This window comes from Boleophthalmus pectinirostris, unplaced genomic scaffold (assembly GCF_026225935.1).
Source record: "Boleophthalmus pectinirostris isolate CB_2022bp ecotype Guang Dong unplaced genomic scaffold, ASM2622593v1 HiC_scaffold_10, whole genome shotgun sequence".
NCBI classification, from domain to species: domain Eukaryota; kingdom Metazoa; phylum Chordata; class Actinopteri; order Gobiiformes; family Gobiidae; genus Boleophthalmus; species Boleophthalmus pectinirostris.
In genome coordinates, this window is record NW_026570971.1 from 8,272,602 (window position 1) to 8,416,780 (window position 144,179).

General features: G+C 40.6%; 5 protein-coding genes and 2 pseudogenes across 5 annotated transcripts in view; 4 read left to right on the forward strand and 3 right to left on the reverse strand.

The window, feature by feature from the left end:
• The first annotated feature begins 32,333 nt into the window (after positions 1 to 32,333).
• LOC129409731 (zinc finger protein 62 homolog) lies at positions 32,334 to 36,878 on the forward strand. Its single transcript, XM_055156278.1, has 2 exons — positions 32,334 to 32,489; positions 33,987 to 36,878. The coding sequence occupies exon 2, from the start codon at positions 34,009 to 34,011 to the stop codon at positions 35,938 to 35,940; it is 1,932 nt and encodes a 643-aa protein (XP_055012253.1). The 5' UTR covers positions 32,334 to 32,489; positions 33,987 to 34,008; the 3' UTR covers positions 35,941 to 36,878.
• A 1,567-nt stretch (positions 36,879 to 38,445) lies between these two features.
• On the forward strand, positions 38,446 to 48,991 carry LOC129409742 (zinc finger protein 721-like; annotated as a pseudogene).
• Positions 48,992 to 50,499: 1,508 nt separating this feature from the next.
• On the forward strand, positions 50,500 to 55,839 carry LOC129409732 (zinc finger protein 883-like; annotated as a pseudogene).
• A 4,058-nt stretch (positions 55,840 to 59,897) lies between these two features.
• On the reverse strand, positions 59,898 to 64,079 carry LOC110156393 (zinc finger protein 271-like). Its single transcript, XM_055156289.1, has 2 exons — positions 63,958 to 64,079; positions 59,898 to 62,768 (listed from the first exon to the last, which is right to left on the reverse strand). Exon 2 carries the CDS (start codon positions 62,744 to 62,746, stop codon positions 61,319 to 61,321), a length of 1,428 nt encoding a protein of 475 aa, XP_055012264.1. The 5' UTR covers positions 62,747 to 62,768; positions 63,958 to 64,079; the 3' UTR covers positions 59,898 to 61,318.
• Positions 64,080 to 67,217: 3,138 nt separating this feature from the next.
• si:ch211-235i11.4 (zinc finger protein 721) lies at positions 67,218 to 89,638 on the forward strand. Its single transcript, XM_055160729.1, is given in 11 exon segments — positions 67,218 to 67,391; positions 69,272 to 69,877; positions 69,879 to 70,131; positions 70,133 to 70,171; positions 73,837 to 74,108; positions 75,539 to 76,566; positions 79,596 to 79,749; positions 81,216 to 82,587; positions 82,590 to 84,178; positions 84,264 to 84,369; positions 84,948 to 89,638. Coding segments are annotated over 9 exon segments (4,026 nt in total). The 5' UTR covers positions 67,218 to 67,317; the 3' UTR covers positions 82,818 to 84,178; positions 84,264 to 84,369; positions 84,948 to 89,638.
• A 7,192-nt stretch (positions 89,639 to 96,830) lies between these two features.
• LOC110156402 (glycoprotein hormones alpha chain-like) lies at positions 96,831 to 98,996 on the reverse strand. The gene is made up of 3 exons (XM_020920605.2): positions 98,918 to 98,996; positions 97,798 to 97,976; positions 96,831 to 96,926 (listed from the first exon to the last, which is right to left on the reverse strand). Exons 1-3 carry the CDS (start codon positions 98,994 to 98,996, stop codon positions 96,831 to 96,833), a joined length of 354 nt encoding a protein of 117 aa, XP_020776264.1.
• A 7,517-nt stretch (positions 98,997 to 106,513) lies between these two features.
• The window catches only part of stxbp6 (syntaxin binding protein 6 (amisyn)), a 185,118-nt gene continuing 147,452 nt past the window's right edge, over positions 106,514 to 144,179 (reverse strand). The window contains exons 5-6 of the mRNA XM_020920603.2: positions 113,397 to 113,554; positions 106,514 to 107,092 (exon numbers count right to left, since the gene is read on the reverse strand). Of these exons, the coding sequence (XP_020776262.1) occupies positions 107,069 to 107,092; positions 113,397 to 113,554 (182 nt within the window). The 3' untranslated portion in view covers positions 106,514 to 107,068. The remainder of the gene's footprint in view (positions 107,093 to 113,396; positions 113,555 to 144,179) is intronic.

A 144,179-nucleotide genomic window follows, 5' to 3' on the forward strand; every position in this document is an offset into this window, starting at 1 on the left:
GCCCTGAGCGACCTGCTAGTCCCACCTCGGCGAACATCACGTCGTCAACACGCTCAATCTCTGCTCAGCGAACTGACACCCAGGTCCTTCAGCCATGTTCACAGCACAAGGACACCCCCTCCCCCCTCCCATCAGCCTGTGTGTAAGAGCGTGCACGTGTGTACGAGTGTGCATGTGTGTACGAGCGTGCACGTGTGTAGGAGCGTGCACGTGTGTAGGAGCGTGCACGTGTGTAGGAGCGTGCACGTGTGTAGGAGCGTGCACGTGTGTACGAGTGTGCATGTGTGTACAATCGTGCACGTGTGGAGGAGTGTCAGTATTTACTCACACACATGTTGGGTTTTCTTGTTTCTTGGGAACATTACATTGACCTGCATTCATTTTCTGGAGACAGATCCAAACCTTATAGCAGATCTGAGCATTGTCCAGCTCCCAGGCCACGTACAGGCCTTTGGTTGACTCTGACCGGACCATTTAAAATAATTTTGAATTACAAAATAAACATAGTTTACAATTCTACCTCATGCATGGACTAAAGCTGCATTACTTTTATTTTAGAAGTGTTTTTTTCTTTTTTTTTGTAAGGCAACCTCATTTTTACATTGCTTAGTCATAACATAAACTCTTACCAGCTCATCAAAACAATTCTATTTTCTGCTTTTTTTTAAATAAATAAATACAATTAATATTAAACAGAACTGAGTTAAGTTCTGGATGCACCAGTTCGTCGAAGGCGAGCTAGACGGCATACATACCCAATCAAATTCCACACACTTTTGTGTCACCGTATGCACAGAGATTTTCTCCCGAAAACGCTCACCTAAATGCGGAATAAAAAGTGAAGACGCGACGCCACTTTTGCGTCTTCTGTTCAGACCGTCATCACATAAATGTAGCCTGAGAATTATGCAAAGTGCTTATGAACTCATCATGGTGAATAATTAGAATGCTCTGAATGCATAAACCCGGGTGTACACTGAGATTTTTGGCCTTTTTTGAGCTGATTTTTTACTCCTATGACTGTTTTTGGGTTTTGAGTTTTCATTTAATCATGAGTCATGCTTCGTGTAGTAAACATGGGGTAACAAGAACCGATTAATACCTCACGACCAGCTCCCGAATCGGCAATCTTAGGTCGCAAGAATATCAAACCTGTTTGAAATCGAGTCGCCTCTCGTGAGGGTTACACACTGTTGAAGTCGTTTGTATAGTGTGAGAACATGAACTGTAAGCTGTGAACTTTTACACCCTGTGATTTGGTCGTACAGTTTGAGCTGAGACTGAGTGAAATGATCGAAAATATCACAGTTTATGTCCAGCATAAGGTAAGTGAGGAATAACGTCGGACCGTTTTAATGAGCTAATTATTTTTTTCACATTTTTAAGACAATCTAAAGATTTCAAAATACACAAATGTACTGTTGTGTGTACAGTGCGTTTACAGATTTGGGTCCCCACAGTGTGATAATGTCCCGTCTGTACACAAACATGCTTTCTCAAGGTTAGAAATCAGGCCAGGTGGTGGAGGAGCGCAGATTAAGGGAGTCTTCCTAAAAAAGAGACGCCTGTGATTTATGGGATCCTGCCGGCGGACATTTTGTGTGCTCAAGGAGGGCAGCAGCGTCAGGGGGCGGGGCCAGGGGATAGAGACGTGTACAGGCTCACAGTGAAGCAACAGTGAAATGTCTGAGTAGTACAGTTTTAGTATCATACAATGTTTAACAGCACTGGTAAGTAAGTCATTTTAACTTAGCTGGATATTGTTTTTTGCAGTATAGCACCAAAGTTGGTCAGTAAACAATGTTTTCAAAAAAGGATCTATAAAATTACACCAGTCTATATCTAGGTATGATTTTGATGAAGAAACAACTTACAAACATGGCCAAAAGCTCCAGGAACTATCTAAAATACAAGCAAAATACAAGCAAAATACTATATACCATACTAGTGTAGTGTAGTCATGACTGCACTAATCGAGACCAAGACCAGTCCAAGACCACAGGGTCCCAAGACCAGGACAAGACCGAGACCTCGCCGATTCAAGACCGAGACAAGACCAAGACCATGGCCCATCAAGACCATCTTTGTAATTTTCAATATTTATTTATATTTTATGTTATTTTGGCTCATATATATCAATGTTTTTTATAAATCTATCTCTGTTTTATCTGATTAATGTTCATTTAGGCCTAAAATAAGCCAAGCAAACTGTACTGCATTGAAACACTCTGTGCCCCTTTTTTTGACCTTCACCCTTCTTTAAGAGAACTTCCTCTGGCACTTTACAGAAAACTGTGAAGAATGTGGGTAGGATTTTTCAACCTGTTTTTGCAAGTTTCTAACTGGAGTTACATTCTCTTACAGGTTTTCCAGTGGTATTTTGCCTTTTGACATTTACCAAACGCACATTGTGACAAATACAGTTGCATTTATGCACTTTTATTGGCAAACTTCGGCCACATGTAAGAAGTTTATTGCCGACAGCAGCAGCCGTAATGAAATATGATCGCACACGTCGAGTATCAGAGTCTGAGACAAGGCCGAGTCCAAGCCCCTTCAAGACAGAGACAAGACTGAGTCCAAACACAGTCAAGTCTAAGACGAGACCAAACCAAACCAAACACCAGTCTTGAGTAGTACAACACTACTATATACTATAACTCCACATATATTTGTATATTGATGCTTTATTTTCTTGCATTAAAAAGGCCCATATTACACTTTTCTGATCTATTATAACATTGTTTCCTCATCACAAACAGACCTGGAGTTGTGTTTTATTTCATTCTCGCATGTTTAACACACAAAAGCTGCAGATTTAAAATGAGCTCTTCTCTCAAACTGAAAACGCTCTGTTCCACCTCGTGATGTCATGCGGTAATGCGGGAAAACGGGAAATGATTCTAGTGAAGGTGAACTCCACACACCTTAAACTGCTCGAACCACCAGCTGTAAAGGTCAACAGTTCAAATCCCACCCACGTGCACGGTGTTGTTGTGTCCTTGGGCATTGCACAGTTTTCTCACAGTGGTATTAAAACAGGCGCTCTTAAATTTGCATATTTTTTAATGCAGTAGTTATGCAAATTTCTCCATCCATATTAAAATCGCATTACAGCTGCAGTGGTCACAGATCTTGCCGATATCTACAGCGGAACATTGCGACGCCATCTCAGCCGCTTTGCACGTGCACGGCGGTGACTTACAAGGGAGACTATAAAGGGAGAGACAAAAGAGGTGGGAGAGGAGAGAGAAAGAGAGAGACAGAGTGAGACATTAACTGCCCTCCTCCTCTTTTTCTCCTCCTCCTTCTTCTCCCCTCCCTCCCCCCTGACAGATGCTGCCGGGGCGCCGTGCCAAGGAGCCGCTGGTCTTCAGGTGACAGGCCGTATAGTGCGCTGAATTGATAAGGCCATATGGCTGCAGAGAGAGGAGAGAGATGGAGGAGAGGAGAGCGAGGAGAGAGGGGGAAAAGGGAGAGAAGGGAGTGAGGGGAGAGAGAGGGGAAAGGGAGAGAGAGTGCATTGAAATGATAAGGCCACGTGGCTGCAGAAACACGAGAGAGGAGTGAGTGGAGGGCAGGGAGGATTCCAGTCACGGAGGCATGAATGAGAAATAATCCCTCTGTCAGTGTAGTGGAACACGGCTTTATCGGCCTGTAAGTCTTTAAACTGGGAGGAGGAGGAGAGGAGGGGGAGGAAGGAGAGGAGAGAAGGGAGGAAGGAAGGGAGGGAGGAGGGAGGAACATCTATCATCCCTTTAGTGAACATGGGTCTTTGGCAGGTTCTGTTGTTAAAGCTTCTCTAATGGCTCTTTCACACCAAAGGGGACAATCTCCATTCTGAACCGGCCAGGCAGGTTTTAGTGATCTCTCTCTGTGCAGTTTACTGTAACACCATCAGAGCTCAGAGGAGCACAGAGGAGCACAGAGGAAGGCAGAAGAGCACAGAAGAGCTCACAGGAGGACAGAGGAGCTTACAAGAGGACAGAGGAACATAGAGGAGGACAGAGGAGCTCACGGGAGAACAGAGGAGCACCGAAGACGACAGAGGAGCTTACAGGAGGACAGAGGACGATAGAGGAGGACAGAGAAGCTCACAGGAGCACAGAGGAGCACAGATGAGCTCACAGGAGGAGAGAGGAGCTTACAAGACGACAGGGGAACATAGAGGAGGACAGAGGAGCTCACAGGAGGACAGAGAAGCTCACAGGAGGACAGAGGAGCTTACAAGAGGACAGGGGAGCTCACAGGAGGACAGAGGACGATAGAGGAGGACAGAGAAGCTCACAGGAGAACAGAGGAGCACCGAAGACGACAGGGGAGCTCACAGGAGGACAGAGGAGCTCACAGGAGGACAGAGGAGCACCGAAGACGACAGGGGAGCTCACAGGAGGACAGAGGAGCTCACAGGAGGACAGGGGACGATAGAGGAGGACAGAGAAGCTCACAGGAGCACAGAGGAGCACAGATGAGCTCACAGGAGGACAGAGGAGCTTACAAGACGACAGGGGAACATAGAGGAGGACAGAGGAGCTCACAGGAGGACAGAGAAGCTCACAGGAGGACAGGGGAGCTCACAGGAGAGCAGGAGAGCTTACAGGAGAACAGGGGAGGACAGAGGAGCTCACAGGAGGACAGAGGACGATAGAGGAGGACAGGGGAGCTCACAGGAGGACAGAGGAGCACCGAAGACGACAGGGGAGCTCACAGGACAGGGGAGCTCACAGGAGGACAGAGGACGATAGAGGAGGACAGAGAAGCTCACAGGAGAACAGAGGAGCACCGAAGATGACAGGGGAGCTCACAGGAGGACAGAGGAGCTCACAGGAGGACAGGGGACGATAGAGGAGGACAGAGAAGCTCACAGGAGCACAGAGGAGCACAGATGAGCTCACAGGAGGACAGAGGAGCTTACAAGACGACAGGGGAACATAGAGGAGGACAGGGGAGCTCACAGGAGAGCAGGAGAGCTTACAGGAGAACAGGGGAGGACAGAGGAGCTCACAGGAGGACAGAGGACGATAGAGGAGCCCAGAGGAGCTCACAGGAGGATAGAGGAGGTCAGAGGAGCACAGATGAGCTCACAGGAGGACAGAGGAGCTCACAGAACCATAGAGCAGCACAGAGGACAGTTTTTTATTTTTTTTTTTGGAGTTCTGATTGGTCCCATGCTTCATGCACAAAACTCTTTTCACTCACATTTGACTCAACTTTAACTCAAACAACTGTCAGCATGTATCTTCTAGAGAGAGAGAGAGAGATTACTGTAAATTCCAGACTATAAACCGCTACTTTGTTCTCACACTTTGAACCTTGTGGCTTATAAAACAATGCGGCGAATATATGGACAAATTCTTTGTTTGGCACATTGACCATTCATATGACGAGAAGAAACGTCTCAAAATTCAGTAGCCGGATGTCCACTCAGACCTGATCGAGACAACTAACCCCACCACCGAGAGCGTCTGAAATCTGCTGAAATCCTCCAAGACACTGACATGATACAGACAGGACAGAGGCTCTTTCTGCAGGAGACATGCGCAGTAGAGCGAGGGGAGAGATGAGAAAGATGCGACGAGGAAGATTCTAGTTTGATTGTGTTTTTAACAGTTATATTGTACTTCATACGCACACCTTCCTCATGGAAAACACACGAAGAAATGCAGATTGTGACAAAGAGGGCCTTTGTCCCCATTTTTCACCTTAGTTCAGTTACATCTATCTATATCAACTAAACAGCTAAATAATAACTGTCCCGGGTTTGTTTTATTTAATCTTTGTTTAATTGATCACATTCACACAGTTACTTTAAATTCATTTTATTTGGTTATATCCCTTCATTTTTGTTTAAACTTACCACCTTTACCTGTGACTCCACATGGTCTGGGAACAAAAGAGGGGGCGTGTCCTTTGGCAGCCATATTTATAGGCTCAGGGGGAGGTGTTGGCCCAGACCATGTGGAGGGAAGCCTCGGAAATGGTTCTTTGTTTTATCAAATGGGTTATTAGAATTTTGGTTTCAGTGTATCTAGTTAAGTTGGAGCACTGTTCAGTTTAAAAGGGGGATTAGGCTTCAGAAAATAATTTAAGGCAGCACACCAGTAAGGAAAGGAAATTTGCTACAGTTTTCCCCGTAAGTTGGTGTGAACCCAGGGGGAGGGACTTCCTCTCTGGGGGGTATATAAGTAGAGGCAGTTTAATCAGTAGGGAGGTCACCATCAGTGCAGCCAGGTGCCTGTGGGTATTTTCTTTTGTTGCGGTATTTTCTGTTGCTTTTGTTTAGTTAAGCACAGTTCTTTTTTGTAAATATGTATATAATTTTGCCCACGACTTGGAAGGATCCAATAAAGAATTTGGTTTGGTGAAGGACAACTTTGCACTGGACTCTCATTTTGACCACTTGGGCCAGCTTCCCCACACAGATGTTGCAGCTTTTAAGTTAACAGCAATTGATGTGGCTGTGAAAGAAGGAAACAGAGCTGCTGCACGTGAGCTCGACATCAGTGAGTCGATGGTGAAACGTTGACTCGACGCAAAAAGATGACAAAAGCTTTCAGAGGCGAAAAATGCAGATGGCCTGAACTTGAAAATGTTCTTGAAGACGAGGACACCTGAGACTTATTGGTGTGACCTGTATTATATAAATACCGTATTTTCCGCACTATTTGGCGCTCTGGATTATAAGGCGCACTAGTTTTCTATTTTCAAACTTTTTTCACAAATAAACCGCACCGGACTTTAAATGAAACACAACAGTTGGATGGGTCAGTGGTTTTGTTTGTTTGTGTGTTCACAGTGACTCTGGGCTTTGTTCAGTTGTGGCGTGTAGGGAGGGTGCTGTCTGGGACCAACGGATTGTCGGCGTGTTCGCTGTGACTCAGTTGTTCAGTCGTGTCTAGAAGCGGCACATTGCGCTCGCTTTTTCGGTTCGTTCCTCCGTTCCGTTCCTCGTCGGCGTGGAGGGGTGAGTGTGTCTGTGGGTGTTTTTCGTTGCGCGGTCGCTGTCTGATCCATGTGTGTTTGCGTGCGCTGTGGGTGGTGTGGTTTACTGAAGTTGTGTTGGGACACCCGAGTGGATTCGTGTATAGGGCGCTGTGGATTGTGGGGTGCGCAGTCGTTTTTTGATGGGGTTGGAGACTTAAGAGCGCAACCTATAGCCCGGAAAATATGGTATGTACAATTTTAAACTTTTGTAAAAATTTAGTTGATGCGGCTTATATTCAGGTGTGCTCAATAGTCCAGATTTTACGGTTTTAAAAACTTGGAATGACATTTTTACTTAGAGAATCTGATCAGTGATGAGTAGTAGTGCGCTCTACCTGTTCAGCCTGAAACCACCAAAACACCATTTCAGTTTCAACACTGAACATTTTGGTTTCAAATATTACCAGGTGGTTTTATACAAGTTCTTACAGAGATCAAGATCCTTCGAAAACCATTCACAAAAGGTCCAAATTTGCCCCAGTAATGCAGTTTTTGTCGTTATCCATACCGACTCGGTCCATATTTGAGCTTGAATGTACTCACTCTACAACATAACCGCACCAGGCGTAGTAAATATTGAGTATAAGACCAAACCGGGGTAATCCTGTGAGACATGCTAAGGTACTAATGCTATTCCGCGCTATAAGAAGCAATTCATTTAGCTGGCGCCGCCCTGGGAGCCGGGGGGTGGAGCGCGGGCGGCTTCAGAGACCGGGGCTTAATTGCGTGATTGATCGGACGGCGCTTCAGCCATATTTGTGCGGCAATCAATGAACGCGGCGAAAACCTGGCGGCTGGAGACCGGGCGCGCAATTAATATGGCGGGTTTAGCGATCATGTTACCGGGGGGGGGGGGGGGTTGAGGGATGGGGATGGTTTTTATTAGCTAACAGACACTACACGCGCTATCGGGGGGGGGAATCGAGTTAGGCGAAGCCCGATCTGACGCTTAAGCAAATTATCCAGGGACGGTGGCGGCGATGCATCAGCGGTTTCGAGGAGCTCTGAAGGGGGGGAGGGTGAGTTGTGGAGGAGTGAGGGGAGGGGGAGGAGACTAATTGAGATACAGGAGGGACCGGCGTTTGTCACGAAGCAATCAAGAGTACGACGGCAGCATCGCATTTCCGCGGTCACTCGGCGTGGGAGATGTTTTGAAAGAGTGAATGGTGTAGAATAAGAAAAGTACATTTATATACAGCAGTGGTGGAAGGTACTATTGTACTTTTACTTATGTACTTTGTGAACCCTTCCAGACCTAAGGGCAATTTTAGTACATATGTCGTCATCTGGATTTTTTTCATCTGGATTCTTTAATTTTGCTATTAAAACTCCCCCTTTTACCCCCTAATGAAGTGTTATACTTTTTTTTTTTTCAATACAACCTGTTATTGCACAATCTGCTGCTGTAGTTGTGTCATGCACGTGGAATAAAAAGTGAACACACAGCACCACTTTTTGCGTCTTCTCTTCAGGCCGTCATCATATAAACGTAGCCTAAAACTACTTCCACAGTCCCAGTTGCAGTACTAGGATGTGGCCTCCTGTGGCTCACTGACTGGGCTCCAGAGCTGGCGGTGCGTGGGGGCCGTTTGTCCTCTGTCCAATGAAGCTGTCAGAGGAAGAGAGCAGCCTTGACCTTTGACCCTGACCTGCCCGGACCCACCGTTTTACACACACCATCAGAGCGGCCATTTAACACACACTGTCAGCTCTGACACATCGATGCTGCTGCTGAGGCTCCACCAGCTCGCCCATGTTTACTTTAGTGTATCTCACAGTGTACCACGTAAACTATGAGAGATTCAGTCCTGTTTTATGCTGCGTACTGTGAGAAACCCAGAAAAAAACATCTATTAATGCAAGGAACATCTGTTTCTGTGTTTCTGTGTGTGTTTGTGTGTGTGTTTATAATATACCTTTTACACATGAACTTAAATAGCTACAATTTTAACCAATGTATCATTTTATCAATACATTTTTAAATCCTAAATATAACTTATTTTTTATAAAATTTTAAATGAATAAATGTAATATTTTATTATTTTAAACAAATTTGAACAAATTAATAAATAGTTTTTTACTTTATATTTAAATAATCAAATGCCAGTTATCAAATGATTTATTGTTATTCAGTGTAGCTTTATTTAACATTTTCAAACTTAAATTGAATTTATTTACTAATCTACTTTGATAAAATAAATCAGTAATTTGTATTTAAATTTAACCTAGGCTTCTCATTATACTTAAATTAAATAGAATAATCATTTTACATGTAAATTAAAGAGATTACTTACATATGGGTTTTACCATCATTTTACTATTTTAACTGAACTTAAAAAACTAATTTTACAGGTAAATTTACTCACCGGTAGTGACTCTGTTTTCCCCTCACATTCCTTGGTTGGGTTTGGTTTGTGTTTGTTCACCTGGGCCTAATTAAATGATTTCAGAGACACACCTGTTTACCTGTTTTTTTTTTTTTCTGCTGCCATCTACTGGCCAGACTAAAAATAACCTCAACTAATAAAAAAGGGGTGGGGAGGAGAGGTGAAGAGGAAGAGGAGAGAGGGCTCAGGAGTGGAGGTGAAGAATTGGAGCAGAGGGGCTGGGCTTTTTGACTTGACAAATATTTTTTAAAAGTGTCTCCACACGTCTCCAACACTCTGGCTCACTAGGAAACGAGGTCCTCTGTCCAAAATTCCGGACTGTCCCTTTAAGTACTGGCGAGATACATTTCTGAAAAGTCACAAAAAAGCAGCATTACAGCAAAAATATGAAATAAAGTAAAATAAAAAATGCTGAATAAAACTGGGAACTTGAGTGCACAATTTACTTATGGTAAATAATGTCAAAATGTCATCTTCTCTCATACTTGTAGATCCAGTTTTGTCTCGTCTCGTCTCGTGAAAATGGTATCTTGCCCCACCCTGACCAATTATCCTTTAAATAATCAAATTACTGGTGATTTGTTCGTTTAGATTGTGTTTTGGTGTTTTTAGACGACAGGTTTGAAAACGATTTGAAAATTTAAATAGAACACTAATACAATCCAATGTTTATGTGTTTACCCTGCGCTCCATTCAAATCCAGCCTCTTACATAACACAAACAAACAAAGACCCGCCCACTTCTCATCACAAGAGCATCCGCGCTTTCATCAAGGCGGACTTCCTGTGACCTCTGACCCCCCGGATGCCACTTTAAAGTCCACGCTGTCCTCCTCCTGTCTCCTCGTCTCCTTTCCTCTGTCCTCGCCTCCTCTCCTAACCCGGGGCCGTGCTGAGCGAACAAGAACCGACTCTGCCGACTCAGCGGGGTCGGAGTTCAAGGTGCAGAGGTCTGGCTCGCTATCCTTGGCCCTGAAGTGATTTGATGACGGCGATCTATAACGTAGATGTACAATTAAAGGCTCTGTGTTTTTGTTTTGTTTTGTTTTTTTCACGTATTTGAGCTAAATTTGTCTTGTTCCACTGCACATAATAGACTATTTTGAAAGCAGCTCTTGAGATCAGAATAAGGCTACGTTTACACATAGCCGGGTATTTTGAAAAACAAATATTTCCCTCCCTCCGTTTTCCAAAATAATATCGTGCACACAGCATCGTTTTCAAAAAAAAATTTCGTTTACATCATAAATACACCATCAAGCGCTGTTCGAACTACGCAGAGACTGGATTAGATTCAAACCTGTAGCATTTATTTCATTACAGTTGTAAGTTTTACTCAAAAATACTTTGAGCATTAGTGAGCGGGCTCACCTCTCCACAAATATGTTAAAGAAGTGGCAAAATCACTGACCTCCGAGTCCTTGTTCATATACATAAAGAACCAAATGGGATTCACGCTTCTGTCCGGATGCTTTGCACCAACTCGGAACCAGCCGCGGTCCAACGCGGAGGACCAGAGCAGCCCGTCCGGACCGGTAGTCCACAGCGCATTCTCACTTTCCCCAAGCAGAACCAGCGCGCAGACGACACGGAACCGCTCGGACCCAGTCCTTTGCACGCTGGTATTGCTCGTCCCCATCTGGAACCAGGGCATGGAAGATGGAGCCTCCAGACCGATCTGACCAACACTGGACCCCCAGCCCAGTCTTGACGGGCTGCACGCTACAGTGACTGCTCCTGTGTGTTGTTGATGAGGACGGTCTGTGGTATTAATGGGGAACATAAATTCCTTTTGCAATTGAAGGAACATCGGTCTGACCCTGTCTAGGTCCGTATGGGATGGTGTCCGGACTGTATCTATATATATATATATATATATTTATTTTATTATTTTTTTTTTTAAACAAAAGTTTGCACCCCCTGTATTTCACACACTGTCATTATCATAGCAAAAAGTAAACATTGGGCGCACTTTCGGCGCGTCAGCTCCTAAAACTCCGTTTATCTCAGTTTAAATGCAAACATGAAACCAGAGTTTTCCAAATCTCCACTCTAGCCAGAGTTTTTAGAAAGATTTGTTTTCAGAGGTAAATTCGCCGTTTGCGTGTTAACGATGTGTACAAACGAAGGGAAATGTCTCCGTTTTTAAAAATACCCATGTACGTGTAAACAGGGCCTAAGTTAGCTGCACACTGACTATAATTGTTCAAGAATCAGAAAGTGCGTGTTAACATGCTAGTTGTCATTAGCATTACTCTGAGGCTACTTCACTCTGATCTCTGATAGCCTTTTTAGGCCGACAGAGAACCACAGTGATGCTGGTTCCCACACCTAATCTCAAACTGGCTGACATGTTTACATAAAAAATGTGAACATTTGGGAGCAATTTAAAACTTTTCTATTTTTTCTAAGCAAACCATGACAACACGGTAGACGTCAGCAGGTTCATCCAGGTCACACACAGTAAAATAAACAAACAAACAAAATGTATGTGTGGAATCTGGTGGAGAAATCAAGTGACAAGACGATTGTGCAGTGAAGAGACCAAATATTTGCTGTTGTAATAGAGCTTGGCGCAGATAAATAATAATTTGTATGAGTACAAACGCTCGCTGGTGTCGATGATGAGATCCGTGATTGTTATTTTCCTCGCTCTGACATCCACTTTCGTATGGCCTTGTTTTTATTTGGTGGCACATCCACACCGTCTGTCGATGACACATCATGGGTTCACTTTAATGGTATTAACGGTTCCCACTGTAACTGTTGCAGGTTCTGGCCGCCCTGAAAACAGCTTGAGAGGAAGTGAGGCACAGCGGAGGGAATGCTGACCCTGATATCCCTCTGTATAAAACATACAGAGATCTTTCTGGATTTGCCAGGCAGCAGTGTTAGTGTTAGTGTTAGTGTTAGTGTTAGTTTAAGCCGAATAACACTGGAGATTGTTTGTTTGTGGAGGAAATATTGTACTTCAAAGATTACAGTCTTTGACATTACTTACTGTTTGCTTATTTAAACATTTTCATTCATTGCCATTAATCTTGCAGCTCTAACCAGAATTAAATCATTCTAAACCTGGACTAAACCTGGACTAAACCGGAACTAAAGCCGGCTATACCAGAACCAAACCAGGAATTTATTCATTTCATTTATTTCTTTGTTTGAGCCAGGTACAACAAAATTCAAAAACAATAACAAAAAAATGATATATACATGACATATGTCCTACCCCAATTGTTTTACATAATCACGTGGTCCACTTAATTTATTTATTTTTATTTATTTATTTATTTTAAATCACCTTTGGAGTGCTTACCTGTCATTTGCAAAAAAAAATATACCCACATATATACAAAAACATATCCACATATACTTACATACATATGCAAGTACACACACTTGTACACACATATGTACATACAAACATACATATACACAAAATGTTTACAAACATATGCATAACAACATACACATACATGCAGAAACATATTTTCGTTTATAGTCAATCTAGTAATCTATGATCTAGTTTGTGTACAGTAATCTCGCACAGGAAGATGTATTTTCACTATATTGTCATGATATTTTCACAAACTCACTAGAATCCATCTTGACTTGCGCCCGCTGTCAGGTTAATTGGGCGGGCGGACCAATCACTTCGCGGCATTGAGATTTGTACAGAAGCCAAAAGAAAAACGCCCAAATTAACCAAAACAAACATGGTGACACCGACAGATGTACTTTAGTCTATTTCAGCGTAAAAGTATTAGAGAAAGAGAGAAAGTAAGAGCTTTGTGGGCAGGGAAGATGTTCTGCTGTTTTGACGTTTCGACCAATCAGATATTCATTATGACGCTCCATGTTTTCAGATTTCTTTCAGCGAGAGCCGTTCCAGATTGATAATGTGAAAAACTCACTGCAGAGACACACAGATCAATCTGGTGTTCGCCAGGTTAAGAGTTCAGCCTTTTACCATAAAACCCACTGGTAAATCACATTCCCGCTCTTATGCGTCCTAATGATTCACCAGACTGTCACACACACGCAGTAGAGCGAGCTTTGATTTGTCACCTGTCTGAATGCAGAGCACTCCGAGTCTGATCAGTCACATGGTCAGAGCCCGTTTCCAGGAAGAGGAGGATGGTTAATGACAGATCGAGATCAGTGTGACGTCTATGTGCTGTAGGAACCGTGACCTAAGACTTTACCACAAATACTGACACACACACTTCATTTTTATTTTTTATTTTTTTAACGAGCACCAGCCGAGGGTCTATCAAGTGCAAACCTGATTGTTCCCATGTTACTACTTTGTCTTAGCCTGATTCATCAGCCAGTTTCTCTTTGTGGAAACCGTCTGACCATTAGGATTCGTTCACTTTACGGTACTTATGTTATTTAACCAATCGCTGTTTGGTTGTGACGTATGTAATGCACCAAATCCCGTAGGAAGAAGGGCAATAACGTCTTTCCCCTTGATAAAATTCACCAAACATTCTCTTTGTTCCAGGTTTAAATCCTCAATCTCGGGAATCGTTGCCAACACAGAATGTCTGTCTTCGTCTACATCCATCTCGACCGCTTTGTTTATTGTGCTGTTCCACAAAAGGGACCCAGACAGGCGCTTGAGTTTGACATCGTGGCTTTGCAGCTCTTGGCTTGGTTGGTGGCCTCAACTTCCGGGGTTCTTGCAAACCGTCTCGTGTATTCTGATTCCTGACCTAGTCGCTGGAGAGAAATGAAACTGAGCGGAGGCAGTAGGTGGCGGCAGCTTTGTTTGGAATGTTCAACAATGTGGCGAGAGATGTTTCTCCGTTGACACAAACAGGTGAACCAGCAGGACAGTTACAGGGCAGATCTGTGGAGAGGCGCAAACACTTTGGTTCAGTGTAAAACAGAAAGTAATCAGATCTCCATAGAGACAGCAGGTGCAGTTAGTATTTATAGCACTCGTATTTGTCATTGTCAACACATATCCACCAGACTGAGAAAAGACATTCCCTATTCTGCAAAATGAACTTTTCAGAGCTTTTAACTGTTAGAGTTGTTTCCTCTTCTCATTGACCCTCTGAAGTTGTATTTAGAGTGATTTGTGCATGTTTGAATCATCTTTAATCACTTTCTTTCAAGACTCCATATTGCTAATCATCTCCTGTTTTCACCAACGCCAGTACACGCATGCTGTGACGTACTTTCTTCCTTCTCCAGTTTTATTTTTTTAATCACTGGCAGGCAAAGGATGTGGCATTTTGGTACAAATAAAAATGAATCCTCGGTGTGATGTGCAGCTGTCCACGGGAGGAGCCGACCGCTACACGACTCTTTGTTGTGATGATGTTTACAGCGATGTCAGCCCCATTGGACACCACAGTTTTTTTTTAACACAGATTGTTTTAGATGAATATTGTGATTTAAAATGTGCAAATAATGACAGAATGATCCACTGGTGTCAAGCATAATATGTCTTCTTCAGAGATCCTCCATACATTCGCTCCATAATGACTCTGGAAATGTAACTGCAGTCGTCCCTCACTATAACACGGTTCACCTTTCGCGGTCTCGTTGTTTCGCAATTTTTATTTTTTTTGTGTGCAATTTTGCATGCCTTTTTTTTTTTTTTTTTTTACAGCGTATGAACATGCATTACGATCCTCCTCCTGCGTCCTGATGGGCTAAGGGACTGTAGACTGTGGGCTTCTACCCTGTGTTTTTAAAGTTTCATTCATATGTTAATACGCCCTGTAATTAATCTCTGTGTTTCTTGACATGTTGTGTATGTTTTTGGACTTTGGAGTGTCAATGGGGTTGGGATATGATGTCATATGGACTGTGAATGTGTATGGGACAGATAAGGGGTGTATCTCCAACCTTTAGCATCTGCCAGTCTGTTATGGGACACGTGTTGGGACAAAACTGCTGTGTATGTTTCCATGAAGATGTTAACTCAACAGTTATGCTGGTATAAAAGGCACCCAGTTTTTCTGTGCATCAGTGGGGGAACGCCGACTGCGTTGTCGAGGGACGACCGACACACACAGAGACGCTGCATAGGCAAAATCATGCTGAATCAACTTGAATCTTGAGACCTGAATCTGCCTGAACTAATAAAGAGACATGTCTGAGAACTTTTCTAACTCTCCAAGTCTCTTTCTTAAGATCCTCTGTTTAGGCTGCCTCCAGGAGAAGCTGACAAGACCATTGTCAATCAATTGCTTCTGTATCCTGTCTCCTGTACAGTACAGAACGTGTTCAGCTTGCCAAATTCTTGTCAAATTCTTTCGTGCCCTCTGCTATTAATTTGCTAAATTCTGAGGGTACAGTTTTCTGAATGTTGTGCACTGTATTTTGTAGATTATTACTGAGTTCCACTTGTGGACTGTAATGGACTGACGCACTGTTTGTGTTTGTGTTGTGTGTGTGAGAACTGCTCTGAGATGCTGCTAATGAATTGCCCTATGGGAACAATAAAGTTTTCTGAATCTAAATCTGAAATTTACATAAACGTTGGATCTCTAGCAGTGTGATTCTGAAGCGCTGTATGTTTGCAAGTTTTCTCCCCGACAAAACCCACAATGTCAACGAAACTTTCTGCACCGACAAAGACTCCTGCGGTCGCACCCAAAAGGCAGAGGAAGACGCAAAACCATCACACAAAAGTCGGACTTCTGGACACGCTGAAGGAAGCTAGAAGTTACGCGGCTGTAGGGGCCATTACGGAATAAATGAATCTTCGGTTTGTGACATAAAGAAGGAGGAAATTAACATAAGGACGACAGCAGCAATAAGGATGCAAAAAGGGTTGTAACTGTCCTGTCTGAGAAAAGCTTTAAAACATATAATAATAAAGCTGATTACTTCGCAGATTTCCCCTATTGCGGGTTATTTTCAGAACGTAACCCCCGCGATAAACGAAAGACCACTGTATTGTCCTATTCTCACACTGCAGTCTTCTCCTCCAGTCCTCCTCAGATCTTTCCATCATAAGCTCTCATCTGGACGGCCCCTGACAGAAGACATGTCCTCTGGCCCTAATTGTGCTCAGACCTGCTGTTGTCCACGAGCTTCGGAGTGACAGAGACGGAGAGAAGGAGAGAGGGACAGAGGGAGTGAGAGAAGAGGAAAGAGGAGTGACAGTAGCACAGTGCAGACAGGAGCCCTCACAGTGTATTACTATAACGATGAGCGAGGGAGGGGCTCGTGCTCCGGGAGATGGAGCAGAGCCGTGATAAGAGATACACGCTGACACGTTTACACATACACGATGTTTCACTGGAGCATTGTACCATTGTCTAGATTTATGCTGTGATCCAGACACTGACAGCTCGGATACGTCGCAGTCGAACATTACGAGTTCTGATCTCAGAAACCAGAGCGTAAAGAAATCTAAGCGTTCAACAAATGTATAATTATTAAAGGGCCCATGTTATGCATTTTCACACGGCAAAAAGTAATATCTAGGTTAGTTCAAATGACTTAAATTAAGAATGTTTGACTTTATTTGAGCAGATTCTACAAATGGAATAAGTGTGTTTTTCTTAATTCAAGCAACATTAGATTTTGTTTCTTATTTTAAGGGCAAAGAGTTGTTGTTCTTGTTCCGCTGGCAGATAATTTTACTTGTCAAGTGAAATTTAGTCAATTTATGCTAAAACTTTCTTAATTCAAGTCATCTTTACGTGGCTAGATTTAATTTTTTGTTTTATGTTCTAATGATTCCTCATCATAAACAGACCTGGAGTTGTGTTTTGTTTCATGTTTTAGTTTAGATTTATTTATTGTCATTGTATTAAATACAACGAAACTTCAACAGAGAAAATCTGTAGCAGTAAAAATTAACAAATATAGACACATCCTCACATCCATACCAATAAAAAAATATATATATATAAATAAAGTAAATTGATTATTGATTATCAGTAAGAGTAGAGTATGGAAGAGGCAGTTCCCGGGGTGTGTGGGGTCCAGCAGAATATTGGAGACCCGTGTGTGGAGATGTGAATAGTAGATGGTGGCCAGGTTTGGGAGTGTGGAGCCCACTACCTTTTCAGCTGTTCTCACCACTCGCTGCAGGTCCTTCTTTTCAGTAGTTGTGCAGCATGTAGTTGTGTACCATGATGTGCAGCAGTATAATAGAACGCTTTCGATGGTGCACCAGTAGAAGTTGGTTAGCAGCTTCTGGGAGAGCCCGTTCTGGTGGAGTGTTCGTAGAAAAAACTGATGCTGATGGTGTTTAGGCTCCAGGTCAGATCCTCACTGATCTCCACACTGTGGGAAATTATGTGGTGGTCATGCTAATTCACCTAATATTATGGACTTTGGAATGACAACAGGGTGGAAAACACGTATGACTATCTATAGGTCTATATAACATGTTTTTTCTGTACTTGGAGTGCCATAAAGAACATGTTTTTCTGGACTTTGAGTGCCACGAAGCAGAAAAACTGACATATGTGGACCCCGTGGCATGTTCCCACCCATGATAAGGTGTACTGGGTCAGCAGTATTGTTCATTTTCTTGCTGTATATGCTAAATCAACAAGTTAATGTTTTGTCAAGATGTAGTATAAAGCTACCCCTGATTTTGAGTGGTCAGAGACGTCGTCCGGGGTGGCAGTTGTACTTGGACACGCATTGAACCTTCCGAAAAAACCCACAACACCCAGGAACTTAAAGCTGGAGACGCACACAATTCACACGTTTAACAAAACACAACGTCTCGTGGTAGTACCGGAAGTGCTCCACTGTGCCTTTCAACTCCATACACCTTTATTAGAATCATTTGGATGATTTCAGACCTGGAATTTCCGATCTCTGCTGAACTAAAGGTAAAATGTAGCAGTTAACTTCATGAAATCACAAGGTGGAACAGAGCATTTTGAGGTTTGGAGATGCAGACAGATTTTTTGGCCCCTATGTGACCTGTATCTGAGCGACACAGATCCGATTTTGTCAAATGTGACCCAAACCACTTGGATATGTTCTCCTAAAACCGATACATATCCGATCTATTGACATGCGACTTCAGTCTGAACGGTCAGGTCGCATTCATCCCACCTACACGTCACAAATGTACACAAACTTTCTTCTCATCACGCGAAAATTGTTAATGAACTCTGTGTGAGTGAAGCCCCCCAACACGTTCCTTTCTACGGACATCGCTGCCACTGCCCCACAAAACGCCATGAACTCCAAAAACCTCGTCCTTCACCTTCTCATTCTCCTCCTTAAAACAAATAAGATGTACATGTTCTGGCTTCGGTACGACACCAACTTTAAAATCTCCAGGTGTTCAATGCTGTGTCCATGTTTAGGGGACTTCCCTGGGGACGCTCGCTGTGGTTGACGTGGGACACTTTCGGGGTGTTTAAGGTTCACACTGGAGATCACATACAAGCCGCACTTAATCGGAAATGTGAACGACCTTGCAAAAATATTGGAATTTCACACAAAAAATCCAAATTGAGTGTTAAGCCCTGCAGTCTGAACGTAGCCTAATACGTCACAGCTGAATCCTCTGATCACCTCAGCTCATAATTTGTGTTACTGTCCGTGAATTGCATTTCCAAAATTTTGGTTTGGTCTTTTTATTTTGGTCCTGCTCCCCCACACCCCGTCAGAAAAGTAACACAGTGCACCTTTAAAACGAAACAAGACACCAGCGACTTACTTGACTTACTTGTAATGGACCACCTCTGCTTTAAGGAGTGAATCCTTTTAGACATAGACTTAAACTTTATTAATGCACACGGCAAATTACTTGGACACAGTAGCTCACACATCAAAATATATTATAATAACAAAGAGTAAAAATATATAAATGGTGATTATAAATTCTAAATAAGTAGCAAAAAAAAGACTGCACTGCAAAAAAGCTTGGCCAAAATCAGAAAATGACTTAAAAGTAGTGAAATTATCTGTCCAGGCAGCAAAAAATAATTTTACTTGACACGTTATCTTGAAATAAACGACCTCCAGACTAGAATTAAACATCTCAGAACTAGTAAGCGGATAATAAATGCGAAAACAAGATGATATAAGTTTTAAAAGGAGGAGGATTGTAGGCAGCGATTGAACGGCGAGCTCTGAGTGACTGCAGCGTCTTCGAGAGAGACCGTTTGCGTCTTTGCCGTGCTGCGATTGGGCGGCGGGGGGGCGGTGGGGTGGTGGTGGGGGCTGGGACGGAGAGCTCTGATTGGCTGGCCCGGTGCCCAGAGGAGGTGTGACGGTGGTGAGAGAGGAAAGCACCTGTAGTCCGCACGCCCACTCGCCACACACGGAGTGAAGGTGAATCCTAACGACTCGTCTGTTTCATAATATGCAAATGAAGCCCACAACGTGAATGTGAAGTACTAATCCATCACAAGAGTGCAGTTTTAGTACTTTTACACAAGTATAACACAAATAATACTGAGATAGAGGGATTTAGGCGTAAGAAAATCTCAAATATCTTACATGTAAAATGATTTGGGGAGCTGTGACTCAGGGTGAAGGTCTGATTCCATCCCAAGTGCGTGTCGTTGTGTCCTTGAGCAAGACACTTCACCCATATAAAGAAGAAATAGTTTTAAGAAAGTTGGAAAGTGGGCGAAAAGGTGCAGATATATATTGTACTGTATGTATTTGACAGCAATTGCATACAAGTTTTGCCGTCACAATTCAGCTTACAACTAGCATGCTAACGTGCACTTACGCATTATTGGACACTCAGATGCTTTGTAATTACTCGTGATGTCATTTGGTAATACAGGAAGTGCTCCAGTGTGTTTTTTAAACTCCACACACCTTCACTAGAATCATTTGGATGATTTCAGACCTGGAATTGCAACTCTCGACTGAACTAAAGCGTAAAAGGAGATGTTCACTTGAAAACTACTACTACATGACATCACAAAGTGGAACAGAGCATGCTGAGCTTTGGAGATGTAGACAGACGTGAGATATAAAAAAAAATATCAAAAATAAAATAGCTACAACTTAAAAGTCGAACCGGAGCTTTTGGTAATGGTGAAAACAACCTGCACAGGCTCATGATGTCTGCAGGACTGTCCTATAGAGACCTGAGTCATGAGGGACCAGGACTGAACCAGAACTGAACCAGAACTGAACCAGAACTGAGCGGTGGGACGGGCTCAGAGGTGCGCCCACGTGGCCGCAGGTGAAAGGACCGGTGCAGAGGTCCATGCCCCACGGGGCTAAGCGCAGCCGCCGCCCAATCACGCTTTGCGGACACCCTGCTCCATGGGCTCGGGGTTCTCTCTCTTGCTTAGACCTTGTTCAGTCCTGGTTCAGTCCTGGTTAAGACCTGATTTAGTCCTGGTGTAGTCCTGGTTCAGTTCTGGTTTAGTCCTTGTTTAGACCTGGTTTAGTCCTTGTTTAGACCTGGTTTAGTCCTTGTTTAGTCCTGGTTCAGTCCTGGTTTAGTCCTGGCTTAGTCCTCCTGGTTCAGTCCTCGTTCAGTCCTGGTTTAGTCCTGGTTTAGTCCTGGTTTTGTCTGGTTCAGTTCTGGTTTAGTCCTTGTTTAGACCTGGTTTAGTCCTTGTTTAGTCCTGGTTCAGTCCTGGTTTAGTCCTGGCTTAGTCCTCCTGGTTCAGTCCTCGTTCAGTCCTGGTTCAGTCCTGGTTTAGTCCTGGCTTAGTCCTCCTGGTTCAGTCCTCGTTCAGTCCTGGTTTAGTCCTGGTTTAGTCCTGATCTAGTCCTGGTTTAGTCCTGGTTCAGTTCTGGTTTAGTCCTTGTTTAGACCTGGTTTAGTCCTTGTTTAGACCTGGTTTAGTCCTTGTTTAGTCCTGGTTCAGTCCTGGTTTAGTCCTGGCTTAGTCCTCCTGGTTCAGTCCTCGTTCAGTCCTGGTTTAGTCCTGGTTTAGTCCTGATCTAGTCCTGGTTTAGTCCTGGTTCAGTTCTGGTTTAGTCCTTGTTTAGACCTGTTTTAGTCCTGGTTCAGTCCTGGTTTAGCCCTTGTTTAGACCTGATGTAGTCCTTGTTTAGACCCGGTTTAGTCCCGGTTTAGTCCTGGTTTAGTCTTGGTTTAGTCCTGGTTCAGTTCTGGCTCAGTTCTGGTTCAGTCCTGGTTCAGTCCTGATTAAGACCTGGTTTAGTCCTGGTTCAGTCCAGGTTCAGTCACAAATTACTTGCAAAAATTCCACTACAATAAAACAACTCCAGATTTGTTTTTGAGGATGTAACAGTTTTCTAACACGGCCCAAAACTCACAAGAGACACTTTTGCGTAATATAGTAGTAGTAGTAGTAATAGTAGTAGTAGTGGTAGTAGTAGTAGTAGTAATAGTAGTAATAGTAGTAGTAGTAGTAGTAATAGACCTTGGTAAAGACTGGACATGATGTATGATGTTTTGTTTTGTAGTTTCAAATCATTATTTCGTGAACTTTCTGCTGGCAAAGAGACATATATGTGTTGATTGTTCTTTTTTATTTCATCTTTCGTGTCTTTGTAGCGGCGTAGCCAGGCAGGAGACAGGAGCAGCCCCTCTCATCTGCCCATCTTTGAGGATCACATCTGCCCCTCTCTCTCTCCTCCCTCCTCTTTCCTCTCCTCTCTTCCTCCCTCTCTTTCTCTCTTCCTCCCTCTCAGACCCGTGCTGTTGTTTCCGCTGCATTGCAGTCCTCTCACACTCCTGGGGGACTCACAAGATGGATCGAGAAGTAAAGCCGATCGAGGACAGAGGCCGAGACGAGACAGAGACAGGAGAGGACACGCAAAGTCACAGAGTCGCACAGGAAATGGGTTACGGCACAATGTTAGATACATACATAGAGATATTTACAACTAAAACCTTTGGACTAGACTGTAAAAAAAGCAAGAACTAATTAAGAGCAGTATGTAGCCGGCTCTTACTGTTTTAAAAAAGACATCATAATCACAACTGAACCTCAGCTGCTTGTGTCTTATGGAAAGAGGATTAGGATAGTTAAAAATCACATACTAAAACTAATAGGAAAACTAAAAACTTCTTTACTAAGGGCCTGTTTATACGAGAACGCTTGCAGGTAAAAACTAGGGATGAGACATGATTTTCGAATAGTCGAATATTCGTCATACGTTCGAGTTTCCTAACCAATATACCAAAACTCTCTGTAGGCGCGGTAGACTAGGCCGAGTGTAGAGGCTGCTCCGGAACAACAGAAGAAGAAAACTTATCGCAAAAAGTTCCGTATAGTCGTCATTTACTTTGTTAAATGACAAAGAGGTTCAGTGTAAAGCTAGCATACCATAGATCACAGGTGTCAAACATAAGGCCCGGGGGCCAGATCTGGCCCTCCAAGACCTTTAATGTGGCCCTTGGGTGATTTTATACTAAAATATTTTAATTATATTTTCTATTAAAATATTGGTAATTTTGTGCGTCGCTGAGCATAGCAGCATCTCCAGCGTCTCTGTACGTGGCCCCTCCCACCAGAGCAGCACAAATGAAGACTTGTCTCTTTCCAAACGCTCTTAAAGGACGATCGTTTTGACTGTTGACCGTGACACCCTCATCAACAAAATGTCCAACATGAGAAAAGTGGAGCCGAGTGCAGGATTTTCCAAGAAAAATGAACATATTCCTATTTACATACAAGTTCATGTTAAAACATTGTGTTGAAATTGTATTTTTCTTAAAGTTTCAGGTTGTTCATAATATTATAATATTTTGTAAAAGAAAGAGTTCATCAATTAAAAAAGATTTCTGTAATAGATTTGTGTTTCTCTGCAAATATTTTGAACTTATTGTTATTTTTGGGGTTTATATGCCATGAGTTTTCTGATCCGGCCCCTTTGGGATCAAAGTAGGTTGGATACGGCCCCCGGACCAAAATGAGTTTGACACCCCTGCCATAGATCAACCACTACCATGCAGAGCCATCTGTGAGCGAAACACGCCGAAACACGGGAACATGCGCAAATGAACTGACTCAGTACTGCCGGGATATATGCCCCCCGCTCCACACTGACCCGATGACATGGTGGAAAAGAAACAAACAGAAATACCCCCAATTGGCAAAGTTAGTGAGCGCTTACTTAGGTGTGTCTGCGACGTCCGTGCCATCGGAGCGAGTCTCTGCAGCGGGCAGCTCAATGAAAGTAGCGCAGTGGGCTACAGTATGTGCTTGGTCGTGCGTTTTTAAAATTGAGATAGCCTTGAATATAATTTCATATTGTTTCATATGTGGGTTGCTCAATTAAGATGTTAATTTCTGATTTGGAAGGTTGTTGTTTGATTAAACCTTTTGCGCTTAAATACCCCATCTGTCATCTCGTATATGCGTGTGTGCGTGCGGGAGGGGGAAGGGGGGGGTCGATTTTCGAATAATATTCAAATAGTTGTCATTGATTTTCAAATAGTGTTTTTGCCAAATATTCACATCCCCAGTAAAAACAACAAAATATTTTATCAGAAGTGCCTTTCGTTTAGACGGTGACGGAGTTTTGGGGGTTTAACAATGCAAAAATCTGAAACCACCCTCCAGAGTGGAAAAGTTGAAGACGCTCCGCCGTAGTGTTTCCGTCTACACTGCCCAAGACGCAAAACTCTGGTCAGATCTGCTCACGTCACGTACGCGTTTACGTCACGTACATCACCGCCGAGCCGCCTGGCGTGCAAACACAATCGAATTCCACACACTTTTGCCTCACCGTATGCACGCAGATTTCCTCCTGAAAACACTCGTCTAAACGTAGAATAAAAAGTGAAGATGCGACTCCACTTTTGCGTCTTCTGTTCAGACCGTCATCATGTAAACATAGCCTAAAAAAGTTGACTTACTCATTTACTCATTCACTCGTTTACCTACACTTGTACTTGTTCTTTTTTTTTTTTCTGAGTGGCCAGACGAGGGACCAAAAGGAGTCGACCCTTGGCAGAGATCATCTACACCACAACAAAGGGGGGGAGCAGTATTTAGTTCAGAGTCCTGCGCAGGGCATAGACATGGAAATGACACTTGTTTCCAGGGCAACGGACGTCCTGGAGTCAAGTGTTTTTCTCCAGTTCGTCGTTCATTTGATTCACGTGACCCACCTGTGTGTGATCGAGACCCGCCGCATACCTGCCCGTTTCAGCAACTATTTGTGCAGGACTCTGTGCCGGCAACTCAAACTCTGCTTTCTGATTGGACGCTTGGAAATTCCCACCGTGTTATCATAAAGTTCTCAGGTTTCATCGTCTTTCATTGCTGTTTGTTTTCAGTGACATAATCGGAGTTTTGTTTACATGATTTTTTTTTTTCTTCTCTGACACGCGGCCCCACAGACAGCGCCCCCCTGTGTTCACCAGACCCTGACCTCCGGCGCTCTGACAGCTACCTCTCTCTCCTCTTCCTCTTCCTCCTCCTCCGACCCGCTGGGAGGGAGTTACTTCTGATGGAGCTGAGCCGGTGGGACGGTTGACCTATAAACCCGGCAGTGGTCCGTTGGGGGGGCGAGGGTGAGGTGGGCGGACGGTAAGGGAAGCTGAACGGAGGAGGGACCTGGAGAGGAGATACCAAATGGGAGGACAGTTTGGACACACTGGACGCCTAAAGCTCCAGTGAGGGATATTAAGATGTTTTCCCTGATAATAAAAACATTCTTAGGTCCCTTAAGATTTGGAATAAAACTGTTCAAAAGTAGAAAATGTGAAAATGTATCTTTTACTATTTCAAAATCAGTATGAGCTCTTGCCGTTACACCTCTGCTCTGAGAAACTCCACACTTTTTAATGAACTTTATGGACTAATTTGGGTGCTTTGTATGTTTTTTTGTATCCAGTTTTTCTTTTAAGCTATGGGCCGCATAATATTTGTGTCTGAAAAGAAGAAGAAGACGAAGAAAAATGAAGGAGAACCCACTCTGAATAGCCAGAATTCCTCTTTTTTTTAGCCTACCAAGGGATGCCATTTTAGGAACCGGTGAAAATGGTAAATAAATGGTCAAATATTTACACTTATATAGCCCTTTTCCACCTTCAAGGCACTATCTAAAGCTCTTTTTTTTTTTTTTTTTATCAAGGAACCACTCACTCATTCAGACACACACTCATACACCAGTGTAGGAAGCAGCTGGTACTTCAACTTGTGTATTCTTATTTTGAAGTAACGTGGCAAAGGAGAAGTTCAATTTGTCAACTGGACAAAGTTTATTTGGTCGAATACGTTTCGCAGCGCATGCAAAATCCCGTTTGTTAAGTGAGAGGTGAAGAAGACAAACAGGCCGAGCTCGCACTTTCTTGTTCGACTTTACAGCAACATCACATATTGGTCTCTTTGCAGTGGAAGGTGTTTCTTGGTGAACAGCCTTTTTTTATGATTTGGGTGTTTCCTGCGACTTATACTCTGGTGCGACTTACATATTAAAATTTTCACACTGACAGCAGAGAGAGGCTCTAGTCTTGTGTGTCAGTATTTGCTGCTCCTGTCCCTCCTGCACCACTGTCACTTCACTCTACTGCGCATGTCTCCTGCAGAAAGAGCCGCTGTTTAGCTGCAAGTCATGAAATATGCAGCTGAAAACGGTAATCGAGCAACAGAAAGAAAGTTTGCAGCGAGTGAGAAACTTGTGAGGGACTGTCGGAAAGCAGGGATGGAGAACACAACTTCACGGCAACCAGGAGGATGCATCATGTAACTTTCCTGAAAGTCACTGGATGGATCGACAAAGCCTTAACTTCAGTGACACCGAAACCATCCTGTCGGGATTCAGGCCGGAATAATTCTAACTGGAATTGATGTTGAGTCTGACGAAAGCGACACAGAAGAGGAAGCGGCGCTCTGTTTACCTCCAGAGGTCATGAAGTTACTCAAAAGTGACACTGAGGATGAAGAATTGAATGGATTTAGTGATTTGGAGTGAGATGGAGAGTTTGGTAAACTTGTTCTGTTCTGTTGTTTATGTTATAGTTTATCTGAAGAACTGTTCATATGTGACGTTAACAGTCTGTTGTTCTCTGTTCTGTTGTTATTACTAGAACTTGACTTTCAAGATGAAATGTCGCTTCCTCGTCTCTGATTTTATCAAATAAATTTCCCCCAAAAAGAGCGCCTTATATATGTTTTTTTTATCTTCTTCATTACGCTTTTTTTGGCCGTACTCCGGGGCGACTTACAGTTTGAAAAATACGATCATTCAAATTGAGTCAAGTATGTGTTTTAATGTGGGTGGAGGGTCTTAATGTATGTTTTTTTTTGTTTGTTTGTTTGTTTTTTTTATGTTTTGTATGTTTCAATATGTAAAATCTTAATAAAAACATTTGTGAAAAAGAAAAATATATCGCAGCAAAGCACGTTTTTTCCTTCAACGTTAATGGGCAGTTTCCCTCGTCCTTCCTCTTACAACTCAGCGTGCGAGATGCAAATGAGGGGTTAGCGAGAGGTTAGAGACAGAACATAAGAATATAAGATCAGAATTATCCTGTGAACTACTCCGAATTCTAAATGCGATCCTACACCGACCTCACCCGACGAGCGAGGTCTGTGGGAAAAAAATCTGCTTTTATCACACAAAAGAATCACAAGGAAGCAAAAATATGATGAAATAGTGTTTAAAAAAGACTAAAATATGCAAATTAGAGCTGCAGAGCTTATCAGAGTCAGATTAAACATGAGCGCGTGGGTCGTGTGAAGTTCAATCTACATAGTTTTATCTCCGCACATTTTAAGTGTAAAAAGTCCGTTATCTTTAATGTTATAATCCGTTTGATTAGCTTGTGCAGCTTGTACATGTGAAGTCTCTTTGGGCTTTGTCTAAAAACCATATAACGCTGAAATTTAAAGTCGCATTGCGTGACTTTTCTGGTGGAGGGTCCGTGGTCTGTTTGTCTCCATGGAGATGTGGTTGCTTTGTTGCTTTGGAATGTCCCGGAGTGGCATTAAACGCACCCGTCTTGCATTTACCCAATAAAATAATAAAGTTTTAATTGACCTAAAACTTCTAAAAGCATTGTTATTGTGTGTGGGCTCGCCGCTACACGGATCTGACGTGTAGCTTGGCCCTGCGGCGTTCCCTGCTGTTTCCGTAGAGATAAATAAGTGTAATAACATACTGTGGAACATTCCTGGCAACAGATACAGTGTATGGAACTCAGAAGGAAGTCAGTTGTGCTCTTTTGCTAGATTCGGTTTCTTGCTTTAGTACTGATCATTTGCAGTGACGTTATGCTGGGGGTGTTCCGCATGTACCTCTATGGCGGGATGTTCAATTATGATTGCGCGTGTGTTACCGTGGAGACGCAATGCACACATTAGCAAACACTGTTGAAAACTGTTTTAAACCTGTAGGCGTCAGAGTTTTTTTCCTAAAACGTTCGATTTTGACATCTTAGTCCTGGTTGAGTCCTAGTTTAGTCTTGGTTTAGGCCTGGGTTACTTCAGGTTCAGTCCTGATTTAGACGTGGTCTAGACCTGGTTTAGTCCTGGTTTAGTCCTGTTTCCATCCTGGTTTAGTCCTGGTTTAGTCCTGGTTTAGACCTGGTTTAGACCTGGTTTAGTACTATTTTCATCCTGGTTTAGTCCTGGTTTAGGCCTGGGTTAGTCCTGGTTTAGTCCTATTTTCATCCTGGTTTAGTCATGGTCTAGGCCTGGGTTCAGTCCTGGTTCAGTCCCGGGTTAGACCTGGTCTAGACCTGGTTTAGATCTGGTTTAGTCCCGGTTTAGTCCTGGTTTAGCCCTGGTTTAGTCCTGGTTTAAGCCCTGGTTTAGTCCTGGGTTAGTCCTATTTTTATCCTGGTTTAGCCTTTGTTTAGTCCTAGTTTAGTCCTATTTTAGTCCTGGTTTAGACTTGGTTTAGCCCTGTTTTCAGTTCTGGTTTTCATTTTGTAATCGTAGCTCACCAGACACAAAAGGTTGTAGATTTCTGCCGTAAACGTCAACTGTTGCATGCAGTTAGTTTAGTGAGTAGCAGATTTTTTTTTTTTTCTTTAAATTTCTGTCAAAATGGCTACACAATACTGCCAAATTCTAAGAAAATAAAACTGGATTGGTACGAGTGGTTGTGTACGGGTGAAGCAATGACGTTTTGAATACAGAAGAATAAAAATTACTCAAACATGCACGAATCATTCTAAATACAATACAACCATTCATTCACCAACATGAGACAGTGAAACATTTGCAGATTAAAGTTATAAAAGTGTCTAAAAGCACGTGTAACGATCCTGTAAAATATTATGAATTGAGTTTTTAAGTTGACAGAGGTAAAAGCGAAGTAAGTTTTAAAGTAAATCCTACAGAGAACTGAAATATATGTGTCCACTTTGAGAGCGAAAATGGGTAAAACCAACAATAAAATGGTAAAAAACTCTGCACTGTGTACCTTTTTTTTGGTTGGGGGTCTGTCACCTTCTTGTTTCTATGGAGATGTCATCGCTCTTGCCTGGAATATTCCACAGTGTGACATTAAACAGCTCTACTTTGCATTTATTCAATTACTAGTGGGTTTATAGCTCAAAAAATACCTAGAAAAACAGGGACTCTGACTGTGAGCGGGGTCGCCTCTCCACAGATCTGACCTGTAACTTGGCCTAGTTCGGTCTCCATGGAGATAGAAAGGTTTAACGCCACACTGTGAAACGTTCCAGAAACCAGAAAAGTTACACGATGCACTTTTAAGGCGACAGGAAAAGCAAGATGGGGCTAATAAAAAAATAAAATAAAAAAAAACATTGTATGAAGTTGCTTTTTATTTGTTTCATTCAAGGTTTTCCAAAATAATTAATTAAAACTTGTCTGAAATCTTATGGAAAAATACAGCGTGGTAGAACATGGGGAGGGGGAGCCACCGGAAAATGCGGAGATAAAGAAGTTCGGATGGGCCCAGCTAAAAGTCGTACTGCGGTATACAGGAAGAGAATAGAGGCAGGAGACAGCTCAGCACATTCAGTTTGCTGGGTTAGTTCAGCGGCCGGGGAGAGGGGGAGGAAGAGGAGGAGAGGAGGAGGCGAAGAGGAGGAAGAGGAGGAGGAGAGGAAGGTCCAAGGCTGGAGACGTGCGCTGACGTTGAGCCACAGTGCCCCTCGGTGGTGGGTAAAGGCTACTACAGGGACAGTGATGGGGAAATGATGAGAAAGCAAAGACACAAGGGAAGTAAATATGGAGTTGTTGTAATATTAACATTTCAAAATTATTTTCGATACTAAAGAATAGACTCGATACTCAATACTGATTCTGATACCACAATGACAATAAAAAGAACATACCATATTTTTCGCACTATAAGTCACTCCTGAGTATAAGTCGCACCAGGAAAAAAAGGGGTAATATAGACTGAAAAATACGGTATGTTTTTTTTATTGTCATGGTATCGGAATCGGTACTGATGAAGAAGAAAATATATAATATAATATAATATAATAGCTCAATCACACGGGGGGAGCTCGGAGTAGAGCCGCTGCTCCTCCATGTCGAGAGGAGCCAGTTGAGGTGGCTCGGGCATCTGTTCCGGATGCCTCCTGGGCGTCTCCCTCGGGAGGTGTTCTGGGCATGTTCCACCGGGAGGAGGCCACGCGGAAGACCCAGGACACGCTGGAGGGACACGCAGCATAAACCAGCAGTGATGTCTATCCATTCATGCTGCCCTGTCGAAATGAGCGACCTTACGTTTTTCTGTTTACTGTTTTATAGACCCTGACCTCCCCAGTTTGACAACATATTTCTTTAGATTAGAAACGGCAGGTTTGATGCTGTTTGCACACAGTGATCAGACTTTATACCTCAGTTATGTCAAATCTAAACTCATTTATCTAAATCTGCGTAGTTCATTTGGACAGTCATATTCTGCTCAAATAGGGCTCCAACTAAAGGGAGCACATATTGACAGGACAATGTATCCATCGAATAGTGCTCCCACTGTAGAATCACCATTATGTAATAATTTAGATGAATTTGGGCAGAGGAGCAAATCTTGACTAAGTTGTGTGTCAAATAATGCACCACTAGAGGGTGCACATCTCACCTTTGTGATACTGGGGACTACGGGTGTGAAGAAATATCGTTTAATGTGATGATACAGTATGAATATCATGGGCTGCTGTATCGTATCGCCAAGACAATTTTTTGGTATATTTTACAAAATTTTGTTACAGCGCTACAGTTTTGTTGCTTGTTTAGAGGAAGGAATCTTGTTTATGCAAAACATTTGACATATTCACCGTTTTGAAGATTTGTGTTTCGTATTAACTTTGCACAAGAAGTGGTTTAATAAAGACTTTTAGTATCACTGCCATGATTTTGCCTTTATTTTTTTATTGAACCATATATATAATCTATTTGAAATATATCATATCGAATCAGAAGTGCACTTTATTGAGAGATGTATCCTATTGGCAACTTCTTAATGACACTCAGCCCTACTGGGGACATTGAAGACTGGACAATTCCTGCAATTTAATTTTATTTTCTGTATTTTTCACACCATTGATACATTTGTGGACGACGTCACAGACAAGTGCAGTCCAGGAACAAAAGAGACGCGGACGGCAGCATTCCCCATGTTACAATGAGAAGCGTTTTGCCTCTGAACCAGTTTTGGACATGTATTGGTCCGACATTGCATATGGTGTTGCAATATACCACATAGTCTTTATAATATCCCAAATATAATTAAATCCTTTTGTATAATTCTTTCTTGCCCCTTATGCCTGCAGGCGTACGGGGCAGCCTGTCACTCAAGCATCTTGTGGTAGAAAGGCAAGGCGGGAGGGTGCAGCGGGGATATTTGCTTTCTCCCCAACTAGTCAATTATATAATTAATAACTTCACAGTCATTATTTATTGAGCAGAAGAAACACTGATCGAGATGCTGGACTTTTGCGCCACATACGGACTAAACCAGGACTGAAACTATGGCAAGCCAAACTGTTCACATTTATGCCTATTTTTAACGCACTAACACGCGTCAAATAATAATAAGATGCATCAAATACGCAGAAATATTTTTTAAAAGCACCCTGGGGGTATTATACGGGTTGGTCATGTTTAATTGATCATTTTTTTGGATATAAAGCTCAATGTCTTGTGAATTAAAGTGCGCTGAGTACTCTGATGGCTTGAAAGCTTCGGCGGTGGCGCTGTCCATTTTTACTGTCAAAATGGCGGCCCGCCCACTGTGAGTCACGTGGGGTCCAGAGCTCTATATTTATAATCTGCTAATGACTGTGTAGATTTTCTCATTCTGGTGTTTGTGACTCCCCGCCCCTCTAAACAAACGAGAATTCCACCCACACTGTCAGTTTACAGTTTATCCTCAGCACGTTTGAAGTTATCCACACATCTCTACCGTGTATGGTGATGGTCAAACTAATGGGCTGTTGGACCAATGATCCTCTTTGTTTCTGACAAATGGAATATCGGACTAATGGGATCTGTACTTGACGGTTCATTTTGGGCTGTCAGACCAATGGCATGGAATGAGAGACAAACTGAGAGACATGAGATTTTTTTCAATCTATATGTTATGTAATCTTTCTAAGATTGGCTAACTACACGCAGGAACCAGAGGAGGTCACTCACAACAGGAGACGGCTCCTCCACTAAACTGCAGTGGAGTGAACTGTTTAAGTAGGCAGTAACATTATACTCAGGTATAGTAGTCCTCCGTTGCCAGTCGAGCTACAAGCAACCAGTTTATGTAACAATAGACTTTTGCGTGTGGATAAAAAATGTTTTCTGGCATTCATAGCTTTCACTGTTAACTGTGTGTCCAAGGTGCAGCTAAAGTCCGACCGTATAGTCACGATCCTGGATGCAGCACGGAGGATTCTGGATGTGGGAAATATCACAGGGGACGATTTGGAAGCTACGCTGAAGGAGAAGTTAGGGTAGAAAGTTGATGGTTGGGACTTGACACTGGGTGTGGGTATTTTATAACATTTTAGTTGAAAAGTAAGGAGACACTAAATGGACATGGCTTTACTTCACACTTATCACTGTGTATAATGTGCACTGAGAACTATAAAACCAGTAGGTGGAGACAGGATGCCACCTGCCATAAAACTCCACTAGAAGAAGAAGAAGAAGGAGGAGGAAGAGGAAGAAGAGGAGGAGGAGGTCACTTCTCTGTCTCCTCCTCCTCTTCTCACTGTGGTTCATGTTCCACTCGGCGTGAGGGACAAACGTGAATTGGTGGATTTTCCGGATTCCAAACTGTCTCTTCCTCAGCGGTGAGTTGTTGAGCAGCAATCGGTGAACTGTTTTTTGTGATTAGCGCTCGTATTTCTGTTGCTAAATAGCACTTAGCGTCTTGTTTGTTAGCGCCGCTCCGCTCCCATTCAAAACCCCCGTGTATATTAGCGCTGTTTACTCGCGCTTGGAGTTTTGGAAACACCGATTATACTTATTAAATATTGAACGCTTTTAAGTTTACATTCACGCCGAATTGTAGATAACAGTTTAGTTTACTAGAAGCATTCATTCATTTATTCATTCATTATTTTCCCTTTTAAAATTTTGTCCGTTTTGGCAACTTTTTGAGCGAACGCTAAATAAGCTATAGGCTACCATTTTGTTTTTCTTAGAATATCAAGGAAGCTACGAGTATTTTTGATTTGATGCGCAACTTGAATTATTCATCTGATCATCTGCTTGATTATTTTGATCTCTACTTAAATCATTTGATCTATTGAGTATTTTTGATATATGAGAAAGTGCACTTCCCTTTTTGATTAATGAATTAATTATTGATTATTATTATCGATTATTATTATTATTATTGATTATTATTACCGATGACTGTGTTTAATAGTCACTTGAGTGCAGGATGAAAATGAAATAAGATTGATAACTTTAATTTACAAACTTATGTATTGATAAATTGTATTTGTTCTGCATGTGTAAATATGTTATCTGCCAATGTGGCACTATAAAAGGTGAACTTGTTTGTAATGGGTTTAATGCAGCTTTGCACAACTTTCACAGAAACAAAACTTAAAACTGCATGGCTAATTTAGTTAAACTAAGTGAAGAAAAAAGCAGCTCTTGTGTGCTGATGCGGCTCAGCTTCCGTCAGACTAAAGGACACAATTCAGTGGAATATAGGTTAGGGTGACTATATTTGCATTTGTCAAAACCAGGACACTGTACGGGGGGTGAGAGGTGGGGCCTCGTCATCGACATTGAGCTACTCTCACCTGGCAAAGCTTTTATTGTTTTTCGGTGTCCTGGTGAGCTTTGAGATCCCTGGCACCTCCACTGGACACCGAAACATATGTGCTGCTTTGTACACTGTGCACATGGCCTCACACTTGTCTCAACCGGGACTGAAAGCGGGGAATTTCATGAAAAAGTTGCTCTGTTCCACAAAAGCCCTGTCTTCACGTGTGTTACATATATCATATCTGCTGAACATGTGGATTAGAATTCAGAGCAACAAGGTTGTTCAGTATGTCTGTATTTTATTTGTTCCCTTAATTTATTTATTTTTTGCTACAGAAAAAGTGTCCCTTTAAAATCAAATACAAACTTGGTTGATTCATTCAGCTAAATGGAACTTGCTTATAAAACACACATTGAAACATTCTTACATGTGATTTACTATGTGTGTGTGATTTACTATGTGTGATTTTTATGTGTGATTTTTATGTATATTTAGCTAGAGTCACTTTATTTGAACAGTTAACAGTGATTTTACTTGACATTTCTTTTCCTTTGTTCTAATGCAGAGCTACAAGATCCACCAACAGAATGGCCTTCACATGTGACCAGTGTGGAAAGGAGTGGCCAAAAGCTTCCAAATTAAAGGAACACTACAGAACTCACACAGGAGAAAGACCATATAGTTGTGACCAGTGTGGGAAGGGATTTAAAGAGTCTGGTGCGCTCACAGGTCATATGAGAATCCACACAGGGGAGAAACCATTTAAATGTGAACATTGTGGAAAGGAGTTTAGAAAGTCTGGTGATCTCCATCAACATAGGAGAATCCACACAGGGGAAAAACCATACAGATGTGATGTCTGTGAGAAGACATTTTCACTGTCAAGCAACCTAGCAAAGCATATGAGAATCCACACTGGAGAAAAGCCATTTAAATGTCAACAGTGTGGGAAAGAATTTAGAAAATCTTGTGATCTCCATCGACATATGAGAATCCACACAGGGGTAAAACCATACAAATGTGATGTTTGTGAGAAGACATTTTCATGGTCAAGCAACCTAGAAAAGCATATGAGAATCCACAGAGGAGAGAAGCCACATGAGTGTGATGAGTGTGGGAAAGCTTTTACTCAACACACCCATCTCAGTAGACACAAGAGAACTCACTTCTGGCAGATACTATATGAGTGTGACCAGTGTGAAAAGGCTTTTAGAACATCCCAGGAACTCTCCAGTCACTACCGAACGCACACAGGGGAAAAAGCAGACAGCTGTGAACAGTGTGGGAAGAAATTGATAGACTGTGGTGACCTCAAACAACATATGAGAATTCATGCAATGGAAAGACGTTACAGCTGTGATGTTTGTGGGAAAACATTTTCACGGTCAAGCAACTTAGAAATACATATGAGAGTCCACACAGGGGAAAGACCTTACAGCTGTGACCAATGTGGGAAGGGATTTAAACACTCTGGTGCGCTCACAGGTCATATGAGAATCCACACAGGAGAGAAACCATTCAGCTGTGATGTTTGTGAGAAGACATTTACACAATCAAGCAACCTAGAAAAACATATGAAAATTCACACGGGAGAAAAACCATACAGCTGTGACCAGTGTGGGAAGAAATGTATAGAGTCTGCTGACCTCAAACGGCATATGAGAATTCATACAGGAGAGAAACCGTACAGCTGTTTTGTTTGTGAGAAGACATTTTCATGGTCAAGCAACCTAGAAGCACATATGAGAATTCATACAGGAGAGAAACCATACAGCTGTGACCAGTGTGGGAAGAAATTTATAGAGTCTGGTGGCCTCAAACAACATATGAGAATCCATACAGGAGAGAAACCATACAGCTGTGACCATTGTGGGAAGACATTTGCACGGTCAAGCATTCTAGTAACGCATATGAGAATCCACACTGGAGAGAAGCCATTTAAATGTGAACAGTGTGGGAAGGAATTTAGAGAGTCTTGTGCTCTCCATCGACATATGAGAATCCACACAGGGGAAAAACCATACAGATGTGATGTTTGCGAGAAGACATTTTCATGGTCAAGCAACCTAGAAGCACATATGAAAATCCATACAGGAGAAAAAACATACAGATGTGACCAGTGTGGAAAGAAATTTACAGAGTCTGCTGACCTCAAACAACATATGACAATCCATACAGGAGAGAAAACATACAGCTGTGATGTCTGTGAAAAGACATTTTCATGGCCAAGCAGTCTAGAAGAACATATGAGAGTCCACACTGGAGAGAAGCCGTACCAGTGTGACGAGTGTGGGAAAGCTTTCTCTCAACAATCCAGTTACAATAGACACAAGAGAACTCACTTCTGGCAGATACTATATGAGTGTGACCAGTGTGAAAAGGCTTTTAGAACATCCCAGGAACTCTCCAGTCACTACCAAACACACAAAGGAAACAAACCAGACGACTGTGAAGAAAGAGGGGAAGACTTTCCGGTCTGTGAGGAACCGTCTGAAACATGTCCAAATCTTACAGACTGAAGAGAAAAGCTGCAGTCTTGTGCCAAATTTTGCACCAGTAGAGGGCGCACACCTCACTTTTGTGATACTGGGGACTAGGGGTGTGCAGAAATATCTATATCGATATTATTTAATGTGATGATACAGTATGAATATCGTGGGCTGCTGTATTTATGTATCGCCAAGACTATTTTTTGGTTGTTGTTTTTTTTTATTATTTTGTTACAGCTCTACAATTTTGTTGCTTGTTTAGAGGAAGGAATCTTGTTTATGCAAAACATTTGACATATTCACTGTTGTGAGGATTTGTGTTTCGTATTAACTTTGCACAAGAAGTGGGTTAATAAAGACTTAGCAACATGTTAATGACACCCAGCCCTACTGGGGACATTAAAGACTGGACAATTCCTACAATTTAATTTCATTTACTGTATTTTCCGGACTATGGATGGATTTGTGGGTGATGTCACAGACAAGCTGCATGCGCAGTCGAGGAGCGTTCCCCATGTTACAATGAGAAGCGTTTTGCCTCTGAACCAGATTTCTTATATACTTTATTTGTAAACATTACATCAGCTCTACATCGATATTATTTACATTATCAGGAACCACAACAGGAGACAGCTCCTCCACTAAATAAAATTATACCTGGGTATTGTAGTCCTTCGTAGTCGGGCTACAAGCTACCAGTTTGCTTGTCTCTTTGGGGTGGGGCTCACCATCCAGTATTGGAAGATTAATTTTTCTCCTCTCCATGTCTGCTGTTCTCAACTCTGATCCGAACAAGAAACCTGACCTAAAGATAAGGCCAGAAAAAAGTTGCTTAAAATAATGCACTGTTACTATACTAGTCTTGCTACGTTCTTCTCAAAACAATATGTTGTACAACAATAATGTTCAAAATATTCACAATTACAAAATTACAACATGAATGAACCAAATAAAATTGCTTAACTGTACTTGTTCTATTTTTTTTTTTTTTTTTTTTGGAGTGCACAGTGAATACACCTTTAAAATAACACCAAATAGCTTTAAGATGCATTACAAATACACTATGGCTTTTAGTTCTAATAATCTGCACCAAAAATCCACAGTAAAAAGGGCATTTTCAGGGTAAATAGGCTAGTGGAGGTTTGCATACGAGCTAGTGCCGATTAGCATGCTAAGATAGCGCAGTACATTGTGTATAAGACCCCAGTGCAGCACGTGCTCACAAAGGCTCCGGGGTTTCCAGGCTTCTGTGGCTCAGCACACAGCACTTCAGTATCTTAAGAATAAATTCTAATTCAAATGTTTGGTCACTAACATGAATTGTAATGACACTTTAGGTGGTTCTTAGCATTGGTTTGTGCTGAATCACGAAAATCAAAAGCAGAATGCCGACTCATCATGTTAGCTTCACAACAACACGAGTGAGGGGCAGTTTTCTGCTCAGTGTCTGATGAGAGACAAACTGAGAGACATGAGATTTTTTTCAATATAGATTTCATGTAATCTTTCTAAGATTAGCTAACTAAGTGCAGGAACCAGAGGAGGTCACTCACAACAGGAGACGGCTCCTCCACTAAACTGCAGTGGAGTGAACTGTTTAAGTAGGCAGTAAAATTATATTCAGGTATAGTAGTCCTTCGAAGCCAGTCGGGCTACAAGGAGTTCATGTAACAATAGACTTTTGTGTGTGGATAAAAAAAAATTTTCTGGCATTCACAGCTTTCATTGTTAACTGTGCATTGGAGGTGAAGTAAAAGTCCAACCGTATGGTCATGATCCTGGATGCAGCACGGAGGATTCTGAATGTGGGAAATATCACAGGGGACGATTTGGAAGCTACGCTGAAGGAGAAGTTAGGGTAGAAAGTTGATGGTTGGGACTTTGCACTGGGTGTGGGTATTTTATAACTTATCACTGTGTATAATGCACACTGAGAACTATAAAACCAGTAGGCGGAGACAGGATGCTACCTGCCATAAAACTCCACTAGAAGAAGGAAGAGGAGGAGGAGGTCACTTCCCAAATAAGTGGAAGCAATGAACAATTCAATGGGAAACAGGAAAATGGAAATACAAATTTTGAGTCGATTCGGACACTCAGGATTAAACTACTCTTTACATAAAATAGGAAAACATAATACCGGGCATTGTGACTACTGTGGACAACCAGAAACAATAGAAACTGTATCCATGGAATGCAGGAAATATACAAAGGAAAGAAATAAAATGAATAAAGGGATGGAAGACTTAAAAATGAAATATTATTTGAAACTATTTCTCCCTGGGTGCATTGTAGAAATTCTACCAGAGTTTTGTTTAAATTTCTCAGATATTTAATTTGATTAACAGGGTTTGATTTATTATTTTGCTTTAGTTATCATTTGATCACTGTTGTTATTATCTATATATATATATATATTTTTTTTATTTTGTTTTTGATCACCAAGTCGCATTTCAGTTCACAGTCTTTATCAGTTGGTGGCGGTAATGCACCTGTAGTTGTTTTCCAAACGCCAATAAAACCTCACAAGAAGAAGGCGGAGGAAGAGGAGGAGGAGGAGGTCACTTCTCTGTCTCCTCCTCCTCCTCTTCTCACTGTGGTTCATGTTCCACTCGGCGTGACGGACAAACGTGAACTGGTGGATTTTCCGGATTCCAAACTGTCTCTTCCTCAGCGGTGAGTTGTTGAGCAGCAATCGGTGAACTATTTTTTGTGATTAGCGCTCGTATTTCTGTTACTAAATAGCACTTAGCGTCTTGTTTGTTAGCGCCGCTCCGCTCCCATTCAAAATCCCCGTGTATATTAGCGCTGTTTACTCGCGCTTGGAGTTTTGGAAACACCGATTATACTTATTAAATATTGAACGCTTTTAAGTTTACATTCACGCCGAATTGTAGATAACAGTTTAGTTTACTAGAAATATTCATTCATTTATTCATTCATCATTTTCGCTTTTCAATTTTGTCCGTTTTGGCAAATTTTTGAGCGAACGCTAAATAAGCTATAGGTTTCTATTTTGTTTTTCTTCCTTGAATATGAAGGAACTGACGAAGCTACGACTATTTTAAATTTGTTGCGCAACTTTAATTATTCATCTGATCATCTGCTTGATTATTTTGATCTCTACTTAAGTCATTTGATTTATTGAGTGTTATTGATATATGAGAAAGTGCACTTCCCTTTTTGATTAATGAATGAATTATTGTTCGATGACTGTGTTTAATAGTCACTTGAGTGCAGGATTAAATGAAATAAGATTGATAACTTTAATGTACAAAATTATATATTGATAAAGTGTATTTGTTCTGCATGTGTAAATATGTTATCTGCCAGTGTGACAGGATAAAAAGGTGAACTTGTTTATTTAACTTGAGAAAAAAATGTGGTTATTTCTAATATACAAAGTTAGTATCTCCAGTCCAGATATTCAAAATGTTTATAAAAGGGAATTTTATACTAAAGAAGTGATCCTAATGGTATAATAGGCAGCCATTGTACTTGAGGGACACTTTTTTGGATAAGAGTGCAAAAAATCTGTTTATATATATATATATATATATATATATATATATATATATATATATATATATATATAGTTTGTTTCTATTTTCTTTCATGAAGCATGAAGCAGGGGAGGGTTAGTCTGATTTATCAGCCGGTTTTTATTTGGTCGTGATGCATGTAATGCGTCGCTAACTGGTATATTAAGCTTTTCCCAAATCTCGTAGGAAGAAGGGCAATAATGTCTTTCCCCTTGATAAATGTCACCAAACATTCTCTTTGTTCCAGCTTTAAATCCTCGATCTCGGGAATCATTGCCATCACAGAATGTACGGCTCTTCACTGATTGGCTGCTGCCTGAACTCACACTTCCGTGGTTCTTGCAAACCATCTAGTGTATTAGAATTCTTGATCTAGTTGCTGGAGAGAAATGAAATTGAGTGGAGGTGCTAGGTGGTGCCGGCCTGAGTAGGGGAGGTTGTGGCACCATGGAAATATTCTTATAAAAATGCACCCCCTAATAACATTTTAAATGTTGTAATGTTTTGACTATATATTGATTTATTTCTGTGTTGCACTTACATAGAATGGTTCAGGTACAGCTGCAATACCAAATGCCTCCAGTAGGAGTGGGTAATGGCACAGTTAAGGCAGACTCTCGGCGCAGCCATAGACTGTATAAAAGAAGTGGACTAAGTGAGTGTGACGCCACCCACAGCGTTGAGCGCCGCTCAAATGAAGCTCGAAATGCTCACACTTACAGGAGCGAATCTGGAGCCAGGCTCTGTTATGAATAGGAGTTTTGTGACGGACAAAATAGCGAAAAAAAAAAAATATGATCATGTAGAGCGGGTTAATATGAACATTTTAAGAAAAAATATGAGGCTCACAGCAGCATTTACAGAGAGAGGAGCGAAGATACTGATGTAAGTCAATAGGAGCCAGAGTCAGAAGGAGCCAGAAGAGCCTCCTGCAGCACTTTCTATTTGGCATGCGGCGGTTAGTGCGTTAGCTATGTCCACTCATATATACAGTCTATGGACGCAGCAGAAGCAGAATCAGTGTAAACTGTTGCTTAACGGTCAGTCCCGATGACTCAGCAGAGCTGTTTTTCTGTCCTTACAGAATTAAAGTTTTTCTGTTCCACCAAAGCCCTGGCTTCTGTCGTCACGTGTGTTACATATATCATATCTGCTGAACATGTGGATTAGAATTCAGAGCAACAAAGTTGTTCAGTATCTCTGTAAATGTTCCCTTAATTTCATCTTCTTTTGCTACAGGCAGAGAAAGTGTGCCTTTAAAATTAAATATAAACTTAGTTGATTCATTTAGCCAAATGGAACATGCTTGTAAAACACACGTTGAAACATTCTTACATATGATTTACTATGTGTGGTTTTTATGTATATTTTGCGAGAGTCACTTTATTTGAACAGTTAAAAGTGATTTTACTTGACATTTCCTTTCTTTTGTTCTAATGCAGAGCTACAAGATCCACCAACAGAATGGCCTTCACATGTGACCAGTGTGGAAAGGAGTGGCCAAAAGCTTCCAAACTAGAAGAACACTACAGAACTCACACAGGAGAAAGACCATACAACTGTGACCAGTGTGGGAAGGGATTTAAACACTCTGATGTGCTCAGTCATCATATGACAATCCACACAGGAGAAAAACCATTCAGCTGTGATGTTTGTGAGAAGACATTTACACGGACAAGCCACCTAGAAGAACATATGAGAATCCACACTGGAGAGAAGCCGTACAAGTGTGATGAGTGTGGGAAAGCTTTCTCTCGACAATTCCATCTCAGTAGACACAAGAAAACTCACTCCTGGCAGATACTATATGAGTGTGACCAGTGTGAAAAGGCTTTCAGAACATCCCAGGAACTGTCCAGTCACCACCAAATGCACATAGGGGAAAAACTATACACCTGTGACCAGTGTGGGAAGAAATTTATAGACACCGGTGACCTCAAACGACATATGAGAATCCACGCAGAGGCAAGACGTTACAGCTGTGATGTTTGTGAGAAGATATTTTCACGGTCAAGCAAACTGGAAATACACATGAGAATCCACACTGGAGAGGAGCAATTTAAATGTGAACATTGTGCGAAGGAATTCAAAGAGTCTCGTTATCTCCATCGACATATGAGAATCCACACAGAAAAATCATACAGATGTGATGTTTGTGAGAAGACATTTTCATGGTCAAGCAACCTAGAAGCACATATGAGACTCCATACAGGAGAGAAACCATACAGCTGTGATGTTTGTGAGAAGACATTTTCATGGTCAAGCAACCTGGAAGAACATATGAGAGTCCACACTGGAGAGAAACCATACATCTGTGATGTTTGTGAGAAGACATTTTCATGGTCAAGCAACCTAGAAGAACATATGCGAATCCACACTGGAGAGAAACCATACAGCTGTGATGTTTGTGAGAAGACATTTTCATGGTCAAGCAACCTAAAAAAACATCTGAGAGTCCACACTGGAGAGAAGCCATACCAGTGTGATGAGTGTGGGAAAGCTTTCTCTCAACAATCCAGTTTCAATAGACACAAGAGAACTCACTTCTGGCAGATACTATATGAGTGTGACCAGTGTAAAAAGGCTTTTAGAACATCCCAGGAACTCTCCAGTCACCACCGAATGCACACAGGGGAAAAAACAGATGACTGTGAAGAAAGAGGGGAAGACTTTCCAGTCTGTGAGGAACCGTCTGAAACATGTCCAAATCTTACAGACTGAAGAGAAAAGCTGCAGTCTTGTGCCAAATTATGCACCAGTAGAGGGCGCACACCTCACTTTTGTGATACTGGGGACTAGGGGTGTGCAGAAATATCGAAATATCAATATCGTTTAATGTGATGATACAGTATCAGTATCGTGGGCTGCTGTATCGATGTATCGCCAAGACAATTTTTTGGTATATTTTACTAAATTATTTTGTAACAGCTCTACAGTTTTGTTGCTTGTTTAGAGAAAGGAATCTTGTTTATGCAAACATTTGACATATTCACTGTTTTGAGGATTTGTGTTTCGTATTAACTTGGCACAAGAAGCAGTTTAATAAAGACTTTTAGTATCACAGCCATGATTTAGCCTTTATTTTTTATTGAACTGTATCGAATCTATTTGAAATATATTATATCAAATCAAAAGTGCACTGTATTGAAATACGTTTTTCTAGTGGCAACTTGTAAATGACACCCAGCCCTACTGGAGATACTGAAGACAGGACAATTCCTGAAATTTTATTTTATTTACCGTATTTTTCGGAGTATGGATTGACTTGTGGGCGATGTCACAGACAAGCTGCACGAGCAGTCGAGGAGCAAAAGAGGGATACATTAGGGATTTAGTAGAACAACCCACAGCTAATCGTTTTCACCTCTAAAAAGGGCATTTTCAGGGCAAGTAGGCTGGCGGAGGTTTGCATACGAGCTAGTGCCGATTAGCATGCTAAGCTAGCGCAGTACATTGTGTATAAGACCCCAGTGCAGCACGTGCTCACAAAGGCTCCGGGGTTTCCAGACTTCTGTGGCTCTCAGTACACAGCACTTCAGTATCTTAAGAATTTAACAAATGTTTGGTCACTAACATGAATTGTAATGATACTTTAGGTGGTTCTTAGCATTGGTTTGTGCTGAATTACAGAAAATCAAAAGCAGAATGCCGACTCATCATGTTAGCTTCACAACAACACGAGTGAGGGGCAGTTTTCTGCTCAGTGTCTGATGAGACTGAGCAGCACCAATACCAGGACCTCAACCTTATTGTTATTAGAGCATTGTTTCCCAAAGACTGGGTTGTGACCCTCAGATGGGTCGCAAGAGATTTTTTTGGGGTCGCCTTGTTACGATTTTCATGTAGGGTGAAATGTTAAACCATGTTTTGTATAATTTCTAATCTTGTTGTAATCATTTTTATTGACTTTAGTTGTTACAAAATTGCTGGTTCAGTTGAATGTTGAAAAGAAAAAGAAATGGGCTACATTTAATGTCCAAAAAGGCGACTTATGGATCATTTCATCGCTGGTTCAATGACTGTTTTTCATTGTTTGAAACTTGAGTAATACTAATTGTTCAGAGAGATATGATCACTCAGTCAACAATAAAATATCCTCATTAATGTTCAGTAATTTTCAAATCCACCTTTATTTTGTGATTTAATAGAAATGCCTGTTGACTTTAATATATTGGTCCCCAGAAGAAAAGTTTGGGAAACACTGTTATAGACTTTTTCAGTGTTTGTAAACATTGTGCCATTTTCTCGAGTCTCGAGGCTAAATCTGAGGCAAAAGAGGAGCTGTGTGTGAACAAGCGTGAGCTGGCATGCTTTAGGAGGAATTTTTAGTTCTTTAAACATGGTGGGTGCGTAAGAAATGACAGGTTCAGTTGAATTTGATCTCAGAACTGTCGTTCTGTACAAGCACTGACTCTGTGGGGGCGTTATAGCTACTTTGGTAAATGCCAACAGAGGTGATCTGGCTGACACCACACGGGAGTGACACCGAGGGGCTGCGGATGATCCAGAGATCAGTGAAGCATCACTGGCTCCTCTTCAGCTGTGAGGTAAAAAAAAAGACGAGTACCAAAATTCACAAAACTAGGATATTTTCAAGATAAAGCACGTTAGCCATGTCCATTCTATACAGTCTATGGTCTCCACCTTTTGACCTGCCAGACCGTCCTGCTGCTCACACAAAACACAAAGGGGACGAGCTCTGGGCTTTCAGTATCCAGCTCCTCCTATAAAATACTGAGATGAATTTAGCAAAGATAAAAATTTACATCAGTTTACTGAAAAATAAACATCTGGAGTGGAGCACATCCTTCTGGTGGAGTCTTGGCACCTTCATTAGAAGTAGTTTAACCATGTGGTTTGTTACTTAAATTATCATTAGGTTTTGGATGGCTTGGTATTTTTTTCAATATATTTTATGTAATCTTTCTAAGATTGGCTAACTACACGCAGGAACCAGAGGAGGTCACTCACAACAGGAGACGGCTCCTCCACTAAACTGCAGTGGAGTGAACTGTTTAAGTAGGCAGTAAAATCATACTCAGGTATAGTAGTCCTTCGTAGCCAGTCGGGCTACAAGCAACCAGTTCATGTAACAATAGACTTTTGTGTGTGGATAAAAAAAAATGTTTTCTGGCATTCACATCTTTCATTGTTAACTGTGCATTGGAGGTGAAGTAAAAGTCCAACCGTATGGTCACGATCCTGGATGCAGCACAGAGGATTGTGGATGTGGGAAATATCACAGGGGACGATTTGGAAGCTACGCTGAAGGAGAAGTTAGGGTAGAAAGTTGGTGGTTGGGACTTGGCACTGGGTGTGGATATTTTATAACATTTTTGTTGAAAAATAAGGAGACACTAAATGGACATGGCTTTACTTCACACTTATCACTGTGTATAATGTGCAGTGAGAACTATAAAACCAGTAGGTGGAGACAGGATGCCACCTGCCATAAAACTCTACAAGAAGAAGAAGAAGAAGAAAGAGGAAGAGGAGGTCACTTCTCTGTCTCCTCCTCCTCTTCTCACTGTGGTTCATGCTCCACTTGGCGTGACGGACAAACGTGAACTGGTGGATTTTCCGGATTCCAAATTGTCTCTTCCTCTTCCCCAGCGGTGAGTTGTTGAGCAGCAATCGGTGAACTATTTTTTTGTGATTAGCGCTCGTATTTCTGTTACTAAATAGCACTTAGTGTCTTGTTTGTTAGCGCCGCTCCGCTCCCATTCAAAACCCCCGTGTATATTAGCGCTGTTTACTCGCGCTTGGAGTTTTGGAAACACCGATTATACTTATTAAATATTGAACGCTTTTAAGTTTACATTTACGCCGAATTGTAGATAACAATCTAGTTTACTAGCATTTCAAGCATTTATTCATTCATTATTTTCCCTTTTGGTTTCTATTTTGTTTTTCTTCATTAAATATGAAGGAACTGACGACGCTTGGACCGTTTTTAATTTGTTGCGCAACTTTAATTATTCATCTGATCATCTGTTTGAGTATTTTGATCTCTACTTAAGTCATTTACTGAGTACAATTGAGTACTTTTGATATATGAGAAAGTGCACTTCCCTTTTTGATTAATGAATGAATTATTGATCGATGACTGTGTTTAATAGTCACTTGAGTGCAGGATGAAAATGAAATAAGATTGATAACTTTTCTGTACAAAGTTATATATTGATAAAGTGTATTTGTTAAAAATAAAAAGATGAACTTGTTTATTTAACCTGAGGAAAAAAAAAATGTGGTTATTTCTTATATACAAATTTGGTATTTCCACGTGTTCAAAATGTTTACAGAAGGTAATTTTATACTAAAGAAGTGATACTAATGATATAATACCATCATACTCAAGGGACACTTCTTTTTTGGGTGCGAAAAAATAGTTAAACTTTTTTTTTCTTACTTGAAGCAAGGGAGGTTGTGGCACCATGGAAATATTCTTATAAAAATGCACCCCTATTAACATTTTAAATGTTGTAATGTTTTGACTATATATTGATTCATTTCTGTGTGGCACTTACTCACATCGAATGGTTCAGGTACAGCTGCAATACCAAATGCCTCCAGTAGGTGTGGGTAATGGCACAGTTGAAGCAGACTGAGCTCTCGGCGCAGCCACAGACTGTATAAAAGAAGTGGACTAAGTGAGTGTGACGTCACCCACAGCGTTCAGCGCTGCTCAAATGAAGCTCGAAATGCTCACACTTACAGGAGCGATGAATAGGATTTTTGTGACGGACAAAATAGCGGAAAAAAACAATTAATGATCATGTAGAGCGGGTTAACATGAACATTTTAAGAAAAAATGATGAGGCTCACAGCAGCAGTTACAGAGAGAGGAGCGAAGATACCGATGTAAGTCAGAAGGAGCCACAAGAGCCTCCTGCAGCACTTTCTATTTGGCATGTGGCAGTTAGCGCTTTAGCTATGTCCACTCATATATAGAGTCTATGGACACAGCAGAAGCAGCTTCAGTGTAAACTGTTGTTAACGGTCAGTCAGTCCCGATGACTCAGCAGAGCTGTTTTTCTGTCCTTACAGAATTAAAGTTGCTCTGTTCCACCAAAGCCATGGCTTCTGTCGTCACGTGTGTTACATATATCATATCTGCTGAACATGTGGATTAGAATTCAGAGCAACAAAGTTGTTCAGTATCTCTGTATATGTTCCCTTTAATTTCGTCTTCTTTTGCTACAGACAGAGAAAGTGTGCCTTTAAAATCAGATACAAACTTAGTTGATTCATTCAGCCAAATTGAACTTGCTCGTAAAACACACATTGAAACATTCTTACATATGATTTACTCTGTGTGATTTTTATGTATATTTAGTTAGAGTCACTTTATTTGAACAGTTAAAAGTGATTTTACTTGACATTTCCTTTCCTTTGTCCTGGTGCAGAGCTACAAGATCCACCAACAGAATGGCCTTCACATGTGACCAGTGTGGAAAGGAGTGGCCAAAAGCTTCCAAATTGAAAAAACACTACAGAACTCACACAGGAGAAAGACCATACAGTTGTGACCATTGTGGGAAGGGATTTAAACAGTCGAGTGCGCTCAGTGATCATATGAGAATCCACACAGGAGAGAAACCTTTCAGCTGTGATGTGTGTGAGAAGAAATTTACACGATCAAGCCACCTAGAAGCACATACGAGAATCCACAGTGGAGAGAAGCCGCACGAGTGTGACGAGTGTGGGAAAGCTTTCTCTCAACAATCCCATCTCAGTAGACACAAGAGAACTCACTCCTGGCAGATAATGTATGAGTGTGACCAGTGTGAAAAGGCTTTTAGAACATCCCAGGAACTTTCCAGTCACTACCAAATGCACACAGGGAAAAAACCATACACGTGTGACCAGTGTGGGAAGAAATATTCACATTCAAGCATCCTACAAAAACATATGAGAATCCACACAGGAGAAAAAATATACAGCTGTGAACAGTGTGGAAAGAAATTTATAGACTCTGGTGACCTCAAACGACATTTGGATATCCATGCAGGGGAAAAACGTTATAGCTGTGATGTTTGTGAGAAGACATTTTCACGGTCAAGCGACCTAAAAATACATATGAGAGTCCACACAGGGGAAAGACCATACTGCTGTGACCAGTGTGGGAAGGGATTTAAAGAGTCTAGTGCGTTCAATGATCATATGAGAATCCACACAGGAGAGAGGCCATACAGCTGTGATGTTTGTGATAAGACATTTACACGGTCAAGTTCTCGAATAGCACATATGAGAATCCACAATGGAGAGAAACCTTACAGCTGTGACCAGTGTGGGAAGAAATTTACCGAGTCTGGTGTCCTCAAACGACATATGAGAATCCATACAGGAGAGAAACTATACAGCTGTGACCAGTGTGGGAAGAAATTTATGGAGTCTGGTGTCCTTAAACGACATATGAGAATCCATACAGGAGAGAAACCATACAGCTGTTTTGTTTGTGAGAAGACATTTTCACAGTCAAGCCACCTACAAGCACATATGAGAATCCACACTGTAGAAAAAAACATTTAAATGTGAACATTGTGGGAAGATATTTAGAGAGTCTGGTGATCTCCATCAACATGTGAGAGTCCACACAGGGGAAAAAAAACATACAGATGTGATGTTTGTGAGAAGGCATTTTCACAGTCAAGCAACTTAAAAAGAACATGAGAGTCTACACTGGAAAGAAGCCGTACCAGTGTGACGAGTGTGGGAAAGCTGTCTCTCAACAATCCAGACAGAAGAGAATTCACTTCTGGCAGATACTATATGAGTGTGACCCGTGTGAAAAAGCTTTTAGAACATCCCAAGAACTCTCCATTCACCACCGAACACACACAGGCGACAAACCAGACGACTGTGAAGAAAGAGGGGAAGGCTTTCAGGTCTGTGAGGAAGCATCTGAAACATGTCCAAATTTGAGAGACTGAAGAGAAAAGCTGCAGCTCCGACCAGTGTGGGATGAACACACTAAAGGACAAAGAGCTGCTGAGGCCGGTATTCTGTCGAAATGAGCTCCCGCAGCCTAAACCAACAGTGATGTCTATCCATTCATGCTGCCCTGTCAAAATGAGTGACTGTACGTTTTTCTGTTTACTGTTGTATAGACCCTGACCTTCCCAGTTTGACACCATATTTCTTTTGGATTAGAGATGGCAGGTTTGATGCTGTTTGCCCACAGTGATCAGACTTTATACCTCAGTTATGTCAAATCTAAACTCATTTATCTAAATCTGTGTAGTTCATTTGGACAGTGGTATTCTGCTCAAATAGGGCTCCAACTAAATGGAGCACATATCAACAGGACAATTTATCCATCAAATAATGCTCCCACTGTAAAATCACCATTCACCATCCAAGACTATTGTTTGGTATATTTTACTAATTTATTTTGTTACAGCTCTACAGTTTTGTTTCTTGTTTAGAGGAACGAATCTTGTCTATGCAAAACATTTGACATATTCACTGTTTTGAGGATTTGTGTTTTGAAATAACTTTGCACAAGAAGCAGTTTAATAAAGACTTTTAGTATCAAAGCCATGATTTAGCCTTTATTTTTTATTGAACCATATCCAATCTATTTGAAATATATCATATCAAAAGTGAACAGTTTCAAAATATGTATCCTATTGGCAACTTCTTAATGACACTCAGCCCTACTGGGGACATTGAAGATGGGCAATTCCTGCAGTTTAATTTTATTTACTGTATTTTTCAGAGTATGGATGGATTTGTGGGCAATGATCTGATAAATCTCATGTAATTACAGTAGAATAAATATGTGTAGTCCTACACTCATTGTAAATGTGAAGAGCACAACGTACAAGCAAAATGGAAATACCCTGTTGCATTTTCAACTTACCAAATTTCTGTAATGTTCAAATAATAATCAAATGGACAGTAGAGTGACAACACTTAGGGCAGCAAAGTTGGGGAAAAGGGGTATTGTAATTTTGGTTACATTTGTATGTACACACAGTGTTATACTCAGTTTATTTAACACAGTTTAGACAAAGTTGTTGGGGGCAACAGATCTACAAAGATGAGTACGAGCCAAAGTCAACAGTTACCATTAGGGGTGTAACGATACCCAAGTCTCACGATACGATATCGTCACGGTACGAACGTCACGGTGTGATATTTATTGCGATATCGTGGGAAAGCTCACGATATGTTGGGGAGGCTCACGATTAGGGATGTAACAATATCCATTTATTTCGATATTTTGTGGAGGTGAACAAAACTGTTAATATGCTACTTTTTCCTCTTAAAATGTACTTGACAAACTCCTTGGCAAGACTTAATCCAAAGAACAAAGACTTAAAAGTGCTTAGACCCGTTATTTCTTCATATAATCTATGCTGGAATGGAGCAAAGGATCATGGTCTATGTAGTTCCCTCTATGTATTTTTGTTTTGTTTTGTTTTGTTTTTTTAAGCTATTTCTGCTCCATAACTCTTAATTTAATCAAAGAGACTACTTCGATATATTGTGATGGTCCATGATATTGTTGTGAGAACTCTGACGATACGATATCATGATATTTCGGTCATTGTTACATCCCTAGTTACCATGTTATCAAGAAACCATATTGCAGTTGGTTTCCTCTCTTCTTGAAGTGCATAATAATCAGCCCTTAAGTTTCCAAAGTTTCTATTAAGCTGTTTTTTTCTTCTGACTGTTGTTGTGACCATGGGCTCATGGACATCTTTTTCCTCTTGACCGTGAAGCATCACTGGCTCCTCTTCAACTGTGAGGTAAAAAAAAGACGAGTACCAAAATTCACAAAACTAGGATATTTTCAAGATAAAGCACGTTAGCCATGTCCATTCTATACAGTCTATGGTCTCCACCTTTTGACCTGCCAGACCGTCCTGCTGCTCACACAAAACACAAAGGGGACGAGCTCTGGGCTTTCAGTATCCAGCTCCTCCTGTAAAATACTTAGATGAATTTAGCAAAGATAAAAATTTACATCACTTTATTGAAAAGCAAATAAACGCCTGGAGTGGATAACAGTAGAGTAGAGCACATCCTTCCTTCTGGTGGAGTCTTGGCACCTTCATTAGAAGTAGTTTAACCATGTGGCTTGTTACTTAAATTATCATTAGGTTTTGGATGGCTTGGGATTTTTTTCAATATATTTTATGTAATCTTTCTAAGATTGGCTAACTACACGCAGGAACCAGAGGAGGTCACTCACAACAGGAGACGGCTCCTCCACTAAACTGCACTGGAGTGAACTGTTTAAGTAGGCAGTAAAATTATACTCGGGTATAGTAGTCCTTCTTAGCCATCGGTTAGTTCATGTAACAATAGACTTTTGTGTGTGGATAAAAAAATGTTTTCTGGCATTCACAGCTTTCATTGTTAATTGTGCATTGGAGGTGAAGTAAAAGTCCAACCGTATGGTCACGATCCTGGATGCAGCACGGAGGATTCTGGATGTGGGAAATATCACATCTGGAAGCTACGCTGAAGGAGAAGTTAGGGTAGAAAGTTGATGGTTGGGACTTGACACTGGGTGTGGGTATTTTATAACATTTTAGTTGAAAAATAAGGAGACACTAAATGGACATGGCTTTACTTCACACTTATCACTGTGTATAATGTGCACTGAGAACTATAAAACCAGTAGGTGGAGACAGGATGCCACCTGCCATAAAACTCCACTAGAAGAAGAAGAAGAGGAGGAAGAGGAAGAGGAGGAAGAGGAGGAGGAGGTCACTTCTCTGTCTCCTCCTCCTCTTCTCACTGTGGTTCATGTTCCACTCGGCGTGAGGGACAAACGTGAACTGGTGGATTTTTCGGATTCCAAACTGTCTCTTCCTCAGCGGTGAGCTGTTGAGCAGCAATCGGTGAACTATTTTTTTGTGATTAGCGCTCGTATTTCTGTTGCTAAATAGCACTTAGCGTCTTGTTTGTTAGCGCCGCTCCGCTCCCATTCAAAACCCCCGTGTATATTAGCGCTGTTTACTCGCGCTTGGAGTTTTGGAAACACCGATTATACTTATTAAATATTGAACGCTTTTAAGTTTACATTCACGCCGAATTGTAGATAACAGTTTAGTTTACTAGCATTTCAAGCATTTATTCATTCATTATTTTCCCTTTTGGTTTCTAGTTTGTTTTTCTTCATTGAATATGAAGGAACCGACGAAGCTACGACTGTTTTTATTTTGATGCGCATTTTTAATTATTCATCTGATTTTCTGCTTGATTATTTTTATCTCTACTTAAGTCATTTGATTTATTGAGTACAAGTGAGTGTTTTTGATATATGAGAAAGTGCACTTCCCTTTTTGATTAATGAATGACTTATTGATCGATGACTGTGTTTAATAGGTCACTTGAGTGCAGGATGAAAATGAAATAAGATTGATAACTTTAATTTACAATAATTTATATATTGATAAATTGTATTTGTTCTGCATGTGTAAATATGTTATCTGCCAATGTGGCAGAATAAAAAGGTGAACTTGTTTATTTAACCTGAGAAAAAATTAGGTTATTTCTAATATACAAAGTTGATATCTCCAATGTTCAAAATCTTTACAAAAGGTAATTTTATACTAAAGAAGTGATACTAGTGGCATAGCAGGTAACCATCACACTCAAGGGACACTTTCTTTGGGGGGGGTGTGGCACCCTGGAAATATTCATATAAAAATGCACCCCTCAATACTACATTAAATGTTGTAATGTTTTGACTAAATAATGATTCATTTCTGTGTGGCACTTACTCACATCGAATGGTTCAGGTACAGCTGCAATACCAAATGCCTCCAGTAGGTGTGGGTAATGGCACAGTTAAGGCAGACTGAGCTCTCGGCGCAGCCATAAACTTTATAAAAGAAGTGGATTAAGTGAGTGTGACGTCACCCACAGCGTTCAGCGCCGCTCAAATTAAGCTCGAGATGCTCACACTTACAGGAGCGAATGTGGAGCCAGGCTCTGTTTTGAATAGGATTTTTGTGATGGACAAAGTAGCGGGGGAAAAAAATCAGGATCATGTAGAGAGGGTTAATACGAACATTTTTAGACCAAAATGACGAGGCTCACAGCAGCAGTTACAGAGAGAGGAGCACCAAGATCCTAATGTAAGTCAATTGGAGCCAGAGTCAGAAGGAGCGGGAAGAGCCTCCTGTAGCACTTTCTATTTGGCACGCAGCGGTTAGCGCATTAGCTATGTCCATTCATATATAGAGTCTATGGACGCAGCAGAATCAGCTTCAGTGTAAACTGTTGTTAACGGTCAGTCCCGATGACTCAGCAGAGCTGTTTTTCTGTCCTTACAGAATTAAAGTTTTTCTGTTCCACCAAAGCCCTGGCTTCTGTCGTCACGTGTGTTACATATATCATATCTGCTGAACATGTGGATTAGAATTCAGAGCAACAAAGTTGTTCAGTATCTCTGTAAATGTTCCCTTAATGTGATCTTCTTTTGCTACAGACAGAGAAAATGTGCCTTTAAAATCAAATACAAACTTAGTTGATACATTCAGCCAAATGGAACTTGCTCATAAAACACACATTGAAACATTCTTACATATGATTTACTATGCGTAATTTTTATGTGTATTTAGTTAGTTACTTTTTTTTTGAACAGTTAAAGTGATTTTACTTGATATTTCCTTTCCTTTGTTCTAATGCAGAGCTACAAGATCCACTAACAGAATGGCCTTCACGTGTGACCAGTGTGGAAAGGAGTGGCCAAAAGCTTCCAAACTGAAAAAACACTACAGAACTCACACAGGAGAAAGACCATACAGTTGTGACCAGTGTGGGAAGGGATTTAAACACTCTGGTGCGCTCAGTGACCATATGAGAGTCCACACAGGAGAAAAACCATACAGCTGTGATGTCTGTGGCAAGACATTTACACGGTCAAGCAACCTAGTACATCATATCAGAATCCACACTGGAGAGAAACCATTTAAATGTGAACATTGTGGGAAAGAATTTAGAAAGCCTTGTGATGTCCATCGACATAAGAGAATCCACACAGGGGAAAGACCATACAGATGTGATGTTTGTGAGAAGACATTTACATGGTCAAGCAACCTAGAAGCACATATGAGAATCCACACTGGAGAGAAGCCATACACCTGTGACCAGTGTGGGAAGAAATTTATAGACTCTGGTGACCTCAAACGACATATGAGAATCCACACTGGAGAAAAATACAGCTGTGACCAGTGTGGGAAGACATTTTTACTGTCAAGCAAGCTAGTAACACATATGAGAGTTCACACTGCAGAGAAGGCACACGAGTGTGACGAGTGTGGGAAAGCTTTCTCTAAACCATCCCATCTCAATAGACACAAAAGAACTCACTCCTGGCAGATACTATATGAGTGTGACCAGTGTGAAAAGGCTTTTAGAACATCACAGGAGCTCTCCAGTCACCACCAAACACACACAGGGAAAAAACCACACAGCTGTCACCAGTGTGGGAAGAAATATTCACTTTTAAGCATCCTACAAAAACATATGAGAATCCACACAGAAGAAAAAATATACAGGTGTGACCAGTGTGGGAAGAAATTTATAGACTCCGGTGACCTCAAACGACATTTGGGTATCCATGCAGGGGAAAAACGTTACAGCTGTGATGTTTGTGAGAAGACATTTATACGGTCAAGTGATTTAAAAATACATATGAGAGTCCACACAGGGGAAAGACCATACTGCTGTGACCAATGTGGGAAGGGATTTAAAGAGTCTAGTGCGCTCAATGATCATTTGAGAATCCACACAGGAGAGAAGCCATACAGCTGTGATGTTTGTGATAAGACATTTGCACGGTCGAGCACTCTAATATCACATATGAGAATCCATACAGGAGAGAAACCATACAGCTGTGACCAGTGTGGGAAGAAATTTACAGAGTCTGGTGTCCTCAAACGACATATGAGAATCCATACAGGAGAGAAACCATACAGCTGTTTTGTTTGTGAGAAGACATTTACACAGTCAAGCCACCTACAAGCACATATGAGAATCCACACTGGAGAGAAACCATTCAAATGTGAACATTGTGGGAAGGTATTTAGAGAGTCTTGTGATCTCCATCAACATGTGATGAGAATCCACACAGGGGAAAAAAAACCCATACAGATATGATGTTTGTGAGAAGGCATTTTCATAGTCAAGCGACCTAAAAAAAAAACTTGTGAGAGTCAACACTGCAAAGAAGCCGTACCCGTGTCACGAGTGTGGGAAAGCTTTCTCTCAACCATCCCGTCTCAATAAACACAAAAGAACTCACTCCTGGTAGATACTATATGAGTCTGACCAGTTTGAAAAGGCTTTTAGAACATCCCAGGAACTCTCCAGTCACCACCAAACACACACAGGAGAAAAAAACTGATGAAAACCAGACAACTGTGAAGAAAGAGGGGAAGGCTTTCAGGTCTGTGAGGAACCACCTGAAACATGTCCAAATCTTACAGACTAAAGAGAAAAGCTGCAGCTCTGACCAGTGTGGGATGACGTTGAGACAACCTGCTCATCTGAAGGTGCACCCTCTTGAACACACTAAAGGACAAAGAGCTGCTGAGGCCGGTATTCTGTCAAAATGAGCTCCCGCAGCCTAAACCAACAGTGATGTCTATCCATTCATGCTGCCCTGTCGAAATGAGTGACCGCACGTTTTTCTGTTTGTTGTATAGACCCTGACCTCCCCAGTTTGACAACATATTTCTTTAGATTAGAGACGGTGGGTTTGATGCTGTTTGCACACAGTGATCAGACTTTATACCTCAGTTATGTCAAATCTAAACTCATTTATCTAAATCTGCATCGTCGTATTCTGCTCCAACTAAAGGGAGCACATATCGACAGGACAATTTATCCATCAAATAATGTTCCTACTGTAGAATCACCATTCTGTAATAATTTTGATGAATTTGGGCAGAGGAGCAAAACTTGACTAAGTCTTGTGCCAAATAATGCACCACTAGAGGGTGCACACCTCACCTTTGTGATACTGGGTGTGCAGAAATATCAAAATATTGTATCGTTTAATGTGATGATACAGTATGAATATCGTGGGCTGCTCTATCAATGTATCCACAAGACTTTTTTGGTATATTTTACAACATTTTTTTATTACAGTGCTACATTTTTAAAAAACAACTGACTCCAGGCACTCCGAAGAAGTAAAAAAATCGCACGAGGAATTTTTTTTTTAAAAGACCATGATGAAAATCACCGAAGCCAACATGTTTCAACCAAACTGGTCTTCATCAGGGCTTATTTCAAAAACAGAACACAGGCGTGGCCTGTAAGTAAAACACAACAACTAATAGTAGAGACTGGAGTTGATTAGAGGCAGACAAAACAGGTGCAAGATCAGCAGCACAGGACATGACACAGGCAAAAAAAATATAATATATATATATATATATATATATATATATATATATAATATAATATTTATAATATAATGATTTTAATAAAGGCCTTTTAACTATATTTTTTCTCGTGCGATTTTTTACTTCTTTGGAGTACCTGGAGTCCGTTGTGTTTTAAGTTTTGATCCTTTTTCCAAGAGCACCCGCTACCTGCTCCCAGTGGAACACCTGCAGCAAACAGCCACTTTTTTTTTTTTTTTTTAGCTCTCAAGTTTTGTTGCTTGTTTAGAGGAAGGAATCTTGTTTATGCAAAGCATTTGACATATTCACTGTTTTGAGGAGTTGTTTCATATTAACTGCGCACAAGAAGCATTTTAATAAAGAATTTTGGTATTCCAGCTATGATTTAGCCTTTATTTTTTTATTGAACCGTATCTAATCTATGTGAAATGTATCATATCGAATCAAAAGTGCACTGTATCAAAATGTTTCCTATTGGCAACTTCTTAATGACACCCAGCCCTACTGGAGGCATTGAAGATTGGACAATTCCTGCAGTTTAATTTTATTTACTGTATTTTTTGGAGTATGGATGAATTTGATGTCACAGACAAGCTGCATGCGCAGTCGAGGAGTAAAAGAGACGCAGACAGCAGTGTTCCCCATGTTACAATGAGAAGCGTTTTGCTTCTGAACCAGTTTTCGTATATATTTTATTTGTAGACATTACATCCTGTGCTCAGGTCTCTGCACTGGCTTCCTGTGCCTCAGAGACTTTAAAGCAGCTCTGCTTGTGTACAAGTCTCTCCATGGCCGAGCACCAAAGTACATCTGTGACATGTTAGTGTCATATGAACCATCTCACACTCTGAGGAGCTCAGGGACCAACCTCCTGCTGGTGCCCAGAGTCAGAACTAAACAAGGGGAGTCAGAGTTTCAGGTTCATGCAGCTAAAACCTGGAACAGTCTGAACATGTGAGACAGACTCTTCTGTGACGCTGTTTAAATCCAGACTCAAAACATTTCTGTTTGACTGTGCATATAACTGAAAGGTTTTCATTCCGCACTCTTCTCTCCAATTTATGTCTCTCTTTTTTTAATTTTAATCTTCATGATTATTTATGTTTTGATTTGTTTTTATTATGATTTTAATGTATTTCTCATTCTGTAAAGCACTTTGAATTACTTTGTGTACGAATTGTGCTATACAAATAAACTTGCCTTGCCTTACATCAACACCGCATTGATAATATTTACATTAACAGGAACCAAAGGAGGTCACCCACAACAGGAGACTGCTCCTCCACTAAACTGCAGTGGAGTGAGCTGTTTAACTCGGCAGTAAAATTATACCTGGGTATTGTAGTCCTTCGTAGCCAGTCGGGCTACAAGCTACCAGTTTTTTTGACTCTTTGGGGTGGGGCTTGCCATCCAGTATTGGAAGATGATCTTTTCTCCTCTGCACGTCTGTAGTTCTCAACTCTGATCCGAACAAAAAACCTGACCTAAAGATAAAGCCAGAATAAAGTAGCTTAAAATAATGCACTATATTGTACGGTGGCCGGCAAGTGAAAAACACTTTTACAGTACACAATACACATTAACAAGTTTGAAAACAAAATTACATTTAAAATACACATTTACATCTTGAAAACAAATTTACATTTTATAAAACACATTTGCAAATGTGCAAACAAATTTGCAAAACACGAAATACTTATACAAGCGCTGAGACAAATTTACATGTGGCAAAAAAACACAAATACAAACCCCCAAAACAAATTCACGAGAAAGTTTTTGACGGAAAGGGAATGTCCTAAAAAGCAGAAGTGATGATCGACATGTGGGACAAGCAAGAAGCAAAAAGCGATTCAACAGAAATAAGAAAGATATGCTCTGACTACAGTAAGGCTCCAACTATAGCCGTGTCCCTAAGGCCGGGTCTTACATTTATACAGGGAAAGCATTTAAGTCAGTTTATAAAGAATGACTCTCCTTTGAGTAAAGATGGTTTATTAACCAATCAAAGGAACTTCTGGAAATACTTTGTCATACTGTGAATAATCAAACATTAAACCCATTATATATCCATGCACAAACACTTAATAATATTAGTACAAACAGCTGTATGTGAGTGTACTCTCAAATAGTTGTTCCCTTTTTGATGAAGCAGGTGACAATCCAAAATGATCTTTGCAAAATATGATCAGGTGGAATACTACTGCTTAACAACAGTACATTCTTATATATGTATATAATATATGTAATTAGTCACTATCAAAAGAGACATCAAATATCTGGCACCTTTCACCATGCACCATGAATCAAATGTCAGAATAGACTGAAAAACATTCAGATAAAGTTATGAGTAAATTATATGATTTCAATTTTGTCTCACTCACTTGTTAAGTTCATATAAGGCCACATTTATCATGGGACACTTCCTCAGTGATGAAGCCTTTAGGTGCTCCTCAGCTAATTTACCATTTAACTATTTTACTCCTGCAGGAAATTAGAAGTTAAACCTAAATACACATCACCATCAGGACACATGAGGACAGCAGCAGACAGAATGTGCAGGAGGAAGGCCTGATGCAACCAGAGGCCCCACAGGTCATCTGCAGTCTGGACCTCCTCCTCCTCCTCCTCCTGTGACTCTGGACTTCGTCCTCAGAGATTCTGGACATGGGCAGTGGACACATGGACCGTGTACTTGGACCACTCAGTCTGATGCATCTCTCGTCTTCTGGAGGAGGAAGAGCAAAATGGGCCTTACATCTGTTCTGTCCTGCAGAGTGAAAACCTGTAATGACACACACATTGAAACAGCTAAATTAATACAGGAGTCCACACAAATTTGAGAAATGTGTATTTTCACAATTTAAATAATGATTTCAATATGAGCATGAGTCATTTGCAGGCGTTTTTATTACTGGAGTTTTCAATGGAACATGCCCCATACCTAAACGGTGGCAGGGGTCTGGCTCAGCACCTCCAGGGCAGTGTTGGCTTTACTTTGTCATCTGCATTTGACCCATTTCATTAATCGTGGAGCATTTCATCAACCAACAGTTCTGTGGCCCCAGTCTCCAAGGACCTGGCGTCCACACATGTGGACATATATGTCCAACACATTTTGTGTTGTTCAAGCACTTAATAGTTTTTGCAAAACATTATTCATTTGTGACTTTAATGTGTTCCATCAAAATGATTAAACATGAAATAAATGTTTATATATCATATTTGGACATATAAACATAAAAATATAATTCTTAGTTTTTGCACTCATCAGATCCCAATCAGCTCAAATAACAAAGAGAAATCAATAAAGCCATGCCATGCGAGAGTCCTAGGAGGTTTAATGCGTGAAATAATGCGTGTTTTTAACTTACCTCCGGGTTACACTGGCCAAGTAGTCCAGACCTGAAACACAACTAAAACAGGACTAAACTAGAACTGAACCAGGACCAAAACAGGTCTAAACCAGGACTAATCTTTGAGTTGAGAGAAAGAGAGTGAGGTTCGTGAAGCACAGTGTCTGCAAAGCACGTTCGGGTGACGACTGCATTTAGCCCTGCGGGGCGCAGAGTTCTGAGACAATCTTTTCGCTCGTGGTCACACGACCGTCTACACGGGCACAACTCCGGGTCATTCAGACACTCGATCCTGGTTCAGTTATGGTTTAGTTCTGTTTTAGTCCTAGTTCAGTTCTGGTTTAGTCCTTCGCTGTTGAGGCGTTTGATAAAGGTAAACATTAGCCTAACGTTAAGTTAACAAGAGACGCTTCCATTTCCACAGTGTCAAATGTTTTGTGTGCCAGCTGCTGCCCCCTGCTGGTCAAGTACGTGTGAGTTTGTGGATCTGTCTGTGTTTGTGGATTTTTCAAAGTGAGTGTTTCAAAATTACGTCATACCGTAAATTGGTGGATTCTTGTAACTGGTGATGCACAAATGTGAATCACATTTTACAAACAGAATTTTCAGTTTTATAAATTTAATAAATTATTTTTTGCAAATGAAAAAAGATATATTTACAAATACACATAGATTTGCAAAGATAAAGTAATCTCATACTAAACCAGCAACAAAACTGTAGCGCTGTAACTAAATAATTTAGTAAAATATACCAAAAAATAGTCTTGGCCGACACATTGATACAGCAGCCCACGATATACTGTATCATCACATTAAATATATTTCTTTCTGCACACCCTTAGTCCCCAGTATCACAAAGGTGAGGTGTGCACCCTCTAGTGGTGCATTATTTGCCACAAGACTTAGTCAAGATTTGCTCCTCTGCCCAAATTCATTAAATTATTACATAATGGTGATTCTATAGTGGGAGTATTATTTGATGGATAAATTGTCCTGTCGATATGTGCTCCCTTTAGTTGGAGCCCTATTTGAGCAGAATACGACTGTCCAAATGAACTACACAGATTTAGATAAATGAGTTTAGATTTGACATAACTGAGGTATAAAGTCTGATCACTGTGGGCAAACAGCATCAAACCTGCAGTCCTAATCCAAAGAAATATGCTGTCAAACTGGAGAGGTCAGGGTCTATACTAGGGATGGGCATGATTAGTCGATTAATCGATAATTGATCATGAAGAATTTCATCGATTACGTTCATTTTAGTCAACAAACAGAATGTAGGGTGACCAAACGTCCGTGTCCGGGGACAAAAGGAGGTCCGGACATGTAGCTCTCTGTAACTCAGAAGAAGCGAGACATAAACAGTCAGTCAGCCTGCAACATGCGAAGCACAAATGCGCATTTAACGATGACTAGGAGGACAAGTGTGAGGCCATGTGCACAGTGTACAGCTCATAAGGACACCGAAAATATGAAAAGTTTTGCCAGGTGAGAGTAGCTCAATGTCGATGACGAGGCCCCGCCCCCCGCACAGTGTCCTGGTTTTGACAAACGCAAATATGTTCACACTAACCTGTATTCCACTGAGTCATACCGCATCAGCACACAAGAGCTGTTTTTTTTTCTTCGCTTAGTTTATGCAAATTAGCCATGCAGTTTTAAGTTTTGTTTCTGTGAGAGTTGCGCAAAACTGCATTAAACACATTATAATGTCAAACAGGCTGATGTGGCTATAGAGTGGTTACAGTTTATAAATCGTAAAATCAAATTTATTTTTGCAGATTAGTAGTGCAGAAATGTAATAATAATGATGATAATTTTAATATAAAAACGTTAATGATTAATTGATAATCAATAGTTAATTCTCCCGACGATGGATTAAGAAAATTTAATCGAATGCCCATCCCTAGTCTATACAACAGTAAACAGAAAAACATAAGGTCGCTCATTTCGACAGAGCTACATGAATGGATAGACATCACTGTTAGTTTAGGCTGCGGGAGCTCATTTTGACAGAATACTGGCCTCAGCAGCTCTTTGTCCTTTAGTGTGTTCAAGAGGGTGCACCTTCAGATGAGCAGGTTGTCTCAAAGTCATCCCAAAGTGGTTGGAGCTGTAGCTTTTCTCTTCAGTCTCGAAGATTTAGACATGTTTCAGACAGTTCCTCACAGACCTGAAAGCCTTCCCCTCTTTCTTCACAGTCGTCTGGTTTGTCTCCTGTGTGTGTTCGGTGGTGACTGGAGAGTTCCTGGGATGTTCTAAAAGCCTTTTCACACTGGTCACACTCATATAGTATCTGCCAGAAGTGAGTTCTCTTGTGTTTATTGAGATGGGATGGTTGAGAGAAAGCTTTCCCACACTGGTCACACTCATACAGCTTCTTTCCAGTGTGGACTTTCATATGTTCTTCTAGGCTGCTTGACCATGAAAACGTCTTCTCACAAACATCACATCTGTATGGTTTTTCCCCTGTGTGGACTCTCATATGTCGATGGAGATGACTAGAGACTCTAAATTCCTTCCCACAATGTTCACATTTAAATGGCTTCTCTCCAGTGTGGATTCTCAAATGTGTTACTAGAATGCTTGACCGTGAAAATGTCTTCCCACACTGGTCACAGCTGTATGGTTTCTCTCCAATGTGGATTCTCATATGTGCTTCTAGGTTGCCTGACCGTGAAAATGTCTTCTCACAAACATAACAGATGTATGGTTTCTCTCCTGTATGGATTCTCATATGTTGTTTGAGGTCACCAGAGTCTATAAATTTCTTCCCACACTGGTCACAGCTGTGTGGTTTCTCTCCAGTGTGGATTCTCATATGTTTTCGTAGGTGGCTTGACCATGTAAATGTCTTTTCACAAACATCACATCTGTATGGTTTTTCCCCTGTATGGATTCTCATATGTCGTTTGAGGTCACCAGACTCTATAAATTTCTTCCCACACTGGTTACAGCTGTACGGTTTCTCTCCTGTGTGGATTCTCATATGTTTTTCTAGGCTGCTTGACCATGAAAATGTCTTCTCACAAACATTACATCTGTATGGTTTTTCCCCTCTGTGGATTATCATATGACGATGGAGATCACAAGACTGTCTAAATTCCTTCCCACAATGTTCACATTTAAATGGCTTCTCCCCTGTGTGGATTCTCATATGTATGACTAGAACGCTTGACTGTGAAAATGTCTTCCCACACTGGTCACAGCTGTATGGTTTCTCTCCTGTATGGGTTCTCATATGTTGTTTGAGGCCACCAGAGTCTATAAATTTCTTCCCACACTGGTCACAGCTGTATGGTTTCTCTCCAGTGTGGGTTCTCATATGTTTTTCTAGGTTGCTTGACCATGAAAATGTCTTCTCACAAACATCACAGCTGTATGGTTTCTCCCCTGTGTGGATTCTCATATGAACACTGAGCGCACCAGAGTGTTTAAATCCCTTCCCACACTGGTCACAGCTGTATGGTCTTTCTCCTGCATGAGTTCTGTAGTGTTTTTTCAGTTTGGAAGCTTTTGGCCACTCCTTTCCACACTGGTCACATGTGAAGGCCATACTGTTGGTGGATCTTGTAGCTCTGCATTAGAACAAAGGAAAGGAAATGTCAAGTAAAATCACTTTTAACTGTTCAAATAAAGTAACAAACTAAATACACATAAAAAAATGCACATCATAAATCATATGTAAGAATGTTTCAATGTGTGTTTTACGAGTGAGTTCCAATTGGCTGAATGAATCAACTAAGTTTGTATTTGATTTTGAAGGCACACTTTCTCTGCCTGTAGCAAAAGAAGATCAAATTAAGAGAACATATACAGATATTGAACAGCTTTGTTGCTCTGAATTCTAATCCACATGTTCAGCAGATATGATACATGTAACACACGTGAAGACAGAAGCCACACAGAAATGAATCAAAATATAGTCAAAACATTACAACAATTAAAATGTTATTGGGGGGTGCATTTTTTAAAGAATATTTCCAGGGTGCCACACCCTCCCTTTCTTCATGAAAAAAAAAAAAAAAAGTTTAACTCTTTTTTTCGCACCCAAAGAAAGTGTCCCTTGAGTATGATGGTTACCGGCTATGCGATTAGTGTCACTTCTTTAGTATAAAATTACCTTTTGTAAACATTTTGAACACGTGGAGATACCAACTTTGTATATTAGAAAGAACCACATTTTTTCTCAGGTTAAATCAACAAACAATAAACAACACTCAAGTGACTATTAAACACAATCATCGATCAATAATTCATTCATTAATCAAAAAGGGAACTGCACTTTTTCATATACCAAAAATATGTACTCAGTAAATGATTTCAGTAGAGATCAAAATACTCAAGCAGATAATCAGATGAATAAGTAAAGTTGCGCATCAAATCAAAAATAGTCGTAGCTTCGTCAGTTCCTTGATATTCAATGAAGATAAACAAAATGGTAGCCTATAGCTAATTTAGCGTTACCTCAAAAAATTGCCAAAACGGACAAAATTGAAAGTGAAAACAATGATAGAATGAATGCGTTTAGTAAACTACATTGTTATCTACAATTCGGCGTGAATGTAAACTTAAAAGCGTTCAATATTTAATTAGTATAATCGGTGTTTCCAAAACTCCAAGCGCGAGTAAACAGCGCTAATATACACGGGGGTTTTGAATGGGAGCGGAGCGGCGCTAACAAACAAGACACTAAGTGCTATTTAGCAACAGAAATACGAGCGCTAATCACAAAAATAGTTCACCGATTGCTGCTCAACAACTCACCGCTGAGGAAGAGACAGTTTGGAATCCGAAAAATCCACAAATTCACAGGTTTGTCCCTCAAGCCGAGTGGAGCATGAACCACAGTGAGAAGAGGAGGAGGAGACAGAGCAGTGACATCCTCTTCCTCCTCTTCCTCTTCTTCCTCTTCTTCTTTAGGCCCGAGCACCAGAGGCTGGCGAAGGGCCCGTTAGAATCGCAAAGCGATGCTCCTAGTGGCCCGAAAGTGAAATGGCACGACGTGATTCGCCCGTAGTGAGCAGGGACCCTCGCCATGACGTAGCAATGCGCTAGAGGTTTCCTAAAATGTATAGATTGTCGGCCAAAAGAAAAAAAAAATGGAACATTGTTCTCGTATCAAAATATTATTCTTTCTTTCTTTCTCTCTGTCTTTCTTAATTTTTTTCTCCTAACCAACATTTTTCACCCACTCACCCATGACGAAAAGTCCTGGAAAATTTGCCCTCTGGTAAAACGTTCTCTTCTCTAACTTTTGACTATTTCCATTTTCCATCCATCCATCCATTTTCTTCCGCTTATCTGGGGCCGGGTCGTGGGGGCAGCAGTCTAAGCAGGGACTCCCAGACTTCCCTCACCCCAGACACGTCCTCCAGCTCCTCCGGGGGAACCCCGAGGCGTTCCCAGTCCAGCCCAGAGACATAGTCCCTCCAGCGTGTCCTGGGTCTTTCCCGGGGCCTCCTCCCGGTGGGACATGCCCGGAACACCTCCCGAGGGAGGCGCCCAGGAGGCATCCGGAACAGATGCCCGAGCCACCTCAGCTGGCTCCTCTCGACGTGGAGGAGCAGCGGCTCTACTCCGAGCTCCTCCCATGTGACTGAGCTCCTCACCCTATGCTAAGGGAGCGCCCAGCCACCCTGCGAAGGAAACTCATTTCGAGCGCTTGTATCCGCGATCTTGTCCTTTCAGTCATTACCCAGAGCTCATGACCATAGGTGAGAGTAGGAACGAAGACTGACCGGTAAATTGAGAGCTTCGCCTTTCGACTCAGCTCCCTCTTCACCACAACGGTCCGATACAGCGACCGCATCACTGCAGACGCTGCACCAATCCGCCTGTCAATCTCACGTTCCGTCCTTCCCTCACTCGTGAACAAGACCCCGAGATACTTGAACTCCTCCACTTGAGGCAAGGCCATTTTCCAAAAATAAATAAAATGGCTCGTCAGAGCCCTCAAACAACTCAAAAATGCATTAAGGAATAGGAATGAAGGCAAAAAAAAAAAAAAAAGTGCAGGTAAAAAACATGAAATTTGACACAGAAGTCGATCATGCCAATTAAAAAATATTATTATGCCAACCCCGTGTCCTCCACTAGGGGGCAGCAATATTGGATTAAAATTTGCTAAGCTTTTACGAACTCCTCTGAGGGCAAATTTGGTCCACATTATCTCAAGATGTGGAACATCAAAAGTTATCCACATTTTTCACACGTCTTACGGTCTCTGAGCAGTGAAGCAACAAAAAATGCACACAATTTTGGAGATTTACAAATTGCTCCCATTTGCTCAAACGAACTCCGATTTCAGTGAATTTTTTTTTTTAATTGTTACCCTCTCTGCCCTAAACCTATTTAACTTGAAATATCTAAATTTTGTGCAGTAGAGAAAATCTTCTATTTGTTTCCAGTAGAAGGAGCTGATGGGGTATGAGAAAAATAAATGAAGAACGCTTTCAGGGTGTGACAGAGACAAGTTGCAAACTGGGTCGATTTGGAGAAATCTGGATAAAAAAAATTTTGTGGGGTAAAATGTGTGTAAGATTTTAAAGTGGAGTTCTTGTATTTTATAGATGATTGGGTACTGAAAAGAGAGTGTCTGGGTTTTATGCCATTGAATATCTTGAAATTGTGTGTTCCAGTAAAATTTTCCTCTGGGTTGAGTTTTATTGTTGCTGAGTAAACTGATCCGAATGTGTTTGTTATTGCAATTTTTATTAAGAAATTCAATTCCATTTATGTATAAATTGTAACGGTTAAAAACTGAAGCTCTCTAGTGATTCTTCATCAATTGTAATACGCCCTTTGGCACACATTCGGTAACTGATTTAAATTCTATGAAAGGGACTGGGAATCGATACTTTAGCATAAATGTCTCGTAATTTCAAATTTGGCTTGAATCATCAAAGAGATCTGAAACGTAAATTATATTTTTATCCACCCAGGATTGAAAGAAGATTGACTTTTTATATTTTAGAATGTACTCATTGTTCCATATAATACTTGTGTGAGGAGAAAAAATATGTTTATAGCAAAACTTCCATGCGGTTATAGCTTGCTGATAGAAATAAGATCATTTAATTGGCAATTTGGCTACATTAACTCTTACATGCTATTTGGGTCAAATTTGACCCATTTTGACATCCATCAGTAGTAAAAATACCCTATGTGTCATTTTTTAATCCTTAAATGTGATGACTTTTCAAAAATTTTGCCAAAATACACAAAAATTTAAATATTTTAAAACGTTACTGTACCTATTGAGATGGATTTTCGATCTATCAGTGTGGGTCAAATGAAGGAAAATGGAAGTTTTATTGAATCTTGAAACTGTGAAACTGTACAGCCCATGGTTGTGTGTATTTTTTTTATGGGACATTGGTGACAGAGTTCAAGAGTTCACTGTTTTTACATTCCGCCATGGTAAATGGTCACATTTTTCTACAGCACTTTTCCACCTTCAAGGCACTCAAAGAGCTTTACAATAAGGAACCACTCACACATTCACACACAAGTGCACACAGACACTGTGGGCAAGGTGGGTTAAGTGTCTTGCCCAAGGACACAACAGCAGCATTCATCTGTGGGAGCTGGAATCACACCAGCCAACCTGTGGGTCAGCAGATCTGACCACTCAACCTGTGATGTTTATGTCGTTGTCAGCTGATTTACCTTTCTGCATTGATTTGATCAGATCCATCATTTCTCTTTTAGTGATTGATTTTTCAGTTTTGCTGACACTGATCTGAAATAGTTGGAATAATTCTTTGAACAGAGTTAGTAAAGGTTTCATGCTCTACCGTTTTGTCATTTGACTTGTATATACTTCTCAGATATTTAATTTGATTAACGGGGTTTGATTTATTATTTTGCATTAGTTATCATTTGATCACTGTTGTTATTAGTAATATTATCTATCTATTTGTTTATTTTATTTTATTTTGTTTTTGATCATCACCAAGTCGCATTTCAGTTCATACTCTTTATCAGTTGGTGGCGGTAATGCACCTGTAGTTGTTTGTCAAACGCCAATAAAACCTCACAAGAAGAAGAAGGAGGAGGAGGAAGAGGAGGAAGAGGAAGAGGAGGTCACTTCTCTGTCTCCTCCTCCTCTTCTCACTGTGGTCCATGTTCCACTCGACGGAGGGACAAACTTGTAAATTGGTGGATTTTCCGGATTCCAAACTGTCTCTTCCTCAGCGGTGAGTTGTTGAGCAGCAATCGGTGAACTGTTTTTTGTGATTAGCGCTCGTATTTCTGTTGCTAAATAGCACTTAGTGTCTTGTTTGTTAGCGCCGCTCCGCTCCCATTCCAAACCCCCGTGTATATTAGCGCTGTTTACTCGCGCTTGGAGTTTTGGAAACGCTTTTAAGTTTACATTCACGCCGAATTAGATAAGAATTTAGTTTACTAAAAGCATTCATTCATTTATTCATTCATTATTTTCCCTATAAAATTTTGAGTGCAAAAAACAGTCTATACATATTAGATCCCGACCGATATATCGGTTGGCCGATATGGGCACCTGGAGGCATATCAGCTATCGACCGATATGCTTGCTGATAGGGGCCGATATTTCACGTGGGCATGTGATACGTCGTTAAAAATCTTACATACTCTACATTCTGTTCATTTAATCCAATTTACAGACAGATAAATGTCCTCATATGTGGCTCCACATCGTATTTATCTGCGGAGTCATTTGTCTGTGTGTGTGTCGTACTGTCCCTGAACACACCACAGAGTCGAGTCAGTCATGTGTGTTTGTTTACACTCGCAGACATAGATCCAAACATTGAGATTATATTCTTTTTACAGACAATCGGTTTGAGCCTGGATTAAAAGGACATTTATTAGTTCAGACTTGTGATGTGAGGAGGAGCCTGTATGAGCGGTGAGTGTTGGAAATATGTTAACTTTGACGCTAGTTTTGGTCATTTGTTATGGGTTAGCTGCTGTAGCTCCCGCACATAAACAGTTCAGTTTTGATTTAGTCCTGTTTTACACGTGGTCTAGATCTGTTTTAGTACTGGTTTAGTCCTTTTTCAGTCCTGGTTTAGACCTGGTTCAGTCCTGATTCAGTCCTGCTTTAGACGTGCTTTAGTCCTGCTTGCAACAAAACAATCTGAAGAGCCGCTTGGGAACCAAAAGAACCAGCAGCTTTTAGTGAACCGAGCCAAAAGAGCTGGTTCTCTAAAAAGAACTGGAATACCCATCACTAGTGTCTAGAATGTGATGTAAAAATGCCGTTAAGCCAATCTACTGTATGTAAATATGATGTAAAGAGGCAGAATAACAATAAATGTTGCCGAAATAAACCCAATTTAAAATCCACCAGAGCCAAACCTAAGTTTTTTAAACAATTCAACATTTACAGTGAATTTTTACATCACTTTTTTTTACATCATTATTGGCGATTATATCGGCTATCGGCAGCTCCAACTCCCATTATATCAGTTTCATATCGGCCACAACAAAATTCATATCGGTCGGGCTCTAATACATATGTGTGTGTATCTCTATCTATCTATGTATCTATCTAGGGATTGAGCTAACATTTTAGATTCTTTCATTTGGTCATTTTAGAAATGTTTTGAACATTTTTAAGTCAAATCTGAGATGGCTCATAGGGTAGGGTGGCTAATTTCATATGGATTGACCCTATGTCCACTAATTTATACAGTCTATGGAGGAGGAGCAGGAGAAGCAGCTTCAGTGTAAACTGTTGTTTACAGTCAGTTGCTGTGTTCTACCAAAGCTCTGGCTTCTGTCTTCACGTGTGTTACATATATCATATCTGCTGAACATGTGGATTAGAATTCAGAGCAAAAAATTTGTTCAGTATCTCTGTATATGTTCCCTTAATTTGATCTTCTTTTGCTACAGAAAAAGTGTGCCTTTAAAATCAAATACAAACTTAGTTGATTCATTCAGCCAAATGGAACTTGCTCATAAAACACACATTGAAACATTCTTGCATATGATTTACTATGTGTGATTTTTATGTGTATTTAGTTAGTTACTTTATTTGAACAGTTAAAGTGATTTTACTTGACATTTTCTTTCCTTTGTCCTAATGCAGAGCTACAAGATCCACAAACAGAATGACCTTCACATGTGACCAGTGTGGAAAGGAGTGGGCAAAAGCTTCCAAACTAAAAGAACACTACAGAACTCACACAGGAGAAAGACCATACAGCTGTGACCAGTGTGAGAAGGTATTTAAACACTCTGGTGATCTCCATCGACATAGGAGAATCCACACAGGGGAAAGACCATACAGATGTGATGTTTGTGAAAAGACATTTTCACAGTCACGCAGCCTAGAAGCACATAAGAAAATCCACATAGGAGAGAAACCATACAGCTGTGGTGTTTGTGAGAAGACATTTTCACGGTCAGGCACTCTAGTATCACATATGAGAATCCACACAGGGGAAAGACCATACAGCTGTGATGTTTGTGAGAAGACGTTTTCACAGTTAAGCAACCTAAAAGCACATAAGAAAATCCACACTGGAGAGAAGCCGTATGAGTGTGACGAATGTGGGAAAGCTTTCCCTCTACAACCCTATCTCAATAGGCACAAGAGAACTCACTTCTGGCAGATACTCTATGAGTGTGACCAATGTGAAAAGGCTTTTAAAACATCCCAGGAACTCTCCAGTCACCACCAAATGCACACAGGAAAAAGCATACAACTGTGATGTTTGTGAGAAGACATTTTCACAGTCAAGCAGCCTAAAAGCACATAAGGGAATCCACATTGGAGAGAAGCCGTACCAGTGTGATGAGTGTGGGAAAGCTTTCTCTCAACAATCCAGTTTCAATAGACACAAGAGAACTCACTTCTGGCAGATACTGTATGAGTGTGACCAGTGTAAAAAGGCTTTTAGAACATCCCAGGAACTCTCCAGTCACCACCGAATGCACACAGGAGAAAAAAACAGATGACTGTGAAGAAAGAGGGGAAGCCTTTCAGGTCTGTGAGGAACCGTCTGAAACGTGTCCAAATCTTACAGACTGAAGAGAAAAGCTGCAGCTCTGACCAGTGTGGGATGACTTTGAGACAACCTGCTCATCTGAAGGTGCACCCTCTTGAACACACTGAAGGACAAAGAGCTATTGAGGCCGGTATTCTGTCAAAATGAGCTCCCGCTGCCTAAACCAACAGTAATTTCTATCCATTCATGCTCTCCTGTTGAAATGAGCGACCTTATGGTTTTCACCATTATGTAATAATTTAGATGAATTTAGGCAGAGGAGCAAATCTTGACTAAGTCTTGTGCCAAATAATGAACCACTAGAGGGCACACACCTCACTTTTGTGATAATGGGGACTAGGGGTGTGCAGAAATATTGAAATATTGTATCGTTTAATGTGATGATACAGCAGCCCACGATATTCATAATGTATCGATGTCTCTCCAAGACAAATTTTTGGTATATTTTACAAAATTATTTTGTTACAGCTCTACAGTTTTGTTGCTTGTTTAGAGAAAGGAATCTTGTTTATGCAAAACATTTGACATATTCACTATTTTGAGGATTTGTGTTTCATATTAACTTTGCACAAGAAGCAGTTTAATAAAGACTTTTAGTATCACAGCCATGATTTAGCCATTATTTTTTATTGAACTGTATCAAATCTATTTGAAATATATTATATCAAATTAAAAGTGCACTGTATCAAAATAAGTTTCCTAGTGGCAACTTTTAAATGACACCCAGCCCTACTGGAGATACTGAAGACTGGACAATTCCTGAAATAAAATTTTATTTACCGTATTTTTCAGAGTATGGATTGACTTGTGGGCATTGTCTAGGGTTGCCAACTGTCCCTTGAAAAATGGAATCGTCCCACATTCGGAAACAAAAGTACGCATCCCATATTGAATTGAAAATGCTGCACTTGGCCTGTATTACCACAAGAATCAGAAATAGTGTGTAAACAATGGAATGGTGCTTTATAAGAAAATTTACAGTAAAGGTATTTTCAGCCTCTCCTGCTCTGTGACATATGAGCTGACAGCACGCACACCCCGCTCATCATCTCATTGGTCGAGGTTGCTTGGCTCTGAGCTCTGTCTTGCCTGCGGGATCCGGGCCTCCGTGAGCTCCGAACTCTGGTTCTCAGGTCTTTTTCTCCCTCTCTTTCAAATGTCTCCGAAGTGTCCAAATATAGGCGTCTAGTGCATTTTTTTTTGGGGGGGGGGTCACTGATTTACCCAGATACCATTGGGAAAAAAATTGTGATTGGTCCATTTTTAATCCATTATATTAAACCTTTGTTTCCCAAGAAATATCAGTCCAAGTTTATAACAATGATCTAGAAATTATTACTAGTGTAGTGTTTATTACTCACTGAATAAAAAATATTGAAAAAATATATTAGTAGTACAAAAATGTATTCAATATTTTTTCTTGAGCCTTCACTGAAAACCTTGAAGACCCTGAGGGTTCCCCTCTGTAACAAAGCAGCATGGACGACAGTGGTGCCGACAGTGCTTTACAGTGTTCTGTTGACATGGGCTGCCCTGTCGATAATGAGCTACCTGCAGCTTAACGTAGGTATTCTGCCACAAATCTAACACGCACATGCTTACATGCTTAACTGGTCAAAACATACAATAAAACCAATACACTTTTAATAATATGTGACTTGTTACTCCACTTCTGCCTGGGAAGTTCAAATCGATGGCATTTACACTGGAACAGCACTTGGGAGGTGTGCGCATGCGCAGTATTGCTATGTAGCTCAAAACGACGGGTAGTTCAAATCGACAGTACACCGGCCCTGCCAATGAGGTGTCCCTTATTTACTTTTTCAGGGAGCTTGGCAACCCTAGCGATGTCACAGACAAGCTGCACGAGCAGTCGAGGCGCAAAAGAGGGATACATTAGGGATTTAGTAGAATAACCCACAGCTAATCGTTTTCACCTCTAAAAAGGGCATTTTCAGGGCAAGTAGGCTGGCGTAGGTTTGCATACGAGCTAGTGCCGATTAGCATGCTAAGCTAGCGCAGTACATTGTGTATAAGACCCCAGTGCAGCACGTGCTCACAAAGGCTCCGGGGTTTCCAGGCTTCTGTGGCTCTCAGTACACAGCACTTCAGTATCTTAAGAATTTAACAAATGTTTGGTCACTAACATGAATTGTAATGACACTTTAGGTGGTTCTTAGCATTGGTTTGTGCTGAATCACAGAAAATCAAAAGCAGAATGCCGACTCATCATGTGAGCTTCACAACAACACGCGTGAGGGGCAGTTTTCTGCTCAGTGTCTGATGAGAGACTGAGCAGCACCAATACCAGGACCTCAACCTTATTGTTATTAGAGCATTGTTTCCCAAAGACTGGGTCGCGACCCTCAGATGGGTCGCAAGAGATTTTTTTTGGGTCGCCTTGTTACGATTTTCATGTAGGGTGAATTGTTAAAACATGTTTTGTATAATTTCTAATCTTGTTGTAATCATTTTTATTGACTTTAGTTCTTACAAAATTGCTGGTTCAGTTGAATTTTGAAAAGAAAAAGAAATGGGCTACATTTAATGTCCAAAAGGGGGACTTATGGATAATTTTATCGCATTTTAAGCTATTTCTGCTCCATAACTCTTAATTTGATCAAAGAGACTTGTAATAATCAGCCCTTAAGTTTCCAAAGTTGCTATTGAGCCGTTTTTTTCTTCTGACTGTTGTTGTGACCATGGGCTCATGGACATCTTCTTCCTCTTGACCATGAAGCATCACTGGCTCCTCTTCAACTGTGAGGTAAAAAAAAAGCCATGTCCATTCTATACAGTCTATGGTCTCCACCTTTTGACCTGCCAGACCGTCCTGCTGCTCACACAAAACACAAAGGGGACGAGCTCTGGGCTTTCAGCATCCAGCTCCTCCTGTAAAATACTGAGATGAATTTAACAAAGATAAATATTACAAACAAATAAATGTCAGTCAGCCCCAGGGCAGCTGTGGCTGCAATAGTAGCTTACCACCACTGAGTGTGGAGTGACTGAGTAATAAACTGTAAAGCGCTCTGGGTATCTTGAAAGGTGCTATATAAATGCAATCAATCAATCAAACGTCTGGAGTGGATAACAGTAGAGTAGAGCACATCCTTCTGGTGGAGTCTTGGCACCTTCATTAGAAGTAGTTTAACCATGTGGCTTGTTACTTAAATTATCATTAGGTTTTGGATGGCTTGGGATTTTTTTCAATATATTTTATGTAATCTTTCTAAGATTGGCTAACTACACGCAGGAACCAGAGGAGGTCACTCACAACAGGAGACGGCTCCTCCACTAAACTGCAGTGGAGTGAACTGTTTAAGTAGGCAGTAAAATCATACTCAGGTATAGTAGTCCTTCATAGCCAGTTGGGCTACAAGCAACCAGTTCATGTAACAATAGACTTTTGTGTGTGGATAAAAAAATGTTTCCTGGCATTCACAGCTTTCATTGTTAACTGTGCATTGGAGGTGAAGTAAAAGTCCAACCGTATGGTCACGATCCTGGATGCAGCACAGAGGATTGTGGATGTGGGAAATATCACAGGGGACGATTTGGAAGCTACGCTGAAGGAGAAGTTAGGGTAGAAAGTTGATGGTTGGGACTTGACACTGGGTGTGGATATTTTATAACATTTTAGTTGAAAAATAAGGAGACACTAAATGGACATGGCTTTACTTCACACTTATCACTGTGTATAATGTGCACTGAGAACTATAAAACCAGTAGGTGGAGACAGGATGCCACCTGCCATAAAACTCTACAAGAAGAAGAAGAAGGAGGAGAAAGAGGAGGAGGTCACTTCTCTGTCTCCTCCTCCTCTTCTCACTGTGGTTCATGTTCCACTAGGCGTGACGGACAAACCTGTGAATTGGTGGATTTTTCGGATTCCAAACTGTCTTTTCCTCAGCGGTGAGTTGTTGAGCAGCAATCGGTGAACTATTTTTTGTGATTAGCGCTCGTATTTCTGTTACTAAATAGCACTTAGCGTCTTGTTTGTTAGCGCCGCTCCGCTCCCATTCAAAACCCCCGTGTATATTAGCGCTGTTTACTTGCGCTTGGAGTTTTGGAAACACCGATTATACTTATTAAATATTGAACGCTTTTGAAGTTTATATTCACGCCGAATTATAGATAATAATCTAGTTTACTAGAAATATTCATTCATTTATTCATTCATTATTTTCGCTTTTCAATTTTGTCCGTTTTGGCAAATTTTTTGAGCGAACGCTAAATATGCTATAGGTTTCTATTTTGTTTTTCTTCATTGAATATGAAGGACAAAAACAAAAACAATTTTTAATTTGTTGCGCAACTTTAATTATTCATGTGATCATCTGAGTATTTTGATCTCTACTTAAGTCATTTACTGAGTACAATTGAGTACTTTTGAGATATGAGAAAGTGCACTTCCCTTTTAAATTAATGAATGAATTATTGATCGATGACTGTGTTTAATAGTCACTTGAGTGCAGGATGAAAATTAAATACGATAGATAACATTAATTTACAAAGTTATATTTTGATAAAGTGTATTTGTTCTGCATTTGTAAATATGTTATCTACCTATGTGGTAGGATAAAAAAAGTGAACTTGTTTATTTAACTCGAGAAAAAATGTGGTTATTTCTATTAGGGATGGGCACGATTAGTCGACTAATCAATAATTATCATTAATTTCGACGCATACATTCATTTCTAATCAACAAACCTAATGTAGGTTTTTGTGCGTAGATACGAAGCTGCGTCTGACGGGCACCTCATTAGAGATTACTGTACCACTCAGTGAGTGCGTTCACATGCACATCTGTATCCCGGTTTCATCATGGTGCATGTATACGCAGTATCCCTGTTATTGCAACATAAAGAGTTAGTGCGTTAGCTATGTCCATTCATAAATACAGTCTATGGGCGCAGCAGAAGCAGCTTCAGTGTAAACTGTTGTTAACGGTCAGTCCCGATGATTCAGCAGAGCTGTTTTTCTGTCCTTACAGAATTAAAGTTGCTCTGTTCCACCAAAGCCCTGGCTTCTGTCGTCACATGTGTTACATATATCATATCTGCTGAACATGTGGATTCAGAGCAGCAAAGTTGTTCAGTATCTCTGTAAATGTTCCCTTAATTTGATCTTCTTTTGCTACAGACAGAGAAAGTGTGCCTTTAAAATCAAATGCAAACTTAGTTGATTAATTCAGCCAAATGGAACTTGCTTGTAAAACACACATTGAAACATTCTTACATATGATTTACTATGTGTCATTTTTATGTGTATTTAGTTAGTTACTTTATTTGAACAGTTAAAGTGATTTTACTTGACATTTCCTTTCCTTTGTCCTAATGCAGAGCTACAAGATCCACCAACACAATGGCCTTCACATGTGACCAGTGTGGAAAGGGGTGGGCAAAAGCTTCCATACTGAAAAAACACTACAGAACTCACACAGGAGAAAGACCATACAGCTGTGACCAGTGTGAGAAGGGATTTAAACACTCTGGTGCACTCATTGACCATATGAGAGTCCACACAGGAGAAAAACCATACAGCTGTGATGTTTGTGAGAAGACATTTTCACGGTCAAGCACTCTAGTAAGACACATGAGAATCCACACAGGAGAGAAGCCATTTAAATGTGAACAGTGTGGGAAGGAATTTAGACAGTCTCGCGATCTCCATCGACATATGAGAATCCACACAGGAGAAAAATCATACAGATGTGATGTTTGTGAGAAGACATTTGCATGGTCAAGCAACCTAGAAGCACATATGAGAATCCACACTGGAGAGAAACCATACAGCTGTGACCAGTGTGGGAAGAAATGTATAGAGTCTGGTGACCTCAAACGACATATGAGAATCCACACAGGGGAAAAACCATACAGCTGTTTTGTTTGTGAGAAGGCGTTTACACAGTCAAGCCACCTACAAGCACATATGAGAATCCACACTGGAGAGAAACCATTTAAATGTGAACATTGTGAGAAGGAATTTAGAGAGTCTCGTGATCTCCATCAACATAGGAGAATCCACACAGGGGAAAAACCATACAGATGTGTTGTTTGTGAGAAGGCATTTTCACAGTCAAGCAACCTAAAAAAACATATGAGAGTCCACACTGGAGAGAAACCATACGAGTGTGATGAGTGTGGGAAAGAATTCTCACAACCATCCCATCTCAATAAACACAAAAGAACTCACTTCTGGCAGATACTATATGAGTGTGACCAGTGTGAAAAGGCTTTTAAAACGTCCGAGGAACTCTCCAGTCACCACCGAACACACACAGGTGACAAACCAGACGACTGTAAAGAAAGAGGGGAAGGGTTTCAGGTCTATGAGGAACTGTCTGAAACATGTCCAAATCTTACAGATTGAAGAGAAAAGCTGCAGCTCCAACCAGTGTGGGATGACGTTGAGACAACCTGCTCATCTGAAGGTGCACCCTCTTGAACACACTAAAGGACAAAGAGCTGCTGAGGCCGGTATTCTGTCAAAATGAGCTCCCGCAGCCTAAACCAACAGTGATGTCTATCCATTCATGTTGCTCTGTCAAAATGAGCGACCTTACATTTTTCTGTTTACTGTTGTATAGACCCTGACCTCCCCAGTTTGACAACATATTTCTTTAGATTAGAAACGGCAGGTTTGATGCTGTTTGCACACTGTGATCAGACTTTATACCTCAGTTATGTCAAATCTAAACTCATTTATCTAAATCTGCGTAGTTCATTTGGACAGTCGTATTCTGCTCAAATAGGGCTCCAACTAAAGGGAGCACATATTGACAGGACAATTTATCCATCGAATAGTGCTCCCACTGTAGAATCGCCATTATGTAATAATTTAGATGAATTTGGGCAGAGGAGCAAATCTTGACTAAGTCTTGTGGCAAATAATGCACTACTAGAGGGTGCACACCTCACCTTTGTGATACTGGGGACTAGGGGTCTGCAGAAATATCGATATCGATATTATTTAATGTGATGATACAGTATGAATATCATGGGCTGCTGTATCGTATCGCCAAGACAAATTTTTGGTATATTTTACTAAAGTATTTTGTCACAGCTCTACAATTTTGTTGCTTGTTTAGAGGAAGGAATCTTGTTTATGCAAAACATTTGAAATATTCACTGTTTTGAAGATTTGTGTTTCATATTAACTTTGCACAAGAAGTGGTTTAATAAAGACTTTTAGTATCAGAACCATGATTTAGCCTTTTTTTTTTACTGAACCATATCAGATGTATTTGAAATGTATCATATCGAATCAAAGTGCAGTTTTAAAATATGTTTCCTATTGGCAACTTCTTAATGACACCCAGCCCTACTGGGGACATTGAAGACTGGACAGTTCTTGCAATTTAATTTTATTTACCATATTTTTCGGAGTATGGATGGATTTGTGGGCAATGTCACAGACAAGCTGCATGCGCAGTCGAGGAGTAAAAGAGATGCAGACAGCAGCGTTCCCCATGTTACAATGACAAGTGTTTTGCTTCTGAACCAGTTTTCTTATATATTTTATCTGTAGACATTACATCAACACTCCATTGATATTATTTACATTATCAGGAACCAGAGGAGGTCACCCACAACAGGAGATGGCTCCTCCACTAAACTGCAGTGGAGTGAACTGTTTAAGTAGGCAGTAAAATTATACCTGGGTATTGTCGTCCTTCGTAGCCAGTCGGGCTACAAGCTACCAGTTTGTTCGACTCTTTGGGGTGGGGCTCATCATCCAGTATTGGAAGATGAACCTTTCTCATCTCCACGTCTGTAGTTCTCAACTCTGATCCGAACAAGAAACCTGACCTAAAGATAAGGCCAGAATAAAGTAGCTTAAAATAAGGCACTGTTACTATACTAGTCTTGCTACGTTCTTTTGGTTTACATTCTTCTCAAAACAATATGTTGTACAACAATAATGTTCAAAATATTCACAAGTACAAAATTACAACATGAATAAACCTAAATAAAATAGCTTAACTGTACTTGTTCTATTTTTTTTAGAGTGCACAGTGAATACAACTTTAAAATAACACAAAATAGCTTTAAGGTGCATTACAAATACACTATGTCTTTTAGTTCTAATAATCTGCACCAAAATCATAGCAAAGTGACAATAAATGGTATGTGACTTTCACAAGAAATGTTTGACAGTGTTATGAAGTACGTTAGCAGCACAGGCTAACAAGAACATGTGCTACTACCAAAACAGACACAAATACACTACAACTACACACTACTACAATAGTAGCTCACCATCACCAGGGTATAGAGTGAATGAATAATGCTGTATGAATGAATGCTGAATGAATAATGCTGAATAATGCTCTGTAAAGCGTCTTTGGGGACAGAAAATGTCTGTGAAAGCGCTATATAAATAAAAACTTACTTACCTTGATCAAAATTCCCTTCGTACATTCTACTGTTCGTTGGTTCTCCCTTATTTCACATACTGTGTTGAAGTGTGGGGGAACACTTACCAATGTGCACTCCATCCATTGATTATATTACAGAAACGAGCTTTGTGAATCATCCATAAAGTTGTTTTTTTTTAGAACACACCCATAATCTTTTTATTCAATCCAAGCTCCTGAAGATTCCAGACCTTGTACAGTATTGTACACTAGTAATTTTATTCAGAGCATGCAACAATTTACTACCACGTAATATTCAAAGCTTGTTCAAAATGAGAGAGAGAATTTATCATTTTAGAGGGTATGGACGTTTCAAATTGCTTAATGTTCGAAGTTCGAACTACCTGTAAAAGTTTCTGTGCGTCTATATGTGGTGTAAAACTCTGGAACAGTCTGAATACATGTCTCAAGCAATGCCAAAATATCCATAAATTCAAACTGTTATATAAACATATGGTCTGGTCACAGTATATGGAGAGTGGGTCATAATATTAGGACAATACTTCCTTCTGTAGCGCTGGTTTATGTTTGTTGTTTTTTTTTACTATTGCTGGTTTGTGCTGTTTGTTACATTACTTGTATCTGTTGTTTCTTACTATTGTGTGTATCCTTAACTCTACCATTGTTGGTATGTTTATGTTACACTACCAAGCTATAACAGCGACTCTTTGTCTGCACTTGTAAATAGTTCATATAATTTAATTCAAAATGTCTGAAAAATGCAAAGATAGCTCATTCTGTTAGATTATGAACAGCAGAGGTGGGTTTCAATAAGTTTTCTTCTTCCCACTCTTTTTTGGGCAATTTTTGTTGTTGTTATTTTCATTTTTATTATGATTTCAGTTATGTTATATGTTCCATTGTATATGAATGTCAATCTTTACTTGCCCAAAATAAATACATACATAAATAAAAAATAAAAACCAAGTCGCATTTCAGTTCACACTCCTTATCAGTTGGTGGCGGTAATGCACCTGTAGCTACAAACCTCACAAGAAGAAGAAGAAGGAGGCGGAAGAGGAGGTCACTTCTCTGTCTCCTCCTCTTCTCACTGTGGTTCATCCTCCACTCGGTGGGGGGACAAACTTGTAAATTGGTGGATTTTTCGGATTCCAAACTGTCTCTTCCTCAGCGGTGAGTTGTTGAGCAGCAATCGGTGAACTATTTTTTGTGATTAGCGCTCGTATTTCTGTTGCTAAATAGCATTTAGCATCTTGTTTGTTAGCGCCGCTCCGCTCCCATTCAAAACCCCCGTGTATATTAGCGCTGTTTACTCGCGCTTGGAGTTTTGGAAACACCGATTATACTTATTAAATATTGAACGCTTTTAAGTTTACATTCACGCCGAATTGTAGATAACAACCTAGTTTACTAGAAGCCGTCATTCAATCATTATTTTCCCTTTTGAATTTTGTCCGTTTTGGCAACTTTTTGAGCGAACGCTAAATAAGCTATAGGCTACCATTTTGTTTTTCTTCATTGAATATGAAGCTGACGAAGCTACGACTGTTTTTGATTTGATGCGCTACTTTAATTATTCATCTGATCATCTGTTTGAGTATTTTGATCTCTACTGAAGTCATTCACTGAGAAATGAAATTGGTGGCGCCAGCCTGGCTTGGAGAGGTTGTGGCACCCTGGAAATATTCTTATGAAAATGCACCCCCCCAATACTACATTAAATGTTGTAATGTTTTGACTATATATTGATTCATTTCTGTGTGGCACTTATTCACATCGAATGGTTCAGGTACAGCTGCAATACCAAATGCCTCCAGTAGGTGTGGGTAATGGCACAGTTAAGGCAGACTGAGCTCTCGGCGCAGCCATAAACTTTATAAAAGAAGTGGATTAAGTGCTCAAATGAAGCTCAAGATGCTCACACTTACAGGAGCGAATGTGGAGCCAGGCTCTGTAATGAATAGGATTTTTGTGACGGACAAAATAGCGGGGAAAAAAAAAACAGGATCATGTAGAGCGAGTTAATACCAAAATTTTTAGACCAAAATGATGACAGCAGCACTGCAGTGACAAGATCCTAATGTAAGTCAATAGGAGCCAGAGTCAGAAGGAGCCGGAAGAGCCTCCTGCAGCACTTCCTATTTGGCACGCGGCGGTTAGCGCATTACCTTTGTTCACTCATATATACGGTCTATGGATGCAGCAGAAGCAGCTTCAGTGTAAACTGTTGTTAATGGTCAGTCCTGATGTCTCAGCAGAGCTGTTTTTCTGTCCTTACAGAATTAAAATTGCTCTGTTCCACCAAAGCCCTGGCTTCTGTCATCACATGTGTGACATATATCATATCTGCTGAACATGTAGATTAGAATTCAGAGCAACAAGGTTGTTCAGTATCTCTGTATTTTTTCCCTTTAATCTGATCTTCTTTTGCTACAGACAGAAAAAGTGTGCCTTCAAAATCAGATACAAACTTAGTTGATTCATTCAGCCAAATGGAACTTGCTCATAAAACACAGATTGAAACATTCTTACATATGATTTATTATGTGTGATTTTTATGTATATTTAGCTAGAGTCACTTTATTTGAACAGTTAAACGTGATTTTACTTGACGTTTCCTTTCCTTTGTCCTAGTGCAGAGCTACAAGATCCATCAACAGAATGGCCTTCACATGTGACCAGTGTGGAAAGGAGTGGACAAAAGCTTCCAAACTAAAAGAACACTACAGAACTCACACAGGAGAAAGACCATACAGCTGTGACCAGTGTGAGAAGACATTTTCCCGGTCAGGCCATCTAGAAGAACATATGAGAATCCACTCAGGGGAAAGACCATACAGTTGTGATGTTTGTGAGAAGACATTCACACGGTCAAGCAACCTAGAAGTACATATGAGAGTCCACATAGGGGAAAGACCATACAGCTGTGACGAGTGTGGGAAGGGATTTAAACACTCTGGTGCGCTCAATGTTCATATGAGAATCCATACAGGAGAGAAACCATACAGCTGTGATTTTTGTGAGAAGACATTTTCACAGTCAGGCGCTCTAGTATCACATATGAGAATCCACACAGGAGAAAGACCATACAGCTGTGATATTTGTGAGAAAACATTTTCATTGTCACACAATCTAGAAACACATATGAGAGTCCACACAGGAGAAAGACCGTACAGCTGTGAACAGTGTGGGAAGGGATTTAAATACGCTGGTGCACTCATTGATCATATGAGAGTCCACACAGGAGAGAAACCATACAGCTGTGATGTTTGTGGGAAGACATTTACACGATCAAGCACTCTAGTATCACATATGAGTATCCACACAGGGGAAAAATACAGCTGTGACCAGTGTGAGAAGACATTTACACGGCCAGGCAGCCTACTAACACATATGAAAATCCACACTGGAGAGAAGCCATTTAAATGTGAACAGTGTGGGAAGGAATTTAGAAAGGCTTGTGATGTCCATCGACATAGGAGAATCCACACAGGGGAAAGACCATACAGATGTGATGTTTGTGAGAAGACATTTTCACTGTCAAGCAACCTAGAAAAACATATGAGAATCCACACAGGAGAAAAACCATACAGCTGTGACCAGTGTGGAAAGAAATTTACAGAGTCTGGTGTCCTCAAACGACATTTGAGAATTCACACAGGAGAGAAACCATACAGCTGTGACCAGTGTGGGAAGACATTTTCACGGTCAGGCACTCTCGTAGCACATATGAAAATCCACACTGGAGAAAAATACAAATGTGACCGGTGTGAGGAGACATTTTCACTGTCAAGCAAGCTAGAAGAACATATGAGAGTCCACAATGGAGAGAAGCCGTACAAGTGTGACGAGTGTGGGAAAGCTTTCTCTCAACAATCCAGTTTCAATAGACACAAAAGAACTCACTCCTGGCAGATACGATATGAGTGTGATCAGTGTGAAAAGGCTTTTAGAACATCCCAGCAGCTCTTCAGTCACCACCAAAAGCACACGGGGGAAAAAAAACATACAGGTGTGACCAATGAAGGTAGAAATTTATAGACTCTGGTGACCTCAAATTATATATGAGAGTCCACACAGGAGAAAGACCATACAGATGTGATGTTTGTGAGAAGACATTAACACAGTCAAGCAACCTAGAAAAACATAAGAGCCATCCCAACCATCCCATCTCAATAAACACAAGAGAACTCACTTCTGGCAGATACTATATGAGTGTGACCAGTGTGAAAAGGCTTTGAGAACATCCCAGGAACTCTCCAGTCACTACCAAATGCGCACAGGAGACAAACCAGAGGACTGTGAAGAAAGAGGGGAAGACTTTCAGGTCTGTGAGGAACCGTCTGAAACATGTCCAAAACTTACAGATTGAAGAGAAAAGCTGCAGCTCCGACCAGTGTGGGAAGACTTTGAGACAGCCTGCTCATCTGAAGGTGCACCCTCTTGAACACACTAAAGGACAAAGAGCTACTGAGGCTGGTATTCTGTCAAAATGAGCTCCCGCAGCCTAAACCAACACTGATGTCTATCCATTCATGCTGCCCTGTCGAAATGAGCGAACTTACGTTTTTTCTGTTTAGACCCTGACCTCCCCAGTTTGCCAACATATTTTTTTGGATTAGAGACGGCGGGTTTGATGCTGTTTGCACACAGTGATCAGACTTTATACCTCATTTATGTCAAATCTACTGCAAACTCATTTATCTGAATCTGAGGAGTTAATTTGGACAGTCGTATTCTGCTCAAATATGGCTCTGACTAAATGGAGCACATATCGACAGGACAATTTATCCATCGAATAATGCTTCCACTGTAGAATTACCATTTTGTAATAATTTTGATGGATTTGGGCAGAGGAGCAAATCTTGACTAAGGCTACATTCAAACTGCAGCCTGAAGTGACCCAATTTTTTTGGCCTCTATGTGACCTGTATCTTATCTTTTAATGACTGTCTGAACGACACAGATCTGAGTTTTTCAAATGTGACCCAGGCCACTTGGATATGTGCTCCTAAAACCGATACATATCCGATCTTTTGACATGCGACTTCAGTCTGAACGGCCAAGGTGCATTCATCAGACCTACACATTATCAACAAGCGACAAACGTCACTATTCTGCGCTGAAGTAGGTGGAAACTGTTAGAAAGCTACAACCATGGCGGACGACGAATGTAAATGAATTTTCAGGCTCTGAAGGCTCGGAGTCTAGCCAATGGAGGGAAAGTCAGGGTAACGAGGTAGTTAATATTTGGGGGGATCGATGTGTTCAGGCCAAATTGGAGGGGTCTTATCGGAACCAGGCGTTTTTTGAAATGATAGCCAAAGGAATGTACGAGCGCAGCTACAGTTGGTCCTGGCTCCAGTGTCAGCGGAAAATTAAGAGCCTGCGAACCAAATACAAGGAGGCTAAAGACTCAAATGAAGCGGCCATGGACGTGTAACCTGTCCGTTTTACGAAGAACTGGGCAGTGTTTTGGGAGACAAGCCCAGCGTTGAGCTGATAGAATTGCTGGATGGCCGCATTGTTGAAGAGGAACCCTGCCCCGAGAAGAGCCGAGGTCCCGCAGCTAGCCCAGCTAGCAGCTCTAACTGTGATACAGGTGGGATATTTACACACTGGCCGAGGTACGTGATTATATTGAATTTTGAAGAATGACCATATTGTTTTGCTTAATGCATGCACAGGTGATGAGACCCGTGCATCAGTCTTTCCTGCTTTTGCCACTGATGGAACTTCTACTCAAAGTGAAGATAACATCTGTAAAAAGCAGTGTATCTGCATCCAGTAACTGTAAGGAATTCTCTGTTATCTTTTGTCAGATTAACTTAAGCTAAATGTTTAGTCAACCCTCTACCTGAAAACATGGCCACATTTTATGTTTATATAGAAATACTTGGCAACACTTGACGATGAATTGTTGAACTTGTCTTCTTTTTAAAATCCTACATTTACAATGGTCAAAACCCAGTGGTGAACCATGAACCTGGACCCGGCCGTGGGCTCTGAGCCTCCGCGAGCTCCGGGCTCCGGGTCTTATTATATTAACCCTTCGTTTTCCAAGAAATATTAATCCAAGTTTATAACAGTGATCTAGAAATTACTACTAGTGTAGTGTTTATTACTCACTGAATAAAAAATATTGAAAAAATATTATTTTTTAGTAGTACAAAAATTCTTTCAATACTTGTTCTTGGGCCTTCACTGAATACCTTGAAGGCCTTGAGGGTTCCCCTCTGTCAAAACTTATCTTTCTGTTATTTATAAGTGTATATTAACAGATTTTTTTGTGACGCCATATCTAATACAATCTTAACCACAAAAAGGCATTCAGTTTAATGTTGTCCAACTGATCTATTCTTCTTTTTTAGCTACATCTGCAAAGACCAGGAAAAGAAAATCTAAAATGGAGGCAACTCTGGAGGTCTTTGCCAACAAGATCACCACGGCCTTCAAAAATGAAGAGAACGACCTGTTGAAATGCAAGCAGCTCAGCATGAGCATGATCGCAAAATGTACATTATGTTATCACAGTTCATGGAGAGATCAAGACATGGTCCACGGCCAACCCACTACCAGGTACCAATGCAATCCTCTGAGATGTCCAACCCAAGACATCCTCCTTCTCAACAGTCTTCACTGTTTCCTATGGCTTCAGCTCCATCTTCGACCCAGCCTCTGTCCTTTCTCCAAGATTTAAGTCAGCCACTGCCCTTCAACAATTGCCTATACACATCAGTCCTGCACTCAGCCTTTTTTTCCAAACACCTGCAAACACACGAGATCAGAATCTGCTCATCCTCCGCCCTTTCAGCCTCAAGATGAAGATTAAATGAAGATGAAGATGAAGATTTAAAAAAATTAAGTTCTGAACAGTTCAATGCAAAGTTATTTAAATTAGTTTTATTATTTTTAGTTTTGCCAGCCTGCTTAAATGGCATATGCACCTTGTTAAAATAGTGTTACTGGTGGAAAAATATGTATTGTGTCTTGTATTTTATAATACCTGTGAAGCAATTTTTGTATTGGTGAAAACGTTGCCTTCCTGTTTATGTTGCTTTTGTTTTGTTGTGTTAAAATATGTGGACAACTATTGCCACACTATTGTTTAATAGAAATGACAAAGAATAGGCTTACCCTTTTTATTTTATAAATTCTTAAATGCAGCTGTGGTAACAAAGTAAACAAGTAAGTAAACAAACAACAAAAATAGTATTTTTAGTAGTAAACAGTATCTTAAGAATTTAACAAATGTTTGGTCACTAACATGAATTGTAATGATACTTTAGTTGGTTCTTAGCATTGGTTTGTGCTGAATCACAGAAAATCAAAAGCAGGATGCCGATTCACCATGTTAGCTTCACAGCAACACGAGTGAGGGGCAGTTTTCTGGTCAGAGACTCATGAGAGACTGAGCAGCACCAATACCAGGGCCTCAACCTTGACCTTACAGAGCATCAGACTAAACTGGCTCCTGAAGTCTCTTTCAGCAACTCGCTGCCCATCTTTCACTGTTTTATATTAGGCAGTTTCAGCACCCCGCAGACCTGATCCAGTGCTCCATCTCTGAGCACTCCTCTGTCTGTGTGTCTTCAGTCCTCCCATCACATGCTCACTCGACTTTTTAAACGGGGGGGTATAGACTAGGTGCATGAGAAAACGCAAACTTCTGGAGTTTTGACTGGAACTTGAGTTATTAGCATCCAGTTTATATTTCATGTGGCTGTTTTAGAGGGTAGAAGGAAGACTAATGCTACGTCCACACGACAACGCTCCTGGAAGACTATGTTTTCTCGTATACATATGCCACAAAGTTCTTCCTGCACGGGGTTCTCTTCTGGTCACGTGCCGATGACGGGGTCGCAACTTCGTTTTCCAAAAACTGTGGTTTGCTTGCCCACACGACAATGTAACACCGGCGTTCTGAGATTTCTCCACTGTGGAACACGTTTTCAAAAAACACCTTTTTCGCCCACCCGAAACGCCGGTGTGACATAGTATTTTGACCCCCATAGTATATTGACATAACGCTAGAGTAAAGAGACCCACCTATAGGATTTTGACTCCCCTTACTTTTTTTTTAGTAGTTACTTATATGATCATTATTTCTCATGTAATTTACTTTTATTATATATTGCTACATATTCACTTTCTTTTAAGGAATTTTAAGGAATGTTTTGATGGATAACGACTTGGTATTTGGTGTAAATGTAATGTATTGTTAAAAATTGCATATACAAAGCAATTTGGCACTTTTTATATTGTATTTTACATTGTTATGGTGTTTAGTTTGCTATGTTCAGATAAGCCTTAATCATAATGTCAATTTAGGCAATAGTTTGTAAGTATAACGACTTTGAATTTAATAATGTTGAGTTATTAGCCATGTTGCTTCGATCATTAGTCTGTTGGGTTTGTGTTTGTCTTATATAAATAACAACACACACATAAAAGGACGTATTTATTCAACAGATTTAAAACATACACATGTTCACACATCACACATTTGTTTTTTATTTATTTGTTTTTTTTATTTGGACATACAGACTCCCTGTTTTGTGTATCAAATCACTAACACCTACAGTATATGTACATTACTCATCATGTTGTAGGCACGTAAATATTAACACACATCTTCATGTTACATTTTCATCTTATGCAATTGTCTTTATCTAAGAGTTTACACATAACTATAATAAACATATTTGGGGTTAAATTACAAAAGCCATCGGATTTTGACCTTATTTAAATATAATTGATCATTGTCAATATTCAACTAACATTACTTCTTACTTTACATCATAATAACTATAACAAAAGGTAAAAGGTATCTTGAAAATTACTGCTTCATGACATCACAAGTTGGAACGGAGCATTTCCATCTTTGGAGATGTAGACAGATTAAAAATGGAGGATTAGTCAAACGTGTGAATGAAATAAAACAACTCCAGGTGTGTTTTTGATGAGGTAACAGCTTTACGACATGACTAAAAGCTCAGTTTTGTGTAATATTGGACCTTTATGTTTACATTGGCAGTATGGCTCTATAACACCGTGGACAGGAGAATTCTAACTAGACGAGATAAGGCCTGATCAATGTCATTAATCCATGCTAATTGCTGGTGCCCCCGGTGTCCGCACCCCGCCGTTATTGCTTTGCTGATACAGTGTTTAGACTCGACTCGCTGGACACGAGATAAATGTCCAGTCAATACAGAGAGTCATACACAGCAGAGGTCAGACTACAGTAGATCCAATACAGATGCTAGAGGAAATAACATGGACTTAGACAAGAATACTAAAGGATTTTATATATATATATATTTTAATGCTGTCACTTCAACAAAAACATACTTGGAGTTGTGTTTTGTGTTTGAGTAATCCTGCGTTTTTAGTCTGCCTACATCTCCAAAGATCAAAATGCTTTGTTCCAGTTTCTGATGTCGTCTAGTTTTTGAGTTAACAGCTCCTTTTACCTTTTGGTCAGTAGAAAAGGGCAATGATCCAAATGATTCTAGTGAAGGTGTGTGGAGTTTAAAAACACAGAGGAGAAATTAGATATGCAGAATTTCTGTGTTAAACCTGTGTGAATGAAGCAAAATATAACTCCGGGTATAGTTGTGATGAGTATACAACAGAAAACAGCGCAGTATGGGCCCTTTAAATTCCATAATCATGACCTGATCTGTTTCCAGATATGAGCTTGACGTGTTCAAATCAAATATAGCTTTTAGTGATAACAACTATAATAGCAATTTATATTTCATGACAAAAACATTGGACATGATGGAAAAGTTGATTCTCCAATCAGAAAACAGATTGAGTCTCACACGAGTCTCTCATACGGGTTGCCAGATTCAAAGCTGAAATCCAGTTATAAATTATATTATATAAATTAAATTATAAATATGAACATTTATTTAACATTTATTTACTTCAGTGTTGTAGTAGTAGTATCACTGAAAGTAACAGTAGTTATATTGCAAGTGGTAATTGTAAGTGGTAATATTGGAGCATGTATCATTTGCTCATTTTAAGGTTTTGCATCTGTATCACAAAAGCACGTGACCTGTTGTTTATGCCGCTATATTGGAGGTCAAACTATCTATCTGGACCAATGTGTAGTATTTGTGTGCGATAAAATAAGAAAAACACACTGTGCGTTATTCACTTTTGGTGGCACAGAATCCCTGGCCAGGCCTAGTGCCTCCGCTCATTTTCATTTCTCTCCAGTGACTAGGTCAGGAATACAGAATACACTTTCAGAATACACAAAAAAAATTAAAAAAATCTGGAAATGCGAGTTCGGGCACCAGCCAGTCAGCAAAGAGACATACATTCTGTGTTGTCAACAATTCCCAAGATTGAGGATTTAAAGCCGGAACAAAGAGAATGTTTGGTGAATTTTATCAAGGAGAAAGATGTTAAATTTGTGAAAACCTTAATAAACCAATTATCCCCATTAGCGGTGCATTACATACGTCACGACCAAATAGCGGCGATTGGTAAAATTTTTTAAAAAGTACCCATCTACAAACAAGCAAACTAATTCTAATGCTGCGAGGTCAGACGGTTTCAACAAAGTGAAACCTGTTGATGAATCAGGCTATGGAATCCCCTCCCAGGTCCTCAGTTTTGCCGGCGGAATTTCCCCCTGAATTTTCACCCCCAGGGGTAGCTACAGTTCTGATTTCTGGATGTGATGGCTTGGTGATCAACAAAGATCTCGATATCAAATGAATTAAGCAGTTATAAATATCTAGATATTGGAGGTTGGGCACAGAACGAGCGTCGGAATCAGGGATCAATTCCACAACCCACGAGGATGACTTTAGCATTATCAGGGTAGCCTCGGGGTCTTAAGTCTTAAAAGGGTTTTACATTTCATGTTCCTAAATTAAGGCCTTAAAAGTCTTAAATTATGTTGTTCAAGTCTTATTTTTTTCCACAAAGGTCTTAAATTTCTTTAGCCTATTTTGTTGTATACTCAACGAGGCTGCAGTGCGATGTTAAACGGAGGGAGGGAAAAAACAAACAACGTGAAATCATGTAACATGAAAGAACGTCTAATTTGGAGTATGTGCAAACAATACTAAGCTTGTTTTGAATGTTATAAATGATTTTTTACAAGTAATGCAAACTACTATAAATGAGTTGTGAATGAGATTTTATAATAAAAGTATTTTTTATTTATTTAAAGCAGTGAGTAATGGTCATTATTAGAATTGGATCTGGTGTTTTTCACCCACATAATGGGTGTGAACTTGGTTTTAATTTTCATTTAAGTGGTCTCAAAAAGGTCTTTAAAAAGTCTTAAATTTGGGGTAGTCAAACCTGGGGATACCCTGATTATATCTTTCTGATGATGGCTGGTCTAACTAGCTGGCAATTTCAGACAATTTTATGTTGCTTGCGCTCTTTAAAGTAGCCATGATTATAGTGTAGTAACTGAATAACACCTTCCGGATCAACCCCAACTTTGACCCCCAGTATGGCCGCCAAAACATTAAGTCATGTGACTGCCACTCAAAAATGAAACAAAACAAAACAAACAAACAAAAAAACAGTCAGTAAAATGAATCAGTTGTTTGTATTAATCATGAAAATAACTTTAAAAGCACAAAATAAGAATCTCACATGTTTATGCTCCCTTTAAATTATGCTACAGAAAATACCAAGGTTACGGTATCCAAAGTACTTTACAAATCCTGAATAATTCATAGTAGGTCTTTAAAATAAGATGGATGTGATGGATCATAGGCAAACGTGCAGTGACAGATGTGGTTCTGAATGTCCCTGTTGTGTGTTGGGTTGTGATTTCTCTTCTTCACACACGCTCCTCTGCTGAACCACATGGAGCTGGCTGGATGCTGCATACTGATGACTCCGGGCTCCTGGGGGCCCACGCAGCAAACACAATCACCGCACAGACAATAGAGAGGCTCCACCTGGGAGATGTAGGCCAGATAAGGATTCATAAAGAACTAATGTGGCTGTTTAGAGCTATAGAGGACAGACGTGTATGATGCATGAAAAGCTCTGTTGCATTTGTTAAAAGGAATGTACCTTTTTCTTTGTTTTGTTTTTTTGTTTTGTCTTTGTATTTGAGCAAAATGTGTCTTGCACCAGATACCACAGATATCTTGTAAAAGCAGTTCTTGAGGTCAAAATAAGTCTGCTGTGTTTTGTATGTTTCTAATTATAAAGTGCTTTATTGTCCCAGAAAAACGGAAAGTCCAGGAACCTTTCTGCTGAAGGGTCCCTCAGCAGCTAAAATGAGTTTCCTCTGCAGGGTGGCTGGGCGCTCCCTTAGGGATGAGGGTGAGGAGCTCAGTCACACGGGAGCTTGGAGTAGAGCTGCTGTTCCGGATGCCTCCTGGGCGCCTCCCTTGGGAGGTGTTCCAGGCATGTCCCACCGGAAGGAGGCCCCGGGGAAGACCCAGGACAGCCTGGGAATGCCTCGGGGTCCCCCCGGAGGAGCTGGAGGAAGTGTCTGGGGTGAAGGAAGTCTGGGAGTCCCTGCTTAGACAGTTGCTCCTGCAACCTGGCAGCAGATAAGCAGAAGAAATGGAATGGAATGGTGTCTTAGCTGCTTGTCCAAGCGGACATATAAGTTTAATACTATGGTAGGTATATAAATAATATTTCCATGGGGAATGACAATAGGTGCGTCGACCTGAGAAGCGCTTTCCCCAGGAAGAACCAAGCGTACGGAGGACGGAACGCTTCATATAATGAACCAAACCGGATTTGCACTTCTGTCCAGACGCTTTGCACCACCTCAGAACCAGCTGCTGTCCTCGAGCATGGATCACAGGAGCAACCCGCCTGGACCTGTAGTCCACAGCACATTCTCACTTTCACTGGAGGGGTCCAGCGTGCAGAGGACGGCACAGAACCGCTCAGACCCAGTCAACTGCGCACTAGTCTTGCTCCGTCTGGAACCAGGACATGGAGGATGGAGTCTCCGGATCTATCTAACCACCCGCTCGGAGGATGGCACAAGACCAAGGACGGGACCCCCAGGCCGGTCTTGAGGGGCTGCACGCCATGCTGAGTGCTCCTTTGTCTTTACCGCTGTTGGCTGAACTCAGTGCTTCTGCTCCGGCTGATGTGCAGTGAGTTGTGTACAAAGTTATAGGCTACATGCTGCTGTTTAATGGTCTGTGAAAATATTGTTCCTAAGAGCGCCATGTACATCAACCTGGAACAGATGGTTACACAAATGCATTATGAAATACAATATCTAGGCTTAAATTATAGCCAGATGGCTTTTAAATAATCTATTTAAACGTGTAAAATAATTAAATAAGATACGTATTACCATGCAAATTAGAAGGTTTAAAATCGTTGCACAATTCCCATATTCAACCAGTCTTATCTCACCTATATACTTTATGACCTACACATGACCTTTTAACACTTTCATTCAGCCATTTTTCGACTCCTGTGCTGCACTCGGATGTGCTTCTGATCGCCATGGTGACGCTGTACTTCTGCTGTGATTGGTGCGAGGACGGGGAGGGTCTGGGGCGCTCCCCGGGGCCTCAGATTGTGTGTCAGCGGCTGTTTGGGACCAATCTGTTTCCTCTCAGTGCAGTCAATACTCCAGCGGCTGGACGCACTTAATGAGAGGCCCTGATCAATGTGGCCGCTCCCCGCACCACGACACTGTTCTCTTTGGGATCGTTCTGCAAACCAAACTATGACACAGCAAAATACGTAGACATTATTTGTACCATTTGCTTTTTACTTTTACTGTATTACACACAACATAGGTTAACTTACAGGCCAGATCTGTGGAGAGGAGACCCTGGTCACAGTAAGAATCCTTTAGAAATATTCTGTAATTGAATAAAAGCAAAATACATCAGTTTGAAGATGATTTTAGGCAGGACAATAGCGTCTCCATGGGGACAAACAGATGAGTAACCCTCATTCTAAGTTATATAATACCACATTATTTACATAAATGTTCGATCTCTAGCAGTGTGATTCGGAAGTGCTGTATGTTTGCTGTAAGTTTTCTCCCCGACAAAACCTCGACAAAACGTTCTGCACCGACAAAGGACCGTGTTTCCTCCTCTTCTATGAATAATATTTTTTATTTGGTTAAGTAAAGTCTGGACTTTTCTATTTTCTTTTATCAGACAAAACATCTCATGTGAAGATTTCCTCGTCTACAGCAAATCAAGAAATCCAAAGTATTCAGATTACGTTACTCACTTTAAGTAATTTAATGGATTCGGTTACAAACTACATTTTGGGGGATGTAATCTGTAATCTGTAGGGGAATACATTTTAAAAGTCACCTTCCCAACACTGGTTCTAGTGAAATGACTAGTCTAACCTGTAACGCCGTCCTCCATTCAGAGTTCATACAGTTCTTTTTCTCACTCTCTCTCTCCATCTTCTCGTTTATTTTTCCATCTGCTTCACTCCTCCAGCCCCGAGCAGCTCAGCCCCTCGGCCCCTCCGCTCGATAAGTGCTCTAAAACTAATGACACAGTGATAATCAGGGGGCCACTCAATACTGCACCGAGCACAGAGCCAGAGACCAGGCAAACAGCGAGGCCAGGGCGCCCCCCGCTGGTCATACAGGCAACTGAGGTAAGAACCCTGCTGTTAAAACTGCATGAAAGCTTTGCAGTGACATTAAGCTAGGGGTGTTCTACATATATGTCTATAGTGGAATGTTCAGCAGTGTCTAATATTACACTATGTTCTGATCTATGTTATAATGTTGTTTCCTCATCACAAACAGACCTGGAGTTGTGTTTTGTTTCATTCACACATGTTTAACACACAAGCCTCTCAAACAGAAAACCGTTCCACCATGTGATGTCATGTGGTAATACACGAAGGGCTCCACTGTGTTTTTAAACTCTACACACCTTCACTAGAATCATTTGGATAATTTCAGCCCTGGAATTGCCAATTTCCACTAAACAAAAAGGAGCTGTTAACTTGAAAACTACTGACTAATAATAAAGGATTATTCAAACGTGTGAATGAAACAAAACACAGCTCCAGGTACAGTATTTTTTAGAGTATAAGTCACAAGTTTTTCATGGTTTGGGTGGTCCTGAGACTTATGCTCCGGTGCGACTTTCACACTGGGGATGGGGATGATTAATCGATTAATCGATAATTGATCATTAAGAATTTCATTGATTACGTTAATTTTAATCGACAAACCAAATGTATTTAGCGTGACCAAACAGGGGTCCGTACATGTGTCTCTCTGCGAGCAAACACAAACATTCTGTCAGTCTGCAGCGTACCGAAGCACAAAAGTGTATTTAACAATGACTTGTACAAGAAATTCCACGCTTTCCTTTGCGTTCGGGACAAGTGTGAGTCCATGTGCACAGTGTACAAAGCAGCACATATGTTTCTGTGTCCAGTGGGAAAAAGCTTTACCAGGTGAGAGTAGCGCAATGTCGATGATGAGGAACCACCTCCCTCCCCCCGTACGGTGTCCTGGTTTTGACAAACGCAAATATGGTCACACTAACCTGTATTCACCTGAATCATGTCTTTTAATCCAACAGAAATTGAACCGCATCAGCGACACAAGAGCTGTAGTTTTATCTTCGCTGAGTTTATGCAAATTAGCGACGCTGTTTTAAGTTTTGTTTCTGTGAGAGTTGCGCAAAACTGAATTAAACACATTATAATCTCAAACGGATTGATGTGGCTCTAGAGTCGTTATGGTTTAAAGTTGAATTTATTTATGCAGATTAGTAGTGCAGATAGTAATAATAATGATGATAATTTTAATATAATAACGTTAATTATTCATCGATAATCGATCGTTAATTCTTCCGACGATCGATTAAGAAAATTTCATCGAATGCCCATCCCTATTTCACACTGACAGCCGCGAGAGGGCGCTCTAGACTTGTGTGCCAGTATCTATTACCAAGGGCGTAGGTTTGATCACAGCTTTGGTGGCCCCCCTCCCCCACATGTTTTATGAATTCTTTCCAAAAATACACAGAGTCTGGGCAGGTCCAAAATAAGTGAGAGGTGGTTTCATGTTTCAGTTGGAAAAATGTACAGTTTGTGTCCATTGTTCTTCTGAGATAATTCTTTAGCGGATAACAGCGATGTAGAAGTTTGTAGCAGATTTCCCTTTGCTTGTTGGTGATGAGATATTTGTGAGGTCATGTCCAAACAATTTTCCATGGAATATTGTCAGTAGTGTTCGGCTGCTTACATTGCACGAGTAGGGCTCTGTTTGGGAGGTGCACTTGTGATGACAGTCACTCTTTTTCTGTGGCAACTCATTTTAAGGCAAGTTTAATTGAAGATGAAATCAAGTAAGTTCCTTTTGAAAAGTTTTTCAAAGTTTGATGGGCAGCGTCTTCACTCACAACTGCTTAAGCCGCCATCTTCAGGTGCTGGCCCTGTCCTGCCACTTCACCTGCCGACTAATGACATCACTCTGTTGCAGCCAATGAAACAGCGGCAGGTGTAACCCTGTCGTCATATCACTGAATACATCTCAGAACGTCTAATAAACAAAATGTGAACTAAAACATGTTAAATTAATACTATTGTTTGGGAAAATAACAGAATAAATTTATATTTTTGTTTATTAAAATAAAATGGCAAATATTGGTAGGGACTATTTTGGTTTCCCCAAATATCGGTTGTGACATGTCCCCACCGTCCCTATGCAAACCTCCGTCTTTGTCTAGTACTCCTGTTACTCCTGTACCACTGCCACTTTGCTCTACTGCACATGTCTCCTGCAGAAAGAGCCTCTGTCCTCTGGGATCATGTCAGTCGATTGCACCGTAACTTCTGTTCTCTCTTCTATTATTATTACTATAACTTGCCTTTCAAGATGAAATGTCGATTCCTGGTCTCTGATTTAATCAAATAAATTTTCTCTCAAAAACACAGCAAAAAATAGAGTGTTAAAATTGACTCTCACAGAATCAACTTTAACATTTTCTCAGAGTTTATATGAGTCCAATCTGTTCCAGAGTTAATTTAACATTTTTGGAAATGTTAATTAAGTAACACTGGACCAAAGTTCCTGTTTAACCCTGAAATCAAGAGTTATATTAATGTTTTGAGAGTAAACAGATAACACTTTGTGGAGTTATTCTGATTTAGCTAAACAACACACAGAGGTGTTTTGTTTAATTTTTACTTTATTTTAATTCATTTAAGATGAAATTATGAACAAAACTGGTTCAAACTGGTCTTCTCTCACAGGAGTTTGAAGTGGTGAATGGGAGGTGCCAAATTAACACTAAGAAAAGTTGAATTAACACTAGAGGAAGTTGAATTAACCTCAATCACATCAACTCTGACAAATAACTCCAACTCAAACCCCCATTTAACTTTCAAATAGTTAAAATAACAGTTTTGGTGTTAAAAACAACTCTGAAATATTTTACCCTAAAATTTTAACCCTCCAGATTTTGCTGTGAAGTCTGAAAAATACGGTCTGTTTTTGAGGAGATAACAACATTCTAACATGACTTAAAGCTCACAAGAGTCAATTTTGCATAATATAGGACTTTTAATGTTTGGTTTATGTGTGTCTTGTGTCACCATGGTAACTGCTGAACGTGCCACCGTAGACATACACGCAGTACACCCTCACCATGATATCACTGCAAAGTATCAATCGTTGCTAGGAATCTGATATTATATTTTTATTTTTATTATGAACACTGCATGTAGCCTAGTTTCACGTAAAATTGACAAACTAAAGCAAGTTTTTTATCCAAATGGAAAGTGTGTAAGTTTATGTTTTGATAGACCAGTCACTTTTTAGTCGGGGCTCTGTCACGTGCTTGTTTCTATGGATATGTTATTGCTCTGCCTTGAATGTTCCACATTAAACAGCTCTACCTTTACATTTATTCAATTATGGGTGGTTTTATAGCTCAAAAATACTTACAAAAATGAATCATATAAGATAGAAAGTTTTAATGTCATACTGACAAAGCAATGAAATCTGCATTTGACGGACCCTCCTCCAGAAAAATTACACAATACACCTTTAACACGCCCGTTTTTATGACAAAAATGTGTGTAACAGAAAGAAGAGTTTTCAGTAACCAAACTATTGAAGGGTGTAATGGGAAATACAGGCACATACAACAGAAACAGTGAAAGCTTCAACAAAAACAATGATGTTAAATTAAAATAAATAAGTAAGAAGAGTGCATAAAATCACAGGTCTGAGATGACTTTGAGACAGACAGACTTTGAGAACACGTGTGGGGCTAGCCGCTGGACAGTTTCTGATATTTGCAGATTCCACAGTGACAGGAGGTCTGATTCTTCACTCTGGCAGTGAATCCACCCACCCAGACATCCACCTGCACAAAACCAAAACAGTAAAACACGGAAAATACTGTTACTGATCTGAACGGTCACTACCTAAACCCCAGCACCTGCAGCCATGAGTCAGTGCTAGTGCAGCCTCTTCAGCTCAGAGAGGGAATTCTGGAGGTTTTACATGAGGTCTGGCATGATACACGCTCTAAGGCTATAAAACCCCTCACCTCACACTTTATACACTTTTCTCAGACAGGACAGTTACAACCCTTTTTGCATCCTTCTTAAAACTTATTGCTGCTGTCGTCCTTATGTTATTTTCCTCCTTCTTTATGTAACAAACCAAAGATTAATTTATTCCTTAACAGAGCCCTACAGCGCAGAGTCCACAGCGCACAGAGCACAGGTCCATTTTTGGAGACCCGCACCCGCTTGCACCCACCCGTTAACCTGAGATAATATGAAACTTTTGCCACGCTTACGCCACAGACTGAACCAAGACTAAACCAGGACTAACCCAAGACTAACCTAGGACTGATTCCAGGACTGAAGAGGAGGACTAAGCCAGAACTGAACCAGGACTCACTGTCGGGACAGGCTCGGAGGTGACCGCAGGAAAGGACCGACGGAGAGCTCCACACACAAGAGCACAGGCCACTGTTCACCTTCCAAATTGTACTTTAGTTTCGTGGGTGCAGTACTCAAACCTGATGCTAACAGTAGTGGGAGTCATCTGGGAAAGAAGGCACCCAAATAAAATAGTAATATAAAAACCCCAGGATCATGTAGAGATGGTTAAAACGAACATTTTAAAACCATTCTCATTCTTCCTGTTCGTAAAGCTGTTAGTCTGTTAGGTTCACCGTGTCCACTTAAATGTACAGTCTATGTCCACGAGGATCTGGCTCTCACCTCGTGGGAGTCGCTTGCCACACAGCAGCACGCCTGGGACGTGATGGGTTTGGGCTGGGCCATGGTCCTGAGGGTGGAGTGAGGGGTGGGGAAGGCTTTGGAGTAACAGCAGCCCCTGCACTGGTACACGGGGGCAGCGAGGAAAGGGTATCTGTGCAGAGAGCACTCCCTACACCCACCTGCAAGAAGCACAGACTCAATCATCCCAGGACGTGTACTGGTAAGAGCAATAGTAGTAGTAGGTAGTAGTGGTAATAGTGGTGGTGGTAGTAGTAGTAGTAGTAGTAGTAGTAGTAGTAGTAGTAGTAGAGGTAGGTGGTAGTAGTAATAGTAGTAGCAAGTAGTAGTAGGTAGTAGTTGGTAATAGTGGTGGTGGTAGTAGTAGTAGTAGTAGTAGTGGTAGGTGGTGGTAGTAGTAGTAGTAGTGGTGGTGGTAATAGTAGTAATAGTAGTAGCAAGTAGTAGTAGGTAGTAGTTGGTAATAGTGGTGGTGGTAGTAGTAGTAGTAGTAGTAGTAGTAGTTGGTAGGTGGTGGTAGTAGTAGTAGTAGTAGTAGTGGTAGGTGGTGGTAGTAGTAGTAGTAGTGGTGGTGGTAATAGTAGTAATAGTAGTAGCAAGTAGTAGTAGGTAGTAGTTGGTAATAGTGGTGGTGGTGGTAGTAGTAGTAGTAGTAGTAGTAGTAGTAGTAGTAGTAGTATTAGTACTAGAACAAGGAGCACAAGTAGTGGTGGAGGAAGCTGCAACAGTTATAATAAATGCAGTAGCAGCAGTGGTAGCAGTGTCAGTATGAGTAGTAGTAGTACTAGTAGTAGTGATAGTAGTAGCAGTTGTTATATTTGCAGTGGTGGTATAGTAGTCCTAGTAGTAAGTAGTAGTAGTAGGAGGAGGAGGAGGTGAAGCTTAACAGCAATAGTGGTTGTAGTAGTGGGATACAAGTCCTAGTAGTAAGTAGTAGTAAACAGTAGTAATAGTAGAAGACGGAGCACTAGTAGTAGTGGAGGAAGCTACATCAATTATAATGAAGCTGCAGTGGTAGCAGTGTCAGTATGAGTAGTTGTAGTACTAATAGTAGTAGTAGTAGTAGTAAGAGTAGCCCCTCTCTTCATGTTCTCATCCATACCAGCCATGGAGGTCTCCACGCTGCAGACAAACATCATGCCCAGAAGCAGGAGCACGTCTCTGGGTCGCACACAGTCCATCTCGGCCTCTCACTCACTCACTGCTGACCGGACCCACTGGAGTTTTATAGTTCTGTCCGCCCCCATGAAGATCAGATCCTGGATTAAACAAAGCCCCCCTCCTCGTAACCATGACGTCTGCTCCCCTGGACAGACCTGAGCAAGGACGTTTCACAGCTCAGGTTTAAATAATCCACTTTCCACAAATAGGACGCCTCGGGTTTGATCCTGGACTGTGTTTGGTTGTAACTATAGCCCCAGATTTGTCACGTCAGAGGAAAAAATAAGAAGATCAAGGTTATTGTGTTTATATGATGAAAAGACTAAAATGTAACAAAGCATGGATCTACGTTCTAATCATTTTTTTTTTTGGTTAACATAATGAAACTGAACATTAAAGGGTCAGTATTACACCTTTTTTCTGACTTATGTTAAAATGTTGTTTCCTCATCGAAAACAGACCTGGAGTTGTGTTTTGTTTCATTCACACATTTTTAACACACAAACCCTGCGTATTTAGGCTGAGATCTTCCAAACTAAAAGCAATACAGGTAATGCAGGGAGGGCTCCACTGTGTTTTTAAACTCCATACACCTTTACTTAGCCAGGCTGGTGTCAGTTTTATTTCTCTCCAGTGACTAGGTCAGGAATCAGAATACACTAGACGGTTTGCAAGAACTCTGAAAGTTGCAGACCTCACACCGGCCAATCAGTGAAGAGCTGTGACGCCATGACGTCAAACTCACCTGATCAGGTGCTTGATCCTGAGATCATGTATTTAAAGTTATATATATATATATATATATATGTATATATACATACATACACACACTCAAACACACACACACACATATATATCCCGGTTTATCATTCATCGTACAGATCAATACTGTTGTTGTGTCCTTGGGCAAGGCACTTAACACATCTTGTCCCCAGTGTCTGCTGATGTAAAAAGCTTTTCGTGCCTCGAAGGTTGGAAAAGTGCAATACAAAGGCCTGTTTACATTTGCAGTATTCCATTCCAAACCCCGTTTCTGTTATAGTTTTCCCTTTATATAAACTTGTTCTTCTTCTCTGGTTCCATGTACGCCGGGTTTTCTATGTACAAACAGAGTTTTGTGAAGAGCTCTATCATTATGAGGACACTGATCCATGTGATGTAATTGGTCCTGATGATTCAAAAACACCCCATCTCCATGTGATTATATTTCATCATGTCATCATCACTCTTATCTAAATGACTTTTATAATCCATCCCTACCAGATGATGCAACAAAATCATTAGATTGTGTTAGAAGAGAATCCACTTAACTGTACGCAGCCTGCTCTCTGTTTTTTAAAAAGAGATTATTACAATCACACCTGATCCTGTGTCTCCAGAGCCGTCACTCAGCCATTGCCTTCCCCATCGGTATTAAATATTCTTGTCTCGTTATGATCTGAAATCCAGTAGTAGTACCACATTACTATTTACTTACTGATTTGCATTTTCTTCTTTTTATTTATTGTGTAGTTTCACCTTTAATTAACATTTCACTTGTTTCTAGAGTCCTGTAGTTCAAACTTCAACCACCAGACGGCAGTCTTCTACAAGGCCTACACTGAGTAACATGGGAAATTAACTATAACTACGTAACTGCTATTACTACTACTACTACTACTACTACTACTACTACTACTACTACTACTACTAAATACTGGCAGACTGCTATTACTACTACAACTACATACTGACATAGTACTAGTACTACTACTAATAATAATAATATATACTGAGACTACTACTTCTACTACATACTGACCGACTACTACTACTACTACTTCTTCTACATACTGACAGACTACTACTACTACTACTACTACTACTTACTGACAGACTGCTATTACTACTACAACTACATACTGACATACTACTAGTACTACTACTACTAATAATAATATATACTGAGACTACTACTTCTACTGCATACTGACCGACTACTACTACTACTTCTAGTAAATACTGACAGACTACTACTACTACTACTACTACTTCTACTACTACTACTGACAGACTACTACTACTACTACATACTGACTACTACTACTACTACTACTACTACTACTGACTACTACTACTACTACTACTACTACTACTACTACTACTACTACTACTACTACTACTACTACTACTACTACTACTACTACTACTACTACATACTGACTACTACTACTACTACTACTACTACTTACTGACTACTACTACTACTACTACTGACTACTACTACTACATATTGACTACTAGTACTACTACTACTACATACTGACATACTATTGCTACTACTACTTCTACTACTAGTACTACTTGTACTGCTGCTCATAATAATAAGACACAGGGATAAGGACACATTTTGTAACAGATTTTATTAAAACAAAAACATCCAAAGTGTTAGAGAAATAAAAGCACGGTTATTACACTGTGAAATCAACACATCAGTGCATTTTAACATTTTGTGAATTAAAAAAGTGAATTTGAAAATATAAAATAATTTTCACATCTCCGTGGACATCTATATTGTGAGAAATAAAGTCATCGGTGCTGCTATATGAGCCTATAGTCCAGTATACACTATTCTTTTAATTCAAATTATACAAAAAGCACAAAACTCTAGACTTTTGAAAATATTAATACAGCCAGGTGGATTTTAGGAAACCTCCCCTTTAAACAGGACACAGTTACTGTACGTACACAGAAAAAGCAGGGTTTCTCAAACTGTGGGCCGCACGCTCAACACTGAATTCAATTATTTTGGGTTGCTTTTGATCTATTGTTATGTAATAAGATAATGTGATAAGTGATAAAGTGTTGCTAAGACATGTTATTAGCAATAATAAATGTAATGTAATGTAATAAGGTAATGTAATTTTTGAGATAATTTAATGTGCTGCTATTGTACGTAATGAGGGAATGTAATGCTGAGTGATGTTACTATCAGAGGTGGGACCAAGTCTTTGTTTTGCAAGTCTCAAGTAAGTCTCAAGTCTTTCACCTCAAGTCCAAGTCAAGTCCCAGGTCAAATACAGGCAAGTCCAAGTCAAGTCTCAAGTCACTGGCCCCTAAGTTCAAGTCAAGTCCAAGTCATTTTTGCAATTCATATTTATTTTAAGCTAAACTGTACTTAAAAAAAAGTCATACATATGAGTATTTATATAAGAGTTGTAGATGTTTTTTAAATGTCTTGTCAAGATCTTAGTGTGAATCATTATGGTTAGAACACAAAGTCTTCTCAAGTCGAGTCTCAAGTCGAGTCTATTTTATCAAGTCAAGTCTCAAGTCCTAAAAATAGTGACTCAAGTCTGGCTCGAGTCCAACTCACGACTTGCAAGTCCCCACCTCTGGTTACTATAGACAGTTTAATGTAATGCTGTGTAATAAGGTCCTGTAAAGCGCTGCTATGACAAGAGATTTTTAAATGCAATGTAATGTAATAAGGTAATGTCATGTCATGTCATGTTACAAGGTAATGGAAGATGTTTGTAAAATTTTACTTCATATAACTAAATGTAATGTCATGTAAAAAGGTAATGTAATGTGTTACTATGACATGTTACTAAATATAACTATATGTAATACTATGTGATGAGGTAATGTAATGCTTTGGTATATTTTTACAGGTAATCCTCCAGCTAAGGTGGTCTGGACCAACCTGATCTGAAAATAGGTCCCCAAGCGCTGTACTGCTACTGACAGGAGAGTGAATTTCTCTTATGAGATTAATGAAGTACACCTTAAGTAATTAAATGTAATGCAATGTAATAAGGTAATGTAACGCTTTGAAATGTTGCTAGACAAATGTATGTTATGATCATGTAATGCATTGCTAAGACATGTCATTAGTGATAATTAAATTCACTGTACTGTAATAAGGTAATGTAATGCTTTGAAATGTTATTACAGATAAACTAATGTAATAAGACAGTGTAATGTCTTACGATGGCATGGTACTAAATATAACTAAATGTAACACTATGTGATAAGGTAATGTAATGTTTTGGTATGATATGTTATTACAGGTAATCCTCCAGCTAAGGTGGTCTGGACCAAACTGATCTGAAAATAGGTCCCCAAGCTTATGAGAGAATAATGAAGTATACCTGAAGTAATTAAATGTAATGCAATGTAATAAGGTAATGTAATGCTTTGACATGTTACTGGAGAAAAGATTAATGTAATAAGGTAATGTAATGTTTTGAACTCTTTCTAGAGATAAATTTATGTCATGATAATGTAATGCATTGCTAAGACATTGTATTAGTAATAATTAAATTCAGTGTGATGTAATAAGGTAATGTAATGTGTTCCTATGGCATGTTACTAGACACTTGCAATGACATGTTTTGTTATCACATTTTACTAAGGATAATGAAATGTAATGTTTTGTTATGCCATGTTACTAAAGATAAATACATTTTATGTAATCTTATGCCATGTTACGTAATTTTAAATCATATTACATTAACAATACCATAAAATATAATGATTATATTGTAGTGGCATCTGCTGATATAATATAATGTGATGGAAAATGTTCTCATGTAATGATTTTCTAATTTGTAGGGCCAAATGTGATCACAACAGATGAGTTATTGTAAAGCCTATTGGACATATCAAGACAGTTATTTCATGTAACACATATACTATAAAATTAATTCTAGCAAATACCACTATAAAACGTACAGAGGGCCCGAACCACAGCTTGAGAAACGCTGCTGCTAAAGTACTATTAGAAACATCCATTAGCTTTGTACAGAGCAGAAGCTGGTTCATTCATTGGACACTACCTCTCAAATGAGTAAAAAAAAAAAGAAAAAGCTTATCCCCAGAACAGTTCTTCAAGTAGACTTTCAAAAATGTTGGCCTAAGTATTCCAGAAATATTTTGGTGAGTCTGGTGCATGTGCGAAGGCGAGATAAAATGTAAGAGCAGTTTTCATTGGTGGTGTGGTACTACAGAGACGCCAGCAGAGGGCAGTATAGGCCAGAGAAATAGAGCTATGTCGACAGTGATGTCATTGAGGGACAATAATATTTTGGTTTCTATGCAATAGGTATGAAGCAATTCTGTTTTTCCAAATGCTAAATTAACTTTAGTATTTTTTTCCCAGGCAAAAAAGGTACATACTTTATAATAAGCTTCAGTCATTCCAAGAATCCTCAAACCTAATTTTTAAAAAAACCTGACATTTAAAGACGCACTACGTAACATCTCACCTGCTTTTCTCCATGGAATTGTCATTGCTTTGTCTAGAATGTTCCGCAATATAGATTAAACCTTAAATCTATCACGAGACACAAGCAGGTACAGCACTACACAAAATTACGTTTCAGATCTGTGAAGAGTCGCGCCTAGTCACAGAATTTTTAAGCAACAGAAACACCCGTAATGAATAAATACTAGATGGATATGTTTAATGTCATACCGTGGAACATTCCAGGAAAAGCAAAAACAAGAAAAGTTCCGCAGTGCATCTTTAAGATTATGAAAAACTTGCTTAAATGTTCTTTTCTTTTTCTTTTTTCTTTTTATTTTTGGACAGCAGATAAAACATACGTAGAGGTAATTCCGTAACGGTTACCGATAGCAACCATAATGTCAACAAGGGCCAAAACTAAATTACACATTAGTTATGATTAGACTGATAAACATAAATTACAATGTCTTATTTTGTGAAATTAAGATTTAACCTCTCAGGAAAAAAAGCAAATTGTGTAAATTGTCCCTAAATTCATAACAGGTAGAAAGATTCTGGGATTTTCATCGATACTTTCAGTACTTTTGTACTTTTCTTGTCAACTTTTTTCCCACAAACTGTCACGTAATTGAAGTAAAAGTATGAGAAATATTAGCCACAGGAAGTATGCAATCAAATGAAGTCTTAATTGGTATATAATTTGCACTTTTGGCTATTTTTGACCCACTTTTGGCAACATAATCCAACCCAAGCTGACCCATTCCACACCAGACCACTGTAAACTGCTCTTAAGGCCTGTTCTATTCCCTTGTAGTCTGAGATGGTAACACTGTATGGAAGCATTGAAACGTCACAAAAGAAATAATGAATGGCTGTGTCCGGTGCAGTTATTACATTAACGCAATCATGACACTGGAATGTCATTGGGAACAGGGCCGTTTCGAGCTTTGTGGGGGCCTATGCAAAATACTGTTGGGGGGACCATGTATGCCAAATAAAATGTGTATCTTTTTTATGAAGATGCCTCAAAAATTTATATCAGATGTACGCTTTAATTTAAAAATATATAAAGGGCAGTACAATATATCATTAAATTATTGCAATTTTTAATGAAACCTAAAAAAAAAAAAAGCAAAATAAGGGTAGGTTTCTCTTTGAAGTCACAGTATGTAACTTTTTTTTTACTAGATAACAGACTTGTTTTGACGGCACTAAAAAAACATACAAACTGATGTCTTTACTCTGAGTGGGCTTGCATCTCCACAAACCGGACTCTTCCTGCTTGTTTCCATGGAAATGTTGGTTCTTTGGCTATCGTCGTCTAGCCTGATTCATGAGCCGGTTTCATTTTGGTGGAAACCGTTTGACCTCGCAGCATTAGGATTCGTTCGCTCGATGGTAGGCAGGTACTTTTTTTATTTAACCAATCGCTGCTATTTGGTATTTAATAAGCTGATAACGGGGATATATTAAGCTTTTCCCAAATCCTGTAGGAAGAAGGGCAATAACGTCTTTCCCCTTGATAAAATTCACCAAACATTCTCTTTATTCCGGCTTTAAATCCTCGATCTCTGGAATCGTTGCCAACACAGAATGTATGGCTCTTCGCTGATTGGCTGGTGCCCGAACTCGCAATTCCGGGGTTTTTGAGAACCATCTAGTGTATTCTGATTCCTGACCTAGTCGTTGGACAGAAATTAATCGTAGGAGGCACTAGGTGGCACCAGCCTGGCTAATAATTGTCCACAGTACAGCATAAAACGTATCTGTGGAGAATGTTCTAAAGTATGGTTTTACCTTTTCTATTTCTATGGAATCACAGAATAAAAACTTGATAAGCCATTAGCTCAAATGTCACTTTTACACTTAATTATGATCTAAAATAAAACATTTAAAGGTTTACATACTCAGCAATGAGTTTTAACAACCCTCTGACCGGGATAATAATGCTTAATGTGATGATACAGTATCAATATCATGTGCTGCTGTATTGATATATCGCCAAGAGTATTTTTTAGGCATATTTTACTAAATTATTTTGTTACAGCTACAGTTTTGTTGCTTGATCAGAGGAAGGAAACTTTTTTTTTTTTTGCAACACATTGGACACGTTCACTGTTTTGATGATTAAAATGTTTGTATTTTATATTAACTTTGCACAAGAAGTGGTTTAACACTTTTAGTATCACAACCATGATTTAACCTTTACTTTTTACTGAATCGTATCATATCGATTTTGAAATATATTGCATTGAATCATCTCGAATCGAAAGCTCACTGTATCGAGATATGCATCATATTGCGGCCTATGTATCAAGATAAGTATCGCATCGGCAACTTCTTAATGATACCCAACCTTAAGGACTAATACGAGAAAATACAAGGGGACCAGCTCCGGCGTTCCATAACCTTTCTTCCCGGACTAGCTGAGTGGATGATAGCATTACTACTAATTATATGTCTATGGTTTAAAGTGTAATTTAAAAAAATTACTTCACTGTTGGTTTAAATGTGCTTACAAACTCTTTTCTGGGGCCCCCTAGTGGACAAACCCCCACCAGCCCGTCCACACAGCAAGAAACGGCCCTGAATAGGCATTACAAATATTAACACACACACACAAATACACCGGGTGAGTATGTTTTGGTGCTACCGCTCCGTCGCCGCGGTGATGGCCGGTACCTTGTCGTCACGTGCACTGCCGCTGCGAGCGTGCACGAGACGCTGGGGTACGTGTTGCGTTCTCGTCCCTTTGGCTCAGTGTGGATGGAGTTAATACCGTATTATTCTAACAAACGCTGATTCTATTCAAATCTCTACAAAAGGAAGAGGAAATCCGTCTGTACATCCGGTGGCAGTGGTCTAACACTTGTGCTTCATGGCCAGCTGCAAAACAAAGAGAAAAAAGACAGAAGAGGGCGTTAGAAATTGGGACAGTAAAAATCAACAACTACAGTAATGACATAAACTAATAATTTAAACTGATTACCCATGTATTTTCCCCATGTACTTGCGCAAAAATTGTCAGATATATTGTATAAGCATCTCTTGAGGTAAAAGTAGGTCCGCTGTGGAGTGTCTGCATCAGGAAATGTGCAATTAGCTTTCCATTTTTTAGCACTACAATGAATAAAATCTGATATGCTCCAGTAAAGATATATTGTCACAGAATAGTTCAAAATAAGTCCGCTGTGTGCTGTCTGCATCTAATTACAAAGCATTTTATTGCCCGAGAATCAGAAAGTGCGCATTGTACCATATTTTTTGAACTACAAGGTGCACCGGATTATAAGGTGCAATATCAGTAATGTTGAATTCTCTCGTCTATTTTCATACATATTAAGCGAAACAAACGGGCGACACTTGAGACTGACCCTTTAGCCCAGGCGTCCATGATACAGTGGCAGATCGTGGTGTAATTCACCCGGTGTTGCCTCCCTGTCTTGGTGAATGTGGATTATGAATGTGAATGTGGGTGGATAATTTAAGTTTTTTTTGTTTGTTTTTTTTTAGTACAAAGAAATGAGATGATAGTTAAGGTCAATTAAATACAATCAATCAATGAACCTGCCCAGACTACAGGTGGAAATTAGCACAACCTGGTACAATGCATCTCTCCTTTAAGGGTAATGTAGATTATGCACTTGCCCCTGTCTCATTAAATAAATAAATGAAAAATAAAAATACACAAGACTCAAATATACATTGAGTAATAATGTGTTTAATGCAGCTTTGCGCACATTTGTTTACATTTTACAGAAACAAAACTTAAAACCACATGGCTCATTTGCATAAACTAGAAGCACTGAAAAAAACGGCTCGCTCCTTGTGCGCTGATGTGGTTCAGCTTCTGTCAGACTAAAGGACACGACTCAGTGGAATATGAGTGTTTTTTTTGTGACAGAGGATGTGCTGCTGATGGTGAGTCTGTTTTGTTCTTCTATCGCATTGGAGATGGTTCATGTGAAACTTTTCAGAGTGTACTCTGTGAGGCTCCTGACTAGGGTAGCCATAGGTGCAACTTTGTAGTTTACCAAAGTCATACTAAAACATTTTGACAGATTTTTGAGCGCCGTGTCAGTAAGCACAACCAGAATTAATACATAAGGTGCACCGGATTATAAGGAGCACTGTCGATTTTTGAGAAAATTAAAGGATTTTAAGTTCACCTTATAGTCTGAAAATATGGTAGTTGCTCACATTACGGTATGTGAACTTTGTCTTGCCCCAGTAAAAATATATTGTCACAGAAACGATGTACTGTATAAGCAGCTCTTGAGTTCAAAATAAGTCTGCTGCTGTGTGCTGTCCACAATGACAAAATCTTTCATTACCCGAGAATCAGAAAGTGCACAATTAGCATTCTAGTTTTTAGCATTACATACGTGAAATTTGTCTTGCCCCAGAGAAGATATTATTATTATATTGTCCCATAACAGATATATTGTAAAAGCAGCTCTTGAGATTAAAATAAGTCAGCGGTGCAAAGTCTGTAACAAATTACAACGCGTTTTATTGCCCGAGAGTCAGGAAGTACACAATTAACATTCTAGTTGTTAGCATTACCGTGTGTGAAATTTGTCTTGCCCCAGTAAAAATGTATTCTCTGTGTAATGTCAGATTTTATTGCAGCAGTTATGTATCTTGGGTTACACACTTACCAAAGAAATATAAAATTAGCAGAAAATTGAATGGGAGAATGAGAGCTATAATACGGATATAAAAATGCTAATGTATGCTAATGTTGGATTGTAATGTGTCCCACAGAGGCACCCGTAATCGTAGGCCCCAAACCACAGCTGCATGTCAGAGTGTGGGATTATTAATAAGACAGGATCATCAGGGGCCCATGGGAACTCCAGGGGCCCCCAATCATATCTGACAAGACACTAGGCAAGATGGTGGGGTACGGCCGGCCTATTAGAGTTTTAATTATTTTTTTTATTTTAATTGATTTGACATGCTGTATCATCCAAAGAACTGAACAGAAATTACAATTCTGAAAGCTAACCATGAGTTGTATGGTTTTCTACATTTTTTATCCATTTGTTTGTATCATTTACACACAAATCCTGCAAATTTAGGCTGAGTTCTTCTCTCAAACTGAAAACTTTGAGTTCCACCTTGTGATGTCATGTGGTAATACAGGAAGTGCTCCATTGTTTTTAAAGGTGCACTGTGTGTGTGTTTTTTTTTGTTTGTGAGCTTTAGTTATGTTATAATGTTGTTACCTTCTCAAAAACAGACCTGGAGTTGTGTTTTGTTTCATTCACACCACTTTTCATACTTCCAAAAGCTCAAAATGCTCTGTTCCACCTTGTGATGTCATGTCAACAGCTACTCTTTTACTTTTTACTCCACCACCTCCGCCCCGCCTCTGCCCCGCCTCCCCGCCTCCGCCCCGCCTCCACCCCGCATCAGCTGACAATTCCCACATGAACACCTAAACAAAAGTGACAGCATAAGCTCATTGTTCTACACTGCAGTGAACACGATATAATAAGTTTATCTACTAGTGTTTATTAATACTTTACCAATCAGTAATGTTCAGCTGATGTTGATGCGGTGCTTGAGCTTCGTGCACCTCCAAGTCCTCGTCCGATTCCGGGTCCAACACATGCGGCTGAACTCCTGTATCTCCATGATGAATAAAAGTTTATTCCTGCAGCTATCAGGGTGCACGCCTGTCTCCCCCTCCCTCCCTGAGATGGGCGGAGGAAGGGCGGCTCACTCAGAGCCTACGTCACGTTTGGAGGGCGGAGTCTGTGTTTTCTCAGGACGGGCGGGGGGATGAGCAATAGCCGGTCTTTCATAGTCCCTGGTCTGTGATTTCATATTTATTGTATAATGGATGTTCCAAAACCCAAATTGTGCTTGTAAATATGCAGAAGATACAATGTGAAAAGAGTTATTTTGCATGACATGGGCCCTTTAAAAGATGGCCAGTGACGTAACACAATACAATGGAATGAGATTTTGATTTTCAGGAACTCAAAATTTGAACCTGCCCATTTAAACAAAACTTTACGTAGCTGTAAAAATTATGTTATATCTAGTTTAGTTTAAGTTCTCTCTACTTCTTTTCATTTCTACGTTTCTTCACAAACTGCCTCTAGATTAGTGGTCACCGACCCGTAAATCACGATTGACAGGGCGATGCGATCTTTGCCATGTCCCTGGTAGATGTCCAGCCTAAATTCAACATTGAATTTGTCAAGCTGCACTTCAAGGATTCACCACCGTATGTATGTCACCATTTAGCATGTGGCATTTCCTCTTCTAACTAAATGTGCTTTGAAAGTGAGTGCTTACTTTGATTCAACTTATCTGTGTGAGGTGGCCTTTTCACAAATGAAATCCAAGCACAGAAACATTCTGACAGTCTGACTTCAAAGCATTATCAGAGGAAATTCAGTCTCAGCCATCACGCTAAGTTTGATAATAATAGAACTCCTCTAATTAACGCTTTTGATACACTGTCAATGCTGTTTTGTGGTCAAATTTGCACTATTTTGGTTGTTTCCACTGCATGTAGTTTGCGTTTTGTTTGTGTTTGTTTTGTTTGAGTGTTTTAGTCCCCAGAAAACAGTTCATTTACCAAAACTGAGTGTTCCTTAAGTTAAATATTACAAGATTACAAAAATAAAGCTGTCTGAAATGATAAAAACGATCACTTTTGTTGTTGTTATTTACGTTCATGTTGTTAGATCTGGCTTTTTTCTGGGACCAAGCGTGTAGATCTTTGGCTGAAAAAGGTTGGTGACCACTGCCCTCAACCAATGTAAAATTATGACCAAGATTTACCGCAAGCACTATCCCATCAAACAAAATTATAAATTACAAAACATAAACGGCCGTCTGGACATGAATGGACAATGCCATTACTCTCAAGGTGACACGGCGAGCTCCAGACTGCCATGTTAATTCAGTTAGCGTCTCGTCCACTTCTCCCGTGCCGCTCGTTGACACACGCAGAGTACGTCAAGATAATGCAAAACAAATGACTCCGCTTCGAATTTCCAGTGTATTAAAATCCGCCGTCGCTCCGTTATCCATCTCTCCTTCAACGTTTTTTTTTTTTTTTTTTTTTGGCTGATGGCTTTTGTCTTTCTTTTTACTCTTCGCGGCGGGGGAGCTCATTTGAGACCAGCTGGAGAACCCGGTTCGCTCCTACGCGCCCCCCGCTGGTCGGACAATTACTAATACGCAAATGCGAGCGGATTCGGATAGGCTAATAAAGAGATAATGGGTTATGCCAGCGCCGCGTCAGATCACGGCGCGGCACACGGGGGCACTTCTATCAGACCGTACAGTGATGAAGGGCTGTGTGGGAGGCAGCGGCGGCAGAGTGGTTAGCAGTCGTGATTGTAAATGAAAAGCTTGTTGTTCGAGATTGATGGAGTTTTACTGTAACTTTTTAAAATGGCGTGTATATTCCCAAGATTGTTGCGTCACTGGTAAAAAGTAGGCAAGGTTTTTAAGGGTGTACTGCGTAACATCCGCTGGTGGGAGTGGGAGGCGGTGGCAGAGTGGTTAGCATTCGTGATTCTAAATGAAAAGCTTGTCTTTCGAAATGGAGTTTTACTGTAATTCTTTTAAATGGCTTGTATATTCCCAAGATTGTTGCGTCACTGGTAAAAAAGTAGGTAAGGTTTTAAAGGGTATGTGGGCCTCACAGCCTTAGAATTTGTTCACTCGACGGTAGGTGTTTTTTTTTTTTTATTTATTTAACCAATCGCTGCTACTTGGTCGTGACATATGTAATGCGCCACTAACGGGGATAACTGGTATGTTAAGCTTTTCGCAAATCCTGTAGGAAGAAGGGCAATAACATCGATCCCCTTGATAAAATTCACCAAACATTCTCTTTATTCCGGCCCTAAATCCCCGATCTCTGGAATCGTTGCCAACACAGAATATATCACTCTTCGATGATTGGCTGGTGCCCAAACTCGCACTTCCAGGGTTTTTGCGAAGGGTCTAGTGTATTCCGATTCCTGACCTAGTCGCTGGAGAGAAATGAAATTGAGCGGAGGAACTAGGTGGTGCCAGCCTGACTAAGAGGGCGTGGCAGAGTGGTTAGCATTTGGGATTTTAAATGAAAAGCTTGTTGTTCGAAATTGATGGAGTTCTACTGTAGCGTCTTTTAAATGGCGTGTATATTCCCAAGATTGTTGCGTCAATGGTAAAAATCCAACAGTTTTTAAGCAATTTTACAGGAAAATTGCAATCGTAGGTTATTTTTCCTCATATTTATCATTCACGATAAAAAATTTTCGTTACTTAAAATATTAGGTCATTCTAACATGTTTCTTAAATTTCTGTTTCAGAGCATTTTTGATGCAAAGAATCAAAATCGCTCTCTCCGCACTAAGTCACTCTCCTTCAGAGCTCCGTCACAACACAATCAGAGTGCATCCTGCTAATTAAACTCCTGCACATCACACCACGGTTGTCAAGTTTGTCATGCTTTTACATATTTATGGAAAACTGGAGCCTGGGTGACGTAGACTGCACAGAATCTTACACTAACCATCAGGAGAGTTTGAATAGGGTTCGGGAGAGATCGTTAGATTACTCAAACATGCATGGATGACATCTAAAACTTCGATTTAATGATAAAAAAAAAACAAAAAACACGTTATAGCACGGCGGAAAGCTGCAAAAAGTTTATTTTGCATAACACCCCCTCTTTAAAACAACTGTCAGTATGAATTTCCTGAACACTTTAATCACTGCCATGTAACACCAAAAACTCAAATTTCTTCTTCCAACATCTGAACACTCCAAACCGCATACTTTTACTTACACTGGATTGGATATAAACCTCTCATGAAAAACACCCAACGTGATCATTGACGATTAGAAATTACTAACGCTTAAAGGTCCTATATTATGCAAAATGACTCTTCTGAGGTTTTAAGTCACATTATAATGCTGTTACCTTCTCAAAAACATAGCTTAGTTCGGTAAAGATTGGTAATTCCAGGTGTGAAATTATCTAAATGATGATCTAGTGTAGGTGTATTGCATTGAAAAACATACTGGAGCTCTTCCCGTATTGCCACATAGATCAGAAAATAGCGTAATATGGACCTTTTAACCTCGATTAAAACGTAATTGATTGCACAGCCCTGGATGAGTTTCCCTGACCCCCCTCTCTCTTTATCTCTGCATCTCTCTTTCTTACCTTGTGCGCGGTGACTGCAAACTGCTCGGCGCTGTTCATCATGTCTGCGGTCTTGTCCTCCGCCCGTCCTAGCCTCTCCCCTCTCTCGTTCAGGGCCTGGCTGGCCTTCTGCACCGCGCTGGTCACGCTGTCTGCTGCCGAGTGGAGGATGCTGTTACCTGTACCGGAGGAGAAAGACAGAAATGGTGATTGTTAAAGGTGGAGTGTGTAACTTTTCTGGTCGGGGTTCGCCACAAGCTTGTTTCCATGGAGATATCACAGTATGGCAATAAACTCATCTATGTTGTGTTTATTCAGTTACGAGTCTCTTACTGCTCAAAAATACTACAAAAATATGCATTCCCACAGAGAGTTAGCTCGCCTCTTCACAGATCTGACTTGTAACTTGGCCTGGAGGCATTGTGGGCTTGTCTCCATGGAAACAGATAAACTTAAAGAAATGTATTTTTTCTTTTGCTATGGATTCTACCTGAACGACTGAGGGATTACACAGACACCATCAACAACAGCAACTGAGTAAATTCTCGTTAGAAAAGTTTCTCTCTTTTAATGTTAATTTCATGATGATCATTTCTGTTTTTATTTGGTTGGTTGTGTCTTAAACCATTTCATCACCAACTGAAACACCAGAGAGGAGTAACAACTTTTAAACTTTCTGATTCTTGTTGTGTTCACTTGTTTCCCCCTGGACACTGCTGAAGGACACCTTTGGCTCTTCCACAGGATCTGATCACAAAGGCTACTGAGAAATGTTGCAGCAGCAAAACTTGAATTTCCCTCGAGATCAATAAAGTGTATCTCTCTCTCTCGCTCACGCTTTGTGTACAAATTGTGCTGTACACTGTCATACTGTGGCAGTGTGGCAAAGCAATAACATCAACATGGAGACAAGCGGCTGTCAGGTCCTCCATCAGAAAATGTACAGTGTACCTTTAAAGTTGGTTTAAATTCAAACACCTCAACAATAAACAAAATGAGTTAAATACATAACCTGTATTTGACCCAACGTGTCAGTGCTCACAGGCCAAGTACCCAATACAGTACACAACACAAGAGTATCACTTACAGAGAGGGAATTGTTCACTTTGAATTTCGCAGCTGGACTTGTTTTAAATGTTCAGCTACTGGCCACATGAACATTCTTGTGGTCCTCAAGAGAACGTAGTAGTTCTGAGCTTTTAACCGTGTTATTATTATGATCTCATTCAAAGCAAAGTTTGATGCCTGCGTTCACTTTCAAAAAGCCTGACACCACAAGTGTACATGGCATACAAAGCTCCTTTGTGTTTTTAAAGTCCACAGTATACACATTCACCATGTAAACTCATGTGCACTCTCACACTGCCTTCACTGTGAAATTGACTATCTGCAGAGGGTAATGCTCTTAGACCTGTCGTGAGTTGGATTAGCGGCCAGTTCATTAAAGCTGAGAAAAATCAGCCGCTGCCCTCCTCCTCCTGCCCTCCTCCCTCCTGTCCTCCTCCCTCTCCTCCTCCTCCCCTCCTCCTCCTCCTGTCCTCCTCCTCCTTCTCCTGCCCTCCTCCTCCTTCTCCTGCCCTCCTCCTCCTCTCCTCCTGCCCTCCTCCTCTCTCCTCCTCCTCCTCCTCTCCTCCTCCTCCTCCTCCTCCTCCTCCTCCTGCCCTCCTCCTTCTTCTCCTCCTGCCTCCTCCTCCTCCTCCTCTCCTGCCCTCCTCCTCCTTCTCTCCTGCCCTCCTCCTCCTTCTCCTGCCCTCCTCCTCCTCCTCCTGCCCTCCTCCTCCTCCTCCTGCCTCCTCCTTCTCCTGCCTCTCTCCTCCTTCTCCTGCCCTCTCCTCCTCTCCTTCCTCCTCCTCTCCTCCCTCCTCCTCCTCCTCCTCCTCCTCCTCTCCTGCCCTCCTCCTCCTCTCCTCCTTCTCCTGCCCTCCTCCTTCTCCTCCCCTCCTCCTCTCCTCCTCCTCCTCCTTCTCCTGCCTCTCCTCCTCTTCTCTCCTCTTCTCCTGCCCTCCTCTCCTCCTCCCTCCTCCTCCTCCTGCCCTCCTCCTCCTTCTCCTGCCCTCCTCCTTCTTCTCCTGCCCTCCTCCTCCTTCTCCTGCCCTCCTCCTCCTCCTCCTCCTCCTCCTCCTCCTCCTGCCCTCCTCCTCCTTCTCCTGCCCTCCTCCTCCTCCTCCTCCTGCCCTCCTCCTCCTTCTCCTGCCCTCCTCCTCCTCCTCCTCCTCCTCTCCTCCCTGCCCCCTCTCCTCCTCTCCTCTCCTCCTCCTCCTCCTCTCCTCTGCCCTCCTCCTCCTCCTCCTGTCCTCCTTCTCCTCCTCCTCCTCCTTCCTCCTGCCCTCCTCCTCCTTCTCCTGCCCTCCTCTCCTCTCTCCCTCCCCTCCTTCTTCTCCTCCTCCTGCCCTCCTCTTCTTCCTTCTCCTTCTCCTCCTCCTTCTCCTCCTGCCCTCCTCCTCCTCCTCCTGCCCTCTGAATTACTTTCTATAGTTATTGTGCTATACAAATAAACTTGCCCTGTCTGCTCTGAAAGCATTTCCCCCATAGAGTGCAGTGTAATCACAAACCGCTCGTGTTCGTTTGACAGGCACCTACAGTTTTCACAGAGGTCGGGTATTGTGGCTATTTTTTATCTGTTTTCAAATCTCAAACTCTTGGCACATCAAAAACCCTTCAGTTGTCTTAAAAACAGCTCGCTCTATTCCGCTCTTGCTCTGAGTGGTCAGCACGGTCACACGGTCTGCACGATCACGCCGGAAAGGATCTCTACTGCTCATGGATGTTGGTCACTTCTACACTGGGATGGCTTGGATAAACTAGCCGTGGTAAACATGCACCGTTGAGCTCCGCCCACTGACTCAAACTGAGGGCCATGTTTAAAGATCAGGGCTTGGAAACATGGATCTATTAAAATAATTGGACAGGGTGTTTCTGCTTGTATCGGTCTTGAGTTGGCATCTCACTGGAACTACAGCGGAAAAAATCCCTCCTGCCCAGAAAGGATTTTTCCCATAAAGCACAATGCAATCACAAACTGCTCGTGTTCGGCTGACAGGGCACCTACAACTTTCAAAAATGTCTGCTTTTGTGGCGATTTTAATCTATTTTCAGATCATAAACTTTTTCTCAGCTCAAAATCTGTCCGTTGTCTTAAAAAACGCATTTTAATCGTTAGCTTCGGCTCAGCTCGAGCTCCTCTGAGACATGCTCCTCTGAGATCGGCCTACTGACTTGTACGGGCGCCATGTTTAAAGATCAGGGCTTAGAAACTACACACAGACCAGCGGATGTGGTTCTAGCGCCCTCTGCTGACATACTGCATAGAAAAGTGTCATGCCAACAGGTTTCGAGATTTTTAAGACTTATACCACAGACTTTATATAAATGAACGCCGCTGTGTTTCAAATAAGAATTGAGCATGTAGGTGAGTCCTGCACCGGGTCAGGACTAAAGCAGAACTACAGCAGGACTACCGCAGGACTACACCAGGTCTAAACCAGGTCTAAACCAGGACTAATCTTGGACTTAAGCGAGAGAGAGAGAGAACCCTGAGCCCACCCGGGGTATTCGCAAAGCGTGATCGCGTGACGGCTGCATTGGGCGTGGAGCTCTGCGCCGGTCCTTTCGTCTGCGGTCACCCGACGGTCTACGCGGGCGCACCTCCAAGCCCGTCCCTACAGTGAGTCCTGGTTCAGTTCTGGTTTAGTCCTAGTTCAGTCCTAGTTCAGTCCTGGTTTAGTCCTCCTGGTTCAGTCCTGGAATCAGTTCTAGGTTAGTCCAGGGTTAGTCCCGGTTTAGTCTTGGTTCATTCCATGGCCTGTAAATAATGCCTGTGAGGTGATGACAGTCGAGAATTCGTGTTCTTACTGAAGAAAGTGTAACCGTTTCATTTCATTTCATGATTGTAATTCTTGAAGTTGTAACTTTTCAATTCATATTCTGATGGACGCTTCAGTTAGAATGTTTTTAATTTGTGTGTGATTTATCATGAGCACGTGCGGGTAACGGGTGGAATGTTAACGGGTCCGGGTGGGTCCAGGTTTAACTCTGATAAAATCACGGGTTAATGAGTGGGTGTGGTGCTGTACTGCGCAGGTGCGGACGGGTGTGGGTCTCCAAAAATGGATCCGTGCAGGACTCCATTGACTCTGTATTGAAAAAAGTTTCCCGTCTTTGTAACTTCTGCTGTCAGACTTGCCATTCTGATCTTAAAATGTTCGTATTAACCCGCTCTACAAGATCCTTATTATGTATTTTGTGAGCTTGTCCATAACTCAGGATATGAACATTAATAACAGACATCGCTCTGGGTGACGTCACACTCCCCAAGTCCACTTTTTAACACAGCCTGTGACTTTAAATGACTTTAAATAATAACACAAGTAGTGCCCAAAGTAGCTTACACTGCCATAACATTTCTATAGTGTCTTTAATGTACCAAACACATCCACATCAACAGGGAGGTCACACCGGTTCAGCTTATTTCCGAGTACTAGTATCCAGAGGGAGCAGGATCCAATTTCAGCCCCTGTAACGGCAACAAAACACAATAACTCTGAAGCCTCATAGCCCCGAACGCCCGAAGGGACCAACTGCATCCAGCTACAGCGCTACAGCGTATGGAAGTCTATGGATAATCTGAGTGGCAGATCAGCGGGACAGGTACAGAGCGAGCGGGTACGTGGCTGTCCTGGGCCAGATGGGGAGGCCAGCTGGTGCCGTCGCCTGAAAAACAAGCAGAGGAGCGAGGGGAAAGTCAAAGTCGCTTATGGGGGAGTGGAGAGTAGCCCACACCTCGGAAAGATAACGCGAAACACATGCTCGGCCGGTGATGATAACAGAGCAGTAGGCTAACATCTGGCGTGTAATGTAAAAGGAGTGGCGATGTAATATAAAGTGAAGGATGGGTATGCGGATTGAAAGATGTTATGTTTATGGGATAGGTGGACCCGCAGACCACCTCGAGGGTGTTGAAACGCAAATGTAAACAGTTTGGAGAGTTCAAATTAAGCTTTAAAGGGTTTACATTATGATATTTTCTGATCTACAGTGCGTTATAATGTTGTTTCCACATCACAAACAGACCTGGAGTTTTGTTTCATTCACGCGTGTTTGAGAAACCCTTCATTTTTAGTCTGTCCACATCAGAGGTGGGACCAAGTCGGTGTTTTGCAAGTCTCATGTAAGTCTCAAGTCTTTGGCCTCAAGTCCTAGTCAAGTCCCAAGTCAAAGACAGACAAGTTCAAGTCGAATCTCGAGTCACTGGCCCATGAATCCAAGTCAAGTCCAAGTCATCTGCTTTGAGCTTCAAGTCATTTCAAATCTTTAAACCAAAATACCAAATACAGCTTTGATTTTTTCCATTAATATGCATTTTAAAATAAACTGTACTTCATGATATATTTATATATGAGTTTTTATATAGTTGCAGAAATGCAAATGTTTCCTTTTTAAATGTCTTGACAAAATCTTAGTGTGGATCTATACGGTCAGAATAGAAAGAATACAGATTTTCAGTGCGAAATAACAGTTATTTTGTCATGTGTCTGCACTGAAATGGAAGGATCATATTCTGTGTAGTTCCTTGTTTTACTGTATTGTACTTTATATTTCTGTAGTACATTTGAGGATACTACATCACAGTACTTCAGTTACAACCAGAGAAAAGTAAAGTGGGAGGGACATGTTTTAGTTTGTTTCTGTAAAATTCAGCACCATGAATCAATTGTAAAGAGAAAAGTATTTTCTAAAAACATATTTTTTTAGCAGAAGCATCAAGTCTTCTCAAGTCATTGCCCTTCAAGTCCAAGTCGGGTCCCAAGTCTTAGTCCATTTTACCAAGTCAAGTCTTAAGTCCTAAAAATAGTGACTCAAGTCTGACCTGAGTCCAAGTTCCCACCTCTGGTCTACATCTCCATACATCTGGTAAGATACGAAGCCACACCCCTTGATGGACTGAACAACACTTTCTTACTGATAATTTACACAAAACTTTCAAACTGAAAATAAATATAGGCTACAGAAAAAGAAAAACGTAAATGTATCCAAAATAAACTATATATCCAGCTGTTCTACAATCTCTATATTTAAAAAAAATAAATAAATTAGAGTTTAGAGATCATTTGACATATTTGAAATTCTAAATTCAATTAATTGCACAGCCTATTTATTCAATTAAAGGTGGTAATATACAAAGCTGCAACACTTGATGGACTTTCGGAGCATTATGGTTACTGTAGTCAGGACTAAGCTGTTCTTTCAGTTTCTGCAAATGAGCCATGTGGTTTTAAGTTTCCTTTCTGTAAAACGTAAACACATGTGCACAAAGCTGCATTAAACACATTATTACTCAATGTATATTTGAGCTGTCCTCGTAGGAAATAAAAAAATAAACTTCCACCCACATTCACATTCATAATCCACATTCACCAAGTCTCAAGTGACGTCCGTTTGTTTCTGTTATTGCAATTTATAATCTGGTGCACCTGATGTATGAAAACAGACGAGAGAATTCAACATTATTGATATTGCGCCTTATAATCCGGTGCACCTTATAGTCCGAAAAATACAGTAAGTAAATGGTTCCGTATCTTTCCCTTTTTCTTTTAGAGTCATTAGATTTGTTTATATTTAGGTTGTTAATTTAATTATTTCTATAAAATCACCAGTGTTGGGGAGTAACGGATTACATGTACCGGAGTTACGTAATCACAGTACAAATTATGAGTAACTGTATTTGGTTACAGTTACTGTTTTAATGAGAGGTAATTGGATTATAGTTACAGTTACTATTTGAAATAAATGGATTACAAGGAGGTATTTTAGTGTTTTCACATTTCGGGCTATATCCTTTTTTTTTTTGGTAATTCCACTCATTGCGCCAAACCAGGTCAAAACCAGGTCCAAAACCAGGTCTAAACCAGGTCTAAAACCAGGACTAAACCAGGACTAAACCAGGACTAAACCAGGTCTAAACCAGGTCAAACCAGGTCCAAACCAGGACTAAACCAGGACTAAACCAGGTAAACCAGGTCTAAACCAGGTCTAAACCAGGACTAAACCAAAACCAGGACTAAACCAGGTCTAAACAAGGCCTAAACCAGGTCTAAACCAGGTCCAGGTCCAAACCAGGTCCAAACCAGGTCTAAACCAGGACTAAACCAGGACTAAACCAGGACTAAACCAGGACTAAACTAAAACCAGGTCCAAACCAGGTCCAAACCAGGCCTAAACCAGGACTAAACCAGGACTAAACCAGGTCCAAACCAGTAAACCAGGACTAAACCAGGACTAAACCAGGACTAAACCAGACTAAACAAAGGCCTAAACCAGGTCCAAACCAGGCCTAAACCAGGTAAACCAGGACTAAACCACTAAACCAGGTCCAAACCAGGTAAACCAGACTAAACCAGGACTAAACCAGGACTAAACCAAACCAGGTCCAAACCAGGTCTAAACCAGGACTAAACCAGGTCTAAACCAGTCTAAACCAGACTAAACCAGGACTAAACCAGGACTAAACCAGGACTAAACCAGGTCTAAACCAGGTCCAAACCAGGTCTAAACCAGGACTAAACCAGTAAACCAGGTCCAAACCAGGTCTAAACCAGGACTAAACCAGGTCTAAACCAGGTCTAAACCAAAACCAGGACTAAACCAGGACTAAACCAGGCTAACCAGGTCTAACCACCAGGACTAAAACCAGGACTAAACCAGGACTAAACCAGGACTAAACCAGTCTAACAGGATTAAATCATGCTGAGCGGGCCGTGTCTCCTTCTCTTCTATCAATAATATTTTTAATTTGGTTAAGTAAAGTCTGGACTTTTTTTATTTTCTTTTAGCAGACAAAACATCTTATGTTACGATTTCCTCGTCTTTGCTTCTCTACAGCAAATCAAGTAATCCAAAGTATTCAGATTACGTTACTCACTTTAAGTAATTAAATGGATTACATTACAAACTACATTTTGGGGTAAGTAATCTGTAATCTGTAGGGGAATACATTTTAAAAGTCACCTTCCCAACACTGAAAACCACCTGTAACTGAATAAATGTAAGGTCGAGCTGTTTAATGTCACACTGTGGAACATTCCAGGCAGAGCAATGACGTATCCATAGAAACAAGCAGGTGACGGACCCCAAAACCGCAAAGTTACACAGCGCGTACTTAAAATCAGTGAGAAAAATAAACTCGGATTCCAGCGTGTCCAACATTCTCCGTCCATCAGTTAAAGATTTATCAGCCCAAATATGTGGCATTTGTAATTTCCTTTGACGCTGAACAGCTCTTCCAGCGCAGTACACACCTCCACACACACACACACACACACACACACACACACACACACACACACACACACACACACACACACACACACACACACACGCAGATATCCTCCGTCATAACCCTGTGGGAACCAGGGGAACGGGCTCGTACCTAACCCCGCTGGAGCACTCCCCCACACGGCCCGCTCACTCAGACACCTCCCTTTGTCTGAGCTGGTTCTCCTGTCAGCTCCAAGCCACAAAGAACAAGCGAACGGGCCAGAGACAATACCACAGAAGGATTATGGGTAAGACAGAGGACTATATTTGGGAATTGGAAGAGTTTCTGTGCCGAGAGTGGGAGTCGATTCACATAAGCTGGATGTGTGGTGCATTGTCGCTGTTGGTGGTTCGCATTGGAATTAAACCTGCATTGTTAACATTTTTTGGTTGGGGGTCTGTCCCCTGCTTGTTTCCATGGAGATGCAAGTTGCGTTGCTTGCAGAGATACATGACTTTTTTCATTTAAATTACTAACTATCTGACCTTTCAGCGTTTTCTACCACCACGTAAGACATCGCTACACCGACTGGTATCGAGCGAAAGAGCCGTTTTGCGATGTCTGGAGCAAAAGGCAACAAAAAGTCGGAGCTTGCTAAAGTCACGGATAGCTCCGCTACGTCCCCAGATACAGCTAAGCTAATGGCCGCGATCAATAGCTCCGAACAAACAGTGGTAGCCAAGATAGATACGCTGGATTTAAAGGTGGAGTCCAAGTGCCAAACGCTCAACGACTCAATTGACAGACTTCGCAACCACTTCAAAGAGCAACTTGAAGGTGTTCGGACTGAATTTGGTGCCAAGTTTGACCCGCTAGCCGCTAGTTTTTCAGATCACGAGACCCGGCTAACTAGCCTCGAAGAGGCTACGAACACGTACTCCGACAGGGTGGTGGACTTGGAGGAGGAAGTTCGCTCTTTGAAAGCGCGTGTAGCAGCCCTCACGGAGAAGACTGAGGACCTGGAAGGAAGACAACGCCGCTGTAATATACGCATACTCGGGGTAAGGGAGAAGTTTGAGACCGGCACGCGACCTGTCGTTTCTGTGGCCAAGTTACTGCAAGAGGTTTTGAGCCTGGACGCGGCTCCTACACTGGATCGGGCGCACCGCGGTATGCAGTCTGGCGCCGGGGGAGGACAGAGACCCAGGCCGTTTATTGTCAAGTTTCACTACTTTCAAGAAATGCTGGAGGTGCTCCGCAAAGCGGCGAGGGCCGGCCCGCTTTTCTACGATGGAGACAAAGTTCTCATCTTCCCGGATTTGCCGTCTTCAGTTGCGAAGAGGAGGGGAACTTTCAAAGACGTAAAGGAGCTGCTCCGTGGTTGTCAGGGCGTGAGATACGGGATGCTTTACCCAGCCCGGCTGAGGATTTCGTCGCCTCTGGGGGAAAAGGTCTTTACTGACCCTGGCACTGCCAAAGACTACATCATGAAGCATCTGGTGCAGAGTGATCCAACAAGACGCCGGTTGAGCGTATAAAGGTACTAAATTAATAGCAATGGCTCAGCCATGACTCTGAATACACCTTCACTGAACATTGGTTTATAATGTGAATTGGTACATTTTGTATAATGCAATTGTGAGGGTTGTTTTTCTTACTATATTTTGTCAGATAGACAGATTTTTCTAATTCTAGTTTGTCTCTGTTATGGGCAAGTTGTGTTTAACAGCAGAGGAGTAGAGAACAAAGTTCACATGTTCCAAACGAGCTCTTTTGGGGGGAGGGTTTTGGTTGTCTCTCCGTGTTCCGGGGAATTGGAGTCAACTTTTTCTTTTTTTTTTTCTTTTTTTTTTTTTTTTCCTTCTTTTTATTATTTTTTATTTACGTATGTTTCTGGCCACAGATTGTCATTTACGTTCCTATCTCACTTCTCTATTGTGCACCCACCATGATTGCCTTTATCCAATGTATACATGTCTGCTTCCCCTAGTTTAATGCACATCCCAGGGCCCCGCTCTACAACTTTCTTATCATGGAATGTAAAGGGACTTAATAACTTGGTCAAGCGTAAAAGGGTATATGCACATCTACGGACCTTTAACCCAGATGTAGTTTTTTTACAAGAAACACACCTGCGCTCTGCTGACGGTAATAAGTTATCACATGGTTTGTTTTCGCAGATATATATCATTCAGGCTTTGATTCGAAATCCAGGGGGGTGGCCATCCTATTCAGGAAACACCTTCCTTTTGTTTGTTCAAAAGTAACCCGTGACGTTAATGGCCGTTTTGTTATAATAACTGGCAAATTACATAATACTCCAGTAACTTTAGTGAATGTCTACGCCCCTAATTGGGATAACCCACAATTTTTTAAAAGGCTGATTGGTATGTTGCCAGATTTGGCTACTCACTATTTAATCATGGGGGGGGATTTAAATCTTGTGTTTGATCCAAATCTTGACAGATCGAGAACGCGCCAATCTTCGGTTATATCTAAATCCGTATCTGTGCTCAACTCTTTTCTTAAAAACTACGGTATCTCCGACCCGCTGCGTGTGTCCGAGCCCTCTGCTAAACATTATTCCTTTTTCTCTCCAGTGCATCACTCGTACTCAAGGATTGATTATTTTCTACTGGATAATTCTCTTATCTCTAAAGTGACCACCTGTAAATATCATGCTATTGTAATTTCTGATCATGCTCCGGTGCAGCTTGATATCTTATTCCCAAATACTTGTACCGCGCCGCGGGTCTGGAGATTTGATTCCACCCTATTGTCAGATGAAGAGTTCTGTAAATACATTTCATCTCACATTGACTTTTTTCTGGAAGTAAATGTCACCCCAGATGTCTCGAAGTCTGTAATATGGGAGTCTCTTAAAGCATATTTACGTGGTCAGATTATTTCATTTGCGGCCCATAAAAATAAAAAACGTGATGAGCGGTTAAGAGTACTGACTGAGCTTATAGCCAATCTCGATTCACAATATGCTAATAATCCATCAGCCGACCTATATAAGCAGAAGCTTACACTGCAGTCCGAATTTGAAGCCCTTTCAATCAGAGAAACAGAGAAGCTCTTACTGAGAACAAGACAAAATGTATATGAACATGGGGATAGAGCAGGTAGACTTCTCTCTCACCAGCTACGTCAGTCAGTCTCAAGTCACACAATATCAGAGATCCAACTAGACCCCAACCGAACAATAACGGATCCTAAAGAGATTAATTCGGCTTTTAAGAAATTTTATCAAGATTTATACACCAGTCAAACGACCTGTGCGCCTGCTGATGTAGATTTATTTTTGAACAGGTTAAATATCCCAACTATTGATGTAGATCAGCAGAAATTACTTGATAGACCCATAGCCACTGCTGAAATATTACAGGCAATCAAATCTCTACAAAATGGTAAGGCTCCGGGGCCGGATGGATTCTCGTGTGATTTTTATAAAGCGTTTGCAAATAAGCTGGGTGCTTTACTGTGTGAGGTGTTTGTAGAAATCCACGCCAATAACAATTTACCACAAACTCTTTCGCAAGCCACAATTTCAGTTATTCTAAAAAAGGACAGAGATCCAAAAAAATGTGAATCTTATCGACCAATTAGTCTCCTTAATGTAGATTACAAAATTCTCACAAAAGTTCTTGCACTCCGCCTCGAAAAGATAGCCCCGAGCATTATTCATGAAGATCAGACAGGCTTTATTGCCCTTCGCCAGTCTTACTTCAATACACGGCGCTTATTCAATGTTTTATACTCTGACCGCTCAACTGACCAATCCGAAGTGATAGTTTCACTTGATGCCGAGAAGGCTTTTGATTGTGTGGAATGGTCATACTTGCTGTGTGTGCTTGGCAAATTTGGCTTTGGCCCTAGTTTTACATCATGGGTCAAGATTCTGTATTCAAAACCACTTTCCTCTGTTCGGACTAATGGTATAATATCAGACTACTTTCCCCTACATAGAGGCACTCGTCAGGGCTGCCCGTTAAGTCCCTTGCTTTTCAATCTTGCAATAGAACCTTTGGCGGTAGCATTGCGATCAAACGGGGGGATCGAGGGAATTAGCAGAGGGGGAACTGTCCATAAATTATCATTGTATGCAGATGATTTACTTTTGTATATTACAAACCCAGTGATGTCTATTCCACGCATTCTGGAACTGCTTAGCTCCTTTGGATGTTTGTCTGGCTACAGACTGAACCTGGGTAAAAGCATTTTATTTCCTGTTAACCAACTAGCAAGAGACTTGGACTATTCAAACTTCCCATTCAAAGTAGAGGAAAGCTCATTCACCTACTTGGGTATCCAGGTCTCTGCCACCTATAACAATCTTTTCAAACACAACATTCTTCCACTTTTAGACAAGACCAAGGCTGACCTGATACGTTGGTCAGCTCTACCTATCTCTCTAGCTGGGCGTATTAATACAATTAAAATGGTTGTTTTGCCCAGGTTCATGTATTTATTTCAAATGATTCCCCTGCTCCTCCCTAAGACGTTTTTTAAAAAAATTGACAGTATTGTATCTTCATTTATATGGAATCAGAAATGCCCTAGAATACGTAAAGAAAAATTGCAAGGTTCTAAAGCTGAGGGGGGCCTTGCTTTGCCAAATTTCATGTACTACTATTGGTCAGCTAATATTGTAAAATTGTCCACCTGGCTTCGCACATTTAAAGACGAATGTGGCCCTCTTTGGTCCACTATAGAACTTGGTTCCAGTCTTACTGCTTCGCCCATAGCATTAATGTGTTCCTCTTTACCAGCCAATGTGAAAAAACATGTTACAAACCCAGTGGTCAAAAACACTCTTAATATCTGGTTTCAATGTCGCCGACATTTTGGCTTCAAACAAACACTTATCTATGCTCCCATTACATTGAACCCTTTTTTTCCACCAGCTTTGACTGATTCTGGGTTCAAAATTTGGTTTAGAAAGGGAATTGTTTTTTTCACTGATTTGTTTGTTAACCGGTCCTTTGTTTCATTTGATGTTTTATCTAAAGATTTTGACATTCCTAAGTCTCACTTCTTTAGATACTTACAAGTCCGTAGTTTTGTAGCAAAAAACTTCTCTGCCTATCCAACTCAACCGCCTTCCTGCCCCCTCGAGGACTGTCTGCATCTCCAATTCATCTCTAGGGGACTGATCTCTCGGACATACAACTTACTCCATCATATAGAGTCTTCTTCTTTGACAGAGCTGAAAAACTCATGGGAACAAGATTTAAACTTGCAGATTTCAGATGACATATGGGACTCCAGCATAAATCGTATTCACTCAACCTCAATTTGCATACGTCACTGTTTAATACAGTTTAAGGTTTTTCATCGGGCATACTTAACTAAAGCCAAACTGGCAAGAATATATGGCACCTCTGATGATGGATGCCCGAGATGTGGACGATCACCTGCTACTATGAGTCATATGTTTTGGTCATGTACAGCTTTGAACAGGTATTGGGGTTCTATTTTTGAGGCCTTCTCACATATGTGTACCAGAACAATTGATCCAAACCCGATCACAGCTGTGTTTGGTGTTCTTCCAGATCAGCATGGCCTACCATCTTATCAAAGAAATGCTGTTGCCTTCTCATCTCTTTTGGCCCGAAGATTAATATTAATTAAGTGGAAGGATGCACAACCCCCGTCCTTTATTCAGTGGGTGAGGGAGGTTATGATGTGTTTGCAAATTGAATACTTGAGATATAGTTTGCGGGGTTCACTAAGTACATACCATAAGACTTGGGCGCCTTTTACTGCATATGTTGAGGGCTTACCTTTTACATGAATGGGGAGAGCACATTGTTCAGTTAAGAGTGTGGTGGTGTGTCTAATGTGGCCTTTTTAACTTTATATATTTAATTTTTATTTTATTTTATTTATTTATTTTTTTTATGAATTTGTTTATTTTTTATTATTATTATTATACTGTTTCATTTAATTTAGTATCATTCTTTTTGTGGTTGTGTTTTATTTTTCATTTGTTTTTCCACTCATTTGAGGTTAATCTGTATATGTCATGCCACTGGTTGGCATGGTATTTTACTTTGATGGATATGTGTGTGTTTGAAATTGTTTCATAGTGTTTATCCACATACTTTTGTATAAAACTGAAAATCTTTAAATAAAGTGTTCAAAAAAAAAAAAATTATGAAAAATCATTATCACGATTGTTTTAGTCAATATCAAACGATTATTTAGTTACACGGTGCATTTATTCAGCGTTTCTCTCTCAAAAAACACTTCGTTATTGATCATTTAAACTTCAAAACTTTAGGCTACAAATATGTACCTCAGAGCAGTTTTTCAATGTATAAAACATAAAATGAATAAAATACACTTTGAACATGAAATAAGGCATAGAAAAACATAAATGTATCCAAAATAAACTATATATCCAGCTGTTCTACAATCTCTATATTAAAAAAATTTAATAAATATGCTTATTTATATAAAAAATATCACACACAGAAAACAAAATCGAAATCAAAATTCGATTAATTGCACAGCCTTAGCTCTACCGTGTATTTGTTCAATTACAGGTGGTTTTATAGATCAAAAACATCTTGAAAAACAGGCATTCTGACTGTGAGCGGGGTCTGCTCTCCACAGATCTGACCTGTAACTTGGTCTGGTTTGGTCTAGGGAGGGCCCTTTACTCCCCATGCTAAATCACTCCCCCTTCAGAAAGCTATTACAAAACAATCGGTGTGACTCCCGATAATGAAAATACTGCACATCGCATCAGGTTCGTGAAGTTGAGTGTGTGCTGCTGCCTCCAATGGCCACTGCTGTTCCAAGTACTATGTGACATCACTCAGTACTGCCCTGATCACAGCCAGGTAATCAGGGCTGTCAACCAATCACAGTGTTCTTTATACTGCCATTTTTTAAAAATATTTCTTAATTTTTGAAGATGAACTGGTTATCAGTGGCTTCTGTCTGTTCACTCCTTCATCACGTGTGTCTTTCTCTCTTCATTCCCTTGTCTCTCGCTCAGACTCAGGATTATTTCTGTCATGGAATGAGTTGAGGCTTAAACTGGAGATGGAACTAGTTTCAGCTCAGGATTTCGGCAAAATCTGCAAAGTAGTCAGCTTTACTTTTTACAATTATTATATCTGTTTTAAGTCTGTAAAACCCCTCACCTCACTCTTTACACACTTTTCTCAGACAGGACAGTTACAACCTGTGAAAGAATTTCTGTGTTATTTTAAATATTATGAATCATTTAAAATCATAATCATTTGTGTGTGTGATTAAAGTTATCAACAATTGTGTTTTTGGGGTTTTTTCCATATGTATATCATTGTCCTAGTACAAGAACTCCTGATTAAACTAATCTACTGAGTCGCCCATGAGAAGACAGCTAAGGGTTTTTTCCCTCATGTGGTTAGCATAAGTTTTTGGGAGAAAACTGGCCAAATTGTTTATCACCTGGAGCCTGTAATCAAGTGTGAAATGGGAGGGCAGTTTAGACTAAAAAGATTGTTAGTATGTGATCATGTAAACACTGTGTGATATGATGTCATGTATTGTACCTTATCTGTGTCATGATTTTGATTTTGAAGTGTTCGGAGAGTTGTGGGGCAGAGTAGGCCAGAGCGTAAGCCAGGGGCAGGCAGTCCCCAACTCTCCTTGCGCAAGTATACTTTTAACCGTCTCGTTTTGGTGTGTCTTATTTAATGTAATTTGATGTCTTAGGGTAAATTCCCTGACACAACCCTTTTTGCATCCTTCTTAAAACTTATTGCTGCTGTCGTACTTATGTTATTTTCTTCCTTCTTTATGTAACAAACCGAAGATTAATTTATTCCATAATGGCACCTGCACCTGCCTAACTTCTACCTTCCTTCAGCATGTCCAGAAGTCCGTCTTTTTGAGACCACAGGAGCCTTTGTCGGTGCAGAATGTTTCGTCGACATTGTGGGTTTTGTTGGGGAGAAAATTTGCAAACATACAGCACTTCAGAGTCACACTGTTAGAGATCAAACATTTATGTAAATTTGGCAAACTGAACACATTTTGTACTGTACAGGAGCTCTCCATCAGTTTGGGGATCCCTGGCCTGAAAAACGTTGATGACATGTCTGAAATGCTCTGTGAACTGACACTCACTTTACTCCACAGGTGTCATAAACCTTTATTTGGCCTCGGCTGATTTTCTACTAAAATATTTGAATTCCCAATCTCCGCAGCGTCTCCATGGACATGCTTGTCTCTTTCCAAACGCTTTCGTGTTTTGACATGTTACCGTGAAACAGAAAAATGTCAAAATGCAGTTTGATTCACACGTCAGTCCTCCCATCTCAGTTTTGCCAGGGGCCAGTGCAGAGGAAACAGCTGGGGCCCGGGACTCTGATACAGGCCCCTGATCCTCGTGTTCTGGAGAGGATTGAGAACATAAGCAGGAGTCAGAGATCACAGAGCAGGTCAGGCCCTTCCACCCTCCTCTGCCTCGCACACCCTCGCCTCACACACATGGCAATGATAAAAGAGCTCAGCCCGTTCAGCGCACGTTCCTCGAAAACAACACATCGTCTCGTCTGGGATCTTTTCTCAGGGCCAAAAGAGAAAGATGTTAAACTGCGGGACACGGTGGAACATTCTAGCATCTGGGATTCTCCAACAAGCTCCTACAGGATACAGGACTATGTTCATACTATAATACTCCCTACAACTGTATAACAAGTCACATTTATGTAAGAGATAATACTCCTTACAACTGTACAACTCACCCTTTTGTAGCAGATAATACTCCCTACAACTGTACGACAACTAACATTTATGTAAAAATAATACTCCCTACAACTGTACAACAACTAACATTTATGTAACAGATAATACTCCCTACAACTGTACAAAACTCACCCTTATGTAACAGATAATACTCCCTAGAACTGTATGACAACTAACATTTATGTAACAGATAATACTCCCTACAACTGTACAACTCACACTTATTTAACAGATAATACTCCCTACAACTGTGTAACAACTCACCCTTATGTAACAGATAATACTCCCTACAACTGTACGACAACTAACATTTACGTAACAGATAATACTCCCTACAGCTGTAATAACTCACCTTTATGTAGCAGAAAATACTCCCTACAACTGTACATCAACATGCCCTTATGTAACAGATAATACTCCCTACAACTGTACAACAACTCACCCTTATGTAACAGATAATACTCCCTACAACTTTACAAACTTGCTATTATGTAACAGATATACTCCTTACAAGTGTACAAAACACACCCTTATGTATAAGATAATACTCCTACAACTCTACAACAATTCAGCTTTTATGTATAAGATAATACTCCCTACACTTGTACAACTCGCCCTTATGTAGGAGATAATACTCCCTACAACTGTACAACAACTCACCCTTATGTAACAGATAATACTCCCTACAACAACTCACCCTTATGTAACAGATAATACTCCCTACAACTGTACAACTCACACTTATTTAACAGATAATACTCCCTACAACTGTACAACAACTCACCCTTATGTAACAGATAATACTCCCTACAACTGTACAACAACTCACCTTTATGTAGCAGAAAATACTCCCTACAACTGTACATCAACATGCCCTTATGTATAAGATAATACTCCCTACAACTGTACAACAACTCACACATATGTAACAGATAATACTCCCTACAAATTTACAACAACTTGCTATTATGTAACAGATGATACTCCTTACAAGTGTACAAAACACACCCTTATGTATAAGATAATACTCCCTACAACTCTACAACAATTCAGCTTTATGTATAAGATAATACTCCCTACACTTGTACAACTCGCCCTTATGTAGCAGATAATACTCCCTACAACTGTACAACAACTCACCCTTATGTAACAGATAATACTCCCTACAACAACTTACCCTTATGTAACAGATAATACTCCCTACAACTGTACAACAACTCACCCTTATGTAACAAATAATACTCCCTAATGTAACAGATAATACTCCCTACAACTGTACAGCAAGATCTGTGGAGAGGCGACCCCAGTAAGAATGCATGTTTTTCAATGTATTTCTGGCTACAAACGCACGAATAAATAAATACAATAAACACGTGGTTATTCTTTGAAATAATGTGTACAAAATGTGAAACTACACATTAAAAATAAAGATTACAACTTCAATATTTTCACCCTCAAAATCAGGCTGTTTTTCGTTCCTTCCACGTTACGGCACATTGCGATCTGATGAGGAATCTCCCGTCACTATCAAACACATACCGAGGATGTGGTTTCATTCATACATTTAAGCGGTCCCATTCGGTGATGTCATCTCCGCGGAAACAGATGTAAACAGTCTGAAAGCAGGAAGTGCTCCAGGCAGCTCATACATCCACCTTTACCCGATCACTGTTGCTCTAAAAGGTCCAGATTTTGAACCGCGATAGAGGAACAGCACACGGAGATAATCACAGGCAGTTACTTCAAGATTTCATCCAACAACATAGAGAAAAATCCTGAAAAATGTGAGATTTATTAGGACATACTTCTCACATTTTGCAAGTGAGACGGTGTGTGGGATTTTTGTTCTTGGGCTGCTCCTTCTCCTCCCGTATCAAGTAATTGATGTGCGAAGTTCTCATTCTTTTATATCGAAGATTTCATTAAAATAAAATGCTGTTTTTAAACACTTCTGCTTTTACAACAAACTCTATTTAGAACTACTTTTTATATTTTACTATTTTTAAACCAGGTCTAAACCAAAACTAAACCAGGTCTAAACGAGGATTAAAGCAGGACTAAACCAAAACTAAACTGGTACTAAACCAGGTCTACACCAGGTCTAAACCAGGTCTAAACCAGGACTAAACCAGGTCTAAACCAGGACTCTAAACCAGGACTGAACCAGGTCTAAACCAGGACTGAACCAGGTCTAAACCAGGACTGAACCAGGTCTAAACCAGGACTAAACCAGGTCTAAACCAGGACTGAACCAGGTCTAAACCAGGACTAAACCAGGTCTAAACCAGGACTAAATCAGGTCTAAACCAGGACTAAATCAGGTCTAAACAAGATCTAAACCAGGTCTAAACCAGGACTAAATCTGGACTAAACCAGGTCTAAACTAAAACTAAACTAAAACTAAACCAGGACTAAACCAGGTCTAAACCAGGTCTAAACCAGGACTAAATCAGGACTAAACCAGGTCTAAACTAAAACTAAACCAGGACTAAACCAGGTCTAAACCAGGTCTAAACCAGGTCTAAACCAGGACTAAACCAGGTCTGAACCACGACTAAACCAGGTCTAAATTAGGTCTAAACTAGGACTAAACTAGGACTAAACCAGGTCTAAAGCAGGTCTAAACTAGGATTAAACCAGGTCTAAACCAAAATTAAACCAGGTCTTAAACTAGGACTAAACCAGGTCTAAACCAGGATTAACTAGGACTAAACCAGGTCTAAACCAAGACTAACCCAGGTCTAAACCAGGAACAAACCAGGAATAAACCAGGTCTAAACCAGGTCTAAACCAGGAATAAACCAGGTCTAAACCAGGTCTAAACCAGGTCTAAACAAGGTCTAAACCATACCGACAATGGTTAACATTACCATTGTTGCCCTTTATCTAATTGTTATTTAGGCCATTAAGTAACCAGTAATTATTCTGACAGACCATATCTCAGAAATAATATGCACAGTTTCAAATACTAAATCACTGCTCTGCTTTTTGTTTAGATGCATTTTTGCCCATGAACTGATAAATCTGGCCCTTTAAACTTCTGATGACTATAATAAGGCTTATGCTGCTGAGCTGAAAAAGCGACTGACTCATAAACCCATTGTATTCTGTCTGAAACTGGTTGCATTGTGCCTTAGTTTGGAACATTATTGTAAGGTCCTTGACATAGACTGTATACCTGTATAAATCAAATCTTGCTCCAGGTGACTTTACATTGAAAAAAAACCAAAACATTCTCTATTTTGGTCTTAAAATGTTCGTATTAATCTGTTTTACATGATCCTGGCGTTTTTACTTTGCTATTATGTCTGTAAATAACTTCATTTTCCTAATATCAAACAACGCTCCAAATTCGCTCCATAACTGCAAGCATCGATGAGCTTCATTTGACTGCTATGGGTCACACTCCCTTAGTCCACTTCTTAATACAGTCTACGTCCAGTTCTAACTTTTATTCTGGCTTAAACGGGAATTCTACAAGGACAAAGCAGTGAAAATTCCCACGCAGTTTCTGACGTCACAAATATGATTGTAAATTCATTTTCACATTACACAATCATCCCGCACACGTTCGCAGAATTCCCAGAGCAAAACAATCCCGGGCTCAACATGTTCACCTGCACATACGGAAACCCAAAATAGACACGGTATGTTTAAAATTCCTATTGAAGTTCGTCGTACAATGGCGCGTGCTCGGTGTCACGGGGGCTCAGAGCTGCTGGAACGCCAACCCCACACTGGAGTTTAATTATGTTAATCTCACAGCAGCCACACACGAGGGAGGCCGTACACGTCCCTATAGCACATATTATACTGTGTTATTGCTCCATGAAATTAACCAATCACATTTTTTGCATATCAACACGCCAGTTAAAAGTTTACTCCAGGAGAAAGTGGAACTCGTCTTCAAGGGTTAAGCAAAAGTCACGATTCTTGGATGGAATTGTAGAACTTGTACTGTATTAATAGAGGATGGTGGAGCAGTCGTAGGGTAAGACGGTTTTCACAGTTTTTCTCTTAAAGTGCTCAAGGAACCCCCCCCCCATTCACTAGGAGTGTGCAAAAATATTGAAATATCGATATATCGTATCGTTTAATGTCATGACACAGTATCGAAATCGTGGGCTGCTGTATCAATACATCGCCAAGACTATTTTTTGGTGTATTTTACTACCGTATTTTCCGGGCTACTGGGCGCGCAGAACGCCCCATACACGAATCCACTCAGGTGTCCCAGCACGACTTCAGTAAACTACAAACCCGCACCACCCACCGTGCATGAAAAAACGCACGGGGCAGACAGCGACCGCGCAACGAAAAACACCCACAGCCACACTCATCACTCCACGCCGACGAGGAACGGAACGGAGGAACGAACCGAAAAAGCGAGTGCAATGTGCCACTTCTAGACACGACTGAACAACTGAGTCACTGCGAACACGCTGACAATCCGTTGGTCCCAGACAGCACCTCCCTACACGCCACAACTGAACAAAGCCCAGAGTCACCGCGAACGCGCCAAAAACAAAGTCCCACTGACCCATCCAACTGCTGTGTTTCCTTCCCGGTGCAGTTTATTTGTGAAAGAAGTTCTAAAATAGACTATTCTATGACAGTGCGCCTTATAATCCAGAGCGCCTAATCACCCGGAAAATACGGTACATTATTTTGTTACAGCGCCACAGTTTTGTTGCTTGTTCAGAGGACGAAAACTCAGTTATGAGACAAATTTTACTTTTTTACTGTTTTGATGATTAAAATGTTTGTGTTTCATATTCACTTTGAACAAGAAGTGGTTTAACAAAGACTTCTAGTATCACAGCCATGATTTAGCCTTTATTTTATTGAACCATATCGAATAGATTTGAAATATATCGTATTGTCTGTATCAAGATATGTATCGTATCATGGCCTATGTATCGGCGTATGTATCGTATCGGCAACTTCTGAATGATACCCAGCCCTACCATTCGCACACACTTTCACACACCAGTGTACACAGATACTAGGGCGAAGTGAGCTAAGTGTCTTGCCCAAGGACACAACAGCAGTATTCACCTGCATGAGCTGGAATCACACCTCCAACCTGTGGGCTGCCAGCTACAGATAGGCAATAGAGACAATATTTATTTAAAATTTTTGTATTATTTTATATTCTGCTTGTTCTGGACTCAATGTTTAATCAAACATTTATTTTAATAAGAAAAAGGTTAACATTACAGATCTCGAAAGAAGAGAGCAGATGTTTTTAAAAATTTTTCAGAAAATATTTAGTTTGGCCCACGACTTAGTCCCAGTTTTAAATTTTGTCCCTCTGTGAATTTGAGTTTGACACCGGTGGGCTAGTGGATCTGACCACTCAATCAATGATGGGATTTGAACCGCCAAACTTCAGATCAGTGGACGAAAAAAATCTACCAACGGAGCTACACTTAAAAAAAAAAGAAAAAAGTCATAATAAAACAACAAAGACTTAGGTGCAGTGTTAGGTCCCTGTCAGCTGAGATGTTCTGATGCAGACCTGAACCATACAAGCTCTAGAGCACATCAGGGCCCAGGTGCATCGTGGGAGTCCAAACTACTTAATATGCATTACCTCTAGAGGGATTATCAGACTAGGGGTGTCAAATTATCGCGTTAATTGCGATTAATTAATTACAGTCATATTTAGCGCGTTATGTTTTTTAATCGCGTTAATCTCATTTTTAATCTCTAACTTTAGTGTTTCTGTATGTGAGTTTCTTTATTATAAAACCTGTTTTTCACACACACACAAAACACATTTATACATTTTTTTATTTCGGTAATTCCACTCATTGCCGGAAACCCACACAAAACGCGCGCAGTAACAGCGTAAGTAAACGTCATGTTAACGTTGGCGGCGTCAGTCGCACAATGGACGAGGTCGAAGAGCCAGTAGAACAGAGGCAGCAGTGCACAGGTAAAAACACATTCGTGTCTTGGAAATTATTCTCCCTCCCGACGTGAAATATAAAAGAAAATATAACAAATATAATATCGCCTGAAAACAACCTGCATAGGCTCATGATGTCTGCACTACTGTCCTATAGTGACCTGCCACATGAGGGGACACGCACACAAACACACACAAACACACACACAAACACACACAAACACACACAAACACACACAAACACACACAAACACACACAAACACACACAAACACAAACAAACACACACCTTCATCATCGTCATTAACCTGAGAACGCGCGGACCACGTTTCCTTCCGTAGACACTGCGCGGACACCGACGTGCTCCCGTGAGCCGCGTGTGGATCGTGTTTTCTCGCGTACGCGGCGTAAACCGAGCTTCCTCCTGTGAACCTCTAAACCAGAACTAACACCAAGACTAAAACCAGGACTAAACCAGTCCAGGACTAAACCAGGACTAAACCAGAACTAAAACCAGAACTCCAGAACTAACCAGAACTAAACCAGGTCTAAACCAGGACTAAACCAGAACTAAACCAGAACTAAAACCAGGTCTAAACCAGGTCTAAACCAGGTCTAAACCAGGACTAAACCCAGAACTAAAACCAGGTCTAAACCAGGACTAAACCAGAACTAAAACCAGGTCTGAACCAGGACTAAAACCAGAACTAAAACCAGGTCTAAACCAGGTCTAAACCAGGACTAAACCCAGAACTAAAACCAGGTCTAAACCAGGTCTAAACCAGGACTAAACCAGGACTAAACCAGGACTAAAACCAGGACTAAAACCAGGACTAAAACCAGAACTAAAACCAGAACTAAAACCAGAACTAAAATCAGGTCTAAACCAGGACTAACACCAGGACTAACACCAGGACTAAAACCAGGATTAATCCATTCCAGGACTAAACTAGGACTAAAGTAGGTCTAAACCAGGTCTAAACCAGGACTAAAACCAATGATCTCATATATAAAGCATTTCTCTATCAATAATATTTTTAATATGGTTAAGGAAAGACTGGACTTTTTATTGTTCAGATTTCCTCGTCTTTGTTACTTTACAACAAACAGTTTCTTATTCATGGAGACTTGGGCTCAACAGCCAATTTGGAGAGATTTGTTAAACAATAAATGACTTTATAAAGTCACTTTTTTAAATCTATATCAGTCTTTTGATCTGCCACAATAATGTAATAATGAATTTAAATGAAAATACCTCAAACTGAAGGCTTTTCTCAGCAATTTTTAGGTGAGATTAAAATGAGATTAATTAGATTAATTAATTACAGATCATAATTAATTAATCTCTCAATTTTTTTTATCGCATGACAGCACTATATCAGACTATGTCACTTGGCGCATGTCTCCAGCAGAAAGAGACGCTAGTCCAATGAGGATCATTTGGTCTTCCGATAATTTATGTTATTAGGTTCTTTTTTCAGACCAAGAGTTTGTTTTCATACCTGACAGTTTCGACTGCTCACTAGCGTCTTCCTCAGAGTGGTCGCGTCATATTGCTGGTAGGAAGACAGCGCCAAAACCTGTATAAATCAGCTGACCGGACACGTCACAGCAACATCACGTGACTCTGAGGAAGACGCTAGTGAGCAGTCGAAACTGTCAGGTATGAAAACAAACTCTGGTCTGAAAAAAGAACCTAATAACATAAAGAGACGCTGTCCTATCCATGGATCTATAAAAATAATCTGTCCGGTCCTGTCTGGTATCGTGTCAGTGTCTTGTAGGATTTCAGCGGATTTCAGGCTCTCCTGGGGGCGGGGATAGGTGTGTCCATCAGGTGTGAGTGCAGGTCCGGATACTGAAGTTTGAGATGTTTCTTCTCGTCATTTATGCACTCATCTACATTTAATGCATATGGTTTATTAAGATCTTAGTATCCCACTCACTAATGTTCATTTAGCATCAGAACAGGAGCTTTCTGGACTTGCCAAACAAATAATCTGTCAATTTCTTATTTATTTACTTTCTATATAGATATTCCAAGGAACCACTATATACACCGCTCACATTTTCAGCAGTAGAGTCATACTTTTATCACACAGTAGTTAATAGCTCCATGTGTCGGTCCTTACCTCGTGTGACCAGTTGGCTGCGCTGTGACACCAGCTCTTTCCTCAGTCTGCTCATGTACCTCCTACAGCGCCACAACACTGACTCTACACGCTGCACCTCTGTGGTCAGACACATCAGGGACATATCTTCATCATATCTTCAGCGCTCATGTTTTAGTCCACGAGTTTTGACGAGTTAAGAGTTAAAGGGGACACGGCAGCTTCATACGGTTAAACTCACTCTGGTTTGGTTTCACGCGTTAGTAAAACACAGGGATGTCACAATGTTAAGTGTTAAGATCGATCGGCTGTTGTGATTGTTGTGGTGTCTGTTGGTTGGGGGCAGGAGTTACATCAGAGTCTTTGCTTTCATTGAACAGTTTGTTTTGTGACACCTGACCTGATACATTGCTAAAGTAAATGAAGATGATTAACGATAACACTAAAACCAAACCATCAAGCAGAATCATCCCCCAAAAAGGGTTACCTGTCCAACCAGAACCACACACTTTTGACAAAACGAGTGGATCTGGAGCTGTATCCTGACTCCCTGATTTCAGAGGGCGTGATTGACAGGTGGATTCACCAATCAGAGAGACTCATACTCCATTTGTATCTAAAACTAACACATTAAAGAGGAAAAAATCTGCATAAAGGACTGAGAAACAGTGCAGATTTTTACAGATTCAACAACCGAAGCAACAAACTGTTAGCCAGGCTGGCACCACCTAGTGTCTCCGCTCAATTTCATTTCTCTCCAGCGACTAGGTCAGGAATCAGAATACACCAGACGGTTTGCAAGAACCCCGGAAGTTGTAAACCGCACACTGGCCAATCAGCAAAGAGCCGTGAAGCCATGATATTAAACTCAAGCGTCTGTCTGGGTCCCATTTGTGGTACAGCACAACAGTAAACAAAGCGTCGAGATGGATGTAGACGATGACAGACATTCTGTGTTGGCAACAATTCCCGAAATCGAAGATTTAAAGCCAGAACAAAGAGAATGGTGAATGTTATCAAGGGGAAAGACATTATTGACCTTCTTCCTACGGGATTTGGCGCATTACATACGTCACGACCAAATAGCAGTAATTGAAAAAGTACCCGCCTACCGTCAAGTGAACAAATCCTAATGCTGTGAGGTTAGACGGTTTCCACGAAGTGAAACCAGCAGATGAATAAGGCTACCAAACTATGACTTATTTGAGGTAAAAGAAGCAATATTTTGTTCTGAATGTAATGTGAATTTTTGAAAGAAGCTGTCTTCTGCATTTGAGGGACACATGATACAAATGAGCGGCTGTGGTTGGATCATCTAAAATCGAAACAGAGATTTTTCACGCTCTATTGTCTATGATTTTAAAAGCATAGAAGGCTGACGATAAAGTCCACAGGAGGTACAGTCTTGATCACTAAAACTGCAGCTTTACCTCGATCCGTGTGTTGTGTGGATGTAAACAGACACGTGAGGAACTACTCTGGCCTTTTTACTTTTAAAGAACGCCTCAAACTGGATTAACAGCGCTGTTTTGTGGTCTGGGTGATTTTTATTTGTGAAGAATGATTTCTATAGATAATGTGGATGAGATGAGACTTTACGAGAGGTGTGCCGTTTGCCCCCGACGCTCTGTTCTATTGGCTATTATAGCTCGGAATCGCACAGACACCACACACGAGGAGCACATCGGCTTCAAAATCGCACATGAAGACACAAAGTCGGGTCACGCCTCCCAAAACTCATGGAGAAGCAAATCGCAGCCTAAATCGGGTAAATTCTCCTGTAGTGTGGGGCGGCCTTTACATAAGGCAGTGTCTAATGAATCATAGAAGTTCGTAATTCAACTCTACAGTTTAATCTTGTCGTAGCACAGAAAAAACAAACAACAAAAAATAAATTGTCCCACTAGTACAAAGAAAAAGTCCCCACGATAAAGACTGACCCCTGAAAATAGTTGTTCCATGTGTCCTATATTGAACGATAAGTCGATATATTATTTATCGTGAGTCAGTGGTGGAACTTTCTGAGCTGAAGTCTGTTGTTTTTGGGGCTCTTGTCTTTTGAGTACACTGCTCCTCTGTGTGTTCATAACAGCCATCAGTCAATTTAGTCGTTTTTGACAACCCAATAGCAGGTGTCTCCTGGCGACAGGGCCCTCCTCAGTTATGGTCCCACACCTGAGCAGCGGCAGAGTTTTGTTTTGCACTGGTGTGAGACTTAAACCGAAGAGGACATTTCTCCGAGCTTCTTCATGCCGTCGTCCCATCCCAGTCAGAGCTCTTTTCTCTCAAATCAACCAAAAACACAGAATAGAATAATGTTCCAGCTATTCCCAGAGGGGTCAGAAGTACACGACCCAAGTAAAAGTACAATTACAAACAACTCTGGTAAGTAAAAGTACTATTGGGGCAGTTTTACTTAAAGATGCTGTGTAACTTTTCTAGTGGAGGGTCTGTTAAATATGTGTGTTCAATCTGTCAGTCGTCCAGGTAGAATCTACCTGCCTTCGCTCAATTTGATTTCTCTAGACGGTTTGCAATAACCCCAGAAGTTGTAGACCGCACACTTGCCAATCAGTGAAGAGCTGTGAAGCCATGATGTCAAACTCTGGGTCCCTTTTGTGGAACAGCACAACAGTAAACAAAGCATCAAGATGGATGTAGACGAAGACAGACATTCTGTGTTGGCAATGATTCCTGAGATCGAGGATTTAAAGCCGGAACAAAGAGAATGTTTCGTGAATTTTATCAAGGGGAAAGACGTTATTGCCCTTCTTCCTACGGGATTTGGTGCATTACATACTTCACAACCAAATAGCAGCGACTGGTTAAATAAAAAAAAGTGCACGCCTACTGTCGAGCCAACGAATCCTAATGCTGCGAGGTCAGAGGTTCACCGGCCCATGAATCAGGCTGGTAGAATCCATGGCAAAAGGAGAAATTCAATTTGTCTAAAATAAAATAATTCGACGAAATAAACTTTTGTCCAGTTGACAAATTGAAGTTCTGATAAATACTTTTCTTCATGAAGATGTTATTGCTTTGTCTAGAATGTTTCACAGTGTGGCATTAAATCTTTCTAGTTTCATGGAGACCAAAGTGGACCAAGTTACAGGTCAGATCTGTGGAGAGACGACCCCGTTCACAGTCAGAATGTTGTTTTTCTAGGTATTTTTGAGCTATAAAACCACTGTAATTGAAGAAATGTAAGGTAGAGCTTTTTAATGTTACACTGTGGAACATTCCAGGCAGAGCTGTGGTGACATCTCCATAAAAACAAGCAGGAAAACGCAGTGCACCTTGGAGTAAAATGGTAAAAACAACAAAAAAAAAACTTGTTGAGACTAAATTGAAATGAAGTATGTCTCCTGTCTCTGTGTGGAGCGCTGCATCCACACATGAACACTCTCCTCTTCCTTTCTCTTCTCCATCCCTTGTTCGTCTCCTCCCCTTTTTTCTTGTGAGTTTACGCCACAGTCTCATGTCATCTTGCTTTAGTTTCCTGCCCTCAGGTTGTGTGTGAGTCTGAGTCTGCCCCCAGGGAACACGAGTTTAGAAAGAGAAAGGAAAACAGCCAAGTGCTTTTGTACGGCAACACACGCCAACGCAAGCTGGCTTAAGAGCACAAAAACAAAAACTTTGCACGGATTTATATCCTGTTTTGATCATTTTAGGAGTACAAACAGATACTTGTCTTACAAAGCTACTTGTTTCTCTGGATATGTCATAACTCGACGTGAAATGTTCCACAGTATGACATTAAACAGCTCTACTTTACATTTATTCAATTACAGGTGGTTTCAAAGCTCAAAAATACCTTATTTTTTGGACTATAAGTCACACTTTTTTCATGGTTTGGGTGGTCATGCGATTAAAATTTTCACACTGACAGCCTCAAGAGGGCGCTCTAGACTTGTCTGCTACTCCTGTTCCTCCTGTACCACTGTCACTTGGTTCTACTGTGCATGTCTCCTGCAGAAAGAGCCTCTGTCCTGTCTGTATCATGTCAGTCGATCGCACCTTTACTTCTGTACCACTGACAGTGACACCAAAACCATCCTGTCGGGATTCAGAAAGGCTGGAATAATTCTAACTGGATCTGATGCTGGAACTGATGAGTCTGATAACGGCTACGCAAAAGAGTTTTCAATGGATTTAGTGATTTGGAGTGAGATGAAGAGTGTGGTAAACTTGTTCTGTTCTGTTGTTTATACTATAGTTATCTGAAGAACTGTTCATATTTGACATTAACAGTCTGTTGTTCTCTGTTCTATTGTTATTACTAGAACTTGACTTTAAAGATGAAATGTCGGTTCCTGGTCTCTGATTGCATAGAATTAATTTCCCCCAAAAAGTGTGACTTATATATGTTTTTTTCTTCTTCATTATGCATTTTTTGGTTGGTTTGACGTATACTCTGGAGCGACTTACTGTCCGAAAAATACGGTACCTAGAAAAACAGGCATTTTAACTGTGAGTGGGGTCGCCTCTCCACAGATCTGACCTGTAACTTGGTCAGGTTTGGTCTCCATGAACATAGAAATTCCAAACAAAGGAAAACGTTTGATGGACCCTCCACCTGAAAAGTTACATAACAACTTAAAACAAAGTACAGATTTGTCCAAAACAGTGCAGTAACACTGTACAAATACCAAACACTTGTTATCTCTAGTAGCTCCAAACCAAGATCCTTCTCAAGATCCGGAGAAAAGTCCCTTGACACAGTAAACAAACAGAATCTCACTGGGTTCTAACTACTAGTAAACGCAGTTGCTGTTGGATTGCATCAGTTTCTATAGCCTTTAAGAAAATCTACAACTTCTTTCTCCTCCCCCTCTGTATGAACGTTTAATAGTCCCAGAGCTCCACTTTCATTCGATGTTTTGTTTCTAAACTTGGTAATTCCCATAGCTACCGGAAATGTCTCACACTGCAACATTATAATCCAAAATAGAGATAATGGACTTTTAAGTAGGACCAATGGGAACAATAGAGCACGAATTTGGCCATTACATCCATTACCGGGTTTCGGAGTTCAGGGATTTGTTTGAGAAATGGAATACTGTGCAAAAATATGACTGCTTTTGAGGTTAAAATATTTGTATAATGTTGTTTCCTCGACAAAAACATAGCTCAAGTTGTGTTTTGTTTGAACTCAACTTAAAATAACCCTCACTCTGTCTATATAAAACTTCTAAGATGACATTAAAGATGTTATATTACGCAAAATTGACTCGTGTGAGCTTTAAACCGTGTTATAATTGTGTTACCTCCATAAAAACTATACCTGGAGTTTTGTTTCATTTACAAATGTTTATTATTAGTTTGCAGTAGTTGTAGTGGAAGTTTTCAGCTACTTTTTCCCTTTTGTTTAGAAGAGATCAGAAATTTCAGGGCTGAAATGATCCAAATGATTCTAGTGAAGGTGTATGGAGTTTCAAAACACAGTGGAGCACTTCCTGTATTACCACGTGACATCACAAGGTGTTTTCAGTTTGAGAGAAGACCTTAAAAGCCTAAATTATGTAAGTTTTGTGTGTTAACCACGTGAGAATGAAACAAAACACAACTCCAGGTCTGTTGGTGATGAGAAAACAACATCAAAACATAGATCAGAAAGTGGCGTACCGTATTTTTTGGACTATAAGTCACACTTTTTTTCATGGTTCGGGTGGTTCTGCGAGTTATACTCTGGTGCGACTTATATATTAAAATTTAACAATCTAACAGCCATGAGAGACTCTAGGCTTGTGTATCAATTTTCTCCTGTAGAAAAAG

Coding starts and splice junctions, on each gene's coding strand:
- LOC129409731 (XM_055156278.1), top strand. CDS start 34,009: ATGGCCTTCACATGTGACCAGTGTGGAAAGGAGTGGCCAAAAGCTTCC.
- LOC110156393 (XM_055156289.1), bottom strand. CDS start 62,746: ATGGCCTTCACATGTGACCAGTGTGGAAAGGAGTGGCCAAAAGCTTCC.
- LOC110156402 (XM_020920605.2), bottom strand. CDS start 98,996: ATGGACTGTGTGCGACCCAGAGACGTGCTCCTGCTTCTGGGCATGATG. Junction 97,977..98,917: donor CGTGGAGACCTCCATGGCTG/GTATGGATGAGA, acceptor TGCTTCTTGCAG/GTGGGTGTAGGGAGTGCTCT. Junction 96,927..97,797: donor TGGCAAGCGACTCCCACGAG/GTGAGAGCCAGA, acceptor GGTTTTGTGCAG/GTGGATGTCTGGGTGGGTGG.